Genomic DNA, 144,179 nt, shown 5'->3' with positions numbered 1-144,179 from the left:
CTCCCCCAAAATCAATCAATCCAATCCTAATCCATTAAAAAAAAAATCCGAAATCCTAATCTAATCCTAATTCGACAAAATTTTACAAATCCGGTTTTTCCAAATCCTAATCCATGCTCATCTCTGCTAGCTATGTCGACTGTCGCTGCCGCTGCGAGATATAGCTAGCTAGCTACGTCATACGAGTAGGGTTACCATGTATCCTCCTTTAGGGTTACCATATGATTTCAATTCAAAAATATTAGAAGTAAAATTCCCAAACTTCCAAATTAATGACTGCTACTTCATCTTTGGTGACTTGTAACAAGTGTCCTCTTGTTCTCAGAATATGGTTACTAGGGTTGCATTTAAAATAGGGTTACCATATTTTGGAAATCTGAAAAGAGGACACTTTTTCAAAAATTTGAGACTTGCAAAACCGGAGAAGAATTCTCAAAAATCGGTGAATTTTTCCCACTTTGTGATCGGTTGACTAAAAAAAATAAAAAATAAGAGGTCAACTTTCACGCTCAGAGCCCAAAATACCGTTTCTTCCTCCACATTGCCGGGTGGTTGACAAAAAAAAAGGTCCACTTTTCGCCCCGCCGGAGCGTCACTTCTGTGCTAATTTACGGCATATCACTCGCATTTTGCTCTAAATATGACCTAAATTTTCCAAAAAAGAGGCCAAAATCTCAAAAAAGAGGACAAAATGGCGTCCTCCGAGGACACTTTCAAAAAAGTCAAAAAAGAGGACAAATCCTCTTAAAAGAGGACGTATGGTAACCCTAATTTAAAACAAAAGCGCAATTATTTTTAAAACACTTTGTTTGAAACGGTTTTTAAACAGCGCTTTAAACAAAGGCCTTTAAAAATAATTGTGTTTTTCAAGTTGTAAAATTATGCCATAATTGTGTAAATACTTTCCAAAAACACGTTGTATAAGTCTACTGACAATCACCACCCAATATAGCCGACGTATATCGATATGGGATGGTTGGAACCCTCGAAATATTCGGTTCAACAGCAATAGTGCAGATATTTCGTCAAAGGAGCTATATTTTCAATTGGCAATGTCAATGCACTACGACGTCCCAATTGAATATTCGTGACGTCATGGCTTAAAAAAATCAATAAAAAACATGTTTTAAACAATGACCTTGTTTTACACATGTTTGTTTTAAATGCAACCCTAATGGCAACCCTACACGAGGATGAATGAGTTGGCTAGGATAGTCCTAAAAGTCCGAATAGGCTTTTACAGCTAGGCTAATGGACACGGTCAACCGAAAATCGGCATAAATGACGCGAAATAGGTGATGTTGAAGTTCGAGCGGGTCATTCGGGAGTCGAATCATAGTGATGACCTTTTTTAGTCAACACAACAAAAATAACGTAAAAAAGCGAGTAATTCGGAAACCGAGCCAAGATGTCGACATTTTTTAGTCTACACAACAAGATTTCCGGTAAATATTTCGAAATTAACTGTTTTCAATTTCGGTAAACTAACTTTTATGATTTTTAAAAAGTGATTCCAGATTCGAAAATATGGTAACCCTGTAACAAGCCCAGTGATGTGCGGTCAGGGGAGGCAAGTTAGGCAGTGAATGAACAATTTTGAAACATTTTAATGGACAAAATCAAGGAATTTACATATATATTGGTCATATGGTCAAAAATATGGCGAGAAAGGAGAGGTGAGGGATAGGGCTGGGCAAAATCGAGTACCTGAGTGATTCGATTCTGAATCACGTAATATGCTTCGAGTCGAGTCGAGTAATCGAGTATCGCTCATTATCACGTCATAACAGAATGTAATACGCCAAAGGTCAAATATATACCGTTTATGCCACCACAAAGAATATAATGCCTGTTATCCATCTCATAAATGATACTTTGGTATTTTTTGGACCATGCCGATTTCATTACACCTGGTGACAGCTGTGGGATAATCATAACTTCGGAAATATGCTACGTCTAGTAAACATGTAGCTTTGTACTGTACGTTTCGTATGCTACGATACCGCGAATCAAGGTTTTAAGGCTTCAACAGTGAAAATTAGTAACGAAACTATAATTCTCGTTGATAAATCAACTTTCAGTGGCGAGAATCGTACAATTTCAGTACTCGAAAAAATCGTATTTTACTACTCGACTCGAATCAATAAAATTATGGCTCGATTCAGATTCGAGTACTCGAATCATTGTGCCCAGCCCTAGTGAGAGACAGACAGGTCAAGCCACGCTTGTGATAGCGCAATGAATCATAAACAGCTCAGAATTTATAAGTGGTATTAATCGAATGCTATTCTCGCACTGATTGCGAAAATCTAAATAACGTCAGATCACCAGAGCCGCCTCAAATCCACCAAGGAATGTGAAATTCGGCATTGTTACGAACAACGACAGCGCAGCGAGAAACGGTGACCAGGTGAGGCATATCATCCAATCCATCTTGTACGTAACTGTTACTGTTAGCGCAATCCACCAATCTCAGCACAGTAATATACAATGCGCTATCGACTTCCCAAACCGACGGTGCAGTATGAATCGTGTATAGTTGCGACGGTCAACCTTCAGTGCAGAGCAAATACATTCCCTTACTGATATATCTGTTATGTATTTCCTTCCATAATCACACCTTCAATTATGGATAGGTATAGTACCGTCCTGCGAATCCTGCGTATGAAAAGTGCTAATGTGAAATGAAACAAGTGAATCATCTACCATTTTTGGTAAATATATTTGTAAATCTGACTCAGGGTTAGTATCTCACTAACCACGATCCTCGCCGCACGTGACTGAATAAGGTTATAAGGCTATACAAAAAATCTTGACAAACCTTGCAGTTCAATACACCACAAAATGCGTTACAATGAAAAGATAGGAAGGTGTCGAAACGACTTGGAGTAGTCTATGGAATCAGATACCCACCTTGGCCTAGGCGATGTAAACAGGAGGCATCTACACGTTTAGTCCAGTGTACTCTGTCAATATGAGTATGCAGCTTTTCCACGGTTTCAAACCCGATGTCGCATAGACTACAACTATTTTCTTCGGCTGCCACGATTTTAATAAGGTGCGTCAAGTCATCAGCTAAAGTTATTGCCGCCATTGCAACAAGGAAATTCGACCAGCAACCCAACAACTGTGGCAGATATCGTGATATCCTTGCTCTATCGACGAAGAACACAAAAACTCTATTGCATAATTTGCTTCGCTGAGGTGGATATTCGGGTCAACTCTGACTCATGAATAACAATAGTTTCCCGATTATCAAAACTGGGAGCTCAATCTCTCCGAAAGAGACTTCTACCAGCCGCGAAAGACAAACAAATTAGTCTGATTCATACAAATATCACAGGGTTAATCTCAACATGATAAACTAAATGGTATTCTTACCGACCTGAAATGACCTACCTTTGTGGCAATCTCGGCTACCTTTGTGGCAAATGAACTCACTCACGACGGTAATATATCGAACTAAAACTTTGTATATAACTCGACGTCGAAATCCTACGGGGGCGTTGGGATCTATATTGAAGAACAAAATCCTTACGTAAGATTGTGAAGAGTTGTGGCTGGAAATTGAGCACCCAATTGGAACTTACATATCGTATTTCGAAGACAATCCGACAGTCGACGAGGCTGTCCAATGTCCATGTCCATTGTCCACATTCAAATCAAAATACCAGCAGACGACCTTGCAGGATAAATGCTAGTCAGATTACTGGGCCAGACATATGATCAGTCTAGGGCAAGTTTTTGTTGCAGTTAAATCCGTGGAAAGTTGCATTTATTTTTGAAAAAAGTTGAAAAGTTGCAGAAGTTGCATTTTTACCACATTTTGCTCGGTTGACTAAAACAAAGGTCAATTTTCCGGCTCAGATCCCGAAATACCCGTAAAAGCGTTACTTCGGAGCTGATTTACGGTGCTTCAGTCGAATTTGGCCGTGTATTTCACAAAAATCGAAAATACTTTCATGAAAAATCGAGAAAGCTGCAAAAATTTGCATGGATAAAATGGACAAAAGTTGCAAAAAGTTGCAATATCAGATTCCTTCAAACAGCTTAAAACAGCATTCTACATATCTTACGACTATTTAGGAAGCTGCCGGAAGCTGTAAAAAAAAGTTGCAAAAGTTGCAAAAACTTGCCCTAATGATCACTGATCAGACATATCGACCTTCCGGCTTTCGTCACATGCCAACTCATTTTGTCGCTCGTCCTTTTATGTTATCTTCTATTACTTTTCACCAGTGGTGGCTTTTGGGGTGGGCGAGGTGGGCGGTCGCCCGCCCCCCCCCCTATTTGGATGATGCTCTTTTTTCAAGGATAATAACGAATAAACATGGAAATCCGTGTACCAAGCAAGAAGAAGATTCCGTACAGATGTGTCAATCATCATCAAATCTCTGCATTTGTTAGAAAAGTCCCGTATCCCGATAATTATAACGTCTCTGCATGCGGTGGAATTACTTAGTTTTGATGTAGTCTATCCTTGCACACATGCAATAATAGACATGGGCGAATCCAGCACCTGATCGAACCTTACCGTGGTGAAAGCTAGATAATAATAAAAGATAGCAAGGGGGTCTGGGGGGCGTAGCCCCCCAGAAACTACGTTCGAGTGCTTATAGGGGCCCCCCGGTAAGTCTCGCCCAGCCCCCCCCCCGTTCTTAGGGCCACCACTGCTATGTGCATTGTGTATGCCTCTCTTTACATCGCCTAAGCCCAGGTAGCCTATGTGTCTGAATTCAAAGTCGTTTCAACACCTTCCTATCTTTTCACTGTATCGCAGTCTTGTTTTGTTTTGAAATGAAGAAAATATTATAAAACTGATGCGATTAGGCTACTCTACTAGTTGCTGACGATTAGGCCTACCCGTGACGAGTGATAATCCATGTTAATTCATGAAATAATTTTGGGCCTCCTTCGAGCTCGTATTGGGGGTTTGGGGTGCGGCAGTTACGGTCCTGCGTCCAGCGTAATCATTTCTATCTACTAGCTCGTCTTGAAATTATTAGGAGAAATGGATCTCTGCAAACAATTTTTTCCAAAACTCTAACACAATATCCCTAAACAGAAATATGTTGGTAGGCTATTGGCAATTAAAATGAGTTTGCATAGTGGAATATTTTATCTGAGACGGCCATTCTGTTTATGTGGATCCTTATATGAAGCGAAAGTGCTTTATGATTTCTCTAATTTAAAACCAAATTAGGTTATCAACTATTTTGCAAACTTGCACATTAGGAAGCTTCGCGGACCCCCCGTTGAGAATCACTGTGCTATATCCGAGATTGCCACAAAGGTAGAAAGGGCGCAGCCAGAAAAAAAAATTGATAGAGGGGGACAAAAATTTGATGAGGTAATAAAGACGCCCTCTTTTGAAGATCTGAAATAAATAGTAAACATCTATGGTCTTGGGCCTTCATTGGATGATTAGAACAACTTCTAGGGCAGAGGTCTCAAACTCAAATGTGCTCGCGGGCCAATTTCCTACTTTTTGATGGCGCCGCGGGCCGCAGCACCAATAATAGGGGAATTCAAAGTATTTCCAAGTAGGCCTTATTTGAGGGTACCTTGCAGACTGACATTCCAAATGTCTCGTAAACATGTGAATTACAATTGTGAATTCACGCCTGGCACGAAAAGATGACATTTTTATGTATTTGACTAAAATTGTTGCTGTACTTGGCATAGTTTGTCAAAACAATTAGTTGTAGACACCATGCGAGAGAACAAATATCGGGACATCGTAAAAGCTGTCTCGTTATAATTTTGCACGTATCGGACGTTTGACGTGCCGCAATTATAAGTAGAATTTTATAATTTTACAAAGATTGATCTGATATCCGAGCATTAGAGCAGTACATCCAAATCCAGGTTTCGGGTATACTCCTGATAACTACGCTATTGGTCATGTCATTACCAAAGTCAAATTAAATCAGTGTTAGATTTACCTTCGAATATTTGAACAGATCAATCTCAACTTGAATCTAATGATAACTGTGCCATGGCAATAGAAATGTCCAATCGCCGAAGAATCCATTTGTGTTACAGCTGTGAATCGTAGGTTACGACTACTTTATACTCGTCACATTTAATTGGCGATAATAACATGGATAAAGACACCCAAGATGACACAAGATGTAACCAACTACATCAAGAGGGCAACATAATGCCAATTGTTGCCATACCGACTAGGGATGGTGTGAACCTCTGAAAGGTTCAGGTTCGTGTGAACGCGAACCTTTTTGAAAGGTTCTGTGTGAACACGAACGTGAACCTCATGACGTCACGTGACGTCATATTGCTAATCCCAACCCTATCTTTCAATGAAGTGATAGCGTATATTAACGTACACGATACCTAGCGAAGACTCGGGCCACATAATGTCACAATGCTGAAGTGCATATTGGCGTTTTGAACGTCGCCTAATGTATCAACTGAGGCAATGAAATGATATAATACTTCCATAAAATCAATATTATCCGTCGCTTTGCCAACAATTTCGATGAGGATTTGCCATGGAATATATGCTTACGCCTTAACAGTCTTGGCCAGACCGGACAATGTATTCAGCGTCTGAGTCTACATTGATTTCGAGCAGAGTGTAAAACAGGGTTTCTATACTTGCTACCTATATTATCCCATTATACGGCAGTAGCCAACACCCCAATCGCACGTTTTTTTGTTTGTTTATGATACAATAAACATATAACGTCAAGATTGATTGGTTGAATAAGCACCATTCGCTGACTACATGCAGTGTATTTCGCTCGTGACGTTGTGTGATTGAGAGTCGAGCTCTTAGCAGAGAGTCGCTAAATATTTACAAACGGAAATCTGGATATTTGGAGCAAACTTTTGTAACAAAGCAAGTAAAATTTTTGAGATTGTGAAGGTACATATTCGTTTTGTGTTTATTTTTTCTGCTGCCAGCGGCATGCACAGAGTGGCCCGCAGTTGAAATGCAATAAATTTGTACTAAAGATGTCATAATGAAGTGAAAATATATCAAAAAGGTTCACAGTGCAGAACCTATCAAGGTTCTGTTGTGAACGCGAACCTCTGAATTTCCGAGGTTCACACACAGAACGCGAACGTGAACCTCACGTTCACACCATCCCTAATACCGACCTCCTTAGATATCTAAATGAGCTACGAAACGTAAGCTACGACCTTTTGATATTTTACTATTTTCCATACCAGTTTGATAGTTTGTTGCGTCCGTGGTTGTACCAAGTCATGGATTGTATCTTTTGACGCGACTTAGCTAGAGTCATTTTTATTTTATCACCCATCAAGTCCGAGTAATTCTACGAAAGGTCGCGCCCAAGTCCAAATCAAAATTTTCAGTAGAAATCATAAACGGGCAATCATAAACAAGGTATGTCACGTAATAGGTAACCTTCTACTGCGTCGTAACTTTGATGTAATGGTGTAATGATGTAATAGTGAAGTTTAAAGAGTAAAATTTCAGGCTTCTGGAGTAGTTTTATAGCGAATTTTAGGTTTTCTAATTTAAAAAAAATGGTCGTTAAATATTGTGGAATACTTCGAAATCCAAAATGCCGACGCGGGCCGCACGAAATGGTCTCGCGGGCCGCGTGTTTGAGACCTCTGTTCTAGAGTAATCTCTATACATATATTACACCTACCCGCCTGATGTAATGGAAAATCGGTGTGCCTCTATTTCCGCGCCAAGCGCGAAATTTTTTCAAAGTTAGTGGATTGGTCAATAATATATTTAGTTGCATTGGTCAGTACCAGCGGGCTACACCGAAGCATCTTACCGGCCTCAAGTGATACCGGGAATATTCCGTTCTCACATAATTGCGAATAGCGTTAACTCAATTCCATATAGATATTGAACCATGGCCTATCTTTCGGAACGGTTACTAAAGAAAAGAAGTCTAGAGGTAGGCTACATCATCGCCAGGCCAAGCGCGAAAAAAAAATCAAGTTAAATCAATGGGCCGCAAAATGTTTTTTACTTTACGTCAATGCGCAGAGATTTATGAAAATGTGGGGAGGGGGGCATGCTCATCCCTTTCGCTATCCCTGGCTAAGCCATTGCGTCGAATTTTTTTCCAGACATCCTATCTTTCATTGTATCGCACTCTCGTGGTGTATTGAAATGATGAAATTTTTAGCAGTAAATCGAATTGAATCAACATCCCAAAGTTTTGATGTATTTTTTTTATATAATATACCCAATTGTTTACCTAATTTCGAAAATTACCCAGCGGGCCATGGGTTTGCAACCCCTAGTCCAGGTGAACGTTTACCCCTCCTGTCCTTTCTGTCAGTCAGGCAGTACTCTCAGGCTGAACCACACCCACCACAGATACTCAGAGAAAATGTGTATATTTTGACCGTGTTTTTCTGCAAAATGTAATTTCAGAATCGGAATATGAAACTGCACTTAACATGTAGTTCTTTAGAAGAAGCGATAGAAAATGACAGAGAGGAGAAAAGATATTGACAGCGCTTTTGGCACGAGCTAAAAATCGCCCTGGTCGCCTTCGGGGCGGTCGTGGGTTGCGAAATTGTCGGTTGGCTTGTACAAAGGCGCGGGGGTCAGCTTTGGCAACTGTATCGTTCTTTTCTTCACTTCGCCGCCAGAGCTCAAATTTGACTGGGCGGATAAGACACGCGGGTCGTACGGCGCTGTGGTGATTGGCAACTCTGTGGGATCTGAAGACAGGAGACAAGGGTCAAATCATCAGTCATTAAAGCCATATATTGAAAAGTGTATTCACATTGAAATGAACACAAATATTTTCGGCTGACACTCGTCAGGGATAACCGTCAGCAACTAGTAGAGAATTGGAAAGAACATTATATATCAACAATCATGCTGACGATTACCCTGATGAGCGCCAGCCGAAAATATTCGGGTTAATTTCAATATGAATACACTTTTCAACTGTATATTGAAGTTCTGTACCTCCAAGAAGCTCTTCAAATTCGTAATTTATGATAATGAATAATAAAACTGCTATAGGCAGGGACCTGACTGCCTTTGAATTGCATTACGGCGATGCCAGATTTTTAATGACACATCACTTGCCAGGTGCAGTATTAAACGGTAGGCACCTTTTCGGAATGCTAGGTTATTGCATATTATCAAAATGCGACGTATACTAAGAAGAACTTCTAATTAGTGGTAGTGATTTCAAACATACATCCCACATTAACCACATTTATTCACATTAACCACATTTATTCAAAATCTAACTACACCACAGACACAGTAACAATCTAGTATTTCAGTTGAATAGGTGGACTGCTATGGTATTCATCATGAACTAATCAAGCAGTACTGAAGACCATCTTACTCGGAACAATCCTAAGAGTGATGACATCTTTGGAAGTACCTCTACATTTTCAAAGAAGCAAAAAACATATTGATATTGATACAAACCCAAATGCTTTTGGCCAACAATCGTCACGTGGTAATCGTCAGCGATCGAAAAGAGCATTGCGCATCAATGGTTCAATAAGTTTTATTTCAAATTCTCTACTAGTTGCTGACGATTACACCTGACGAGTGTCAGCCAAAAATATTCGGGTTCATTTCAATACCAATAAATTATTCGACTTTATATAACAGCTTATACGCAGCTACAAGGATAGTGTTTGAATAACATATTCATATTGAAATAAACCCGAATATTTTGGGTTTCAAGAATAACCGTCAGCAACTAGTGGAGAATTAGAAAGAACATTGGTTGGACGGTCTACTAGTAATCGACGATTAACCCTGAGGGCTAGCCGAAAACATTTAGGCATATTTCAATATGAATATCATTATTATTCAAAGTCAAGAAAAATCATGAATTCAAGTGTACCTGAAGCGGCAGCTGGACCCGACGACATGTACCGCGGGTCATATGGAGCTATCTTCGGCATAGTCGGCTCAGCCACGGCCGCCACTTCGTCCCGCACTGGCGAACTGGCCACGTTGGGCGCCTTCACAAGCTTTGGCAGTTTCAAGGCGGGCAACGAGTACGTCGGGGCTGACGTAGTTTTCGGGGCGTATCCGCCACGGCTGTCTCCGTTCTCTTTGGACCGCTGTTGCACGTACGCCAGGTTCAAATCCAGCTCGGGCAGGCTGGGAATGCTGGACGCAGACTTAGTCAATAGGGCCGACGGTTTTGCCGGGACAGACGCAGGTTTAGCCTCAGACAATGCCGGGGCACTAGAGTTTGTAGGTTTGGAGGCCGCCCGCATTTTGAGGCGGGGGTCCGACGCGCGCTGTAGCCTCGGGTCTTTTTGCCGGGCCAGGCGCGGGTCACGTTTGGGTGTTTTCGCGTCGTCGTTGGTCAACGTGACTTTCACGTTTAGAAGCTGGGATGACCCGGGCAGGATCAAGTCTTTGCTGAAACGTGGCACGTTTGCTGTGAACCGGGACGGCTTTATGCCAATAAGTCTGCTGAGAGTCATTCTCGGGTCTGGGTGGGCTGAATGTACCGATTGAGTGCCTGATTGTTTTGCTACTAAAGGAATAACGGCCGGTTCTTTTGTGAGTTCCTGTGTGGACAAACGCCGTCTTAACGGTTTTTGGTGCTTAGTCACGTTGGACGGGCTCGAGCTGGTCGAGCCGCTGTCTTTCCGTTCACGCTGCGCCGCGCTGGGCCGGCGCGGAGACGCCTTGCTCTGGGCAGGGTTGTAGGACGTGACCCCGGACTTGGGGCTGTAGTGGTCGTTGTCTGAGAATGTGAAAAATTACGTTGAGTGAGTTCGTGGAAAATATTACTGTGACAGATGTTTGAAGGTGGTCAAAGTAGACAAAATGGCTACTCAAGTAAAAGCAGCAGCGATGAGATTCGGCCGGTTCTGCAGAACTGTCTCTGACAAACTTCACTTTTGTAACAGAACTGGCTGACAAAATATTTCAATGACACCACCCAGTAGAACAACATAAATTTCTACTACCGTATATATTCATATACTTTCAGCAGTGAGTCAGAAGTGCCCAGTTGAAAATTGCAAGATGTGGTCTTCGTGACCAACGTAAACGACTAATGGGACAACAAATTGGTGTGATTTCACGCGGTTCGTAGACAATTTCACGTATCAAAACTACTTTTTGCACTTTTCAAAATCGAAGTTACGAAAAGTAGGTAATCTTGATTAAAATGCTATTCTAGTAGAAGTGCATCCGTAGGCTAACAGGCAGTACTCGAGATAGCATGAATCGCATAAGATGAATCACATACGGTAGGGTATTTATGCTCGAGTTTCAAACACCTATTCTGCAATGTCCAAGGTCAATAAACCGCCGGGATTTGCGTTTAAATACTTACGGGAATTCATCGTATTCCCGGTGGGAATGTTGATAACGCTGGCCACTTTCGAAAGAAGTTTGGCGTCCAGATTTGTATTGCCGCCCTTGCTGATCATTTTCAGGAGCGACTCCATTGCCGAGGCTTGCGACGTTGGGGCCGGCGGAGCGTGACTTTCCACGTCCATTTTGATTATTCCCGGATCGGGCGCGTTTTGCTTTTCGTCCTCGTCGCTAGAGTACGTCCAGGAGTCATGATCTTCCCCTGTTAGAGGAAATATTTCCGTATTAGGTGGAATTCCAGGTAAAATTAACCAGATTATAGCAGTGTCTAATACAATGGTTTTTAACCTTTTTCACATCGTTACCCCCAAGAAGAAAATGACAGGATGCAATTACGCCTCTTCAAAAAAAATAACAAATAACAGCTTGTACTCAGTTAATTGTAAAACAGCGCAAAGATGACCTCATAATGTGCACTGAAATGCCTGTTTTAAATATCAAGTCAATGCGAAGGCTGATGCTGCTTTCGTGTTATCCAGTGGTCAAATCTAGACAAAGGGGAGGATAATAGACATCATTTCTCATGTAATATTCAATCGCAAACTTATTTCGTTTTGATAATTGCAGAAAATCCAACTTCACGGCAATAAGTTGAAGGAAATTCAGTCAGAAAGTTCAATGCCATAACGACAAAGATTGGTTCATTTTGAAGGCGAACTCAAAAGGTTCCAAAATCTTCCCCTCGTTTCTTCGAAGTCATTTTGATGTTTTCAGACTTCATTTTACTGACTAGACTAGACCACCACTACAATTTGCAATACTAACAACTATATTTCTACGATATTGTTACTAGGTTATAGGCGTAAAGCTAAACCTAGATGCCCCTTGTTGTCTTTCAATTTGTCAGCATGCGCAACAATATATGTTAGCCTACATTCATATTTACGTTTGAAAATACTTTAGTGTAGCGTTATAAGTATATATAAAACGACAATTTGGATTATCCCCCAAAATAGGGCAACTACTCCCAGGTTGAGAACCACTGGTCTAATAAGAGCGAAATGCTGGTAATCTAATTTGTGAATGCTTTCTATCATCTATTCACATCTAATTCCTACTTTAAATGCTACAGGAGCACTGTGTTGTGCGAAACAAGGCGTAAGCTACATAGGCCTACATTTGCTGCAGATGAGAATGGGCCCTGATTTGATATGAACTGAAAGTGACTTTTGCTGTATTTTTGTGTGTCGTGTTTTTGTGAATTCAGGAATTCTAATTCTAATCTATTTTGGAAAGAAACTGTTCGGAAAATCTGCTATCATGATAGCAGTAGCCGAGCAGCCATTCTCCAACAGTGGCAGGGTGTTCAGGCCATGATGACAAATTTTAACGGGCCTGTGGATTGCGCATTTCGTAAACTATACCAATATTTCAATGGCACTTAAAAATACTTTTACAGCATCCCTCTCACTTCAGAAATGCTAGCGTGAAACTATCTGCATCTGACACACGACGGATATGAAAAAATTGTGTATCGCATCTGAAACGTACTTTTGGCACTCTTTTGAGAGGAGTCCTTATCCGGGTTGGCGGCCACTTTCTTGCCGTGGATTCTCATGAACAGCGCCTTTTGCGTGGCGGGTAGGAAATCCGGAATCTTCAGCGGGGGCTCTGAATAGACACGAAATCAGGTGAGTGCGCGAATTTACGCGTAGAAGCGTCAAAGTATCGCAGTCTAGTCAGAAAATGTTACGCAACTACTCGCGTGTACACGGTTGACCTCTATGTGAGTTTGACTTTTGCGCAGCGGTTTCGCTTTACACGGAAGAACCACATAATTGGAATTATCACATCGGAATCGTGTTTACGGTATGATTTTACATCGGTCTCTACAATCGTTAGGGTACATGTGCTAACATTAAATGACAAATAGACATTATGCAATCCATATTTGGAAATCGGAATCCTTCACATACACAGGAGTATCTCCCTCACAGAAAACACCACAAAATTACAAGAATGAGACCAGCAGTCTCAGCTATCGTCCCCATAGAACATGCGTTCACTCTTGCCAAGGTGTCACACAAATTTAAGTGATCGTAGCATAGCCTACCGTCGCCCTGTTCATCCTCCGTCGTTGAATGATCTGTCCGAATGAATTCCTCGCCAGTTTTGATGACATCATCGTGTTGGTCGTCTGCAGAAGGGAAGGCAACAACGTAATGCACATAGTTAGTGATGCATACTTGAAATTTTTTAAATACACCAATTGATAATTTTAGTATTTGTATATTTGATGTAAGATTAACCCCCCAGTGGCGGTCCATCCCAGACTTTAGATACGATAAAATAAGTAGGGCAGTGCAGTGTCACCTACTCACATATATTAATGAATATCATAGATAGTTATCAATTCCAATGTAAGTGCTGAGTGAACATTGTTCATATATGTGTCAATGTGTGGAACTTATGAGGTCGCAAGATATTTCAAATTGTTTCGCTCTATTTAAATGTCACAGGAAAGCTGAGTATTTATGGATGCGTCTTTCGATATTCATGGTCTTTTTGAAATTTTGATAAAATTTCACAAAAGGAAGTTCTGTACGGCAAGCATGACCGACGGACCATAATTAATTCAATATTAGGTAAAGTCGGTGATCTTTTCGTCTTTTTTCAGAATTTTTATAATATTCCGCTCCCGAGAGCAACCTCTAAGTGATTTAAAGTTTTTAACCCGAATCGTTACTAGGAATAAATTTTCACCTTCCGAACTCAATTTGGTGTCTTTGTTACGCTGCTCTCCGAGGAAACTGTGATAATAACCGTCGCCTTCCTGATTGAGATTGATTGGCAAGGTGTTGGGCGTCGGCAGCAGACCGGCTCCGTTGTTGATTGGATTGAGTCCCGCCGGGCTCGGGAAGGGCAGTGGCGGCAGTTGGCTCGTGCTCGCGTCGCTTGATTCGCTGCCTTTCATCTCATTCAGGGAGAGAGACGCAACAGTGCTGAAAAAATATCACAAACATTATTGTCGGCAAATTCAGCCGGACGCAGCTGGGATCTCAGGTTCCAATAACCTGGGCACCACATTTAAGATAGCGTGGAAGATTTTCTGAAGAATCCCAATGCCAAAAGGGTTGTGATTTACTGAGCAAAACATGCCCACAGTCTAGACCAGGGATGCTCAATGCTCACATTTTAAGCAAGTGCGACCGAGTACGACTGATCGAATAGCGGTATGTTTAGGGTTGCAGAATTTTCTCAAGTGTAAGCCTGCTTACTTGAAAAAAATAAGTCAAAAGGTCTGTTTCATGTGTACTGCTTCGTGATGTGCCGCACGGAAGTCACAATCTACCAAATACGGTCCGCCATATATATTATTCCTGCAACTTGTAGTTGACTAATACTCTCTCTCTCTGACTTTCCGCTTTATAAAACTTCACTACAAAGGTATCTCATTCCGCAACTGGCGATTTCAGTCCGTAGCTTCATATCCCGAAATTTCATATGGTACCATGTGCATATTTCACTAAGACAGAATTAACAATCACTCAACACTAACCTCCATGCAATCGATACCATAAATAAAACACAGTAGAGGTAGTTTTCACACAGATTAACCTATTTTCAGGCTATGTCTCATTCATGAGGCTATCCTCAATACAGCAGCTGGCTACTACACAAAAACATGATAATTCGACACAAATATACACACCTCAAATGCAGAAGGATATGAGCCGTGTCTATCTCCTCTAGTCTTCTTTCAGTGCTGAAATTAACGCCTCAAGTAATGTCGCTGACTCTGCGCTACAACTGATCTGTGTAATCTCACGAAGCATCCACAATTTGTGCACAAAAACACTACAGCTACTGAATCAACAATGCCTGCACCCGTAGGAGACAATCTAAACATCAGTTACACGCTGGTATTATGACAACAACAACAACAACCTGTACACTGGTGGAGCTAGATCTCATTAAGGCAAATTGGATGGTTGGTGTAGTAAGAGATGGATTATTTTAGTATGCCAACCCAAGGCCCAGAGGTGGTTGTTGTAGTTATCATTGCTACTGAAGTAGAGTAAAGTCAAATATTCATGTGGTATGTAGTTACGCCGAATATATGCTACGCAGAAGTGAAAGCAGTCTAGTCGAACCTACTTCAATACTCCAATCAAACACCATCCGACATGGCAAGGCAACACTTACTTTTCGTTGATCCGTTTTTGAAATGCCGCGGAAGGGGCTACGCTGATGTCAAATATGGAGGGAATCACAGTCCCGACTGACGGCGCAGGTAACGTTTCGGCCTCGTTCGACGGTAAGATGTCGGGCGTGGGTAAGAGCCCGACTCCGGGCGGAGGTTTGGCTTTTACTGTGATGCCGAGCTTGGCGAGTTCGCTGATCTCCCACGAGTCGTCGACGCTTGCCAAAACGTCTTTGAACTGAAGGAACACAAATAAACTATTAAAGAGAGCCAACAGAATTAGTGTCTATTTCCGATGCTAAATCGCAGGGTTGTAACCAAGTCTCAAGGCTCCGAGTCACAAGTCAATCTCACTTTTATATTTTTGACTCGAGTCAAGTCGAGTCATTTTCAATTCCCACCGAGTCAAGTCCGAGTCCAAGTCAGCGAACAGAGGATCGAGTCCGAATCATGGTAATATGACTCGAGTCCGAGTCCAAGTCATTGTGTTGACTGCTCAGATTCCAGGTAAAGTCTTCCTAAACCAGTGGTTCTCAACCTTTTTGGCTTCGCGGACCCCTTTTGACCGTCACGGACCCTCGCGGACCCCCTCAAGTTTTAGCTCTATTATGGAGCAACCTTCATCTGTCTCGTGCAAATATGAATTGTAGGCTTGTGATAAACAGCAAAATGATGATTTTTCTTTAAATAACATCATACTATTTATGTAGATTGGTAGACTTTTATTATTTCAAAGCAAGTTTTGCTGCTGTATTTCTTGAAGTACGTGGTCGTGTCTTGAAAATCCGCGTCTTCGTTTTGATATGAACGAATGCCGAAAACCATTTCCGCAAAGATAGATGGAGGGTAATGCAATATTAACGCATAACGCTTCCGACGATACTTTTGGCGTGATCGCAATCATTTATGGCACCAAAATGAAGAAACATATATTTTATGAACATATCACGTCCAGCATCTAGCGCAGGGACAGGCAACATGCGGACCGCGGTCCGGAGTCGCCTCGCGACGGCATTTTGATCGACCCGCAGACAGTTTCTACCATCAAAGTGAAATCCTAATAAAAAAATATAGACAAATTTTCTGCGCCAAAGAATGGATCCAAGTTTTCCAACCTGAGAAAGACTGTCACGAAACGACTTTTTCTGTTCGGGTTTACATATATATTTACCAGCAAACATTTTCGACCATGAACAATTGGACAACCATGAACAATTGGACATTAACAAGACGAAGCTGCATACTAATATAACTGGTGATATGAATTTCAGGGTTGGGGCGTAATGCTTTGATAGCAACAAAACACTGCTTGTTCTTAAAAAAATGAGCATTGTCGATAGGGCATCCGCAATAAATATGCGCCAAATCTGATAGCCGAGCTTTAAGAGCAGGTATATCATTGTCCGATTTATGACGAGTGTCAGCCAAAAATATTCGGGTTCATTTTAATATGAATATACTATTCAATTGTATATTGAAGTTCTGTACCTCCAAGAAGCTGCTTAAATAGTGGTTATGTATATCACAGGATAAAATGGATTTCGTGGCGACGCTTCAATCCCTGCATTGGGACAAATTAGGGAAATACTTCGAAATATTTTATTTCAAACGACTGTTCTCTAATTTTACGAGACTGACAACTTCAAATCGAGAAGGTTTCGCAGACATTACGAAGTCACCCTGATTGACGTTACTATCTCCACATTTTTATTTTATTTTTTCCACAAACATCAACAAAACGTCTCTAAACAGCAATATGTTTGTATCAGCAGGTTATTGGAAAATTGGCAATGAAAATGAATTTCCACACTAGGATAGTTCATGTCAGACGATTATGATGATGATATGAGTCATGAGTTTTTAGCAGTTGTGGTGCGAAACTGCCTCATGCATTCTCAGATTAAAAAATAAAATAAAAATTACGTTATGAACCATTTTAAAAATTTAGAGGTCTCGCGGACCCCCTGAAATTGCTTCGCGGACCCCCGGTTGAGAACCACTGTCCTAAACCCACTTTTTTAACTCTGTTTGGTGATATTGAATGCTTCGCATTTATAATATATCAATTTTGCTCACTTTTAGCAGTTTCTGGGCGCACTTTCAAGCACCAGTACCAACAAACGAAATCCCAATAATGTGTTGGCTTCGAAATTACAATGAAATGTCGGTCTTGGCCGTCTGAATCTCGAGTCAATGACTTGCTTCGAGTCGTGCGCAATGACTCGAGTCGAGTCGAGTCATTTCCGTATTTTGAGAAAATGACTCGAGTCGAGTCATCCGAAAATCGTGACTCGAGTCATTACAACCCTGCTAAATCGGGGAAAAATACCGTCATACGCTCGGCTGTATTGGAGTCAAAGTCACAATTACCGTCAAGTAGAAATCGACCCTCGTAATAGTCACAAAATACTACGAAAATGCTACGAAATAGTCATGGTCCAAAATAACAAAATTATCTTCAATGATGCGTAACTTGCATCATTTCACTTGAGGCCGCAATAAAGATACATATTCGAACAATACAAGTCAAATTATTTCAGTTGTGCCCACAAAAAAGATACATATTTGAACTTTGTAAGTAATTATTACTGTTGCGACTTCAATATAGGGCATAGGTGGTACTCGAATACTCGACTTTGAGCTTGATAGCCTACTCTTGGATTCTCTTCTCAGTTCTGCTACAAAAAATTGATGGTAACCAGTTATGCTAGCCCGTTCATTGCCCTCACAGTTCGAACAACCGGTATGAATTGGTTGAATTCGACCACTTCTCCTTTTTGAGAGTCATAGGTATGGTCTCAGACAAAATCAAAGTGCACCCAGGAGGTTCCGAACTTCCAATCTACGATTGGCGAAGGGGAAGATACAGTGAAATTTCGTGCAGACTTGTTTATAATATCACAGTGAATTCTCAAATCATAAAATTCAACTCACGTTGTCGACGATATCCTGCGTCTCGTCAGTAGCTGGTTCGTGCGAAAATCGACAGTTCTCGCCCGCGTAGCAGGTAACACCGGTGTGGAAGTATTTGCACGGATAGTCGCGTGATGACGAGTAGCGAATTAAGGAAATATCTCTTAACGCAAGTAAACGTAGATGCAGCTCTACCGGGTGTACAAAACTGTGCATTACATTACTACAAAAAGAGTACGACTTTTGAAAAGGATATCATGCATATATGAACACTGGTCGCCGTGATGACAATGTCCGGCCAGATAGTATTTGCAGATTTCCCGTTTTTTCGATTTTGCTTTGCGCGCAGCCTGATCATGGCTAAAGGAGCACTCGTTTCCCTTATGAAAGAAATACGATTTCAGACAGCTATAATAGATGGTTCATTGAATACAAAAAGCTAGGGTCAGTTGACCTTGCGCAGGATTCCAGAAAAATAGTTAAGACAAGCCTTTGTCATACCTTGAGACATTTGCCTTCGAGAAAGAATTTGCAAACTCGCTTGGGATTCTCCTCGTATTCCATGAATTCCTCGTACATTTCTCCGCCGGCGCTGTGCTAAACACGGAAGCAAAAGAGTCAGTTCAAATCCGACGGCAAACTAATCTATGACAATCATCGAATAATATATTCATATATAAATAAGCCCTTATATATATTCGGCTGACACTCGTCAGGGGTAAATGTCAGCGACTAGTAGAGATTCAGAATAGCGCATAACAATACTGAGATTCACTCTTACCGTTTTCCCGTTTCTGTCATTCTGTTTGGGTTCCTTTGAATACGAATCGCCGTGCGTTTTATAGTTTTGATACTCGGCCAACTGCGCCTCAAAGTCGCTATCGGAATTTTCGCCATAGTCTTTGTAGTCTTTGACCTCCTTCTTGGAGTAAGTTTGCTCGGAGGTTTGATAATAATGTTCGGCGCTATTGCGATACGCCGACTTGGAGGATGTGTACATTGAACCGTTAGCACCGTATTCGGTCGAATAACCGTTGTTTGCACCGTAGTATGATTGCGAATATTTCTCGGACGAATTGTCGCTGTCGGGGGTGGTACTGTCTCTGCGTTCTCTGGAGTGCTTTTTTCGCTTCTTCCTTCGTTTGCTGTGTGGACTCAGCGAATCGCCGTGCTCGTGGCTCTCAGAGCCTTCGTCGTACGCTTGCAACTGTAAACGATATAATTTATTGCGTTGAAAATATTATCATGATTTTGGCAATATTATCAGTAAGACAGTGATAGTGAGACATATGCTTTTTCATACTGCTTTCTCGACTACTCAAGTGAGTTATGACTACTCGAAGGTTTATTGCATTAGGCTACTTGTGTGGGTTTGAATTAATCGCACTACTTACTCAAGTTGTAACTTCAAATGAATATTTACATATCAATTTTGCAAAGTAAAAAGTAGACGGCATATCATTTATCACGCTCATTTTCAAATTTTGAGGTAAAAACTAAGAAGGGGATGATTCCAATGAATGACTGAACGCATTTCCCATTGAATCGAACGACCAGATGTCTTTATCACAAACTTATCATTTATTATCCGATAAAATCATTTCACCTGATTCAATATTTAGGAGCAGAAATCTGATGCAAGGAAAATGAGTTAACCGGCACCGGCAGGGATTCAAGTAATTTCTAATAACTGGTAGTCATTGGCTGTAATCCAAGACACTTCAAATAATTCGTTCAAGGCCTAGCAGCAAACACTCGTATGACTCGTATTCTAGAAACAGATTGCTCGATTTGCCACTGAGAACCTCTAGGAATCTAGCCAGGGATGGTGGTGGTCATAGTTTGAGCGGTTGACATAAAAATTTATAAGAGAAATGGTTGTGTCACAGATGCCAACCAAAGCGAGTCACATCATAATTAAGTAGGGGTCTGGACTTGTGATGTACCTTTGGTATTTGTTCGCGATTCTGGGACACGAATGTGATTTGTGAAAACCAGGGTTGTAATCAAGTCACAAGGTTCCGAGTCACAAGTCAATCTCACTATTATAGTTTTGACTCGAGTCAAGTCGAGTCTTTTTCAAATCACCACCGAGTCTTTTTCAAATCACCACCGAGTCATGATTTGGTCCGAGTCAATACACAAAATGACTCGAGTCACCAAAGAATCACGACTCAAGTCAAGTCATGACTCAAGTCATTACAACCCAGGTAAAAACCAAAGTGTTGCCGATGGTACTCGAGAATAAATTTCCATGTGGTAAAAGTTAGCATTCTAGGCCTAGTACTGCCTTGAAAACTGATAACTGGCAAGTAGAAGTACTCCAAAACATAACCACTTGAAGTAGTGCAAGTGGGAAAAATCTACTTGAGTATTACATGTAACATCGTAAATTTCTACTCAATACGTAGCGATATGCAAGTAAACAAAAAATTAAGTATTCTAGGCCTATGTTTGCCAAGGAAAGCGATAACTGTCAAGTAGAAGTAGAATTAATCTAAAACCTAACCATTTGAGGAAGTAATGCAAGTGGGCAAAAACTACTTGTAGAAGTAGGCCTACTTCATTACTGACCACCCGTCTACAACAGGGTGTGGATGTGATAAGGTGTGAAAACGTGTGTGTGCAATTGGGTTCTCAATGCGTTTTTTCATTACCTTTCGCTTGTTACGTCGCCTCTCTTTTTTCTCGGCTTTCAGATCCTTTTCTTTTGAGTCCCTGTGCCTTTTACGTTTTCTCTGGTGCCTCTTGTGAGACTTCCTACGGTCTTCTCCAGCGGACCCTTCATCTTCCTCAACTTCATTTGTTTGGATTACAGACTTTGTGACGTGATCATGATTGGAATCAACTGGATCTGACTCGTTTTGAGTCGCTACTTCTGTCACCGTCTCTTCGATGACTTCTGTTTCTTCTGTGACGATATCATCATCATCATCATCAATCTCTCCATCTTCCAACATCTCGTCAGGGATAGACTCGTTCGTAGCCATTGTATCAGACATGGTCGGGTGCATGTGAACTATTCCAAGCATCACAGATTTACTCGCATAATGAGATGGATTTGCTAGGCAGCTGTTATGCATAATTGGGAACTTTACGATTATGTGTTGTTGGAGGAGTGTTGTGAGAAGGCAATATGGTGTCAAGGCGAGGCACCAAATATTTGAGAAACAAGGTACATGTAACCAATTAGAGATAGGGTTTTGCACAATTATTCCAGTACTTGAATATGAACGAACTTTAATTCTAATGATGGAAGTCGAGTAGTGAGAGAAGATTATATGCTCCTTGCTACTACGAGTTAATTTATCAACGAGAATTATGGTTTCAATACTATTTTACACTTTAAACCGCGATTGGTCGTATCGTAGCATACGAAACATGTAGTACAAATCTAAGCACGTTTGTGGTAATGACTTATCTGCAGAGTCGTGATCAACCAAACCACAACATTCTCACAAAGAACAATGAGATAGGTGTGTTCAAAAAATACCAAGTGATATTTATTGTGATGTTGAGGTGGCATTATATTCTTTGTGGTCGCATAAAAGGCAACTTTCCATATCATTCATACTGTTGTAACATCATAATGAGTGGTACTCGATTCAGCCTAACCCTAGTGACAACACACCTTTTAATGATAATAATTCAAAATTGCAATAATCATCACAAGTCACAACAGCATGCATTTAGCATGTGTTGGTGACAGGTAGTATAAACGGATTTCTCATCATAACTTTTAACCCTGGAGATTGGCATGTCTAAGTAGTTGAGGTGTGACATAATTTCCAGATAATTTACCATTTAATTAAGAACATATACACAGAGGTGTGGAAAGTAGTCATTGACAATACTCAAGTAGGCCTGTAAGCAGATATTCTTACAAGTAGAAGTTTTAAGACATGCCACAAACTACTTGTAGTAGAAGATAAGGTCTGAAAACTACTCAAGTAGTTTTATGGATTAGAATAGTCGTAACCACCAGGTTCAGAACTCCTGATATAAACAGGTCTTCAAAGTATTCACTGAAGATAATCAAGTAAGCGAGCAAGTAGTAATAACACCTTTAAATTATATTTAAAAAAGTAGCAAATTTAGGACATGTCAAAAACTACTTGTATAAGCTGAGGTCTCAAAAATACTCAAGTAGTTTGATGGAGTAGAATAGTCTCTTACTGTGAAACAGGGCTTATGACGTTGCTTTGACAGTTGCACCAGTGAAGAGATCTGAATATATACTAACACTGCTTTCTACTTGACGAGATATGGAATGCAAAAAGTAGTTAGAAGCGCTTCTTGGAGGTATGGAACACAAGTCTAGTTGCTGACGATTACCAGCCGAAAATATTCGGGTTCATTTCAATATGAATATACTATTCAAAAAGTAGTTGCGCTTTGAAACTCGTTGAAGTTGTCTAGAAAGTATTTATTCAAGTAGTGTAAACAAATTAAACCTACTTGAGTGTTCCAAAACAGAAGTACTTTGTTACTGACTGTGTCTGCATAGGGCTCACTAGCCATGCTCAGGGCAGTAATTTTTTCATAGACCAATTACCTTGACTTGAAATACAGGACTGTACAACATTGTGAATTGGGCTCAATGTGCTAAGGACATTTGTGTATCAATTGCTCAGGCATCTGGTCAAAGTCTTCGTGTTTTGAGTTGCATAATCATGAAATGTTTTGATAACTTTCAGCTTAAAATTAGTAATATTATGCTAATAACACTAGACCGCCAAAATGTCAAAGTCCAGCTCAAGAGGTAATCCACAGAATCGAACGGTTATGAATTCGTTCAACCGCGAGTCCTTAGTATTACCAGGAAATCTGTTCTGAGATTAGCTGACAACTGGTGTTTATCATCACAGCAACATTGAAATGCGAGTGAACAGTGATTGAGTGGACCATATCAACTTCATAGGTACCATAGGCTATTGAGGAGTATATATTTCATATTATTTCGCAACACATGGTCTAATAGTTTTGCATCTGCTTGGAAAATTAGTCATAAATTACAGTAAAATATCAAATCAATATCACAACGTTCCAATACTCTGCATCTCGTGCTAATTCCCGAACAGAATCAGGATGTTAATGTCCTACACATTTGCATTGTAATTGCAACGCACTTTACAACAGTTACTACTTGGATTTTACATTCACCCGAGCATCTTGAAATGGCGACTAATTTTGAATAACATACACCTTGGAATGTTCAGTAGGGGCAGATAAATTCTGGAGGAATAGTTATTTGATCAAGGCGTGTTGAGTGTTACTATTCCCACTAAGCGTGATACCGTGCGTACAGTGCTTGCTCTGTCAATTTATCATCATTTATATATCGTAGGTTCTGTTCGTACTCGGACGTCAGAGTCGAATGTTGTTTAGTAAATGTAACAGCTACAAGTACACAAAGGTATTTCATTATCAATCACGTCCACATTCAATTCGCGGTTATAGGCCATGAACACAGCAAAGGCAGTTATTTATTGCTTGGGTGGCTGATTTGAAGGCGAAGCCACGGAGAGCAACGAATCACGATGCCGTTCCGTTTTGATATCAAATTACAGTTAGCTACGTCGGGAGACGTGACATGCGCGCGCATCGGTTCTATACAACGGGATCGGTTAGGTTGCGTAACTACCGAATAACCGAGAGAGTATACCAGGATTACCATGAATCGCAACGGCAGAACGTCAACGTCACACACAGAAGGCTAACACGATTGATAACGTCCATTGGTTCCACCGGCTGCAGTTGAGAACCAAGAAGTGCCAGCGGCTATCAAACTAACAGTCCGTCAATCCTCAGGAACAACTTCAATTGCCGGAAATGTTCGGCCGTGGACCGTGAATTCAACTGTTACATACACGATTCGAGCCAATGAATCGCTCTTTGCTACAGCACAGACATGTCCGACGTAATTTGATACGACATCACCCGTTCGAAGACGTGCCAACCACGGGAATGTTAATTTTTGAGTTCTGAGGCACAAGATGGCCGACGCAATGAATGTACAGGTACGCCCAAGTAGCTCTATCCCCACGAGTCGTCAACAATATAGCTCCAAGCAATTGAACTGGCACAACATGGCCAAGGCCCCTACGCATCAAACTGAGTCACGCGCGGCGCAACCAAGCCGAAGATGACAGCAATATGCATGAACGTTTGGCACGTAGCGACTTACTGTCGTCAAGTCACGCTTGTTATCAATATTCTTGTTTCTGTCGGGGTGAGAGCTTCGTAAAATGGTTGGTAGTCGGACCAATATTTACGTGTATTCAACGCAACGAGCCGCAATTACCAGCCTCACCACAGTTACTGGAACTTCGAGGTTTAACGGCGATCAACTAACTTTATACTACTACTTATCCATCGAATGCAATAATTACCAAGAGCCAGTACAACACAACAAATGAACAGTCACCCGCCAACAAGACAGATCTGGGCTCAGATATCAATACTCCACAACTTTCTTCCAATGGCTACATAGCAGTCCTCATGTTATATGATTGATCCCGTCGTTTATCTTGTTATGTTTTGTCATAAACCTTATCTAAAACGAGGACGGTCGAAGGTTCGCAATCGCCATCGAGCAGCAGACTAGTTAAAATACCAAATCGTTGCACTGCAGATTACTGCGCGTTTGTGACGCGTTAATCGAACAAAGAAAGCTGGCTAGGAGATTACGTCACGCGACGCGCGCGCTCTCATTGGCCAGGGAGTCGCTAAAAGAAAAAAGGTTGTCTCGTGACGGTTTATCGATCGGACATGGCATACGTACAAAAATGGATGCTCGCACCAACGCCCGAAACAACACAACTATATCGCGAATATTACCTTTCCGCTGAAACGAGAATTCCTTCACTGATAATAAGGTTATAAAGTTTTGATCTTGACTGCTGGTTGGCAAGTTCGTGCCTATCTACGTCCCACATGGTGTAGGGTCCCCACCTAGAATCGCGGCGGGCTAGTGTCACAATTTTACGGCGTTCTAATAATACTACCGGATCTGATCTCCTCGTAGGGGAAGTGTGTTGATCGTACGAAACTTAACATCAGCTATATCAGTGTTTTAGAATAGAGCAAGAGTATAATACACTTGAACGACATAAAGCATACGTTTCACCACCCAAATGCAGGGCTCTCACAAGAATAATCGACGGTCGGCGTGAGGCGTAATTCGCGGCGAAAGCGAGAACAGGCTTTGTGAGAGAGAAAAAAAATGAAAAGCGGTACGCATGCGCACTATGGTCGCTGATCATCGATACGTGACTAGATTGCATTCCATTGGCTAATACTTCGATTGAGTAATACGGTGATTTCCGCTCCCATTCTTTGTACGTCATCACGTCTCCTTCGAGTCGATTTTTCGCCTCTCTCCTGGATTGGTGATGATGAGCTTAGCTAATGTTGAATGTTGACGGAATTGAAATCAATGCACTCCATACTCATAATCGTAACGGACGATACTTATAATCGGCGTATACAACACGATATGTAAGCTTTTGGACATCTCACATAACACTGACTCGAATGAAATAGCCAACAGATTGATGGATTGGATAGCCAGTCATGTGCACATTGAGATTGAGAACGGGATTGGTGATAAGCTGTTGCTAATGTTGAATATTGACGTAATAGAGATCAACGCCCCTCATACTCAATCATACCGGACGCGAGGCCTCATTCTAGTTGGTGTATACAACTCGACAAATCAGCTTTGGGTCTTAGCGCACAACACGGACTCGAACAAAATAGCCAAAAGTTTGATGGATTGGATAGCCATTAGCCAGTTTTCGACCGGAGTCCTGATAGGCTCACCGATACCCATTACCTACATATATAAATCCTTTTTCATAGTCTGCACGAGGTGTTCCACATGCCAGACTAACTTTGAAAATATAACCTGTCTAAAAGTAGGGCGGATGTCGTGTAGTAGTCTGGTAGAAGCTGCGCTTGCGCAATACAGTCGCGAGCCTAACAGCGGGCCGTGTTACAAGACGTTAGATACGGTATCATAATAACGAATTTCGGCCTGGCATAAATGACCATTGTATTTGAAAACCACCATGAATACCACAAAACCAACCACTAATAACAGTCGCGTACCGAGCGTCGCCGTGCACTGTGCAGCAGACCAATATCAATACCCACTACCCGTCTTTCCTTTCTTTCATTAATTGCGACTAGGGCTGAGCACAATGATTCGAGTACTCGAATCTGAATCGAGTATTAATTGTAATGATTCGAGTCGAGTAGTAAAAGACGATTTTTTAGAGTACTGAAATTGTACGCTCCTCGCAACTGAAAGTTAATGAACTAACGAGAATTATAGTTTTGATAATATTTTCCACTGAGGAAGCCTTGAAACCTTGATTTGCCGTGTCGTAGCATGATAGACATAGTACAAAGCTACGAACGTTACTGGAAATAACACATTTCCGAAGTCATGATCGTTCCACAACATTGTCAAGAAGTGCAATGAAGTCGGTATGGTCGAAAACATACCAAAGTATCGTGACGGGTAACAGGCATTATGTTCTTCGTTGTGACATAAAAGGTACATATTTAAACTTTTACATAGTACATTATGTTGTGACGTCATAATGAGTGATACTCGAATACTCGACTCGACTCGAAGCATTTTACGTGATTCAGAATCGAATCACTCAGGTACTCGATTTTGCCCAGCCCTAATTGCGACACGCCAATAGTCATAACCATGTCATTTCCATGACCATTACTGAGGTCGTGTCGGCTGTCTGAGATTGTATTAATCGCTGATGTTTGTTTAGCTCTTGGCGTTCAGTAAATCACACGACTCGACCTAGTTATTTCGCCTATTTGTCTACTAGCCTACAGTTCAGACTTTGACTCCGACCGTAATGGCATACCATTGTTCTGAATGAACTGCCTGAAGATAAAATGGTATTGGCGGATAGGATAACACCCACACGTAGGCCTACTTTACGTCTAATCCAGGTGTGTTCAAAGTTCAACCTGCCGATCAATGTCTTCAGAGCCGTACACGCCAGAGGGATGTCTAGTTATTCATGGCACAAGCATGACGTTTCGCCGCCCAGAACTGTAAAACGCGAAAGGCGGGTGGCGACTGACGACCCAGATATTAAATCAGAGTGGCAGGTAGCCTATGAACTTAAAGATAAGAAGAGTTGTGGAAATTACCAAAACTACACAAAAATCGCGCGCAAATTTCCCTGGAATGTATATCTTTATCCGTGGTCCTGATTTAGCACGGCCAGCAACTCGACAACTCGTACATTTATAAATTTAATAGCACCTAAAATCGAGATAATTACACAGCTATAATAATCAATTTTCTGTGATCGGATATGTGACTATGTGCAGTGTACAGTGTGCACTGTGCAGTACACCATACTTCGACCCAATAACCAATGTTCCCTCTAAGCTGCGCACGTGCGCAAATGCGCAGTGCTGACGCGGTCTCTGCGCAAAGAAAATCTAAGTTGCGCACAAAAAATGCGAAGTGATGACCTTTTTTTTAGTCGTTACGCACTGTTTTCCAATGGTCTGCGCAGTGAGTTGGTGAGTGTGCGCAGACTCGTCCAAAATTAGAGGGAACATTGCCAATAACTATGAGCCGGTCCACAAATCTGAACATTAATACTTCGTGAGTCATTGCGGACATCCCGATTGAACGGTGTATCTTGTATATTCTCGGTAGGGATTAAAATTAAGTCTCGACATAATTCGCTTCTATCTCGTGTGTTGGGTTTGATATATATGAACCGAATTCGCGTGCAAGTATGCGAGTTAGGCTATCAATCAACAGATTGAGTGCGACGAGAAGTTCGCGAGCTGAGTGTTTTCATTTTTCAAGCTGCTGCTGCTCAGTGTTCACATTTCAACTTGTATAAAATATAACTGTAGATTACTAACCTAGTAATCTAGTTAGTAATGTATAATTACTTACAAGCTGCTCAGCGTTCACATTTCAACTTGTATAAAATATAGCTATTGATTACTAACCTAGTTATCTATAGTTAGTAATCTATAATATCACTGTATGTAGCTGCACTACTCGGCTGTGCCATCTAGTGATCCCCAAACAACCGACTGGCAAAAATGATTGTCGATCGCTTTGTCAAGGGTTACCATACGTCCTCTTTCAGAGGATTTGTCCTCTTTTTTGACTTTTTTGAAAGTGTCCTCGGAGGACGCCTAAATGTCCTCTTTGTTGAAAATTTGTCCTCTTTTTTGAGAATTTTGGCAAAGATATAGGAAATCAGCGGCCAAGTAATAGTCCGACGGGGTCTTCGGGACTTGGCCAGAAAAATAACCTTTTTTAAGTTAACCAACGATAAATCTAATAGAGAGCCGATAATTCGGGATTTGAACCGGAAAGTTGACCTTTTTTTGGTGAACCGACCATGAAGTCGGGAAAAATTTACATTTATTCTGGATTTTACTCCAGTATTCTAAGTCTGAAAAATTTGGAAAAGTGTCCTCTTTTCAGATTCGCAAAATATGGAAACCCTAGCTTTGTCACAAGTTCATTCAGAACAATTAGCAGGCGAACTCTCCATTAATCAACTCTAGTCAACGAGTTTTGAACGTGGGTTGACCGAATTTCTCAATTATCGTATGAAACTTGACTGGATTCCCCTGCCTTTTGTTTCCGATACATCCTTTGCATGTATCTTTTGAATGTGATTCAGCATATAGGCTATATAGCCAACACATTATCCATATATGCATAATCGCATATGGTTAACTGCCACAGGTGTGAAGAGCCTTTTGAGCACTGCTGGCCGCATGAACTGCATGAAATTTTTGGGCCACAGTATATATTTCGTGGGAACATTGATACCGTCATATTAGTGCTATGCTGAATAGTTTTACGAAGTGACGTCGAGAGCGCCACATGAAAAAGGCAAGCGGGTCAAATTACCCCCGTGGCCACAAGCTCACCAACCCAAGTTATGCGGAATTGCTCGTATGCCTGTATCTTTAGGCTACTTTAATATAATTTATTCTCAGGAGAATCAGGGCTTGCTTGTCAGGAATGACGATGATAGTCAATGCCAATCCGCCTACTTAAATTGTAATGATGGTAAGGAGTAGTTCCCCAAGTATAATCTATAATTCGAGATACTATATTGGCTGCGCCCAAGCGTTGGATAGATGAAATACACTCTAACGCTACTCGCCACTTCGGAAATCGAGAGGGAAAATATACAACGAACTCCATGACGGAGCGCAATGGTCATCATCATTTTTCGATTCGATTCAAGAAAGCCATAATAATTTACATAGTGATTGGTAGTACGATCAGGGGCGGCAAAATGAGGCATGCACCCGTGCACACAGCTTTGAGATATGGCTAATCACGCGCCAATTCCTTACGACTTACTATTTGGTCCATATTTATGCTTGTGTTGTGTCTGAAACTTTATCTTACCATTGGTGTTTCAGTTGCGAGCTGTGAGAGGAGTTTCTCAAAGCTCAAAATGACAAAGTCGTATTTACGTTCTACCATGGATGGTGATCAGCTATCAGCTCTATCCAATATTTCTACAGAAAGAGACTTCGTTCAAAAACTTGATTTTAAAGATATAATCACTTCTTTTGCTTCGGCGAAAGCTCGAAAAGTTCAATTTTGGGGCGGCTTTGGATCTTATATTTGCCTAATACGTCTGTTCTCCATTTTTATCTTATATTTTTGGCCTTAACGCTGATACGGATAGGCTTCTTTCTCAAGCAATATAAAACTTCTGAGACGCGGCACATAATTTGTAAGTATTTTTATTGAAAAGATTGCTTCAATAATCAACATGGAACTATTTCAAAATTTGCCATAGTCTACTTAGGGAAGCATTTTCAACGAAAGCCACGGGCGGCAGCATATGCTCCTACGGCACTGACTGCAACCCGTGCAATTTTACCATTTCTTGGTTTGGACATGGCAATGTCATTCATTCCCGGATTGCGCATGAACAACTGTGTAATAGTACTACGAAATGTTACTCTACCGGAGACACCACGCCTCCCCAGCATACATATATAGGAATTTCGAAGTATTGCGTTAATTGTCACAGTATTTTGTGTCGCGCAAATGATAGGAACTTATGCGGGAACCCCACATTTTATATTTGATCTAATCGCGAGGTGATGTAACCATAGTTCGTAAAATCTCTTTCTCCATACCTCAATTGAACGTAGTATAAATAGAGCTGGTGATTATAAATTTGTACGTTAGATTGGCGTGACAATGGTTCTCCAACTGTGGTACGCGCACCACTAGTGGCACGCAAGAGCCTTCAAGCGGTACGGGAGAGTTCGGTGGTTTTTCATTGCATTTAGTCTACAATTAGATGTCCTTTCCGTGGCCGAAACAAACCATTGCGAATACCCGACGCAATATAATTACTACAGCTGCGCAACTATTTTTCGTTGGTATTATTCCGTCACAGTATTTATAACTAACATGAATCAAGCAACATGTGAGATTGGCTAATCGGGAAAACTAATTCGCCAGCACAATAAGCAGGCGTAATTTTCACCTGGTCGAAACGAAACTATAATCTGGAATACATAAAGTATATCGATCCATCGCAATTGAATACGGAGACTAATGTTTGGTACAGTGTGTTTTGTTTTGGTGAAAGCCATTTGTAAGCCAGTGCGAAGCGCGAAATTTTTCGATAATTCATGATAAAATCGATCAATAAGATCGGGAATTGCATATATATTGCTATCAATTTCTTGTCCTCTCTGCTCACGTAATCAGATTTACCGGTAGAGCTGAGTGCTGAGATCTGAGTCTTTGAAACTATAGATCCCGTAAATAATAATTGAACATCTTCTGACGGGCGGACCCGTTGGTATGACTTCGTTACATGTTGTTATTTCGTGACCTGTCTGCTACATCAAAAAATATAGAATCGCTAAAACCTGTACTAAACTGAAAGATCACACGATTTGAGATTGCTATTTCTTCACTGGCATATAAATATTTCTCCGGCAGGATGGTATTTGTCATGTGAGATTCAGATTGCCAAGACAGGATCATTCGGCGCCAGTCATTTAGGCGCCTATATGGACAATTAAACCTATATGTATTTTGTATATATAACGAAGTTTTCAGTCAGCATAAGGGCAGTCCTCTATGGCCAAGGTTTTCTCGCTGCCGAACGTTCTAGTGGGTTTGGGGTGCGACAGTTACGGCCCTGGTTATACCCCTGATAAGCATAAAAAACAGTTGCATCTATCACATTAAATTGCGTTTTCTTATTGCTATTCTTTGGTGTTATCTTATGGTAATAATGTCCATAACTAATAAATACAGGTACATTTGGTTAAAATAAAGTATAGTTCAGGCGTGGTACGCAGTGTAGTAAAAAAGAAACTAATGGTAAATCATCTGAAAAACTTTGAGAGACACTGGAGAGAATCCGTAAATACTTTCGAGACGAAAGTCAGCTTTACGATGGAGCGACTCGCCCATACATTGTATATCAAAAGGACTCAAATATCGGTACGGCCCCAGGCTAATCAGGTCAATTATCCCTCTAAAGATATTGCTGCTATTATCGCATATAGTTTTAAATATTTCAGTAGCTCACTAAGAAATTGAACGCCAATACAAGAGTCTGATAACAGATTGGATCGTGCTTCTGAAAGAAATTTGAGATAGATCAGAGAGATGTGCGGTATTTCAGGTTTCTGGACTCGCTGATACCGAGGTGAACTTATTAGAAAGAGCAGTTATGAAACTGTTGAGTTGGAATTAACGTAGCAGGAGTTTTGGCTATATCGGATTCCTAAACTTATCATATTCGTGAAGGTGCATACGATTTCTCAACTAATTAATAGCGCTGGTAATCGGATGGCGCTAAGAAGCCGTGTGTGATTGAACTAGCGGGGTGATTAAACATTACTATTTGCTTCCAATGGTCACGCTAACATTTGTTTGTTATTGCATATAGTCTACTACATACAGTAACGACCACAGCCAATTTAGAAGACCGGAACAAAATATATTTGTCTAAGAATCATGGCACCGGTAGTCGGAGTAACTGCGAACTTGCATAAGAAATTAAGATCGGGATTCCTGCTTTGTTTGGTGTCGGTTATGGTTTTCTACATCGAAGCCGGAACTAGGAGATACTCAAACGCTCCAGCTTTTAATCTGGAACGGGTCAAGAGGAATCCTGGTCAGGAGAAATCAGAAGAAAGGGAATCCATCGGCAGACTGCGAAGAAAACATTTTGACGGTGAATACGATTCCCGGGTTCGAGAAAGGAATCAGCTGTACGCAGAATATTTGCAGATGGTAGCAAGACTTGAAAATAACTCCGTGAGTTTCAAACTACAATCATTAAATGCGTATTTTCAGCTGTGCCCGAGCATATTCTGTTTTCAATAGTCTAATTGCTTTCCAGCTTTGGAATACGATACTTGAGTAATAGCAAATAGCGACTTATATTATGACGGAATATCTGTAACATAACAGTAGTTGGGTTATATTTTTTTCATCTGAACAAGTCACACACAATGCGATGTCATGAACAGATAAGAGGATGTCGAACGAGACGCATCAGTAGCGATCCTTTACTCTAACATCCACATCGGCCTAGAGTGCCCGATGTCACAGTTCTTCTGCGATCTCTTTTTTGAAGCCGCGGCCCTTTCTACTAGTAACTAGTTTTTTCCACTCCTTGTGAGTGCTTTCTTTCGTCGGGTCTTTTACTGGTCTTTCTTGTCGCCGTAAGAACGGTAACGGCGGGGGAAGAGGAACCCAGATAAAACTCCGACGGGAATCGAATCCACACCGTCAGATTGGTGGGCACTATCTCCCCCGGTAGACGTAGCAAAGTCGGGTCTCACTATAGCATTTGCGGCCTGCGACATCTTATGAACTCAATTACTACTGACACGTTATTGTTGCTACTTAGTTCTCTTATCGCACCATCTCTGTTTCATTACGACGACACATTCTTTGATGTGTTCTGTTTTCTTGATATATATGCCTGAGTTAGATTGTTATTGCGTTGATTCGGCATTCGGCTGGACTCTGGTTCAAGAGAATCCCGCTGCATAGTACACTTATGAAAAATGTTTCACTCACCGCCATTGGTTTGAACAGAAACATGAAAAAATAATGGGAAATTAAACGGGGAAAACTGGGTTTGTAACTCTGCGCGAAAAAATTTGAATTTGCTTTCTCAGATATGAATGGTAAACACATGTGCCATATTGTCGAATAACAGTTGTCGTAACGAAGCGTAGAAGATTATAATGATATCACGACAGGTTCTACTGGAGTTATACATATCGTGTGATCTTAGAAAATGTTGCTAGCTAGGTGTCAAGCCCTGTAATTCATATTTCAAGGCATTGTTAAAACTACCGACGACGTTAACGACGCATCGTTCAAAACTGCTAGGAATATCGCTAAACCCAAGAAATCTAGCTGCAAGAGAAGATGAGATTTCAATAAAACTACAGTAACCACAACCGTTGATGCTTTAGAATGGATAAAAACGCTACTAAACGCCCGCATATGACTGGTAATAGGCTACATGAGCCTAAATTTATAAGTAACCCACAAATACATGGTAATAAGGTTCTGCGGCCCGCAGTCTTTTACTGTTAAAATGCGGCCCGTTATACAAGGGAAGTGGCGAACCCCTGTGCTATAGCAATGCCAACTGTTAGCCATGAGTATAGTCATATACCGTGTATTCAACGCATGACTTGTGTCATAGATATACATTACCATTCAACAGACAAAGAGTAAGAGATTGCCAAACGTAATCGGCGTAGGGGCAGAAAAATGCGGTTCTGGAGCATTGCGTTGGATGCTTCTCAAGCATCCCATGATGCTGTCGTCAAAGCCTGCGGAGATGCACTATTTTGGAAGGTGGAAATCTAAACGGACGATAGAGGATTACCTGTAGGTGTGAAGCTATCATCCATCTTCAAATTATATCGCTTACATCCTCACTATATATTCGCAACAGAATGCATATGCCAATGGCTGCGCCATATGAGTTAATCTTCGAAAAAACGCCGTCTTATTTTACGCTCGACGCGGCCGCATCTTCGATACGGGAAACAATTCCGAACGCTAAAATCCTTCTTGTTCTGTGCGACCCAGTTAATCGGACGTTTTCCGATTACGTACAAGAGGTAAGCGACCTTACAACGCGATGTTGACATGATACACTGTTTTTTTCGTCCGCGTACCAACTATATTTGTTTTTACTACATTGCGTACCACCTGCATGAATCCTGAATAAGTTATTTTTTATCAATGTAATGATATCATTTGTTGTTAGCGTTATTACCAGATGATACCATCAATGTCTATGCGGGTATAACTAACATTACTCGCAGCACATCAGATACCATGTCCAGATTGGATTAGACAATTCGGTCTCTTGGTCTTACTGGCCATATCAAGACCAGCATGCGAAAGCCATGTCTCACGGTCTCATGCCGAGGCAGGGATCTCGATTCAACTTTGTGCATGTGGTTCAAATCGAATGGTGGTTGTAACAAGCTGGGTTTCCTGGCTGCGTTGGAAGGACTTTCATAAAAACCACACACTGCGGCAAACATTCTCCGCGGTGTTTGAATTTTGAATTCATTTCGACATGCTTAAAATTTATCCTACTAACTATACTGGTGAATCAGTCTGTTAAGCCCTAGGATCCGAAACAATCAATCCCACCAGCTGCTTGGTATTCTTTGCTGTGAACCCGTTGTTTAAACACTAACGAGATATTGTTACATATAGCTGAAATAATTGTTACATCGTGTATTCATGGACTTAACTACTTCAACGCGCAGCAAATTGGTTACTAGATACTATTAAATTCGCCGAACTCTTCCCCTACCACTCAAAATGGTCTCGCGTAACACTTGTACGCGTACCATAGTTTTAGGACCAATGATCTAGTACAGTGGTTCTCAACCTTTTTGTCTTTGCGGACCCCTTTGGGACTATCACGGACCGCAGCAAGTTTTCGTTCAAAAATTAGCTCAATTATCGTGCAACCGTCATCTGTCTTGTGCAAACATTAACTGTAGGCTTGTGAGAAACAGCCACAAAATGACTTTTCGTGAAAATAACATCATACTATACGTAGAAATTGGGTATAGACATTTATTATTTCGATGCGAGTTTTGCAGCTGTATTTATTGTCTCGAACCTCCGATTTGATATAAGCGAGTGCCGAGAATATTTTCACAAAAATTGGCGCATGCAGTCGAATGTAATATTAACGCATAACGCTTCCGACGACACCTTATGCTGTGGTCGCAATATAAGTGGCACCAAAATTGAGCAACAGAGTTTTTAATGAACATAGATAGCATCCAGTTTCGTAATTTCTATCAAGCATCTCATATTGAAGTTATTCTGGAATGGTGGTTATGTATATCACAGTAGAAAATGGATTTCGTGGCCATGGCGTTTCAATTTCTTCATTCGGGCGGATTAGGAAAAAAATCAGGAATTTTTATTTCAAACGACCCCAACAAAACGTCTCTAAACAGCAATATGTTTGTATCAATAGGCTATTATCAATTTGACAATTAGAATGAGTTTGCACAGTAGGATATTTTATCTCAGACAAACATTCTAACGATGTGAGTCCTGAAAGTTTAGCAATTATGAAGCTAATCTGTCTGATGCTTATGCTAATTTAAAAATATTACAAATTAGGTTATCAACAATCATTTTACAAAAGGGTTTCGCGGCCCCCCTGAAAATGTTTCGCGGGGCCCTAGGGGACAGGGGTCCGCGGACCTCCGGTTGAGAACCACTGATCTATAGTATTTTCGCGATAGACACTCGCAATAGACCGATATTAGTTAACGACTGCTCTACGTCCTAATATGTTGATTACATTATTACATATTATCATTGACCTTCAACCAGTAATTATATTCTCATTGACTTTAAGGTCCATAAAGATTAAAATCATGATATTCAATTTGACCTAACCTACATTAAACAGCGAATACGGGCGATTTCAACAGGCAACGCCGGCATATATAGAATCAAACTCAAATATTATACCGGATTCTAGTTGGTTAAATTCACATAAGTTATTTAATCTACTTAATATCTAACGCCGGAAAGAGTAATTACTCGGTTTGAGGTACCGCCGTAGCCTACTATTTTCATTTATTTTCAGTCAGTTTTCAGTTTTGCCGCGAGCTATATATAGACCGTCATCCTGCCCTTTAGCAGTCATCCAAACGAAACCCAGTTCAGTGTTTAAAATCATTATACCGTTCACGGCCATATTATCTGCAGATGTGTTCTACTCATCCCGCTTATTGATAATAGCTATCAATTATGATCATTACAACCCTACAATCTATGGAATGTACATTGTAATAGGCGTATTAACATTATTCCTTCATCACCCTACCGGTAACGTCACTTTCATACAGAAAATAATCAAGAAAATCGTCATCGAAGAATCTTTCGAAAACTTGACTCGTCATCTTATGGATATGTTCTCGGTCGTTCTGAAAAAGCGAGGTCACGACCCCGATGCCACATTGGATTATATTCAGAAGATGTTTCGCCGGTATCGACCTTCTCATATTCTTACCACCGGATTGTATTTCTATCATTTCCAAAAGTAAGTGCCAGGATAACGATGCTTCCAAGCTGCGATATACAAATGGTAGTGTGTGCCATGTTTGTTTTAACGTGCGAATTATGTCGTGGCCTATTGCTTATCGCGGTCGAAAATATACGAGATACACCTTTCAAACGGGATGTCCGCAATGACTGTAGCAATTTTACTGTTCAAACTTGTCGAATTTGACTCTCTGGCACCATCTTGGGGTCAGCCTTGAGGAATTCCTGAAGATATTAACTTTCTTCAGAAAATGTTGAAAATATCGGTTTATAACAGACATGGGGTAATCGCGATTAGTAATCGTAATCGATTACGACGATTACAGCATTTTCAAGTAATCGTAATCGCAATCGATTACTTTCGAAAAAAATCCGAAGTAATCGTAATCGTAATCGACTACTTCGCATATCTAATCGATTTCTTAGTGAAAGAACGATTGCTTTTTATTTGTACAAGGACTATGACATAGACTGAACATTCGTGAACAAGGAAGAGATATTGTACCAGGTTCGTGATTGCACAGCGCACATGCACAACAGAGATGAGCATGGATTAGGATTAGGTTTTGAAAAAACAGGATTAGTGAAATTTTGTCGGATTTGGATTGGATTTGGATTAGACATTTTTTTCAGAACGGATTAGGATTTGGATTGGATTTACCTATTTTCTGGGAGATTGAGATGTCGTGTGGCGAATGGCGACAAACTTTATTCGGATCAGTTATTAATGTACTTATGGTTACTAAGTTATCTTGAATCAAGTGTGAAAGAAAATTTTCGAATCCCTCCATTGCATAAATTAGTATTTTTTCTGAATTTCCAGTAGGAATCGGATTAGGATTGGACATGGACTTGAATATGAAAAAGTTATGGATTAGGATTTGGATTTGGATTTGAAGGTTCGGATTTGGATTGGATTAGGACATAGAAATTTCAAATCCGCTCATCTCTGATGCACAAGCACACACGTCTGATTTCCAAATGCTATTGCTGATTATTACGTCAGAAGTACCTTATTAGCTTTGCTCGTCATGGCATAAGAAGTATCCACAGTAAATAGATATTCGATGTACATAGCCTACATTAGTGTGAATGTAAGAACACCCGCCGTGCTGTAAATCAGGTTATCAACACGTTCCATACGCCACTCCCTCGCAGTAGGATAATTAATCTCCATTCTGCCTAGTTTAAAATAGTAACCTATGTATTGATGTTTGACTATGCTTAGTTGAACGCAGTTTGACCGTTGCTTCTTGGCGAGCAGTAGGCCTACGTACAAAGATTTGAAATTTTGTACTCGCCAAATATAACATTACGGTTTCCACAAGGATGCAGTAAAAATCAACAGCTAATGACATATATCATAACCGAGCCGTCTTTGCCGTTTCTCGTAACGGCAGCTTGCAGTACATTATCTGTATGAAGTTGAAGGCAGAATTTTATGTTCGCTTCATCGGGCCCCTGCTTCATCTTATTCTCATATGACTCTACTTGAAACGGGCAGTAATCGTTATTTCACAATTCTTTACTCAACATTGGGACCTGCCGCCATGGCCATGGGCTTCTATACCATGTTAGCGTGGGTTGTAGCTAGAATCTGGACCTAAACAGCAATTCGTCCCCCAGTCCATACGTTGGTCTTTGGCCCCATAGGGTGGTATTTTCAAGTTGAAGACTGAATTTCGTCAATATTGTTAGTAATTGCATTATATTACTATTAATTTTTAATCCTCTCTCAGCCCCGATGGTCAGATTTACCTGTAGAGCTGGGAGCACGTAAGTCATAATTATAACGTCCGGTATCTTGTTATAATTACTTTAGTTGATGTTGTTAGTTCGTGACCTCCGGTCTGTTATATAATCAAAAGATATTGAAGTGGCACAAGAACTTTGGTGAGACGCAAATACAAATTGTCATGTCTTAAAAACTCTGGGTGCCCCGGGTGGCATTTACATTATGAGCTCAGATTGGAAGGACCGGACTATTAATCACGTCCACCCAGCGTGGCTATTGACAATGGACACATACCCAAAGTTTCGACCAAGGTCTTTCTTTAGTAGCACACTTCGTGAAGTCGCATGTTGGTCGAGACTGCGTATATCTTTCGGTGTGTCGTGGCACGGGATTGACTGGCATCTGAATGCCTATTACTATAAATTAGGGTTGCAGTTAAAACAAAAATCAATTTAAAACAGATATGTTTAAAACAAGGCCCTTATTTAAAATATTGTTTTTTTTTAAAACCGAGACGTCACGAATATAAAATTGTGACGTAATAGTGGATTGAGATTGAAAATATATGGCAAATATCGCTCATTTGACGAAATATCATAACTGTTGAACAGACTATTTTTGGGGTTCCAACCATCTGATATCGATGTGCGCCGGCCAAATCAGGTGGTAATTGTCCGTAGGCTCTTACAAAATGTTTTTTTGGAAAGTGTTTACACAATTATGGCATCATGTTACAACTTTAAAAATACAATTTAGTTTCTTTTAAAAGCCTTTGTTTTTGAAACATGTTTAGAATAAAGCGATTTAAACAACCATTTGTTTTAAATGCAACCCTACTATAAATTATGTATGCTTTTTTTAGGGGGAGACGTATGCATTTCAAAATCAAGCTGTCCAGAGAGAATTTTCAAGTTAATTAAATCTCTCGTAAAGACTGTATAATTTATGTTGGCTTACGAAATACTTTTGAGTCCCCTTCGATCTCCCCACCCTATTGGGAAATTTGCGGGGCGGCGGTTATGGACCTGGCAAGAATGCAAATCGTTGGGTGCGTTAAATCGACCTCTATAAAAATGGGCAATCGGTACATCATGACGTAACAAGCCAATGACGCATCATTTTTTAAAGGAAGTTTGTTATCTCATTAGGCCTTTTCAGCGCAATCCATATATTGTCTTCCGATATAACTTCTAAGATGCAAAATAAATGTAATCGTGAGTAATCGTGATTACTTTTCCAATGTAATCGTAATCGTAATCGACTACTTCCTGATTTTGCTGTAATCGTAATCGTAATCGTAATCACGTCATTCAGAAGTAATCGTAATCGCAATCGATTACATTCAGGAAGTAATCACCCCATGTCTGGTTTATAACCAGAGGTGGTCAGTAACGAAGTACTTCTACTTTTTGAAGTACTCAAGTAGTTTTCCTCTACTTCTAGTACTTACTCAAGTAGAACTAATTTTAGCTACTTCTACTTCATAATATTTTGTGATCTACTTACTTACTTTTCGCTATTTTCAGTTTATCAAGTAGAAGTAGTTTAATCCTCCAATCAGGAAGATGGCCTGAGGACTTTCGGGGCTGTTTTCACGGAGCATCAACATTTAATTTTCAGAAAAGTTGACTAAAGCCCACAATTTTCGTCGCGCTTCGCGCACGGTGGGTATGGAGTAACCAATATGATTTCACGAAAGTATCAGTGAATACAATTAGGTAGCGGGTTGCGTGGTTCCATTCACACCGCATTGTCGCCCATACGAGATATTTCATCACAGTATATATGGTCCGTCATAACGTTTGAAACTGATGTTTCGCAATCTAGCATTAACTTATCATATCGTAGTTTAGCAGTCCATGGCGTGTCCTAATCTGGAACAGTGGGCTCTGACTTTTTTAGCTGTAGACCTGTTTTAGCATACAACCTTGGAAACTTTCCGGACTGAAGACATGAAATACATTTTCCGCTTTTAGAAGTAGTATTTATATTTCACTTTCAATTCCCAGTATCATACTTTGAGTTCTAATTCTGTTGAGTTCTGTTGAGTTCTGCTGTCTGGAGAACATACATGTTGAAGTATAAAAGCAATAGTAATGCCTTTAATTTCCGGAAATAAAGCTACACAATATGGCATTTTTACGATCCACCATCGTTTTTATTAACGTTTACTAATCGCGCAAAGTGTTTACACCGTATCCGATACAACGTCTCCGTATTGCTCTTCGACTAAACTACTGGCCTTATAACATGGGGGAGGGTGCCATACCAGGACATTTTCTAAAACGTACTGTTCGAGTAAGCAGAGGATTAATATCGCATTTCCATATCAGTACTACCATTTTCATCCCATCATGCGGACGAACGCTTATTCTGTCGAAAATTGGATACCTCCTGGTATGCATCAATATAAATCAACCTCTGCACCTTTCGCATAGCTCAATTTGCAGCTTTTGGCAATCAATGCGAACGAATCACGATCGTTTTTGTTATGTTCTTGATCTTGTTTGAACAATAACTCATACGACGAGGTTGCAATAGGAAATCAGTATATATTAACAGCAGAATAACTTTAAGACAGGCGACACGATCCAGAGTTCAGTTAAATGAAAAGACCACGAGACAACAGAACACAGGATATAAATACAAGCACGACACACGAGGAAATAATGATTGGCGGTAATTACTAATCCTATAGAAAGAAAGAGTTGTACGACACCGAACGTAAATGCACGAACATAACAGTCCTCCCCTGTAAGTTAGAGGGTTGCCCACATTTACGGTCTATAGAAATCGGTGGGTTTCCTATTTCTAATAGGATAACGTCTGCCCGACGATCGAGCAGGACTAGCTGCAGGACGTTGTGCCCTATTCCTAACCAATGGTTGCTCAGCTTGCGACTGCGGAGGCTGAGCAACTTCCTGTGTGGCTGTATTATTATGGCCAGCTGAAATCAAGCGTGGTTGGAGTTGGTTTTTGTGCCTCCTCCAATACCCATGATCCGTTTTTATAACGTACACAACACGCCCCAGTATTTCCGTCACCACGCCAGCAACCCACTTTGGTCCGCTACGGTAACTGCGAGCGTAAACCGAGGAACCAATCTCGAAATGAGCGACTGATTGTCTTGGCGTAACGGGTTTCGATTTATCGAAGGGCGAGCACAAACTTAACAAATTGCGCGGCTGTCGACCATGTAAAATCTCGGCAGGCGTTTTCCAGTCTATGCCCGGGTGCGGTGCACATCGGTACGTAGCGAGAAGTGTTTGGAGCGCAAAGTGGAGATCTTTTCCCCCGTCGCAATTTTTTATTAATCCAGCTTTTAAAGTCTGGACGAATCGCTCCGCTTCCCCGTTCGAGGCAGGGTGAAAAGACGGCGATACGATATGGCTGATTGCCAAATTAGAGCAAAACGTATCGAATTCATTCGATGTGAATTGCGGCCCGCCATCCGTGACAATTGTTATGGGCAAGCCTTCGATAGAGAAGACTTCCCTCAAAGCGTTGACCACACACAAGGTTGTGGTAGAACCGACATTCATTACTTTAACGAAAGGATATTTCGAATGCGCATCGACGATGACAAGAAACATTTCATTGTTTATTGGACCTGCGAAATCCAAGTGAATTCGTTCAAAGCTTTCAGAAGTTTTTGGCCATTCGCGATACTGACGATCAGGCGCTTTCATTACCTTACGGCAAGCGTCGCAACTTTTCACGAGATTTTCAATGTCGCGATTAATGGAAGGCCATGCGATGTAACGTCGAGCCATCTGCTTCATTTTCGCGATACCCCAATGTCCTTCGTGCAATAATGATAAGACTCGCGAGCGAAGTGACTGCGGAATTACTACGCGCTGAAAACCATCAATATTGAGCATGACTATGTCTTCGTGCAGTGAAAGCGAATGTTTGCAAGTCGAAAACCAAGAAAAATCATCAATGTGCGTCTTTGGATTCCAATTACCATGAGTGACAGATAATTTTACTAGTTTCATGGTTTTGTCCTTCAGCGTCGCGTCGCGAATTTCATTGCGAGTTAACGGTAAGCCATCAAATGTCATATTAATAGCGTGAACGATTTCCGCGTTTTCACGAATTTCCAGTTCGTCAAACTCGGGGTCTGGACCCTTTGGTAGGCGAGATAAACCGTCGGCGTTTCCGTGCTGATTAGTCGGTTTATAGCGAATATCGTATTGGTAAGCCATGAGCGTTAGTGCCCATCGCTGTAAGCGTTGCGCTGTAATCACGGGAATTTTCTTGTCTGGCGAGAAAATAGCTAAAAGCAGTTTGTGGTCCGTTACGAGCGTAAATTTTCTACCATACAAGAACTGACGAAATTTAGTGACTCCGTAAATGGTTGACAGAGCTTCCTTCTCGATTTGAGAGTAGGATTTTTGCGAATCAGAAAGTGTTTTCGATGCGTGCGCGATCGGTCTCTCTTCGCCATTGTGCTCGATTGAGAGGACAGCGCCGATTCCGAATTGAGAAGCATCAGTTGACAAAATGAGCTGCTTGTTTACATCATAATGAGCTAACTGCGTAGCGTCGATTACGTCGTTTTTGAGAATGCGAAAAGCTGCGTCACAGTCCGTATTCCAAATGAATTTCGCGTCTTTTTGAAGGCGATACAAGGCAGCGGCTTTATTCGTGAAATTAGGAATAAACGCGCGATAATAATTGACTTTGCCCAGGAATGCCTGTAGCTGGCGAACATCCTGAGGTTTAGGCAACTGTTTGATCGCTTCAACGGATTTGTGAGACGGGCGTTTGCCGTCCTTGTCGATTATATGACCAAGATACTCGACACTACTTTTGAAAAATTCACATTTAGCGAAGTTGACGGTGAAACCGTATTCGGTGAGGCGCTCAAAGAGTAGCGATAAGTTGCGAAAATGGTCGCGTTCATCAATGCCAGTTACGATTATGTCATCGATAAAACAGGCAACACCGGGTAAGCCGGCGATCATGGCATCAATACAGCGTCGATAACGGAATAGACCGAATTGCGTGTTGATGACACACAAATTCTTCGCATCATCATCTAATTCTAGCTGAAAATAAGCATCGGCAAGATCAATTTTCGTAAAAATGCAACCACCCTGTAACTTGTGAAGAATTTCATCTAAAGAGGGCAGGGGATGTTGATCTATCTGAATCTGTTGATTCAATGCTTTGAAGTCACCACAAATGCGTACTGATCCATTTGATTTAGTGACGGCAACAATTGGTGCTGCCCAATCACTGTAATTGATTGGTTCGAGGATACCGTGATCGACTAATCTATTCAATTCGGTTTGGACAGCGATTTGCCTTGCGAAAGGCAAAGGGCGTGGCTTGTTGAATACGGGCTTGGCATTAGGTTTCAAGTGAATTGTCACCTTTGTCTTGGTGCATCGTCCTAATACATTAGAGAAAACGGAGGGAAATTTGGACTGAAAAGATACCAATTTGTCGTTTGAATCACAAATGTCAATAGTATTACATGACAATAGTATTACATGATTGCGATTCGACCATCTGCGAGGAAATTGCATCCAAAGCAGACGTTCCCTTAGCGGTCATGGAGAAAGCATCGCTCCAATCGAGACCAAAAATGTTTTGCCCACGGTGTTCGTCGAGAACCACCAATTTTAAGCCAACTCGAACTTCAGAACCCACCTGCACGCTTACAGTGCAAATACCTTTCACTTTCAGTGGCTTGTCGCCATACGCTACGAAAGAGCAATGGTATGCTGAGAGTTTCGGAGAGCCCAAAGTTTTGTACCCAGTCAATCCCACCATGGCGGAGGGTGCACCAGTGTCCCACTGTGTCGGCAACGGAATGCCGTTGATGCTGGAGTTGATCCAGAGCTGGTTTCCCACGCGTCGATATAGTTGATCGATGTCGAAGGAGAGGAGTGGCACTGAGCAGAAATTGACGGATGTGACCTGTTGCATGATACTAGGTTTGTTTGACATGCACACAGGTTTGATATGACCTTTACGACCACATTTCTGACATACTGCATGTCGATATTGACAGTCTTTTCTCTGGTGATCGATGAAACAGCGGCTACAGGATTTCAGTCTTTCCGGGAAGTTGCCTTGGATGGATTTGGAAGGTTTTTTCCCCTTCTGATAACTTCCCGTCATTTTGTTGACGATGGAAGTGTCTTTACCGCTACTCTCGCCCTGGATAACCCTATCGGTTTCCAGCGTTCTCACGTGTGTTGCGGCTACTTTGAGAACGTCGTCGAGGGATGGATTGGTTTGTGTTAGACAATGCCGTCTCACATCCGCGTGCGGCGTTTCTTTAATGATGAGATCGCGCATTAGCTCATCAACGTAGCTCTGATCACAGCCATCTCTTGAGCATATGAAGTTGCAATCCTTGGAGATTCCGCGTAGAGTAGCGATCCAATCGGCGTACGATTGTCCCGGTTGCATTTTGCAACTGTAAAATTCGTACCTGGCTGCTTGCACATGAATGGAGTCCTTGAAGTGTGTAGACAACTTCTCGGTCAACGCGTCGAAGGTTTGTGCACTGACATCAGCAGCACCAAACAAATTACGTAGGAGCGAGTACGTTTCAGGTCCAACCCATGAGAGTAGACACGCTCTTTTCTTCTTCATGTTGGAAATGCCGTAAATTGCAAGGTGATGGTTGAATCGTTGCAGATATTGGTCCCACTTCTCCTTCGATTTTACAAACGAATCAAACCTGGGAGCGGTAGCCTCTGATGTTGACGTACCGGGACTAAACCTCTGTGCTAATTGAGATATGGCTTCCTCATGCTGCAGCTTTTGCTGTGCCATAACTTCTTTGTGCTGTGCGCGTTGTTGGTCCAAATCTTCTCTGTGCCGGGCATTTTGCTGCTCCAGCTGTGCATGTTGTTGCTTCAGCTCTTCTTTACGCTGTGCTTCTTGATTTGCCATGGTTTCTTCATGCTGCTTTTGTTGCTTCGCCATCATTTCCTGCTGCTTCTCTAGAAGCTTCAATATACTCGCTTCCATGATATATGTTCGTCGCAGAAATAACTATGAATCCGACTTCTGACACCAATTGTTATGTTCTTGATCTTGTTTGAACAATAACTCATACGACGAGGTTGCAATAGGAAATCAGTATATATTAACAGCAGAATAACTTTAAGACAGGCGACACGATCCAGAGTTCAGTTAAATGAAAAGACCACGAGACAACAGAACACAGGATATAAATACAAGCACGACACACGAGGAAATAATGATTGGCGGTAATTACTAATCCTATAGAAAGAAAGAGTTGTACGACACCGAACGTAAATGCACGAACATAACAGTTTTTACAACTACTTACTTATTTGAGTAGATCTAAAGTCAGTCAATTCTACTTCTACTTCAAGTAGATTCAGGTTGCTTATGGAAGAAGTACTTCTACTGGTACTTAAGTAGATTTTTCCGTCGCTACTTCTACTTCTACTTGAGTAGCTTTCTAGACTACTTTGACCACCTCTGTTTATAACATGCACACACCGACTGCGTTTCGTTCGTAAAACGATGATCTAACCAGCTAGGGCAGCGCCCTGGCTTTCTAACGAGATCAAAACAACCGGGTTCGAGTCTCGGCAAGGTAGATAATTTTCATTTTGTGCAGGATTTTGCTAAATGTTCTGACTCAGACTTCCACTTGTTCTCAAATATGCGGTTACTATTACTAACGCTATTGTTATTATTATTATTAGGCGGATAGTCACGATCTTAATATCCTTAATTCGAGCGCTTTTTCTTCATTATTGCCAACCACACATGTGTAAGCCCCACTTTTTGGCGTATAGCCGTAGCGCGTATGGTACGGGTTAGTTCCGCTTCCACCTTTATTAGTGGAAATGGCATTTCTAATCGTGAAGTCACGGGTAGCGCTCAATTTGCTCTTGAAGCAATTCATCTATGTTAAGCGCAAAATTCTGTGCCTGTTAGTTCGGACCGAGAAAACTTTGTAGCATAGAGAGGTAAAAACTTATGAAGTCTTGAAATTCCATCACACCACACTTCTATGACCGTAGAGATATGTTACCGCATATCACAGTTTCTGAACCACAATTTATTTGTTTACGTGGCAAATCGTTGTCATCGAGTAGCGAGAGTGATTCTACATTCTTTATTTTACGGTAGCTAGCTGAGATTTTGAAGTAAGTCGTCCCGAAATACTTTCCCAATACTACATTTATTCGGACGCTAATGGTCGTGTCTTTCGCCTATTTCTCCATAACACTGATGTGATTAATAGCCGATTACTCGAATCGCATTCATCCATGCCTGTATGTAGATGGCTGAAAGTGTTTGGGTTATCAAACATCCACGTAGTCGACGGAGAAGAGCTAATATCGAACCCGGGTCTTGTAATGGAAAAGGTACTAATTCATTCATCTTGACCTTGAATGGACGCAGTGACAAGTAACATTCCAATATTTAGGTCCAGGACTTCCTACAAATACCGCGACTTGTGATCCAAGAAGATTTTGTTAAAGGAAGCAACGGTTTTTACTGCTATGATGGCCCGAAGATACGTAAAAATAATTCAGAGACTACTTTGGTTCAGCTTAAAAAGCCCGAGTGTTTGAAACACTCATCCAAAGGCAGGACGCGGATGGGAAATTGGCATTATAAGCCGTCGGAAGACGCGGTCAACGAACTACGGAGATTTTACGAACCACAAAACGAAAAGTTGTTCGCACTCCTTGGTCGAGAGTTCAATTGGACGAAACATGCGCATTGATCGAGCAGGAAAATGTCTGGATCATGTTCTGGCGTATTCCCATCGAAAAGAAGGCACGTACAGACAGAAGACCTGAGAGCATGGAATGAACAACACACTAGATGGCGATAACGATACCATGGCCACTGTCCATGCAGTATAAGTCTACACGAGGTGGCAGTATAACGGCTCATCCATTGCTGCCCCAAAGATTGGCGATCTATATTAACTATATGCGTTCTAGTCATTGCGAATTGGAGCAATAACCAATAACGTTTCTTTTCACTCACCGCTATCACCGACACCAAGCTATAGCCCTATATATACACGTCATTGGTCACTTCTGAAGAAAGAATAAACGATAGGCTTACCATATTTTGGAAATCTAAAAAGAGGATACTTTTTCAGAAATCTGAGACTTGCAAAACCGGAGTAGAATTCTCAAAAACCGGTGAAATTTTCCCACTTCGTGACCGGCTGACTAAAAAAGAAGGTCAACTTTCCGCTCAGAACTCAAAATACCGTTTTTCTCTCCACATTGCTAGGTGGATGACTAAAAAAAAAAAGTCATCTATTTCCGCTCAGATCTCAAAATACCGTTTTTTTCACCGCAATGCTAGGTGGATGACTAAAAAAAAGGTTATTATTTCGCTCAGACCTAAAATCACCATTTTTCACTCCGAAATACCCGCCGGAGCTTCAATTCTGTGCTAATTTGCGGCATATCACTCGCAATTTGAACTAAATCTGACCTAAATTTTCAAAAAAGAGGACAAAAGGGCGTCATCCGAGGACACTTTCAAAAAAGTCAAAAAAGAGGACAAATCCTCTTAAAAGAGGACGTATGGTAAGCCTAATAAACGAGGATTAAAATGCGTTCTTGCAGATATACTTTTTATTTTCATATGAAATCAATAATAAAACTACGTTGTAAAGTATATTTATTGAAATTGTATCATACTGGGCGTTATATATTAGGTATTACTAAGTCCCATTCTGATACTGATAACATAATTGCCTAACTTCAGAGCTTCGTCCAAGCTGGTGTTACTCGTCGTCTGGCCGCAAGGAAATTATTTCTCCCATTTGTCCCGTGCCTAATGTTATCTTTGACCATCCTAACACTTGAAAAGAATATTTGTGTCGCCATCTTTGAAAGGGTGACAACAATGCGCGCATTCGAAGATGGACACTTTCATATTCAAAGATACTACATACATAGCTTCTCGGCCAATGAAGTGGGTTATAGATAAGCCTGTATGAGCTATGTTTTGTAGTGGTAATGACACAAATAACCAACCGGCATTTCTTTTCAGTCGAACCCATTTTGTGACTAGTTAAGTACATTTGGGTGCGCAGATCAGAGAGTAGTGAAAACTAGATTTCAGTTGAGTATCACCAAGTTGGCAATTTCGGTGCATCGCGATCGTATAAACACATGTCACCTCATTAACTGGCAGCATCATAGCACAAATTAGTATGCATTTGCTTACGTTTATATGAGGTGTTGGAGAAAATCGATTCTCAATATCTCAAGTACAAGCGTCACACGTGTGTATTCGTTAAGATTTTACGCAAGGAGGGCAAATTATTATATTTTAATCTTTTTGATCCTCGTGGCATGTGTAGAAGGAGCGACAGCCTCATATAGGCAATGGGATTTATTCGTAAATTCCGCGAGGATGTAAAAGTAACAGGATCAGCCGATACAGTGATGCGTTTTGACAGAAAGGCAGGATGTCTGCGTCTCATAACAACGTATGACGACTCTGCACCATTGGGATATCGCATGTGTCTACTGCTACTGATGCTCAATGCATTTTTATACCATTTTTCAGTGGAGTTCACTCATTGGATCACATTCGGTTAGTACCTATATATCTGACTGTTTCACATGATATTGCGGAAAACAGGGTCTCTCATTACAGATCGTTGACTAATGCCTGACGTTTTCCAATTAGAATTGGTGACATTGTATAGTGTATGCATCAGTTTACTGTGACGATCTGTAGCGATGGCACTGCGTAATATAAGACTTCTCGAGAGATATTGAGCGCCTCGCTCCCAAGAGGAAAACGTCGTATATAATTAGTCATTACGAAGACTGTCAATTGCGTCGAAATACAATTCGAATTGCGCGGTCCGCTTTGATTGACGGCGCACTTCATTCCGCCGAGATTTGGGTCGGGGCGGAACGAAATTTGTCCATATTTCTCATTACTCTTGAGCGACCCGGCAAAAGATTTATTCCCGGGAGCACGACTTGTATCGATCAGATATTATAAGATCAGTTGGACCAATTCCTTGTTTTGTGTCATTGTGAGCGATGTCAACCTGCTGAGGCATTTCGATTTCACGGCAATTATGAGCTGCAAATCAATATCAATTCCAGGACGAGTCGTCCCAGTGCGACTGTGATGATAATTGTTGGCCATATATCACATATACAGTGGTTGTTCACGTTCTTTCCTCCAGTGCACCTTTTCAGATTTTTCGCGGTCTGGCGCCCCGAATAAAGACGATGGGGTAGAAGTCGAAGTCCGGTCGGGTTTTCCGGGTTCAGACTTGGCTATTGAAAATATTCCGGGCTTGAATAAGGTGCAATGACAATTCGGACTAACCAACGATATAAACGGTGTATGCGGTATTGTTCGGGCTTAAATCAGGCTGTCTCAGCAACCTTCGGGTACGGGCTCAAACCTATCGAGCTTGGGCACAATGTACAGTGTATACACAGATGTACAGTGTACACACAGCTCGAATCCAGCTCTGTGATTGGCGGTATGGAACAGTTATATTGATTTGTTGTTGTTGTTGTTGCTATGTGGGATTAGTAAACTAACGGAAAATATGATACAGGCTTTAGAAATACACTCATATTGTATTTGAATTCGGAGAAATAGAGGGAATACGGCACCAAGTTCTTCACTTCTTGAACGTACAAGTACGCTACATGTACTTCCTACGAACCAACCAGTATTTTAGAACGTGTATCCCTTTTCATTGCCGAAGGTTCTCCAAACTACTAATTCTTTTTCACGTCATTGAATAGTCCAGCATAGTGTCGTAACTAGGGTTAGTTCGGATATCAATAATTTTCACTATCCGGATAACGGATATATCCGGATATTTTGGAATTTATCTAACCGGTTAACCGGATAATAACTGCGAAGTGAGACAATCGATTTCATTAGGTTTGCATGTAAAACGGATCGCAAAATCATTACACAGTGTTATTGTAGAGTACCTACCTACGCGCGCAGTATGAGCGAATACGAGAAAAACCACGCAAATTTAATGTTCACTGCTTCTCCAATGCCCTCTTTTTAAAGCATAGATGCATCAATTGTGGGATCCTGTAGCCGGGACTGGAATTTTGTAACAAAGAGTCCACGTTCATTGAATGCTTTTTCAGCTTCCACAGAAGTGGGCTGAATAGAAAGCAGCGCTTCGTAGAGAGTCAAAAGGTTGGCAGATCGTACCCCGAAAACTTCAACGGCTTTACATCCTTTTGACCATCCTTATGTTTAGGTTTGGAGTACTAGAAGGACGACTAGTTGATACTGGAATTGATGCCGACATGATACCTCGCTCTAATTCACGTGATCAGGCACGCAGCCAGCCGAAAATGTAGGGGGATTGAAATAAAATCAGGGGGTTTCGACTTTTTTTCGAATTAATCATCAGCGGAAATCAATTAGGCTTGCACGCACGCACATTTTTGCGAACATTCGATGTCATTCAGTTTCGCGGTGTCACTCTCAGAATCATTAATTAGAATACACTTAACGGCATATCGTCAACAAGCCATCGAGAGATAGGAGCCAATGCATGCTGGGTCCGAGATGGTTAGGTCAGCGATTATATCGTTCGTAGGCCTATTGCAGATGCGATTGTGCAGGTCAACGATAATATCGTGAGCACCAAGCAAATGAAGATGCGATTGTGCAGGCCAGCGATGGAATAGTGTGTACACTGCACATGCTGGCCTATTGCAGATGCGATTCTTCAATCCAGTGGAACTATCGGCTTGTTGAAGACGCGATAAATCAGGCCAGAGACGATAGCCGAGCGCGCGGCAATCAATGACCTAATTTAACGATCTTCTCAGCAGGAGATCGCGTCACTACATTGTGCAATGTGTACAGACGCATCTCGCTAATTGGCAACACGCTTCTCGTTAATCAGCCGCGCCAACACTGAATACGAAGTTTACTAAAACGTGTAAAATGCATTAGCAACGATTCTTTTTTATCCGGTTAACCGGCAGAAATATATCCGGATATCAGATAGTGAAAATACCTGCGGTTAACCGGTTAACCGGTTAACCGTTATCCGGATAATCCAACCCTAGTCGTAACGACGAAACTAGACTCCCAAGTAGTACATAAAACGTCACTGCGGGAATGTAGGATGGAAGAGTCGTAATGTACGGTAATCGTGACGTGATATGACAATCCAATCGCGTCATCATTCTTCAGAATCATAAATTCGCCGTTCGTTGACTGCGCTTGTAATGCTAGGAACGTCAATTTATGAATAAGTAATAAGGCATAAAATTTAGCTAGCGATGATAACAATACAGTATACTTGTTTTGTCGATATGTTTTCAAAGCTCTTCAATTATCGCACAATACCACACGAGTGGCGATTGGCGTGACATTCCTTCATAAAACATACAGTATACCAAGATTGTGGCCAACGAAAGAGTTGCTGACGCTTGATAGCTTATTCCCATCATTGCCGAATGTCACTATATAACTACGATATGATTACGTGTGATATGCAGTCAATGGACCGACCCTCAGTACGATCTAAAGATAACAAGTTTACCACGAGAAGAAATACGGATGTCGCATTACCCTCAACGTATCGAATAGGTATTGATTGCAGATGTAATAAACAGATGTCGAAATGACGGCCATGCACACAGGGAATTGCCGGTACGGTACGATAAAATCAATTGTAACTCGTAACACGAAATTTATTCGTACCGTATTAGTATGGAATTATAAAATATCTCACCGCAACTTCGTACCTTTATAGTACCAATACAATACACATGTGAGTTGTTGTTGTTTGTGGTATTCAGGGTGTTTGTCGACTACCTTGGTAATTTATACCAGGTCAATTTTCTTCAATGCTAGCTTGTAGCACGTCCCAATTCTAGGATTTTATAAGACAGCCGCTTACACGGATGAGATGGTGAAGAGGATCCTAGATATACCTCCGACACTTGGGTAGGCATTCTGGAGTCGACCTCGGTTGGACTCGAACCCGCAATCCATTGGTGTTGCAGCCGTGGATATTATAACAATACGCTATCTCGCCACCAGGGATATCTTATCTATAATCTAGATATTCCTGCTCGCCACGAACAGTTGAGTTGATCGAGCGGATTGGCCACTGTGTGCGGTAAAGAGGCATAAAAGTGCTAATTGATAGTTACATTTTCAATGCATCAGTAGCAACTCTTACCGTAACCAGCATATGTATATTATATAATATACATTGTATTTATATATACTACCGTGTACCGTCTATGTATATGCGGTCACGTATCAAGGGGCGGAAAGCTCCTTCCAAATTGGGAGATTGTGCATTGTGATGTCAATTGTTTCACTACGTTGCAATGAATATTCGCGGCACCAAATCACTGTGAAAAATTTATTTCCAGAAAAACATAATTATATTCTGACTATGCTGCCTATGCATTGATAGCATTCAGAAAATACCCCTGATCTAGGATAAGAAATGTAGTTAATTCTCAGCCAAAAACACGAGGTGAGTTGTAGCCAAATTTATCAGATTTTATACCACGGTTTCGATTTATCCGAGCAAGGAAGATTCACTGAATGAAACCTTTTCATTCTTTTGCGAACCCTAAGTACGGATTTACAGTGAACAAAGTATGCGTGTAAATCATATACGAGTGGAATATGCGATACGAGAACTTGAGTGAACTGAGAAAAATAAGGCCCTTACAGCGGTAATATGCATATATAATCTGTCTAGGTGTCTTGAACTTCGAATGAGTTTTGGCGTTGTCGATATATACAACGGTACGACCCATGCCCCCTTACTGCTTTTATTCGGTGACCCAGAAGGCAAAGTATATATTTCATTGTTTCTTTGTTATCTGTAGCGTTGTCTTTTCTGAAATGATGGGATATCATGATAATTATAACCACATTGTGCTGTAAAAGTCGATGGCACTACTGTACAGCAGCATATCATTATTATTATCGTTGGAAAGGACATGTGACTCTAATCACCTTAACGCGGTCTCGTGAGCCACGGTCAGGATTTAAGTCTTTATACAGCCCCGTTACATATTTTTGCGACAATCGTCTGCTCCCAGTCCTATGAGAAATGCGGCCACTGTTATGCTTTTCTAACAAAGATTTGTCGATCTGTCAGCGTTTTGTTGGTATTCATGGTGTTTGTCGACCACTATGGTCATTTACATCAGGCCGATATTCTTCTTATTTTCCGTAACTGCCGACTTGAAGCACGGCCCACCTCTAGGCTGTTAGCGTAACTGCGTGTTTTGCGAGGACATTATAGCCTCACTGTTCCTCTAAAGTCTAAATATATCATGTTTTCGTAGAATGCTTACTGGTGCAAGCTATAGCCACGATCGAGGTATCCTGCTTTGTATGTAGTTCATAACAAAAGTCAGATTTGGACAGATGAAACTTTATTGGGGATATTTTTTGATCAGATCAATTATTCTATTATTAACCTAATGTGACAACCCTGCTATTGAGCGATCGTGAGCAAATGTAACTTCCAATTCCCACAATTTTAAGGCACTGTGTAACCTTATTATTAGGATTTAAGAGCATATTGCATTATCGACATTTGGATGGCATGGTTTCCATGCATATTTCAGCACAAAGAGCTAAAAACGATACACAGAAATAGACGGTTCACAAACATTGCTGAGATTAGTTATGCTTGTTGCCGATACCGGCGGCGACCTTTTCCAAAGCGATAGCCCAAGTACCGTATTGTTTGGTACCGAAGTATATCTGCGCTGCACTCTTCGCAAAGAATGTACGTCCGGAGCTGGGAATAAATTATTCATTCATTAAAGGCTCGTTTGCTCTCAATTTTATAAACTGCGCAGTGAGCAGTGGACATTATTACTGTGGTAGGACCTGAAATAGGTCTTCAGAGGGTTCTTGATTAATTAGGCTGCTTATCATAGCGTGTACTCCAATAAGATTTCAGAACTAAAGTGACATATATACCCTATTATTTTATTGTTTCCGTGGCCTATTTCTTAATGATTACTGATGCTATTATTAAATTTGATTAGCAATGTTCACAAAATATCCGAATTCGATACCGTGTGAGCTAAGAAAGGAGTCGACGTGATATTGCCTATAAATTACCGACCAGGTAGCGCATAGCGTGGGCCTGTAGAATTCCAGGACATTATATGGGTACTTGCTTGCACTATATCTACCATAACAAAACAAACCTTATTACTGCATTCTAGAACGTTCTAATCATATTGTTGCAGAGATGTACACAATAGGGATTTTACCTGGCAAGTCGCAACTATTGACTGTAGATCTTTCACCAGCAGTGTTACCCAACCTGTTGGTCGCGCGAAGCTATTTCTCGTAGGTCGCAAATCAATTCTTCGTGTCACAGTTTTCAATTCAACATGCTGTCACCGAGGGCTGCATTTTTATGGAATAAAAATTGCATTTGTTTACATGGTTTCTATTCTCATTAATTTTTTTTTCTCATTCGTTCGGTCACATCTCACTGTGTGTCACACTACCTTGCATCTAAAGTGGGTTACGAATTGAAAAAAACGTGAGAGAGCACTTCTTTAGACAATGATCCCCCAAATTGACGCCACAGGATTGGATCCGATTTAACAGAATTCACGAATTCACAGGACCCAGATTAGATCCGGGCACGTATTATATCCGGACACACGTATTATCAAACCGATTTGTATCCGGATCCCGAGAAACCGTGATATGCCATCTCTAAAGTATTATGAAGGTCTTTGAATGGCAATGACGTTAATTTATCAATAGGCGATTTACGTCGTTACACTGGAAGAATGCTAGAGCGATTGCCCGACGTCCACAAACATTTCAAAATGGAAGAGCTATGGAGCTATTAGCAAATCCAAATCGTAAAAAGTACGATGTATTCCGTTTTCCAGAAGAGATATCGATATAATCGGGCTATAAAATAATATTCGCATGTAGCCTACTAGAAACATCCAACAACCTCAGAGTTTAGTATAGGCCGTGCGAGAAGTATCAATGTTTGTTATCTGAATGGGGATGACACTACTTCACTATAGTTTCCGATAATTACAACCTACGAGTCACACGAAACGGAACTGACACGGAAAAGTCGAGGCGGCACACAGCATTCGTGCTTATAAATATTCAATGTTGTAATATATATTTTCGCTCTGCCAGAATGAAGTTAAAGGTGTTACACAACCGTACTTTATTTTGTGTTGAAACGAGATAAGAGTGTCTGTTTAGAATTTGCGTAATTCGGAAGTTGATTTCAACAAATTTCGCAAGTAACTGATATAATTAATAATGCTTGATTTTATATCATCAGATATTTGCTGGGCGTGACCAATACGTAGCTTGGTTCGATTATGACAGTCGGCTGTGGTGCATTCAGCAACAAATTGAATAAATAACAATTAACATTAAACGTCCTACCGGGTCCTACGATACTTAAGGCCCCGGTCCTACGTTTTGATCTTATCGGATGTGAGGTCATTTCTCACCTTCGATGAATAGGCGAAGTGTAACCTGAAGTGTAACTATTGCAAAGAGGCTGATGCAGAGGCAGGGCAGATAAAATACAAAAGCAGCCGTTTCCTGACCAGACGCCGAGTACGTTTTTTCTTACTACAGACTATCTTGCGTTGTCATGCATACATATTAACGTGTAATTGCATTTGGTTGTCAGATGTGTTGAACCGTGTGCAGCACAGTGGTAATGTTTATAAACCGAAAGCGGTGTTTATGGCGATTTATTAAAATAACTCTTACTGAATTACGCTGGACCATTTTGCAAAACCAAGTCGTCGCATAAAACAGTTATTGCTATATGTTCTGATGGCCTGTTGCGCGAAATGGAATACTTAATATGCATATAAATCCAATGTAAAATGATGGATAAATTCTTTGAGGAATTATAACCAATATCAGGTATTTTATAATGCCTATTGAATGAACATTATCAGTCCAAACTTTAAACTCCAGTTACAATTTTAACGATGTAACAAAGTTCACAGAATTAAAACAGGTAGTGGTCCTTGATAGCAGAGAGAAGCTCAAGTAACAGTCTGTGGAATTGAAAGTAAGCATATACGTAAGACCAATCCTATAAAAAAACATTGAAATTTCTCGTATTGTAAAGGTGATCGAACCAAGCAATATATTATGATCTAATATCCTGCATTACGAGAGGTATATACTTTTCATTTGAAAAATAACACAGTCATATGGTGTGGATTATGGGGAGATACAAAACGATTGATTTTAGCGCAAACTCGCAATCATAATTGTGGTCAAGTATACCGGCCGTCGTGCAATCAGATCTTGTGCCCTTCTGATTGATAGCCTTCCGAATTTCGGTCGATTTTAAATTTTATGCTTCTCTGATCTTGAATGTGCAAGGCATGCAATCGCAATGAAAGATCAATATGACTCCCGCGTGTTATTAGGTAATCGATGTACCCGACGCAGTTCCGTCAGTTTGTCAAACTTTCGGGGATCGTTACACAATCCTTGTCGGTCGAGAATTTGATAGGAAGGATTTCTCTATATTGGTTGACAGCGGAGTCGAAATATTTCCGCCTGGGACCTTGATATAAATTAGTGTCAAAGAAGTCACTTGGGAACAAAATCCATTAAGACGGAGAGTGAAAAAAAAAAGAAAATCTCAATTTCAAAGCAATAGACAGTGACCTGTTCAGTATACACGTGAATAAGGGAGGAGTTATTCGCAAAACTATATAACTTCGCGATAAGCATTGCTCCGCCGTCCCGCACACTGTGAAGTCTCTTCAGGAACGGGAAATTCAAGGATTAATTTGAAACTCTAAACACCGGTATATAATGTCCTGGCACTTTTTGGAGAGATGGATCGAGAAAGCCAATCATCACTCAACCCTTATCGGGAAATTTTGGATAACATTCCTCATCGTATGTCGTATCGTGATCGTCGCTTCTGTGGGTAAGTTATAATTTTCTGAGCTCGAATATAATTCTTGAAATAAAAGATTGTGGAAGTCAATAAGAATTCAATGCAGAGTGGGATGGTCTGCATAAAAAGCAGGAATGGCTTCCTTAGTCAATATGTAGTTTGTACGCGTTCCCGTTTATTTAATGACAAAAGTATATGGTGATTACGTAGGACGCCTTGTCCAGTTTAAAATCCTTCTATTCGCATACCTGTTTGTGTTTGTAATATATAATTGATGTGCATGCAACTTCAATGATTCAGTAGATTAGAAGTGAACTGCATTTATCCTATCCGCAATGCAAGAGTCCCAATCCCGATTCAATGTCACAACCTCAATCGTTTTTAAAAAGTTTATTTTTCTATTTTACCCATAATATTTGTATGCTGCAACTGTGCGTTATTATTTGCGAATGATGTCTGCGTTGAATTACAGGCGATAGGGTTTACAGCGACGAGCAAAGTGAATTTAAATGCAACACGGCGCAACCGGGCTGCATGAACGTGTGTTTCAATAAATTTTCTCCGATATCTCATTTGAGGTAAGAATTAGTCCATGCCCGTGCCCACAATCGAAGACCCGATGTCACGAATTACATTTTGTGAGCATAGTATTTCTTGGCTACCGAAATGGTTACTATGATTGCTATTGAGGCAAATACTGTATTTCCACATATTGTAAAATATGTGAAAGGGTGTATTATGTAGAAAAAGTACTCGCAGTTGGATTCATGCCGCTAAAATTGAATTTAGTGAATGTAAAACTTGCAGTAGGATTCATGCTACAAAATTGTATTTAATATACATGAAGTTGACTTAGCATTTGCAATAAGGTCTTCAGTTTTCGGTTATGGTTCTATTATTGTCCATAATCGGCTGTCACGTAATGAAATTGAGAATTTGGGAGCGAATCATGTGTGAAATGGTAACGATATCTGTTAAGCCTGAAAAGCACTGCGACATTCTAGTTCTGTACTACGCTCTTACCGTGACAGTGAAATAGAAAGTATAGCGTAACAGACTGAATAGTTTTATGGCCCTAAACATGAATTATTTAAACTCGAGCCGCGATCTCCCCCATTTACTCATGCTTTGCTCTAAGTAAATAGATAGGTCTGGCTATTACCAACTCCTGCGCGCGCCAGTAAAGCCCCAAATCTCATGGGCAAGCGCTGGTTTGAATCAGCATTGTATTTATTGCGATAATGACAGTTGTACTACGAACGCGCGCTCCGTAATGATTTATTCATTTTCTTCTTGTTCTTTTCATCGAATATCATAAGTAGGATTTGTCGAGCACGTCGACTGTCACTCCAATGAATTTAAATGCATCTCGCAGTCTGGAGTAAACACGCATACTATGATATCTCTACATTGGTCGGCAAGAGCAAAATAAATTGATGGATCTCTTTCCGAGTACGCGGTAACACGATTTTGGTCAAACGCCATACTTTCTAATGTTTTCATAACCGTATGCTGACTATTTAAAAGAAAATAATATATGGAAGTCAAAGGTGTGCCCAGAACATAATGCAAAGAGAATGGTATGGGAAAACTCATCGCATTGCATCGCATTGCATCGCTTCATTGCGAGAACACAACAACCATGATGCAACAAAATATAACATCCATTCGTAAGACAAAAATTTGTAGTCTATAAACTGTCGATGCTCCTTACTGCTACTACGCACAGAGCAGAATAAAACAAGAGGAATCAAGCCCGTTGCAAATGAACTCTTTAGAGATGGCAACAGTCCGTACTTCGAAATAATGACGCATGTCAAATGGGTGCGGGTCCGAGTCCGACGGAGGTCGACTTCAGAATTCTGATACCTAAGTGTTGGAGGTTTACCTGTAGGCTCCTCCTCGCCATCTCATCCGCGTAAGCGGTGTCTTATAAAAAGCCTAGAGGTGGGCCGTGCTATAAGTCGGCAGTTACGGGAAATAATGAACAATATCGGCCTGGTGTAAATGACCATAGTAGTCGACAAACACTATGAATACCACAAAACAAACAAACAAATAAACAAACGCATGTCCAAAATAAGTACAAATCTTAGAAATAACGATGAGGTAGTTCTATAAGACATCGCCCTTTTAGATAAGAACGACACGGAAACTCTGTATATACATAGGACAGTTTAAATGCGCACTCACAAACTCGACGCCGTACGCGGATGAGATATGGAGACTAGAGGGAGTTGAAATTCGATACAAGGTGCAAACACGTTTTAGGTACAGTACGGAATAACCTAGACGTGCTGCCGAGAGCGACATAATTCGAGTGGGGGCGGAAAATGAAAATTGAGATTACGCCACACCTTCTGTTTTGGCTTGATAGCATAATGAAAGGGCTAAAATATTTTTATCGACTCGCATCAACTTCCACGTCTACCTTAACTACCCCCTCGCCTATAAGCTGCTCCCCAACATTCGTCATAATACTTGATTCCGATGAAACTTTTCATAACGGTATGAAATGAGATTTGTACAAGTACGGCAGTGTAGCTAATTACTGAGTTCTGTTTGCCTGGAGTTATAACGGTGGTTATTTCGCACCACATACGTGTATTGATTCACATGTTCTGCGGGATCGTCACCCTCATTACTCGCCTTTGCATCGATCGATAACAAGGCAAATCGTACTTGACTTTATCAAGTTTGTTTGGCCGCAGTACTCGAGTAGGGAGCAAATTATGTAGCATTGCTGAGCATTTTGTTGACGTGACGTTGACGCCAACGGAAAAGTAAGAAATAATTACCGTGAGGGTTCTGAATGATACAGAAATACGTGTCTGGTATAAAGAGATATGCGTCAGCGCCGAATAATGCATAAGATTCGATTGCGCTGTTTCTGTGCGTAATTTTCTTTTAAATAATGACCAAGTTTCTGCGATATATACCAAACGAACGAGAGCGCGCCCGCGCATAGTCACCTAGTATAAATATTCATGCATATCTACTATACATTGCTATACAGGGTGCAATGCACCAACTCTCTGATGGATATTCCTGGCAATTTCATGGCATGGGAATTATATTCCCACGAGCAAAAGACGTCGCGTGCGGTTCACGGCATGAAATATTCACGGGGTCAAACCGAAACTTTAACGATTGACATTTGTGCTTGCCCAGCATGGCGCAGTATGAAATAAAACGGAAGTTACCGTCATTGGTGGCTTTATCTCGATCGCAGAGTTAAAATCTATACGTCTATATCTATTCAGATTTTGGAGCTTCCAAATACTCTTGGTAGCAACTCCATCAGTCATGTTCGTAATATACTCTGGGCATGACGACAAAGGTTCGAAATCGACAGCCAAAGGCAACCAAAAGAAGAAGAAAAAGCATGCTTCAAAGTCAGTTAGTAAACACACATTGATAAATAGTGAAGTATAAGGGTCACTAACTCTATGTGAAGCGAAGAATCTGTCACATGTGTCTCCACTTTTACTAAAGAACGACAGCCACTATATATATAATTAGAAAGTACTTTTCGACAATCGCCTCTCGGCGATTCTAAAGATTTTTATCAAATTTAACATGTACAATATACATTAGAGCTGTTCAAAAATAACCTTTTTTCCTGAATCTTGTTGGCTACGTGATTAAATTGTTAGGTTGCCTTAAAAAACGACGCACTCCAAATTTGAATTCATTCCAACCAATATTCGAGGTTTTCGTAGAGTTTGAAAATTTTGAATTTGCCCGGAAACGAAAAAAAAAATTTTTTTCAAATTTTTCTGCCAACGCCATGAAATTGTTGGGCTGTCTTCAAAAACTATGCAAAACAAATTTGATACAATTCCAAGCCGTAGAAGTGGAGTTATTCCAGTTTTTCGATGATCATTCTTGGATTATCCACCGATCAAGGATAATCCCAGAATTATCGAATAAAAACTGAAATAACTCCGCTTCTACGGCTTGGAATTGAATCAAATTTGTTTTGCATAGTTTTTGAACATAGTTTTGAACAATTTCATGGGGTTGGCATGGGGTTGCGTTTTTGGGCAAATTCAAAATTTTCAAACTCTACGAAAACCTCGAATATTGGTTGGAACGAATTTAAATTTGGTGTGCGTCGTTTTTTAAGGCAACCTAACGATTTAATCACGTAGCCAACAAGATTCAGGAAAAAAGGTTATTTTTGAACAGCCCTAATATACATTGTACGCGCAGGTATGTACTATATATGCACACTGTGGCAGTGGTGTTCAAAATAGTCATCGATGCTACTCAAAGAAACTGCTATAAACTGAATAATTATACTCATGTAACAATATAGTCACATCGGTTAGCAATCCAATATTGGTATTAGGACTTCATCCATTGCAGTATGATTTATCTATCTCGGACACTGTTCCTGAGTATCTTATATTGAGTTAACGGCACAACTACAAGCATATATAAACACTAAACAGCGATTCACATGAAAACAGATTTCGCATGAAACAAGGAGTCATTAGTCAACATCTAATAAACAATCCAGTTTTTGCCAGTAATTACAATGACTGTGATTGCTAAAGTCGAATCTGCCTTTCAGTAATTTTTCATGGAGTCAACGATTGTTAAATTTAAAAATCCAGATGTATGCTGGAAAATTGAGTTGTACTGTTAAATGTATGTCTAATGTTTCCTCTATTGTATAATTAGTTTCTCGTGCGTTTTCGTTGTTATGACTTCGTATAGTTGCCGGTAACGCTGACTTCGTCTCGCGGTCCTTATTAGATTGTTACGTGAAAACTTTGTCAAATTGGTTTTCATTTGATCCTCTCTCTATAAACTATATATATGTTGTTGTGTCGTTAACTCGTGATAAGGGACACATGAAAAGTATTCGAGATAAATAATTAAACATTCGAGTTAAACACTGAATGTAGTCTGAGAAGCAATGTTCAAGTTTGTTGCCGCTCGTCGCCTATTCAAGTAATGCCAAATATACTGTACATGAATTAGAATTAGAAAACGAAACATTTTCAAGGTACTCAGATAATTAAAAAAGCAGGGTGGACATTATTATGAAGTGAAGTAATCGCCTTTCGAAATTGCAAGTTGCATCTCTGCAAAATGATTAACGACGCTACAGACGTACATGCATTTTTTAAGCTACATTCTATTACCGTGGGCACTGGGCAGTGATACTATAGTAGGGTATCGCCCATTTGTTATGATGATTTCACACGTAAAATGATATAAATATGGAAGCTTCTGATTGGAAAGCAATGATATGTGGATGGTTGGTCTTATCTATAAAAACTGACCAGGAAAAAATTTCAGAACGAAATTATGATGTGGTGCACAGACAAACTCTATTACAATAGCCAGAGAACGATAATTTCAATACTGACGGCCTCCTGCCATTTTTGTTACGAATAGGTCTTGTTTTACAATGCCGTCAATCGAAACTCTTCCTATGCTTTTGAAATCCATGTATCATCAGTAGACGCCATCAATTACAAATAAACATTCGGTGTCCACGGTCTACACAGTCCTATTGGTCTTCAGCAAATCTTGTGTGTAGTTGACCTGGCATCCACAACATGTACCTGCGTAATAGAGATTAAATTGAGTGTACAAGTTTAGAGACATATATGATCAAGCTAATTCAGCTAAGCCTATAAAAGCTAATGTGACTCATCCATTACATAGACTTCATTACCATTTGATCCATTTAGCAAAGGCCCATATTTAAGATAAGCAATGTATAGGCCTGTAGTCCATTTTGAATCCTAAATCCTAATGCAACGCAGATGTCACCGTTTAGTAGTATCAGACATAATGGACCAGTGCTTTCTCTAAACAGACACAAGAACGCTCCGAAATTCGCAAACAAAACAGCCAACATGAACAACAACAATAACAATAACAACAATTCGAACGAAGAAAACGAAGCGACTAGACGACGGATATTGAAGAGGGACCACACGGGACACGGAAAAGTCAACCGAGAATCGCCCAAAAACGAACAACGTGGCGTACTCAGTCAATCGCCGCCGCTATCAAGTACTGTGTTGACCTTCCAAGACGAGTACAGCGGGAATCCGGTGGAAGCGGTTCTGATGCGTGATTCGTACGCGAGGCAAGAGTGCGCCGTGCCGTGGCAAGAGATGAGATGGAACAGTTTGTCGCTAGTGGAAGAAGGCAAGTCGAAGAATAACAAAAACTTGGCCGATCCTAGCACCCTCTGGCGAAAGCCAAAGGACGACACGAAAGCCAATGGACCGTACGAGAGAAACAATAAGAAAGGAAACCTCGGCACCGAAGTCTTCTTTATGGATATGCCAGATGATGGCAATGACGGAAATGAAAAGTACAGAACTCACAATGGAATAAGTTTCGCAGACCAAGACATTTACCACAGCCCAAATAAAGATCCTCACAACTTCGGCGGGTACGAAAATCACCAAGCAGCGTTCTTAAATTCTCATATACCTCCGAAATATCCAGGTATGGAAACCGTCGATTCATTCAGCTACGTAAATGGTTATGCTATACGGCATCGTAATCAGAGCTGTGATTACCTGTGCACAGGGCTGTAACAGCACTTCGTCAGGCCCCCCCAAAAACTTTGGTCTTGGGCCCCCCATAGGGTTATAGATCGAACTTCTGGGGGGCTTCGCTCCCCAGACCCCCCTCCGGCGATACACTTTGACCGCTATTCGTCGTATTCATTGGCAGTTTGTTTAGTGAATCAGCTTTTGCCGCCTAAGCGCGCGAAGCGCGGAAAATTTCTAGAATTCATGATTTAATCGGTCAGTATGATCGGGAATCGCATATATTGTTATCAATTTTTATCTTCTCTCTGCTCACGTAATCAGATTTGCCGGTAGAGCTGAGTGAGGTGTGTTTGAAAAGGTAGGACCACTCAATATTAATTAAACATCTTCGGGCGTATACCCGTTGGCAGGAACGAAACAGCACCTCGTCAGGCCCCAAAAAACGTGGGTCTTGGGTTCCCATAGGGTGATAAAACGACCTCCCCCCATCACGTTGTTCGCGTTTGTCACGAAATTATCTGTACTGTATTGTGAGCCAGCGCGAAGCGCGAAAATTTTCGATAATTTGTGAGGTCAATCATATCGGCGATTGCATATACATTATGCTGTCAATTTAATGTCCTCTCTACTCATGTAATTAGATTTACTGGTAGAGCTGAGTGAAGTGTCTTGAAAACGGGAGGGCCCGTTAATAATGATTAAACATCTTCGGGCGGGCGGACCCGTTGATATGCCTTCGTTACATGGTGTTATTTCGTGACTTCCAGTCTGCTATATCAAAAAATATAGAATCGTAGGCTTCTAAATTCTAAAAGAGACGCACACGATTTCAAATTGGTATTTCTTCACTGGCATAAATTTTTTCCCATCGGGATGGTATTTGTCTTGTGAGGTTCAGATTGCAAAGACAGGAACATTCGGCGCCAGTCATTTAGGCGCCTATGGACAATTAAACCTGTATGTATTTTGTACATATAACGAAGTCTTCGGTCTGCATAAGGGCATAGACCTTTTCGGCCAAGCTTTTCTCGCTGCCGATCGTTCTGGCTCACTTCTTGGAGTCGCATGTTATATGGCCTAAAACTTGATTGTATGTCTTGGTGGGTCGTGGCGCGGCAATGGCCCAATACCCAATCATATAGATAAATGGCAACTTGAATTCCCGAAAAAAATTTGAAAAAATTGCATAAATTAAAAAAAAATACTCTATGATTTATGCTAATTCACGAAATAATTTTGGGTCCCCTTCGAGCTCGCCCCCCCCCAATTTGGGGGTTTGGGGTGCGGCAGTTACGGTGCTGCCTGTGCATTGTGCAGTCGGTGCGCCACACCGATGCGTGCTCCCGACAATTCCAGGGTACCAACTTCGACTGTGACTGCAACTCATATTATTAGCGTCACAAAAATATAACCCTGACAGTCTTCTGATTCTACTTGGAAAATCATATACCACAGGGACAGTCTAATGATCAACATGTAGGCTAACCGAAATTATTCAACATAAGTCATGATGCTACGCTCATTTGTTTCATTGTGACGCTTCCTGAAATCTTCACTCAGTGTACAGCTAACACATTCCACAACATATCAACATAGCTTGAAATGATATGATTTCTATATGAGTCGATGTAATGATGATTCCGCTTTGGTATATAATATTTATATAAGTGACGCGTTTCACTTCAGTCCATCTCAACATTGGCGTTGATGAGCTTGCTTCGTCAGTCGCAGATGATGCCCTCTTGGTCGATTTTCAATCGTCTCTTTAGTTTTAATACCAGCGTTGTAACCAGGTCACAACGTAGCGGGTAGCAAGTCAATGTGACTTTTATAGTTTTGACTCGAACCAACTCGAGTCATTATCAATTCACCACCCAGTGAAGTTCTAGTTGAATTTCCAAGTCAGGGAGAAACGGGTCGAGTCCGCGTCATAGTGTTATGACTCGAGTCCTAGCCGAGGTCATAGTATTTAGTGTTTACTGTTCATTATCGAGTTCAAATCAAAACATCTTCACCGATAAGACTGATGTATTCAGCAGATATTCGAATAAGGTGGAATCTACCTCATAAGGCGCATTTTGAAAACTCCAGACCATTTATTTCAACAACTTTACATCCATTGTCAATTTGTCGCTGCAACTGGACACCTTGGAAGTGTAAGCTAGCGGTCAAAAATTATAGTTTTCTGACTTCCTACCAACATGCTGTGACGCCACAAAAATTGCCGATATTTTGACACCTCCAATGGCCGACCGATGATTCTTTCGAAGTGTTATATCGACTTGATATTATCGGCGAACCGATATATAAGCGGTCGGGCTCTAGTCATTACTAGGGCTGGGCAAAATCGAGTACCTGAGTGATTCGATTCTGAATCACGTAATATGCTTCGAGTCGAGTCGAGTATTCGAGTATCACTCATTATGACGTCACAACAGGATGTACTATGTCGAAGTCCAAATATGAACCTTTTATGCCACCACAAAGAACGTAATGCCTGTTATCCATCACAATAAAGATACTTTGGTATTTTTTCGACCATAACGATTTCATTGCACTTCTTAACAATTTTGTTGGATGATAATGACTTCGGAAATGTGTTATTTCCAGTAACGTTCGTAGCTATAAACTGTGCCTGGTAGGCTCAAACACGGCCAATAAAGGTTTCACGGCTTCCTCGGTGGAAAATAGTATCAAAACTATAATTCTCGTCAGTAAATTAACTTTCAGTTGCGAGGACCGTATAATTTCAGGACTCGAAAAAATCGTATTTTACTACTCGACTCGAATCATTCAAATTACTACTCGATTCAGATTCGAGTACTCGAATCATTTTGCCCAGCCCTAGTCATTACAACCCTGTTGAATACCGATATATGTAGGCTACTGTCATCCAATAGGAAACGATATTCAATCTCGAGAAGAGTGGTTACTGGTTAGCATAGAGTTACCATACGTCCTTTAGGAGGATATGTCCTTCTTTTTAAGGAAATTGAGAATGTACTCCGAGGACGCCTAAGCCCTAAATGTCCTCCATTTTGGCAATTCGTCCTCCTTTACAGGTAGGGTAATGGACAGAGTAAAGTGAAAATCGGCCTAAATGACGTGAAAAGGTAATGCGGACGTTCGAGCGGGTCATTCGGGAGTCGAATGAAATTGATGACGTTAATTTTTTTTAGTCAACACCACCAAATTAACGTAAGAAGTGGGTAAATCGGGAGTAAAGTCAAAATGGCGACCATCTTTTTCAGTGAATAATACAAAATTTGCTGATTTCAATTTCCGTCGACTATAACTTCTATGATCTGATAAAGGTGTCCTCCTTTCCCGATTCCAAAATATGGTAATCCTAGATTAAAATCTTATTCGAAAGTTGGCCCAATCGTCTGAAAACCGGCCGCAATAAACGTTGCAAAGCACCGCTACTATCGCACAATATGGTATATTTGTTTCGGCATACAAATGTGCTTACCCCTTTTCTATGGTATTCCTTATTACTAGGGCAGGTTTTTGTTGCAGTTAAATCCGTGGAAAGTTGCATTAATTTTTTCACAAAAGTTGCACTAAACGACCACATTTTGCTCGGTTGACTAAAAAATAAAAGGTCAACTTCCCAGTTCCACTAAAAAAAAGATCAACTTTCCGCACCAGCTCCCGAAATACCCGTAAGAGCGTTACTTCAGTGCTGTTTTACGGTATTTCAGTCGAATTTGGCCGTGTATTTCACCAAAATCAAAAATACTTTCATGAAAAATCGTAAAAGTTGCAAAATGTTGCAAAAAGTTGCATGAAAAAAATGGACAAAAGTTGCACTATAAGATTCCTTCGAACAGCTTAAAACAGCATTCTACATATCTTACGAGTATTTAGGAAGCTGCCGGAAGCTGTAAAAAAAGTTGTAAAAACTTATTACCAAATGTTTACAGGGGACGAATGGACTGAAAATGGCTACGGCTATCCCACCGCCACTGCTACAAAGCAGAAAACCCCTTACCGTTTTCCGTACCTCACACTGGAAAAGACCAGGAGAGCGAAACCCCGTTTCACGAGGCACTTCCACTTATATTTCCTGAGCGTTTTCGTCCGTCTTTTAATAGAAGTGGCTTTCCTGTTAACGCAAATGTGGCTGTTCGGTTTTTCGGTCCCGGCCTTGTACCAGTGCAACGAATGGCCGTGTCCGAACACGGTGGACTGCTTCGTGTCGCGACCGATGGAGAAAACCATATTCTTGTACTTTATGCTTGGGTTTACGTGCATGTGCGTCGTGGTGAATACGCTAGAATTTGCGTACCTGTTCTGGGTTTACTTCTTGGGACGGCCGAAGTTGCGTATGAACAAGGCCAAAGACGCGGGGTCAGATGACGAAGCTAAAGCGAACGACAACGCGCGCGATTCCAAGAATCACAAAAAAGAGTTGAACCATGACTCCGACTCGTGTGACGAAGAGTACGACGGTTTCACCGGTAACGACGCGCGCGACGACGTACGCGGTAAGCACGGAGTCGGACGTGGGCGTCGCAGGCGGCATCGTCGATCATCGCGCGGCGGGAAGTATCTTCGCGACAAGCAGCTTCAGGAAAATATGACCGAGAAAGAGCGGCGCGAGATCGATCTGATGATTAACGACGAGGATCAAGGCGACTACGACATGGACTTGAACCAAAACGACGGCATGAATGACATCATGCAAATTGATTTCGTTTCGAACGGAGGCTCGGGCGGCGGAGGGGGAGACGATTACAATCTATAGATGTACTTGTGGACTATAGAATAGAGTTTGTAGACGCGAAGATCGTTAACATAAGACATGTTTGGTAAAGGTAGATAGAACGCGGAAAGTCCTGGTATTCATGCGGAAGACCTCCTCATACGGCGGAACATCAAAATAACGATTGCTGTTTTCATTGAGCTGTCTTATTGTTCGCTTTACCTCTAGTCGTGCAGATGGGAAATGACACAAAGTGTCCGTTAATCACAGGGCCTACTCAGTATACTAGACACCTAGTATTTAACGTAAATGCACCCGAAATGGGTGGGCTGGCACACATTTTAAGGAATTACTTGTCTGGAAATATTGCAGTATACTATGCGTAATGTCTATACTATGCGCAAAGATGAAAATGCTCAAAATTGCCACGCAAAAGCGGCATAAATATTATACCGGAACATTGCCTACTCGTACACCATACGAAAACATTGCTTCGGTTATAGTATATCCCTTCTTCTCACGTAACGCAGCACTGTGAGGTAGTGTTGGTGGCCAATGTTGGAATGGTATTTTGCCGGCCATCAGATCCTTCTTGAGAATGATGGGGTCCAGTATGGCCAGCAGTGTACTGTTGTATGTACATTGTACAATTGTACAGTAGACTACACATTAAGGTCAAAATACAAGTGGTTTCTATTTAATCAATATTGAGATTTAAAACATACCTATACCTCGTAAGGAAACATATGCCCTGCCCATCAACGGCCCTTCATTTTATGTTACTTTCCGTACTTTACATTCAGTACTGTACTGTACATGTACAATGTACAATTGTACATGCATCCGATCACTTTGTTTTCAATTTTTATCGTTATTTATAGGGTGTTTGACTGAATTTTCCAAGTCATTTTGTGCCCCTCATGTCCTTCCATTGTATCGCATATCATGTGGTGTTTTGAATCGACCAAGATATTTTACTGAACATACTCGAAAGCGTATTTGTCGAGCATGACCTCGCACTGTTGTTGTCAAGTATCGCGCATACCACCGAAACTATTTTATATAAATCGTATGATGAAACTGTGTCCTAAAGTCACTTTGAATGCCTCCTCTATATCTCGTGGAAATGGCGCTTGTGGGCGTTTCACTGCCTGCCCTATGTGTGCTATTGGCCATGTGTACCTCGCCAAAATATTTTATCGAAATCGTTCGTTGTCGCCATATTCAAGAAGTCCCGTAGTCTCAAATAGCAGAATGACGCGGCAAAATGTTTTGGGACTGAAATTATTTTAATCATAAGCTCGTATATCATGTTCCGTAGCCACGCTAGGAGTGAGTGGTACCAAAATGGAGTCCTTATACGTTACTATACGTTATCGTGTCGAGCATGCGCGTAGATGTGCGAGCCCGGGTAATTGTCATACATGTTTTAGGTTATATTTAGTTACATCCTGTAATATATCTGACCCGTTAAAGGCAACCCGTATGGGGATATGAACATTGGACAGTAAGGGTGTTCAAAAATGACTTTTTTTCTCTAATTCTATGCTGGCTACTTGATAAAATTATTAGGTTACCTAATTGAAGCCTGCACACCAAATTTGGCACAATTGCAACCAGTAGCCACATTGCTACAGGAGAAGGAAGTTTTTTATTCATTATATAAAAAATAAAAAAATTTCAAAATTTTTGTTCACCCCATGATATTGTTCGGTTGTCTATAGAAACGATGTTTACCAAATTTGGCTCAATTCCAGCCTGTGGAAGCGGTGTTATTGATGCTGAAAAATTTGGATTTGAATAAAATAGTAAGAAATAATTAAAGAATTGGTCATCGTAAATACTATTTTATTAAAATCCAAAATTCTCCACAGCAATAACTCCGCTTCCGCTGGTTGGAATTGAACCAAATTTGGGAGCATCGTTTCTATAGACAACCTAACAATTTCATGTGATGAAAAAATATATTAAAGTTTTTCATTCCTTTTTAGATAATATATAAAAAACTTTCTTCTCCTGTAGAAATGCGGCTACTGGTTGAAATTGAATCAAATTTGGTGTGCAGGCTTCAATTAGGTAACATAACATTTTTATCAAGTAGCCAGTATAGAATTTGAGAAAAAAAAAGTCATTTTTTAACACCCCTACTGTCCACTGTAAACAAAGTCATGACAGATATAGGTCACCTGGCCTAGGCCTATGTATTCTCATGCAGTGACAGAGTCATCTAAATGTCTGCCCAGACAGAACTCGCATTACACTGTGACGTCATAAGTTCGTGTTCACGCGAACCAGAATCTTTCAGGGGTTCGCGTCATCCTTATACACCACCAAACTGAGTCTAATTGTTTGATTATTTATTCTCATGTACACTTGTACAGCAGTAGCGCATCTTGGATCATGTCATGTGAGCCATAACTAATGAGTTCAGTAATGCCCTGAGTCCTTTACACTCTTTCATCACGCCTTCTCCGGTTATCATGCATTCATAGCCTAACCATTGCTGTCGACTTATATGGCTCAGCTGACGTTCATTCACTCTCAACTGATAAATACACTGCATTCACAAAGAGGTTGGCGATCAGGACAAACTAATTATGCAAAGAATTGTTGTTGTTTATTAAACAGAAAATTTGGTGCTGTTGGGTTTTTGTACCACGGTCAAAGATTGCGTACAAAGAAATGTACCACTGCCGAAAAGTGCGAACAAATGTGAGATCACAGTAAGGATTTCAGCACAAAAAGAAAATACAACCATCAATCATAACCTGCGATTAGGCCATACAGGATAGCACGAATTCAGATCGTGTATGGGATGATATTTTAATCACTAAGGAGGGTCGTAAGACATGAATTAACATTAAATTCGGTACATTTTGCCACGGTGAATGTGCGATGAAACATAGGCTACATTTGGGAGATGAAGTAAAATGTTCAGGGTTGAACGCGAATTCGCTTTGAAAAAGGATTTTTTCACTAAATCTGGTACACAAAATCTATTGCTCGTTCTTTAACGGAGAAGGAACATTAATTTAAGTATGACGAGTTCGGTATGAAATATGATGGTGTTGATTTTAGTTCGACATAAAGCTCGGTTGATACTTTCCATTTCTCGTCTACATATCTATACGTTAAAGTTATAAGCTTATTCCAGTGTTCTCTTCAGAATAACATCGGGGTGATTACCATCGGTTATTCCAGTCCTCTTCAACCTGTGCGCATGGACGCTGCACCCAGGATATATATATATATATATCGACTTAGATAAAATAAAAAGGGCAAAAGAAAACAGGAAACAAAAGAACATCGATATGATGTTGGATCGGATGCAGGAAAATCTGCATGGGGTGCATCGGTATACGAAAAGGTGCACAAGTTTGCATGAGGAATTTGACACTATAACGCAGCCGTTTATATGTAATCGCTCAGTCATATTCTATAGTAGTCGACAACATAAATGGGTATACAACTTACCAATAGTGCCATATGATTGCTTACATATCGGAACGCCTAATTTAGTCTCACATTTAAATGATTTACCATGCGCTGACACAGGCTGGCGACTTGGAACTTAAAACTATGTGGTTTCAACTTTCGGCAGTTGCCTATTAATGACCCTAGGTCCGATATCAACTACTTGCATTCCTATACCACAGTGGTTATTAGCCAGTGTCCCCTGGGCAGTCCCTCTTGATGTACTGGATGTCATGACCATGTGCGCTCAATTCATACATATGATTTGTCTTGACTGTCATGGGTTACAGGTAATTATAGACCCGACCAGCTGTCGAATTGTGACTATTGTGGCGAAAACGTCATGTGCAGTATAGCGTATGCACCGACCTTGATAGATACTAACGCAACTAATAGAAATGAAATAACATTACTATGCATATAATAATTATTTCTCTGTGATCAGTGATCACCAATGCGATATTATCACCGTATACGTTAAATCGACGAACTTCAGCTTTTAACCCATACTCGCCCACAGATGTGACCACACGAGTGTATTACGATGACAAAGTCGAAATACAGAGATTTAATCATTTCAGCTTAATACAAAACCTTACCACATTGTAGATACCGATCCGTCGTCTTAACCGCTAGTGGGATAGCTGGTAACATGCATAGGTCTTACTCACTTACATCCATTTTCATAAATTCAATTTCATTAGGCACATAGCGGATATTATGTCCTTGTGGCATTCTTCCCAATGCGTGCGGACAATATTATGGTACGCATACCGTATGCCGTGTGTACATTTTAGTAATCAGGGCTACTATGTACATCGTATACATTGTGTGCGTACATCTGTACAAGCACTCAACGATGGTAACCGAAAAGACGCGCAGCTCTGGAAATAATTTTATCGCTAGGTGATTAGTCAGTATTCGCAACAAATCCTTCGCAACGAGTCAATAAACTCTGGCGGCAGGCAAATATTTGCGCAAGCAGAAGAAAGTTTTGTGGGCGGTTACTTATTAAATTTGCTATCCAGAACCAGACATTTCAATTTAGAGTCAAATATTCTTAACTACCGTCTATGACTATGAGGCCGCTGCTATTAGAATCGTCCCATATAGAACAAGATGCCTAAACCCACGGAACAAGGCAGGAATGCGAAGTACTGCTACTTTATTCAGCTGTCAAATAGACTACAGCGGGTTAGAATTTGAAGGAGTCAGGAGTAGAAGCGGGCAGAACTATTCTACTATACTCGAGTCTGAATCAAGCATTAATTGTAACTAATCAAGGCGAGGACTGAGAAACGATTTGTGCTCAGTACGAGTACTGAAACGACACGGGCCATGCCGATACCAGCATCCAGCACCAAGCATCCAAGCATGTAGCACGCGGCTGCGTAAGTTGGCGAAAGCGACATTTCTCGGAAATAGTGATTGACCGCCAGTCGCAAAAATGCTGTGAAATACATATCGTAGAAATATAGCAAACTATCTTCAATGTATTCTTTCATTTGTGGCCGCTGTGGTAGGCCTCCTAATATAGTCGACGTAAAGAGATGGACAATCGTTTTTAGACAGCTGTATTTCTGCGTCCTCACGGCAGCCAGCTCAGACCAGAAGAAAGCATGCATTGCCATGTGTCCACCAAATGTCCATTTCACGTAGTCGGTGCTAGACACTTGGCAGCCCTAGTAATAGCAGTACCAACACAATAGCAGCTAAAAATCTTTACACATACACCCCTAATGGGTGGGCTTTCACAACCCATCAAAGTTACATATTTTATCAGTCCAAGATATCCATACCGTTACGAAGGAATATTGAGCGGTATTCGAAAACGTGACTATAGAAGCCTAAGACTCGTTTCGGAACGAATTACTCAGGTACATGATTTTGCCCAGCCCGTAGCACAGGTGTCTTAAATTAGGAAATGATGAATCCTGGTTTCCCAAAGATGTGGTTGCAACGCATGAGGTTGAAGGTCTTGACGTCACGTTTTTACTAACATTTGATTACGTGTGATGTAAAAAAACTCATAAAACTTAACCGTAGGATATCGGTAAAGTTAAGTGGTTTACAGTGCTGAGATTGGAAAGTGACAGACGCCAATACTTGATTCAATGTTTGATATCAAGTACAGGCATCCGTTGTATTTGCTATAACAATAGACGCAGTCGTAATAATCAGCAAGGAAGTTTATTGAATTAAAAGCTCAAAAAATTCAATGTCACCATGACGCACATTTCATTATTTAAACTATGACATCATCCAAATCTGACTTTTACATTAGTGGACAAGGCCCACGAACAGGGCGGAAGGTGTAGAGGTTATAGTGCACTTGCAATCTTTGCATCATTCGACCTTGCAAAGTATTATACGCTGGAGCGTTACGCTCTGATGACTCCACTTATCCGACTTCTTGACGACTAGATCATGATAAATCTACTGGGATTTGTTCCCAGTTATGATCTGACGTAGATTTGACACTTGTGTGACAGGAATGTAGAAAACTTTGTGAGTAATTTTGAACTATGGGTTGGCATCTTGTGCAGAAGCTTTTGGAGCAGAGTGCCGAGCACTCGACGCTGGTGGGAAGATTTTGGGTGACGTCATTCTTTATCATTAGGATGTTAATAGTCACTGCCTTGGCGAGTAAGTTCACCTGCTGTAATAATATAGTAAATATTGCGCAAATGCTACGCTGACTTTATCATATTCCCAAATGTGATTTACAATACTAAATGCGACTAGACAGACAGTTTTATTGATTGTGAATGTGACCATACATTTCCCCAGATAGAAACTTGAACGCAGACACAATAACACGAATTAATGGAGGCATTACTCATAGCGCGTAGTTGATGTACAATGTACAGTACATGATAATGCGATATTCGATTCGACACGCCATGCTACGTATATTCTTTATTAGATGTAATAAACCGCTGATAACTTTCCGAAATCAATAGGAGTGACGTAACAATAATGTGATTATGAGCTTGATATTTCCTGCGGTAACATACTATTGTTTTGGTTGAGTTGGCGAGAACCTTAGATCAAGCGTATGAAATCGAACGTCCAGCAAATGGTCGCCAAAATAAACATGACTGAGGACTTTGACCTTTCTGTAGTAAACTGACCTGGCAGCAAACCTATACCCGAAAACTGAGCTTATAAGTTGCATTCTCGAGTAACACCCGGAACTATCTGTGGGCGCGTCCTAGTTCTGGTGTGTTTCGCCGTGAAGATATGTGATGTGTGACCCGTATAGGTGTAACATGCCGACTTTAGGCTGTCATGGTGATCAAATGATCGCCACCGCTACTGCAGTTAATGAAAATGTCCAATAATACCACGTTGCGAGCGAGATATCTATATACGTGGCTAATATAGAATAAACACGAGAATACAAAGACATCCATCCGTCACAATGTCCAAGTGAGCATTTCCACTCGAAGGCCTACCCACGACGCTTGTTCGGAAATCAACACTATTTGTCATAGATTGCTTTTGGTGCCAGTTAGTCGGGAGTAGCAATTTCCACGCTACCTCATATGAATTTTGTCATGCTGATTAGTATATTGGCTCAATACCCAGTGCGTTCCAAGGATTAATGACGATTTCTCACAAATTATTTCTCCAGGTAGTGCGTGGAAAGATGCCGAAAAGTCTTTCACGTGTAACACTCTATCTCCCGGTTGCAAGAACGTCTGCTTCAACGAATACAGTCCGATCGCTCTGGTTCGTCCGTCAACCGAAATCCCGAGTAGGGATTCCCTAATTCCATAACTGCATTTTCAGACAACGTATTGGTGCTTGCAAATGTTGTTCGTATCCTTGCCCTCCATCGTTTTCATCGTGTACACCGCGCATAAAATGGCCAAAGTAGAAGAGGTCGTAGCGACCCGAAAGAAAAAGATGAAAGCCAAAAAAGAGGAGGTGGGGCAAACCATTGCGACTGTTGTATAAATCGTCATGTATGACTGACTACGTTTATAAACGGAAACGAGCCATCGCCTGCTATAGTGATACATAAAGTATAGGCTATCAGCCCATTATGTAAAGAGTTTCTGTACTTCGATAGCCACTTCGCAGTCACCTGCTACATAAATACCGTCGTATATCTACACTCTACAGTGTATCACTGCTGTGTAAATCCTGTATGCATACAAATGATGATTGAAAACCGTTGTCATTCACTATACAGCAGCATTTATATGCCACGGATTTACGCATTTGTACGGTATACATGATACATGCGTTAGGTGCCGGACATCATAATTTTGTTAATGATAGTCAGCCAAATATCAATAACAAAACCCAGTCAAGCAGGTTCTTCCGACTTGTACTACTTACTCAATTGGATTCTTTTATACTGCTTCTATACTTAACAGTATTTTGGCCAAACTATACTTACTTTTTGTAATTTCGATTTTGGGATATGCTTGCATCAATTTTATGAGCGAAATTGTCCTGACAACCAGAAAATAGAGCCCCCGTATCACGAATCCCTATAACTGAATGTGTTTTAGAAAATTGCACTTATTTCTAATGTCATTCGTCATTTTACGCCAGTCGCGTTTTGCCATTTTGTAAGAGGCCACCTCCGATTAACTGCAAAAAGTATGTGGCCCATCGACCGAATCTTCTATTTGAAACTCGAGTAGGCTACTTACTCTAGTTGCAGGTTTGTCTAGGCTCCTCCTCGCCATCTGATCCTCGCAGTGCCTTAAAAGCCTGGAAGTGAGCCGTGCTCCAATCTGTCAGCTGCGCGTTGGTTATCATTTTGCTAGTCAATTTTTATTCTTTTGGCAGGCAAAGAGAATCAAAGAAAAAGAACGTGAGATCGAAAAGCAACGAATGATCGAGGCTGGCTTGGACCCGAGCACACTACTAGGTCCGTATATCGGCGCCCGGCGTCTCGCGATATTAGGGAAAATTTACAACTGAAGGAAGGCGCGCCAAAACAAACGCTACATCAATCTTTATTTATCTTTCAACGCAGAAGGACAGAAAGATTCGGACGACGAGAATAAAGCAGACGAAAAACTAATGGCATCGAAATTATCCGAGGACAACCCGTCCAAACTATTCATCGCTTACTTCCTTGTTGTGAGCCGAATCTTCAACATATAATGCGTCTCATTTCTGCTAATCTACAATCCGCGCTTTCGCAGGTTCTGACGCGCATGCTGATGGAAATAGGTTTCATGTTCGGCCAGTACCATATTTACGCTTTCAAGTTCGTGATGCCGGAATTGTTCCAGTGTCAGCATTGGCCTTGCCCGAACGTAGTGGAATGCTGGGTGTCCAGGTGATGATTGCCAATATATACAGTATTACACAATATCTTGATACAACAGTAAAAGAAGTGAAATCACACTGCTACTACATGGGTGGTAAATAGGTTTATTTACCCAATTTCAACTATAAGGAAGTATGTAAATCAGGCCATCGACACTTTGCTATAGTATCAAAATATATTTTAAACCCTTTCGCATGAAATAACATAGTAGAAATATGGATAAATGACAGAAATATCCAAGGGATGTGGTGGATTCGACTTATGTGTACTACCCTTTGCGCCTTCTCTCTGTTGGTAGGCCGACACGAAAACAGTACCCAGTATCCCTGACATATATCTACATATGAATCGATGTATTTAACTAATTTTCACAAATTGCAATGGGTGTGAAAGCGAAATTCTGTATCAGAAAGTGCTGTTTGCAAGATTTGCAACCAACGAAATTATGGAAATCGGTTTCCGTTTAAAGTCCACATACACATAGCAATATTTTAGGAAGGCGAAATTAGTAACCGAATAAATGAATGTTTGAACTACTTTTTACGGCCCTCTATCGGAAGGGGCGTTCTTGACTACATCTCATAAGTCACGATTGCCCGACAGAACAAACCGCCCAAGTTTGTTTGCTGAGCATACTACCGGCGATTTTATTAGTAGAGTATAGGTTATATTGCACGGACGCGAGTGGCGAGTGCGAGACCAAAAGTCTGCGGATTTTAGTACATTCGTTACGAAACTGAATGTGACTCGCGAAAGATTGGAGTTCACAATATACAGCAACGAGCAGTTACGTTGTAATGATAGCTATTAGCTATTCGCTAGTAAACTTTCGTTGGTTTGGCGTAGGGTCATGGTTTCCGACATATGAATACACAATGCAAAGTTCATATAGCATGTCGTTTAATTATAGTGAGGGCGTATCAAAAAGACTGGGAAAGTAAATATCTCACCTTTGATTTAACTATTTGAAATAGTTAAAGAATTCCAAAACTGTAGTTGACCGTCACCACTCGCATGGTCTCGCCACGATTCAGGTTACGCGTTCAGCTCGTGACTAAATTACCAACTTCACCAGTCGGTAACATCCTATAATATTCATGAACTTACCGAAAAAATAGCGTAATGGTTAGGGTTGCATTTAAAAGAAACGGTGTTTTAAAACACTTTGTTTAAAACCTGTTTTAAACAGGGTTTTAAAAAAATGCCTTTAAAAAAGAAAAAAAAATTGTGTTTTTTTAAGTTGTAAAATTATGCCATAATTGCGTAAATACCTTACAAAAACATGTTGTATAAGCCTACGGACAATTACCACCCAATGTAGCTGACGTATATCGATATGGGATGGTTGGAACACTCAAAATTGTCGGTTCAATAGTAACAGTACATATATTTCGTCAAAGGAGCTATTTTTACTCTATTTTTTATTTGTCAATGTCAATCCACTATGACGTCACAATTGAATATTCGTGACGTCCAGGCTTTAAAAAAACATAAAAAACAATAAAAACATGTTGAAAATTAGGGCCTTGTTTTAAAAATGTTTGTTTTAAATTGATTTTTGTTTTAAATGCAACCCTAGTAATGGCGAAGCGTCCGGCTTCTTGATCGATAGGTCGTGGGTTCGATCCCAATGACCTGATTAATAACAATGGTATCCATGTCGTGTATGCTTGGCGCTCATGCAGCACTGGGATAGCATGGAGGGGTTGTACAAGACTTAGAAAGCCGTACAAGCCTATATATCTGCATCTTCCTTGTCCATCGGCATATGCACAACATGATCTCATGGTATGCATATGCAGTATTGCAGTAATTCACAGATAGTGTGTATGTATATCATGAGTCAGTGTCGCAAAAACATCAAGGACACAAACAAACTACGTCCTTTCCTTGTCGTAATGACTAATAACGAAAAGACGAACTAATGCGATCTGATGCATGCGACTAACCGTTTGCCAGACGATGTCGTGTGAAGTGAGGAATAGAATTTGTGTCCTGACAAATCACAATCTTGGCAAATAACAGTCATGATCGCTATGTGATGGCAGACTTGATCATTATGGGAAAATACCAAAATTTTAAAAATGCGTAGTGTTATTGCAAATAATATAATTGAACACTCGTCCGAGAAAAGAAATAATTTATGACTCCGTTCAGTATCGGACGATTTATAAAGATTCTATGTAGTTTCAGAGGTAATCAGTAGGGCAAGTTTTGTTGAGGTTAAATCCGTGGAAAGTTGCATTTATTTTTCACAAAAGTTGCAGTAAAAAGTTGCATTTATTTTTTTCACAAAAGTTGCATTAAAAGACCACATTTTGGTCGGATGACTAAAAAAAGGTCCACTTCCCAGTTCCACTCTCGAAATACAGTTTTCTATCCACATTCTCCATTGGTTGACTAAAAAAAACGAAGTCAATTTTCGGGCTCATCTCCCGAAATACCCGTTAGAGCGTTACTTCAGTGCTAATTTACGGTATTTCAGTCGAATTTGGCCGTGTATTTCATCAAAATTCTCAAAAAAAACAGTGACCGATCTATTTAAATATACTGCCAAATATTTCCAGAAAGTTGGTTGCATGGAAAATCGAATAAACTTTCATGAAAAATCGAAAAAGCTGCAAAATGTTGCATGAAAAAATGGAGAAAAGTTGCACTATAAGATTCCTTCAAACAGCTTAAAACAGCATTCTACGTAACTTTCGAGTATTTAGGAAGCTGCCGGAAGCTGTAAAAAAAAGTTGCAAAAACTTGCCCTAGTAATCAGTAATGAAGTATATCTACGTTTTCGAATAACTCAAGTAGGTTTGTTTGCTTACTTGCATTACTTGCTCAAGTGATTATCTTTCTAGACTATACTACCAATTCTACTTGAAAAATTCAAGTTCACTTTCAGTCTTTACACTTGGAGTGAGAAGCATAGGAAGTTGTTTTGCGATAAGTTTGCATCAGCCTCATGTGTGAAACCGCGTGAAATAGCCATCAGTGTAATTGCTGAATATATTTTGGCAGCGTCATTATACTTATTTTGAGTTAGTCACGAAGCTGTATCTTGCAATTTCGAACGTAGTGATTAACTGATAAAAGTAGTACTTTTCAAAACTCCGTACTTGAGTACTTTCAGAACATTCATTTCCTACTTTCACTTGAAGTACATTCGATCCATCTGGGAGATCGCTACTTGTACTTGTAATTGTTGCGTTTATTTCTACTTGAGTCGCAAATCTGGCTATTTTGCTCACTTCTGTATCATGGGACATAGATGCAGCTACTAATGACCGTCATAGTTCTCATACAGGCCAAAAGAGAAATCTATTTTCATCTGCGTATTCTACGCGACCGGCTGCATAATGATCTAACTGATTAAAGTAGTACTTTTCAAAACTCCGTACTTGAGTACTTTCAGAACTTTCATTTCCTACTTCCACTTGAAGTACATTCGATCCATCTGGGAGATCGCTACTTATACTTGTAATTGTTGCGTTTATTTCTACTTGAGTCGCAAATCTGGCTACTTTGCTCACTTCTGTATCATGGGACATAGATGCAGCTACTACTGACCGTCATACTTCTCATACAGGCCAAAAGAGAAATCTATTTTCATCTGCGTATTCTACGCGACCGGTTGCATAATGATCATGTTGAACTTACTGGAGCTTTACCACATCGCCGGAAAATTCCCGAAAGCCTGGAAGGACCGACACGACGACATCACCAAACACGCGCACCAGGGTCCCAGCTTCGGGCACGACACAACGAGATCTTGGGCGCCCGGTGCTCACTACGTAGAAGATTTACAGACAGGGTACCCGGACGCAACAGGCTTGCCTATGATCTACGATCAGCCGCCGAGGATAAATCATCACAGAGGGCGCGGTTTCAGATCGCGGCGATACTGAAAGCCGAAGGACCATATAGCGAAATATTGAAGCGACTCAACAATAACTGATGTATTTCCACTTGAATGGATGAAATTAGGACTTACTACTTTTTCTTCAAAATGGATATTTAATACAATAGAATAACAGGCAGTATTAATGTATGGCCTACGTCCCTGCGCCCCGATTAGTTGCCTAGGCGATGCCACTCATATCGACTCAAGCACTACGCTGTCCAAATTAGAACTTCTTCGCGTGTGAACACGAGATAATCCTGTTCAAAAGAAATATGCGAATTTCTATTGGCCCAATGGCAACCACTACACATTGCTTTCTATCGTTGGCGCAAAGCGCCAATGGATTTATTTATTATCGCTGGGAAATACCGACTATAATGTGGGAACAGTTTACAGAATACAGTTTTTAATATAATTTCCTGCAATGTTTAGTGTCTTTGACTTGTACAATTCATGTATCTGTACGCATGTCCTCCAGTCATTACATACCTGATGTCATAACTGCATTTAAACTTGCAAACTATACGCAGGGAAGATAGTGGATATGAATCGTATGGCACCTGCGTTATTGGGAAAATCGAAAGGCACGGGTCGCATGAAGGCAGACTTACGATGAGTTTCTCTAGCGGTGCTCTGATAACTTTTAATGGAAATATTCTAAATATAATGGTCGTACTATACGTGCAATCGAGATTTAAAGATCGACCATGTAATCGTGTGAGTCAACAAGACGGCTGGCCCTTGCAATCCTCTTGCAGATTATTTCTACTGTTGATAATAGTTATATAATTCATATGACCATTGATGGTGAACCACGGGCTATAATTTGCTAGAAGTTAGTATACACTTATTACTTGCCCGGGCAAAGAGAACATGTTAATTAGCGTAAAGGGGACTATGATCTGCAGAAAAGCTCACAATGAAAGGTGCGACAGAATATTGTATTGTTTTAATGGGCCTAACACAGTGGAGCTAATCGCCTTTTTAGGCCTTGTGCTCCACGACACAAATTTCATTATGTTCATCGGTCTTCGACTTCTTGTATTCTCGGGAACGTCTTTTAACCCCTCCCGCAGTCATTCATCAGTCGTTGTCACTCGCTCGGATCATTTTTTACGTCAGGGTTTTTCAATGCACTGCGGATGCAGTGAGATCGGCGAAGTCGAGCCTAGATAAACTAGGCTTACATTATTTTCGGAAATCTAAAAAGAGGACACTTTTTCAGAAATTTGAGACTTGCAAAACCGGAGAGGAATTCTCAAAATTCAGTGAACTTTTCCCACTTTGTGATCGGTCGATTAAAAAAAAAGGTTAACTTTCCTGCTCAGAGCCCAAAATACCGTTTCTTCCTACACATTACCGGGTGGTTGACTAAAAAAAAGGTCATATTTTCGCTCAGAGCTCAAAATACCGTTTGAGAGTCGCTGCTGTGCTAATTTACGGCATATCACTGACATTTTGTCCTAAATATGACCTCAATTTTCAAAAAAGAGGACAAAATCTCAAAAAAAGAGGTCAAAAGGGCGTCCTCCGTGGACACTTTCAAAAAAGTCAAATATGAGGACAAATCCTCATAAAAGAGGACGTATGGTAACCCTAAGATAAACCTCCGACGCGTAGAAGTAGGTCAGAACCGGGATTAGAAACCGCTTTCATTAGTGTATTGACGCTGGTGTTTAACCAACTGACAAGTGACAACACTCGCTTCCTCGTGCGACTGAAGATTATTAACATTGCTATTATTAATGATGAGTTTTGAGTGGCGCGTCGCGCTGTTTCCGGTCTTGTGCGCCACGTACAAAATATGTTATAAAGGATCAAAATTTCGTGTTATCGGACATAGATTGATAATATATTCAAATTATAAATACAAGTTACATGAAATAATGAACTCGGCGACCGGGGTAAATAACTGCTGCAGAGTAAGTAAGTTAGTTAAAGTGAGCATGGTGCATGGGTCGGCAAGAAATGAGCGGTGAAAGTCTTATTTTTTGCAATGCAACCGACGCCTGGCGACAGTGGCGGCTTGGAGGCGAAACAGGATTCGTTCAAATAGGCGATTTTGCCAGGAATCTGGCACCGCTTCATCATATTCCCTACACGGACGACATTCAAAGCACTTGGCAGGGTTTCCGCTCCTTACCAAGAAAAGATAACTACCTCCGGGACACCACGTCAGCGTCTCCGAGTTCAGTTGGGTTGCCGCACTGGGCGCCGAAGCGCCAATCTCCGCGTCGAGGCTCGGGAATATTAACTAGATTCAATCGATCGAAAACTGCATTCACATCATCATCATTGGTTTATTAGCAATTTTTATCGGTTCAACACACCACAAAATGCGATACAGTGAAAAGATAGGAAGGTGTCGAAGCGACTGGGAGACATGTTCTGTACGGTCGACAGACCCATCTTCAGCTGCTGTTCATATGAAATCTTTCCCCACGTCGACCTTCAAATATTTTAGTATTTGCTACTTTCACTGCCGGTGAGTGGGAGGTGACTCATATGGTCCTTACGGGCGACCCGACATGGCGACCGCCGACCGCGCTTTTGTGAACCTGGCTGAGACTATTTCTTGTCGCTTCCTTTTTCTATACTATCTTCTTCACTTTCATTCAGTGTACATGCCTCCTCTTTACATCGCCTAGGCCAAGGTGGGTGTCCGATTCCATAGACAACTCCTAGTCGCTTCGACATCTTCCTTTCTTTTCATTGTATCGCATTTTTTGTGGTGTATTGAAGTGATAAAATTGATAATAAACCAATGATGATGATGATTATACGAGTCGTCGCTAACTTTACCTCGTATTGTCCTGTAATCAACCCATGGGGGTTGTATTCATAACTTGATTTGTTTTTCAAACCACCAGACATTTCATCTACGTCCTGCTGATTTGTAAAGTTGTTCCGATATAACATCGTTGGGTTATATTTTTTATCTGAACAAGTCACACACAATGTACATTGTACAATGCGATAAGACACAATGCGATGTCATGAACAGATAGGAGGATTTAGGAGGATGTCGAACGACACGCATCAGTGGTCATCCTTTACTCTAACATCCACCTTATTTGCATAGCAATTTACAATTTACAACGTTGTAAATTGCTATGTTATTTGCCTAGAGTGCCCGATGTCACAGTTCTTTTCGATGTTGATCTTATTTGAAGCCGCGGCCCTTTCTGCTCGTTCTTTCAATTCATTGTGAGTGCTTTCCTTCGTCGGGTCTTTTACTGGGCTTTTTTGTGGCCTTAAGAACGGCAACGGCGTGGGAAGAGGAGCCCAGATTAACCTACGACGGGAATCGAAACCGATTTATCAGATTGGTGGGTGCTTATAGTAAAAAATTGTAATAAATTGTAAAAAAACATGATTAATCATTCACGATGAGTGTGAATATTTATGGTTATTGGTTACATACCTACAGTTAACGACTTTTACTATTCAAATTGAATCAGAGATATCTAGATATGCTACAAATACATTTCAAAGTACACCTGACTTGAATAAGCATATTTTTCTCGAGTGAACAAAGCAAATTCGCATCATCCGGTTTTGAGTACTGTACCATATCCGGTGTTGTTCACGCATGGGTGGCGAGAGTTGTCTTGACTACAACCACACGAAAAAGCTGAAGAGCGCAGGAGTTCTCCAATGTAGCCGAGATGATCTTTTAAAATCAGTCGTTAAAGACCAATAAGATGTCGCAAACACAGACGCAAACGCTACGTCGTTCAGTCGTGAACCCGACAAGAAATCATGACTACCTATATGGTAAGTGGTTTTATATAAGGCCTTGATAAAGTGCCTCTCCAGACTGAGTAGGCACAGTGATTGCAAAGTATATGTATAATTCTCATGCCCACTGTTAATGCCGGAATTATCAGTGTGCCACTCTCAGATATAACATTTTATATTGTTTATAAGAATTCATAGTAATAAGTAATTAGATAAACTGTACTGTTGGTTTGAACTTCAATGATTGTATGTATTCATATTCAGATCAACATTATACTCTTTCAAGCGACCGTGATCATGCAAGGGCAACCTATAAAGCTCATACGAAAGTGGAGCGAGTTGTAAGATTCAGTGTTATTTACGTTCTATTCAACACAAGGCATTCATCTATCGCCATCATCATTTAACAGAAAAAGGTACCACAATACCAAACAATGTTCTCTGACTTGAGGCATTATCCAAGATTCACAGTCCAGTTGGAGAACACAGATCCGGTGCCAAACTTCATTAGCAGAAGATGGAGAGGATATGCTGAACAAAATAGAGAAGCCCTCATCCGATATACTACGTAAGTTCGCAATATAGCATTTTACATTTCAACAATATTGTGTATGTTTGTAGTATTAGCTGAAATTTTGAAGTTCTGAGACTTTGAAAAAACATTTAGTCCTAAAATTATATGCTTTGTTTCAATTATGCTTTGCTTCAATTGAATTAGGACCAGTATTTATTCTATCGTAATATCTAATTGATATTGTTGCATTGGTTCTTGTGACCCGTGTTAGCTATGTCACAGTGATGGATCAAGAGTGCCATCTCATTTTTCCTAAAGTAACTAGAAATCATTATCAATGCTAATGTGGAATTCAAACCTTTCCTCAATGTGTATATATATGCTAACTCGTCCTGATATATTTTCCCCCTGTTTGAAGTTTTATTTTCTATTGAGATAACATCATAATTCAGTTTGATAATGTCTTGAGCCGATCGATACAATTAAATGGAACACCGGCTGATAAATATAATATGTTAATTCGGAAAATAGGCCTTCTAGCCTAGCCAGAGTTGTTTAATAGTGATCACGTGTCTTGGGCTGACTCCAGTTTAATCATCGGTCCTAGATTCTTTGTGCATGCAGGCTACTTATGATATTGCAATGTACTTGTTCATTGTTCAGCCATGCTTTTATGACTCAAAATGTGCTAGCACCATATGAATAGCCCTTTTTTACACATTTGGTACAGTAAATGTTTGACACGCAATGTGCACCACCATATCGTGTAGTCATCCATGTTATTATATATCGTTGTCCAATTGCGATGATATTGAAGGGCTCTGTGCAAAACTTTCGGCTTATCAGTGCTAAGTTGATAATATGTTGATCAAAACAATCATGATTCCATGTCTGATCCTCGAATATTCAAATTTCCGCAGTATTTTGTTGTAACCAATTCGAAACCTTCAAGTTGATCTGACGTTTTAATGAAATTCACACATTCTGTTCAGGTTTAACTATGATCCAAGCGTCACTGTTCCTCCGAAGACATTCGCAGATCCGGAAGTAGGAGGAAGGAACAGGTATCATTACTTCAGACGGCCTATCATTCCGTTCCTGCAACAAGTGCCGCCGGAAGTTTTGCTGCAACCAACAACGTAAGATGGCATTTTGATTTTCTGCATTCTGTGAGCAAGGTTTTTGTGAATTTGGCGCAATATGAATGACATTTACTAACACGAGCCTGTCAAAAACATACATAATCTCTCGATGTCATTCGAAGTGATACTGTGTATTTGGCAGTTGGGTAGATAATATTTCCCCCGCTATTACAGTACATTCCATCAGCATTTATATAATTGCTGCTCATCGCAATTACTATTAATCTATTATGATACTTCAAATTTTGTGAATATAATCAGCATATGAATAATCAAATTTTCTTATTTACAGTTACGTTGACACAATTATTTCGATTCAGCAGAAATAAAATTCATAATCCGTGTTGATTGATTAATCGTCTTAAAGACTCAAAATTCTACCTGAATTGTTCGAAATAGTTATATTGTGTGCTTTCTTCACCTTATCTTTCATTGGGATTCATTGAAATTTACGTAACATACTATCTGAGTGTTCTTAGCCCGAAATTATCTTTAAAAATATTTATATCCCAGATACATCATACATATTGGATATATTTATGTTGCATTTAGAACTGCTGAGGAATTAACAGTACATGGGTAGTATGTTGTGGCTGTATGGTAGAGGGAGAGAGAGAGTTTATTTGGTTATTAAATATCGAATGATGTCAAAAATATGTGCACAAAGCAGGGCATGAACAGAAAGACTTTAACTATGAATGAGTGTATTATGTGCCAAGTTAACTGCTTGTGTTTTATAACAGAGTGGACCCTCTGGCCCCACCTGACACGATAGCTGCTCGACCACAATCACCGCTGTTCAAAACTGTTGAAATTCAAACTGACTATCGAGATTCAGAAGCCCAAACAGACCCCTACTCCCCGGAATATGTGGTTCGTCCAGGAAGCGCTCCAGAATTGCTGACATTGGCTACTCTATCATACGGTAAATATCTGACGACTATTTCCATGCAGACTGACATCATTGTGTGTTGTGCTTCAAATCATCTCTGCTTGCTTAATTCCTTGTATTTGTAACTACTTATTGGTGAATGAAAGGTGCTTGAGGCATGTAAACTGTAACTGATAAAATAAACTTTTCTTTAATCCGGAGTAAAGAATTATTTATTTTCATCATCTGTTGGTAACCTACCATACTGCATTGAATAAATTGGTTAATATTGGTAGAGTCCGGAAATTTTATCACAGGTTTTGACGTCTGGGGGGGGGCACCAAATGCAATTTCTTGGTTGCTTTTCAACCTTTTGTCGTAGTTGCGTATGTGGCCTCGGCGTAATAGAAACTACGTAGTCAGCACGATGTTGATGAGTATCATTGCTATGGTAGAAGATGCCAAACACTGGGTGAGAGAGTAGCGATGATTTCTGAATCTTGCAAATGCAGAACCCTAATCTATCTGGAAGTCATAAATTTGTTTTCTTTCAGTGGGATTTGGTGTCGAGAAGTTACATGTGACCCTTCAATAGTACTATCCATCATTATAATGTCGGCCTCGCGTCAAAATAGAATTCGAAACCAAGATATTTCACAATAAAAAGCACATAAGTCCTGCTCATTTCAATCGCTATTCATGTATGAGAATGAAGCATTGCCCAATTCAAAGCCTGTTGAGCACACTCGCCGACCAGAAGTCATCAAAGCAGCCATTGTTGATACTGACTTAGTAAAAGTAACACCGTAAATTTACACTCAATTACAAATAGAAGTAGCAGTTTTCAAGACATGTGAAAACTACTTCAAGGGGAAGTAGAAAACCAAAATATGAGTACTCAAGTAAGTACAGGGACTATTTTCCCATAGAATTCTAGTTTGGAACATGCCAAAATTACTTTGCCCTTTAGATAATCCAGAACTGAAAAGTAAAAAGTAGTTTGCCCAAAAGAGCTGTAGTACAGAAGAAGAGGAAGTAGCCTAGTCTAAAACCGCAGCCATTTGATCAACTGGTGCAAGTGAATAAAACCTACTTTTGTGCTCCTTCACCGACCATCTCTACTTGCCATAAAGACACCGTCAGAATATCTGAACGCGGAATAACGCTCCCTTAGGTCTCGGACTGCCCGCCGGTCTTGCGGAGGTCGAGATGATCGAACGCGCGCGGGTGAAACGCGCCTGGGAGAAGACCCTGCCGCCTCTCAGCGACGTTTCGCAACTCGACAAGCGTCGCAAGATGATGGACGAGATGGAGAGGAGAGAGTGGAGCATCCGTGAGCAGGAAATTGAAAAGTGAGAATCGCAGTTTGCGATATTGTTTCTCTTTCTCAGACTCGATTTGTCTGTATTGTCTAAGTCAGTGGTTCTCAAACTGTGGTATGCGAGAGTGGTTCGCGGGTCACTATCATAATTTGATTTGACATAATTGTGACTATCCATATAATGTATCTTAAGCCAGAATTTCTTTCACGTACTGGAATTATATAGTAACTGCACACTACTGTGACAGATTGCAAGACGCCCGACTCGAAGTGTTGAAGAGATTACTGGTGCAGAGAGATTTAAAGCAACAGGAGATGAATAATAAGCGTTTGGACAAATTATGGAGTCAGAAACAACAAAATAAGGATGAAGAAGTCGAAAAAATCCGTAAAGAACATATCAAAAGTAATTGTCCAATGTGTTCGAGATTTATTTCAAACAGAGGTTCATTTTCATGAATAACGTGTTCTGAAATTCGATAACTGAACTGCTCTAAAACTCTGCTTTTTCGCAACTGAATTGAAGTACCCTGATAAATTAGTAGATTTTAAGCAATCAAAGATGACCAGAAACACACTAGTACCAGTTCAGTGCCTGGTTGTGGATACTTCAGTATGTATAATTACTCTCAATACACAAGAATCGTCTGATAGTCCATAAATCAGTTTCTTTTCGTGTTTTAGTATTATTATTTTCTTTATCTCCGCATTCTTCATTCATTTTATACCCAACATGTTTATATTGTTCACATTTTCACACCACTTTGTTTGTATGCTGGACACTCAGAATAATTTCCATGAGAAGATGAAGACATTGTCATTTGTCACCTAGTGTCATTTTATTTGACATCATTATGTTATTGCTCTACTGTAGTCGAATAAATTCTCTTTTTCTCTACCTTCCTCTTTCTCGTCCTCTCTCTCTCTGAGCCTCTCTCTTTCTTTCTCTTTCTCTCTCTCTGACAAACAATCTTATTGAGCCCATGGCAGTTAGCATTATTTCTGAGAGAGTGTCATATATACTGACTGACAGCTCTCCGAAAACTGAAGAGAAAACGCGACAACGTCGAAGGGAAATTGGTCAGAACGGATGTTGTCACAAACTATCAAGACTATGGCTCGCAAATTTACGCTCCGATGGCGAGAGTTGGAGTCTTTCTGGATCGCGGCTCCGAGCAATACGTGGTCAAGAGCAAATATCTTGAAACGTTTCAAGGTAAGCAGGATTCTGCTATGTGCATTTGTTCCAATTCACTACAAGTTGTTCTTTACATTGGGTGTGTCAACGTAAAATGCCGCGCTTCTATCCAGGTCTTCTGGAATTGGAGGCTTCACTGCCCGAATTTATATCGCAACCTAGGATTAGGCCACCCAAACGTCCAACGCCTACAAAGGATGGTTTTGTGAAACGTAAAGACAGGAGATCCAAGGAATTAGCTGAGATCCACAAGGTATATAGTTACACTTGGACTATAGTTGACTTTGCAAATTGTCTTAGTGATGGACTGGCTAGGGTTAGAATTTCTCACCGACCAAGTGCTGTTGACTCATGCGCATATCTGCGGTTTTGTTGTATTCATTTTCAACCGATATGCGATTTAATCTGGAATTCAGCATCTGTGTGTCCACTGAAAAAGCCTACATGGTGACATCAATATGTGAAGCTACTAATCTAATAAGTATATAACAAGGAGTTTTAAGACTATCAATTCATTGCTCAAAATAAAATAATGAGTACAATTTCTTCCTTGCTTTCCAAATCGCTTATGGGGTAAATTTGCATAACTTAGCCAGTATTTTGTTGAACTTGAGCTCTCTGCTTGGAAATATGTGTGAATGTGATGTTAGCTTTGTGTTCAATTTGATGTTTTCATGCTATGCAGGCTATCAAGGTCACAAAGCAAAAAGGCAAAGAGCCGTCTAAACCTCTCCGATTCCTTCAAAAAGTAGAAAAACCGATACCGCGACCTCCGACACCCACCGTGCAAGTTCCATCCGATGTGAGTTAGTTTTTATTCTTCATTCCATTCTTTCTCCACCTCTGTGAACGATGATGATCGCAAATAGACAGAGGTGGTCAAAGTATCAAAGTAGTAAGTGCTACCACTTTAGTAGAAGTAGGTTTACGTAAATATCTTCACAATTACTACTAGAGGTATCAATTTTCAAAACATGTCAAAGGTATTTCAGGTGGCAATAGAAAATGAAAGGTCTGAGGTAGTTAAGAAGGTCTCAAGTAAGTAATTCCAAAAAGTAGATTTGATCAAGGGGTAACCAATTTGACTGATGACACTACAAACAGGTGCTATCTTGAAAAATATATTCAATTATAGTCATACAGGGCCTATTTCATGTGGTTCCTACGACAATTTCACTCATAACATCCATGCAAACTTATTCCAAAACCAAGTAGCGAAACTTACATTGATACTCCAAAAATTTGGAGCACCTTGTTACAGAGAGTAGATATCTCAAACTATAGTTTGTAACAATCTAGCGATAACGAGACAAATGTAAGCATGAAACAAGAATTATTGTAGTAGAATATATGGAAATTTCGAAATTCTAAGACCAACCCACTGCTATCTATTTCAAATTCGCAGTGCAGAAAATGGGATTCGGATACAGTTCTTTTTATTCGATGCACTCAAAAGGCAGATTCGAAAATTTTTGTTACCCAATTTCAGGAGGTCGAAGACACGGAACTGGCGGCGATACTGCTGCAACAGGTGCTACGCGGTCGCGCCGTGCAAAACAGGATGTACGAGGGCAAGGAGAAGAGACTCGAGTTGATCCAAGAAGTCAGAAGCACGCACGCCCTCCAGCACGCCGAGCAGCAGACCAAACGGCAGGAGAAGCACGAAGTGCTGACTTTGCAGAGGCAGCAACTGTTCCATCAACAGAAGGTAGAGGATATAGCCGGTATTGCGGGTGTTGGCAAACCCAGACGCATTGACCAATTTTTTTTTCTATGATCACGTCGCTATTTGGGCTGGGCGCAGCAATTTGAGTACTCCAATGTCGAGTAATAATTGTAATACACTTCCATGCCAAGTGTAATATTTTATCAACGAAGAATACAGTTTCAATCTTTATTCAAATATTTTGAGTGTCAAAACATCGGCTAATCGTAGTTCAGCATCGAAAAACATGTTTGTCAGGGCTACGATTATTATTCATGATACAACATTTGTTTCAAGTAGTTATCCTCAAAATGAAATAGTTTTTGTTCAAAAATAGGAAACTGTTTTGACATGTATTTGCAAAAGATACATATTTGAACTTTTCAAGTCATTATCACTGCCTTGACACCATAATAGGTGATACTAGAATGCTCGACTCAAAGCTTAATATTCGACTCAGGTACTCCATGTAAACAATGCAAACCGCATCCCTGCAATGCGAGTGGATGCCTGTCGTTAAAATTTAGTTATGGGGCTCAAAATAAACTTTGAACGCAAATAACGAATGTAAGTCTGTGTTACGTTTTACAGATTTTTTTCCTTCACTAGACCTATACCGATACTGCCATTCGATCAAAAGAGTTTGAGCAACAACTAAGTTCACATTGAAATCATTTGCACTTTATATTTTCACAATCTCAAAATGATCTAGTTCCTGTCACGAAACAAATCTGCAACAGAGTTGTGCTACATAGCCTAGACCTGATCCACATATAGAATAATGGTTTGAGATTCTATTTGGGATTCCATAAACTACTCACACAATCCCTAATTGATTTCCATGCGGTATCAATATTTCATGTATTTTTATCAGGAAGGCGATGTCAACGAAGTACTGTCACAGCTCGAGGGAGAAACTCTCGGCGATATGATGGACTTTCTTTCGAAAGAACTTATCCGTTTGGAAGAAGAGAGAAGAATTCACGCCTTCAGGTTCTTTGACGATTATTGCTTTATCTCGTGGATTGTGGTTGTTGTCTGATGGCCTCGGCTGTACTATGATAAGACAGCTTCAGTGAAGGTTCTTGACCTGAGAGCTCAACGAATATAATGCAACAACATTTGCCTCTTCGGATATATTTACCAGATAAGTTCTATCTCTGGCCTAGCAGGTAGTGTGAGACACAGGAAAGGGATATGAGATATACATGGGCAAGGGCTTGTATAGGATGATACAGAGAGAGATGTGGTAAGACATTGAGTGGGTTAATCTACCTATACAAATAAATATATGTCCTATGGCACTGTACGGCACCAGATACATGTGGCGGATGTATCTAATATAATGTGTAAGACACATGGACGTCTGGCGTAAACTACACCGCCCCAACTAAAAAGGTAGACCTTACAAGTGATCTCTACTCTCAGAAATAGACGTTGATCTTTATAGGTAGGTTAAAATGTAAGATGGCATCTTACTGCAGCCAATAGATAACTTGGAAATGAGCAATTACCTGACAAGACATCAATGCAAAATGGATGCTTTATCGACATTTTTCTGTTTGGAATGTAAGGGGCATCTAATTAGTATAGTGCAGTATTTCATATTTGAACTTTCCGTTATTATTTAATTGATTCACGTTGAGTATGCTCTCTCTTCTTATGTAGTGCTGTGAGTTCGTATTCTGTTTTCAGTTGCTTAAGGTGTTGGGTCTTTGCATCACTAGGTCAGGACACATAGATAACAAGAACTTGTAATATATAACTCTTTATACCAAATATGATCATCGAATCAGCACATGATACCACATGATTTGCAATACAATATAATGAAATGAAAGGAAGGTTTTGAAACGACTAAGTGTTGCCCATCAAAGGACGACCAGCCAGCTAGAGGACATGAATAAGGCAAAACAGGTTTCTGATCTGCCAGATATATGTGTTATAGTTATATGAATAAGTGTTTCCCTCAAATTTCCGGTGTAGCCTATTCCTTATCAATACATTACGTAGTGATCTTGCTTTGATTGTATTAATTGTATTAAACACTTTGAGATATTTTGTTCTAAATGCCTAAATGTCAAGTTGCTATGCGCCCTGCTGGCATATTTCGCCTGTTAATATCTAGAATAGACCATTGGGATTAATTTACCATCGATTTGGATAGGACACTAGTTTAATTTGGGCTATTATATCATTTTCATTCTGACTCAGTTCGGTGCCTTTTTCTAGAAATATTTGTACTATATTTATAAATTGGTCATGTATTATATATGGAGCTGTGAATTATTCCTACAGCTCGCTGGCAACTCTTGACAAGAAGCACCCGAAAAGTCTTTGAATTCATGAATATAATCCACAATTGAGTAGATCCAGCATTAAATATGTCTTGATATTTATCCTTCATCTGCTATTATATAATGCTCTATTATCTGTACACGCGACATCACTGAAGAACAATAACGTCAATCTATTTTGAGAATTGTTCAAAATAAGGAGCTATTAGTAAACCAACATTAATAAACCAATCCCATATGGCTTGTTGTTAATCGAGCGAACGAATCTCACAACGAATCAGCACAACTTTCTGTTGAGCGCTTCGCTATTAATCCATCTAAGCAAGTGTAAACCTGGTCATGACTACTGCGGTTTTCCGTTTAGTATGCTTGCTGAAAGGAGACGAAGAATCCGCGAGGCCGAAGAGTCCGGCAGACGGCAAGTGGAACAAAGAAGGAGGCGAGAAGAAGATGAAATATTCAAGCAGGTGTGTCGTGTTAGCCAAAAACCTGAATTTCCTTATAATCAAACAGTGTATCTGCCGATATTACAAACTTTATTCAAACCATACATCATAAGATGAGTAGGAAGTACGAAGCTACCATTGTTTTGTTAATGCGTTGTAGAGCGTGCCTGGTAACTATGTTTAGTGTTTACGCATCGTCGGCTACAAGTGTCGTCCGTTACTCTTCACGCGCTCACCGCAAAGGTTATATTATTTTCGAGATTTATGAACGTTCGAAAATGTGGACAACTCATACTTACCTGACGAGGCGGTAAACCGGGATCAAGCAGCCGGTTCCGCCCGGGCGAGGCCCTGCCATTGCACTGCGGTAGGGTTGACCTCGGCGATTACCCCAAATGTGGGTAACTCGGTCGTGTAATTTCTGTTAGTGGGGTCTGCGTTCGCGCTAACCCCTTACCTCAAACCAATCTACCAACTACGCCATGATAAGTATTTACTCTCGTCAATATGAGCAGAGTAAAAGTGCTTGGTACGGCAGAACCGCATTATCCAAACTCCATCGTTTTTTCGCGAAACAATAACTTCATACTTTTAATTTATTTGCTAAAAGATTTTCAACTAACTCTCATCAGTAGCGAACGTCAGTGATAGGGTGAATCAAAATTCAAAATGTAGGAACTATTTTGCCTGTATTACATAATAATAACAAAAACAAACAACTAGTAGACAGACAAGATACGATAGTAACGATACAAAGCAAACGTTAACGAGTACAACAACACATAACATTAATGAAATGTGTAGCTAGGCGTTCCTTCTGGCGACAGAGAATCGACTTTCGCAGCTTTATGATCATAGATTCCAGGACCTTGAAATGAAAAAGAGAACGGCCACGAGCAACTATAGAAAATTGACTGTCATTGTAATGAACAGCACATTCTGGATGGGATAAGAGATTCTGTCCAATAGCCGAATTACAAGCAGTAACTTGATCATAATCATGCAGTGTGTCAACAGACTGCGATGATGGAGTTGGAGAAACATTATTCATTTTTCCCGTATCCTTCCGAATTCTTACGCTGTCACATTGCAAATTCATCCATTCTGATTGCTCAAGGAAAAACGAGTAATTTGCCGGTTTTCACCCTAACGCAGGGTGGAAATAAAGTTATCAGCACTTTCCGCAACAAAATTTTGCTTTCACACCCGTTCCAGATGAAGTAAATGAGCCAGATGCACCATATCATATAGAAAACATAACCCACTACACCTTTGGTATATATATGACTATGAAACGGTGCATTTTCCTAATATACACCAGCTGGTTCATGTGTTAAGGTCGAATTACGAACCAAAAAGTGCCGTTGAAAGGGATTTGCACCCCATGCCAATGTGTAAAAGTGGTAAATACACCGCACCACCGTGAGAGTAGCTAACGGCTACATTCTTTCCAGGTGCTCAAAGTCCACCAGTCCACCGTCGACACGTATCTGGAAGACGTGATCATGGGCTCCGTCGACAAAACGGCCGACGAACAAGCAAGGCGCGAGATTCAGGAGTACGCCGACAAAATCAACAATGTCGCGTACGAAATCGAGGATAAGTGAGTTGTCTCAATTGGTAACGCTTCAACCTGCATACGGGGCCTGTTTACATGAGATATTGTCAAAGTAGCCAGCGTTTGTACTCAAGTAACAGTAGAAGTTTCAATGTAAATTTTTTCTCAAATAAAAGTAGCGATCTCCAAGACATTAAAACTACTTGTGGAAGTAGAGAGTGAAGTTATGAAAATTGCTCAAGTAAATAGTTTCAAAAATCGATTTGCTCGAGGGGTCGTATTATTAGAAGTAAATTGGGGAGTGGCCAATGTCACTGCAAATAGGTGCAATCTTCAAATATATATTTAGTTGCCTTCATACAAGCGCTATATAGAGCGTGGCAAGATAGCGTAGTGGTTGACCCCGTAATGCCTACCTAAGTGTCAGAGGTTTATCCAGGCTCCTCCTCGCCACGTTATACATGTAAGCGGTGTCTTATAAAAGCCTGGAAGTGGGCCGTGCTACAAGTCGATAAACGGGGAATCAAAAAGAAAGAAGATTGGCCTGGTGTAAAATGACCAATGTAGTCGAAACACCCGGTATATCACCCGGTTCTTATGACAACTCCCATCATCAAAGTGATGCAAACTTCTCCAAAAACTACTTTCTACTGCTCGGTGGAAGCGGAAGTTATCTAAAAGTGCAAGTAGGCAAAGTCTGCTCTGGTACTCTTGAAAGTTCTTCGTTACTTAACGCCAGATATACAATGTTCTTTCCAATTCCCTACTAGTCGCTGACGATTACCCCTGACGAGTGTCAGGCGAATATATCCGGGCTCATTTCAATATGGATATACTATTCAACGGTATATTGACCGCCGCTGGTTTACGTGTGTGTGTCTTGTTTGCGTTAGGCGTACCGTTCTGCAGTCGGAGGAGATTGTGTCGGAGTTGGTCCACAGCTTTTTGCTTCCGGAGGTGTTGAAAGTCAACGCTAGAGAGAGAGGTAACATTTTTACCCACGATACTGACAACACTTGAGATTTGCCGTCATGGCGCGCATTTGAGGGTTTGAATTTTTCCAAATCCGGATGATTGGATTTCTGTTTAGGAGCGTAACTTGGAATAGTCTCTGCTTTTCATGCGGCTTTGTGCTGGGTGTGGATTTAGGCTTGTGCATAGCGGTGTCCCGTTTCTGTGTTTAGTCATTATTATCGGTTAGATCAGGGGCGGGCAACTTCTCCAGTCAGCGGGCCGGATGTAGGAAAATTGAGTACTTGGCGGGCCGGATAGCTGAATCGATACATTATAAGTCCATTTATCCTCATATACAAAGAATAAATCGCATGCAATGAATGTATTGTAACGACAGCTATGTCATTTCAAAGCCATTTCTCGCCGATGATGACGAAGACAATGTGGATTTGAGAACATCAGTTTTGTCATACAGGCGCCGCCATGTCTGCTTCTGTCTGATCAATCAACACATGGTGCTATCCTTGATTAAGATTTCAAGTCGTTCGGTGAGCCCGGTACCCCAAATTTACCGAGATATCAATTCATTAGGGTTGATTACATCGTAAATGCCGATAATGAAAGTCTTCTCGCCTCTACAAACTTACGCGTAAGCTCTACTCAGGCACGCATTATCGGTAATGGTTTTCTCGGTATTGGTATAGAACGCCCCCTCGGCCCTAGTCTGCCGAGATTCCCCACTACTTCCTTATTACGACAAATTTTAGTGACTGTATGTTATTATTTGCGTGTGTGCGCAGCGTGCAAGAGTGGAGCTTACACGTAAGTAAGTAAGTAGAAGTGAGAAGACTTCCATTATCGGCATTTACGGTTCCATACCAATACCGAGAATGGACATTGCCGAGAACGGCCAATGCCAAGAATCCAACTTACTGAGCAAGCGTTGTCGAGAAATTTATATCTGACAATCGACACCGAATGTGGCAAAGCCGTCATGCACATGCACACGACCTGCCTATTGCCTACATTGCATTCTCGGTAATATCCATTCTGGGAGGTGTCTATTCGCGGTAATGGCTTTCTCGGTAATGGTTTTCTCGATATTGACCGGACACCGGCCGGCGGGCCACATTATCAACTAAGACGGGAAACTGTCCGCGGGCCGGACAAAATCCCCTCGCGGGCCGTATGTTGCCCGCACCTGGGTTAGATGCTTAGATCACAGTGTATCTTTGACTTTCAGTCATAACTGTTGCCCCAGCAAAATTTTAGATGTGATTATGAAGTCGGCTTCGAACTCTATGTGTTGCTTCTGCTCTGATGAATCAGTGAACAGACTTGGACAACTATAGATAATTCTAGTTGTCGAATTAAACTAGTTAGAGCGAATTATATTAATTTATGAAATGTTTCTATGCTGTAATTTCAATTCTAATCTCAAATTTCTCGTTTTCATGGAAATGTTACACAAGGACTGTGTGTGAAACGAGGCTAGCTTTGTGTACACAACTTTTTCATTTTTAATATCCTGAGGAGACTAGACTCTGATTCGATGTGAACTAAACTGAACTTGATTTGTATTAGATTTCATTCTAATTCGAAATATCATTCAAAAAACTGAAAATTTCCGAGTTGTTCCGCTCCGTCAGCGATCCTGTTGAAATCATTCCACAACTGCTACCTTACAGTGAAGAAAAATCAGCGAAAACACCTCCTGGCCGCCCACCGCATCATTCACAACACCGTGGAACCGATCATCTCCACGAACGAGCAGGAATCGGACGAGGAGAAAAAATAGACCGGCGCTCATCCGGCGGAAAATTTTATGTTAGATTATATCTTTTTACCAGTTGTCGGCTACCGTGTATGGATTTCGTAATAAAGTTGCAGCATCACGAGTCTGTTTCCCATCGGTGTATTTAGGTTTGGGACACGAGGATAGTACTGTTTTTGTTTGCTGTCATGCGAGAGCACGCGTGGAAGCGTGCCTGAGTACGGAATTCGGATATCCTGGTAAGATCTGGTGCTGTTCTCGGACTTGGTCTGACTGGGCAGATGGACTGATTTTGTGCATCGACATGTCTTACCGATTTTTCGATATGTAGAGGGGACGCGAAGTTACATCAACTACTGGAAAAATTGTTCGCGCGCTATGCGATTTACCTCCAATTCATAGTTGTTGCTCCGTATAGTCCTAATTTCATATTTGAGAATTCCCTCATCGCAGTCATAACCTTCCATACCAATCAGATTTTCCGTTGAGATTGGCAGCATTGTGGTTGCCTTCCGTTATATCCCAATAACAGGGGGTGGGGGTGCGAAATTTTTCACTATCTTAAAGGGGCGTGTCTAAACAGTTAAGCGGTTGAAATAATGACGATGAGAAGATGAACAAAAGAATATCCATGTAGGCATCGACGACGTTGTACATGTTGGTCCCGCCTTCCGTCAATAACTTGGTCCATTCGTTTCGAAGGTAGAAACATTATGCTCGTAATCATAAACACTGCACCCTAACAATTTCAAGGTCAAGTACATGTTCTTCGTATCAGTTTTCGAGAATATCACGACTGTATCACCTTAATTCTGGAGTTAATGGCTATTGATATGAAGTCGAATTCTGTCTCTAGAAGGCAAGCGCATAATATCGAATCACTAATCGATCTAGAGCAGTGGTTTACAACCTGGGGCGAAGATTCTGACTTTTTTAGTGATGAGCTTAGTGAAGGCCGCCAGGTGCGAGTACCTCTGGAGAAGGTGTTAACCTTATCAAATTTACAGCTGGACCGTGAAACATATATATTCGAAGTTGGTTCGTGACCATGCAAAGTTTGGGAACCACTAATCTGGAGTGTACGGAGACACGCTGTAAGTTTGTCACAAGGTGTTATTCATGATGGCGCGCAACATACTGGCTGGCCATAGAAACTGAATCAAAACAATTGAACTACAAATATTCTAATAGGCTACGTAACAGACCGCCATACTATCACAATTTCATATTTACCACATTCGTAAGAGCTTTGGTATTTCCATCCTCTTTCTCACCTTTTTTCCTTACCGAATCCTGATCAAGTATCAGCGCCCGTATAATGGTCCCTTGATTGTACTGAGAACTGAGGTATCAGTTCATTACTGATACATTGTTTACGTTGACGGAACAGTTGGGAATGTAAATTGTGATCTGATAAAGTTACGTATATTTGTTCATTTTCAATAATAGGAGCACATGCGATCTCACATTGTATCTCAGAGCAAATGTTGTCATAGTAAATCCACATGGAACAGGCATATGTCATAGGATATACGGTAGGGAGCAATAACTATCCCAGAACTTCCCAAATCAGCGTAATGAATTTTGGAGGTCGTAGTCATTTCGTAATTTCACTAAATTAGAGCGAAATGCCAGTAATCTAATTCTAATCCAATTCGTGGAATGTTTCTATGCGCTAATTCTAATTCTAATCTAATTTTAAGAAATTTTCCTATGCTCTAATTCTAATTCTAATCTGATTTGGAAAAATTGTGTAGCTCTAATTCTAATTCTAATCTAATTTGGAAAAGTGGAAAATTTTCTAGTTGTCCTAATCTGGTCGCAGTATACCTATTCCACACAACAAAAATGGACATTACACTATATTACATGAAGCTACTGAACCTTCAATTCGGGACCTATACACGCTGATCAGTGTTGATATTATATGCTATAATGCAATTGAGTCTCCGATTGTTGCGATGCAAATATGAACAAATGTTATTACGTTGTGGTAAATATCCTAAAGCCATCCTAATATGAGCATTGAGCAAAGAGCATAGGCAATGAGCATACTTCAAATTGGCAGACTTTACATTGTAAACTGTTTAAATGCTAATTACAGTATTCCTCGCTATTGAAGAAAGTAGGCTATAACCAGAGGTGGTCAAAGTAGTCAAGAAAGCTACTCAAGTAGAAGTAGAAGTACCGACGAAAAAATCTACTCAAGTACGAGTAGAAGTACTTTTTTCATAAGCATCCTAAAACTACTTGAAGTAGAAGTAGAATTGACTGACTTTAAATCTACTCAAGTAAGTAAGTAGTTTTGAAAACGATCGCAATTCGTTCGCATGGACTGTCAAAAGCTGCAAATTGACGTATGCGGAAGGTGCAGAGAGATTGATTCATATTGATGCATCCCAGGAGGTGTCAATTTTTGACAGAATAAGCAGTCGTCCATATCATGGGATGTATATGATAGTATTGATATGGAATACAATACTAATTCTTTGTTTACTCGAACACCCCGTTTTAGAGAATATCATGGATGGTGTCCTCTCCCATATTATAATGCCCCTAGTTCAGTCGAAGAGCAATACGGAGAAGTTGTGTCGGGTACGGCTTTAACACTTTGTGTGATTGGTATACGTTAATTGAAAATGTGGCAAATCGTAAAAATGCCATATAGTAGCCTATATAGCTCTATTTTCAGGAAGTATAAGACTTGCTTTGTACTTCAACATGTATGTTTTCCAGACAAAATAACTAAAACTATGATTAGAACTCAACGTATAATACTGCTAATTGAAAGAAAAATACAAATACTACTTCTAAAAAGCAAAAAATATATTTCATGTCCTTTGTCCAAAAAGTTTCAACGGTGGTCTGCTAAAACATAGGTCTAACATTAAAAAAAGTCAGTCCACTTTTTCAGATTAGGACACGTCATGGGCTGCTTGGTATAATAGGCTATTGCTAGGTTGTGAAACGATAGTTTCAAACGTTATAGTGGGCCATACTTACTGTGATGAAATTTTTGGTATAGGCGACAATGCGGTGTGAACGGAACCACGCAACCCGGTATCTAAATTATATTCAGCAATATTTTCGTTAAAACGCATTTCTCGCATCATATCTACTGTGCGCGAAGCGCAACGAAAATTCTGGGTATTACATGACTTTTATGAAAATTAGATGTTTGAACTACGTGAAAACAGCCCCGAAATTCCTTAGGCTATCTTTCTTATGGGGATTATTCTACTTCTACTTGACAAACTGAAAATAGCGAGAAGTAAGTAAGTAGTTCACCAAATATTACGAAGTAGAAGTAGAAGTAGCGCGAAAAAAGATCTACTTGAGTAAGTACCAGAAGTAGAGGAAAACTACTTGAGTACTTCGAAAAAGTAGAAGTACTTCGTTACTGACCACCTCTGGCTATAACTAATCGTCTCAATGAATAGCTGGTTAACACATCGGTCAATAACGTTTTATCAAGCCTCTACCGGAGACTTGAAACTATCGGCAGAGGCAAAGTTCACATCGACTTCAAATAGTGCGACTGCGTTGAAACAAACGACGCTATTCACATCAAAGGGAGCACTTATAGCGAACACATTTTGGAATATAATAGCAGTTTCGATCCGGAAACGATGGACACTTTGTTTGATTTGTAGTAGGCTATAACATTGACAATTTAAGCGAGCGAGCACAGTGCGAGCACAGTGCAAGCACAGTGCGAGAATGGTTCTAGTTGCGATGTTTACCATATCATATCACATACGCGACCTGAACAGTTTGGTAAGCTCTGATTCCATATTGTGGTTCCGTATGTGTAATACTAGAATTTTTAACCCAATACGACAGGCAGGGAAGCATATGTATTACATTGGTGAAAACAAGAGGGGGTCAATGTTGTCAGCATTGATACTTGAGTACAAGCAGAGATAACGCTATAAATTGGTATCCACTTACAAGTAGAAGAAGACCTATCGAATTCCAACACGTCTCCAAACTACTTTAAATAGGAGGTATGAAAAGAAATCAAGTAAGTAATTTAAAAAGTAGATTTGACCTAGGGATCGCATACATTTGGCAAATAACTCCGGAGTGGCTACTTTCGAAATCACAAGTACAAATGAAACTACTAACAGGCACAATCTTGGAAGATATATTCAGCAGTTACTGTGAGTGAGGAGTGATGACTTTTCCACGCCGTTTCTATGACGATTTAAAGTGTTAATGAGATGCCAACTCACAGGAAACTTACTCTCTACATTGCTCTTTCTACTTTACGAAATCCAATGTGAAATAGTAATTGCTGTTAAAAAACTTTCAAGTTGAAGTGGAAGTATAGTCGAGAAATATCGCCACCTGAGCAAGTAGTACATGTAGGCAAAACGTAATTGAGTACGGCGAAAAAATAGAATTAGGCTACTTCTTTCCGACCAGCTCTCGTGAAAACGCGAAATACACCGAGCTGAGATTTGTGTCTTGGATATATAGCAGTGGTCGGGAACCTATGGCTCGCGAGCCACATATGGCTCTTTTGGGTATAAGGTATGGCTCTTTGCCAAATATTTATTTTTGTACTGAATTGATCAATATTGCAGCGACTTGTTGGTAAATTTTCATCACGACCAGAATCATTATTCTCATGGCAGTATCACCATGTCTTTGAGAGGTAAAGGCAATGCCGACTTCAAGTTTAGGGGCTCAAACTCTTTTCAAAATCCTCAAATTCAAGTTACTGTCACGGCGGCGACCAATTCGATGTAGCGCGATTGCGCGATTGATCAAAGAGAGTAGAAAACATGGTGTATATGACAACGTAGTTTTCAAATACACACTGTCTTCTTAATATACGGCGCGAAATGAACTGCCGTGGACGTGACATTCACAATTACAACACAACTCCATAGCTATCCACGTTCTTGATCGGCAGGTAGCTCTATCGGCGATAAAATGGGCGTGTAGCGCAACGTAACAGCACTTCGTCAGCCCCCCCAAAACGTTGGTCTTGGGCCCCCCATAGGGTGATAAACCGGACATCTGGGGGCATTCGCCCCCAAGACCCCCCGTTGACTACCCGCTCTTTGACGCTACTTGTCATCAAAATTGGCTGTCTGTTAAGTGAGCCGGCTGTTTCATGATTGAATTGGTCAATATCATCGGGAATTGCATATATATTGCTATCAATTTCTATCCCCTCTCTGCTCACGTAGTCAGATTTACCGGTAGAGGGGAGTGAGGTGTGTTTGAAAAGTTAGGACGACTCAATAATAATTAAGTAACTTCGCCCGTATACCCGTTGACAGGAACAAAACAGCACTTCGTCAGCCCCCCCCAAAAAAAACTTGGGTTTTGGGCTCCCATAGGGTGATAAACCGACCCCCCCCCATCACGTTGTTCGCGTTTGCCACGAAATTAGCTGTACTGTTTAGTGAGCCAGCGCGAGGCGAAAAAATTTTCGACAAAATTCATGATAAAATCGGTCAATAAGATCGGGAATTGCATATATATTGCTATCAATTTCATTTCCTCTCCGCTCACGTTATCAGATTTACCGGTAGAGCTGAGTGAGGTCTCTTGGAAACTGTAGGGCCCGTAAATAATAATTAAACATCTTCGGGCGGGCGGACCCGTTGATGTTATTTCGTGACCTCCTGTCTGATGTATCAAAAAATATAGAATCGGCCAAACGTACCAAACTAAAAGATGAACGCGATTTCAAATTGGTATTTGTCCGCTGGCGTATAATTTTTCCCTGTGGGATGGAATTGGTCTTTTGAGGTTCAGATTGGCAAGACAGGAACATTCGGCGCCAGTCATTTAGGCGCCTATGGACAATTAACCCTATTTGTATTTTATACATATAACGAAGATTTCGGTCAGCGTAAGGGCAGTCCTTTTCGTCCAAGGTTTTCGCGCTGCCGATCGTTCTGGCACACTTCTTGGAGTCGCATGTAATATGTCAAAAATCGTTATATGTCTTGGTGCGACGTGTCGCTGTATTGGCCAACGCCGATATGTCCATTTCTATAAATCTTGCGTGTTTTTTTCTTTGGGAAAGAGTACAAAATATTCAAGATATTTGGCACCTTGAAATCGCGCAAAGCGCGAAAAAATTTTGAAAAGTTGCATAAATTTTGGAAAATACTCTTTGATTTATGCTAATTCACGAAATAATTTTGGGCCCCTTCGAGCTCGCCCCCCCCAATTGGGGGGTTTGGGGTGCGGCAGTTATGGCCCTGGTTATATGTTACCGCCGAATACTTTGAGAATTGAGAAGTCGATCAGTATTTATATTTTCGGAATCAGTGCAACAGTTACATTGGATTATTATAAGTTATAATAAATTCTAAGCTATTCACCATGAATTGCGTTTTCAATGGTGAGGCTTGGTTCATCTGTGCCTTACCTCTCGTTTCGCGCTTTAGTTTCGAACAATGCGACGCAAATTGTTTGAATTTGGCAGCAAAATGTTCAAAATCTAGTAATTCATAAACATCAATAGAAAATACCAATAATAATTAAAAGTTTCAAAATTTTCGTTAACTTAGAGTGGGTAGGCCTGTATAGATTGCTGTAGTGACTAGGGATGGTGTGAACGTGAGGTTCACGTTCGCGTTCTGTGTGTGAACCTAGGAAATTTAGAGGTTCACGTTCACAACAGAACCTTGGTAGGTTCTGCACTGTGAACCTTTTTCATATATTACAATTTTCACTTCATTATAACATCTTTGGTTCAAATTTATTACATTTCAACTGCGGGCCGCTCTATGCATGGCGCTGGCAGCTTTAAAAATCAACACTAAACGAGCATGCACCTTGACAATCTCAAAAGTTTCACTTGCTTTGTTACAAAAATTTGCTCGAAATATCCAGCTTTCCGCTTGTGGATATTTAGTGACTCTCTGCTGTGAGCTTGAGCCGCAATCACACAACATCACAAGCGAAATATGTAGTCAGCGAATGATGCTTATTCAAGCAATCAATGTGATTGATAACGTTTTCGGATGCAAAAAATGTAGCAGGCGTACGGGGTCAATCTTGACTTTATACCTTTTCTGCATCATTAAAACCAGATCCATGCGATTGAGGTATTGGCTACTGCTGTATAACTTGTGAATGGGGAAATATCTGTAGCAAATATAGAAACCCGTTTTACACTCTGCTCAATATCAATGTAGCAATACTCAGATGCCGAATACATTGTCCGGTCTGGCCTAGACCGTTAAGGCGTAAGCTTATATTCCTTGGTAAGTCCTCGTCGAAATTGTTGGCAAAGCGACGGAAGATATTGACTTTATGGGAGTATTATATCATTTGATTGCCTCAGTTGATACATTTAGCGACGTTTAAAACGCCAATATGCACTTCAGCATTGTGGCCTTATGAGGCTCGAGTCGCCAGTTCATTGAAAGATAAGGTTGGAATTGGCAATATGACGTCACGTGACGTCATGAGGTTCACGTTCGTGTTCACACAGAACTTTTCAAAAAGGTTCGCGTTCACACGAACCTGGACCTTTCAGAGGTTCACAGCATCCCTAGTAGTGACCATTATTGGCTCCACCTACGCATGTGATCATGGGTTCTCGCATTTAAAAGCAGCATCACTGCGAACCTACGTTCTCGTAACTCAAGTTTCGCATGCTCAAGTAAGGCAACCAGCATGATTAGTTCAAATTTTTACAGAGAAAATATGGCGCACACGACGAATCCCGTGTAGTGAGGGCGAATTAGTGCTACCATGACGTCAGAAATGACCAATTGTGACGTAACAACTGAATTGCATCTATGGCTCTGTCGGAGGTAAAATGGCAAAAATAAGGCCAATATTGCTCTTCGGACAAAAAAGGTTCCCGACCACTGATATATAGGGTTGTACATAAGATATGATGCCAGACGCTAAATCATATGAATGTCAGATTTATATCACTATGACTTGATATCTAAAACGAAGAGCATATATTTAAAACTTCACGCACACAAGTGCAAGCAGATGAAAGTCGCTGTGCTCAGCATAATGCTACATAACGAACTTATAATAATCAGCCGGTACGGCACGAAGTTATGATGTTTATTTGGACACTATTCGTTACTAATTATTTACGTGTGTTTTATGACGTGTAACGTTGTCTGAATTCTTGGAGATAATGAAGCGGGCATATACGACCGCGAATGCATGCCTACGACGCGCAGCGTAGATACATGTAGGAAATGTGTCCTTGCGGTGTTCGCACATACATGTAACCTATAATGTATAAATTGCATTGTATGATCTTTGAGAAATAACATGCCTGTGAGGGCTAAAATATCACAAATTCCCAAAGGAATGGCAAGCCGCAGCGGACTATAGATCGAGCGAGATATTGTAATGATTGATAGACCGTGGGTCATACCAAAGACTAGAAAACTGGTATCCGCAGATATCCTGCTACTGCTAGGCACTCAGCATCCATGGATAGCATGGACGAGAAAAATGGTGTGTAGACTTGGTGACCTTACGGTCGTATCGCATCTCCGTCGTCAAAGCATGTCGATGGTGCAGGCGTAAAAAGAATATCATATCTCTATATCTGTTTAGCTTTGTCAGTTCAGGCAACAGGCCCTCAGTAAATCTGTAAAAGTGTTGCTCTTTAGTAATGAGGCCTGTGGTATGGTAACTAATTGACTACCGGTAAGCAGCTACGTGTCCACTGTCCGTCCGTTCTCAGATTATGTCAGCTAACCAATCAGCATGAAATAAAATGTTACAGTTCTAGGTTATATTCCCTCATTGTCGTGTGGAAATGCCAGCGGTATTCAAATCAACTTCATTTGTAATCATGCCTAGCGATTATCTATCGTCCTGGACACGGAAAATGTGTGACTACTACGGAATTCTGTTTCCTTTCAAGTATGTCATTACGTATGTGTTGAGTTATTTGAGGTCATTCGGGTTTTAGCTGAAGTTAGCGCATGCATAATTGCATACACACGTAAACAAATATATATAATCAGACTCATGCGCAGTACACAGTCACGCTCTGTTCGATCACAACTAGGATATAACAACTTGGCATCGCCGCTGGCTTTCCGTTATGGGACAAAGAGATACATTTTTCGGTCCGTGGACATATGAGCATGCGACGTTACAGCATGCGACACTTCGGCATGCGACAATTTGGCATGCGACACATGAGCATGTGGGTTAAATTACGGGTTAGGGGTAGGTTAGGGTTGGACTTATGGTTGGGTTAGGGTTAGGCTTTAGGTTAGGTTAGGCTAGGTTAGGTTAGGTTAGGCTATGTTTCGGGTTAGGGTAAGTTTTTGGGTTATACAGTCACATGCTGAAGTGACGCATGCTGATGTGTTCCATGCTGAACTGTCGTTTTCCATTGTGTCGCATGCTCATATGTCGGGCAACCACATTTTTCGATATAGTTCTGTCTTTGCCCAAAACTACTTTTCCCACGGTTCAATTAGGACTGTCGTCACTAAAGAATAGTCCTCTGTTTGGAAATCGTATGTTTTTGGTAGAAATTTCCATTATCGCCTGTTTGAATCTCATTAAATTTGGCAAAATGTTCCTTCATTTCCACCAATCAAGGTGCAACTTTAGTGACCACGTTTTCTTAAATAGTGAAGACTGTCGTATTTTCATGTCGAGCCACGACGGCAGTGCCGAAATGACCATTCAGCAAAACACGCTGTCGTTCGAAGTATCTCATTACTCTTGATAAACAAACACAATCTTTACCGCTCGACTGGTTCGAATGTACGAACAATCAGGAATTTGATAATGCCGCCCACTTCGGAGCATCACACAACCTGGATAATAGTAGTTATTTTACAATGAAAAAAATAACGAAAATATACTTGCGAATCGAGGCATAAGTCAGAGGTTCTACCTTCTACGTAGATTTTTTGAGGTAAATATTTAGAGGTTGATGACCTGCGATGTATACGCGACACGTATATTTGAACATGATAGCGACCAGAACAGGTGCGTTTTCTGGTGTAGCCTACCCCGTCCGTTCTATGCACTGTGACTTTCGAGGCTTTCCGCGGTACGGGTGTGTCGCATGTCTTGCCAACAGACAGCGATACGGAGCAGTAAAGAGCTTAACTATAATCCTGCCAGGGCTCATCAATCATATTTGCTTGGCTGCTAATGCTAAACTAAAATTGTTGTAAACTAGCGTAGTCGATATTGCCTATATAGCAAAGCGCAAATATTACACGGACTACTACGATTCACTGGATATAATAGAAGAGAGTTTAGTGCTGCAATAAAGTTCTATGTAAAACATCAGTTCAACGACTTCGCCAAACAGAAATAGTGCAAAAAGAACGTGAAATATTGAAGTCAAATCAGTACTGCAGCTCATCAATCGTACTGTCGTGCATGGTATCTATCGCTAGATGGTAGATAAGTTCATTCAATTCCCCATGGGAATGAAGCAGGTCGGAAAGTAACTTCGTAACATTCTATGACAGGTTTTCAGTCTGAAAAGGGTCGAAGTAATGCCTATGTAGGACGAGAGGTAATCGCCCGTTATCCATGAAGATCATTTGAATATATTTCGCATTTCACAACCTTCAATGAGGACATACTATAGCGAGAACTGCAACATTAGATTTCCGGTTGATTCGTTTAGCTCAGGGCCGGCCAACCCGTGGCCCGCGAGAAGGTTTTGAGTGACCCGCGAGGTAATTTCCGAAATCAGTAATATAATGCAAAATGGATTGTGAACTTGCAAGGCCAACCAAAAATTTGATTAGTCTTGTCACAACACTTGAGATGTGATGACCAAAATATCAGTTCCGACGCATTGGCAGATCCATGAGCCAGACACATTTTGGTAGATCTTCGTACACTACAATAAAGCAGAAAAATTTGAGATAGATTTATCAAAAGTAAAAATTTTCTTCACGTTTCGCGCAACATGTTTTCACTCGATTTCTTGCTTTAAATATTGTCACCCCTTGGTGAATACGAGAAAAAGTGTCGTTCAACATATGCGACCTTACGTTTGCGCTAGCAGAAAGATCGTCGACGATGAAACCTAGGCACAAAGTGATTGATGCATGTTGGTCGAAGCTTTCGATATCGATATGTCCAGGCAACGAATAGTCCAGTCCTAGCAAACGGCGCCCAGCGATATACAGCAGGCCCGCAATATAGTAAAGTGACAATACTATTGACCTATGAACTTCGAAAAATTTTCGAGCTTGGCGCGGCTAGTGGCCCGCGTAATAGTTCGTCAATCGAATGTGGCCCTTTGGCCAAAAAGGTTGGCCAGCCCTGGTTTAGCTGAAGCTATCTGTGGATGTAGCTTAGCTGTCAGCAGATTTCATCATACTGCATATTTCATTACTAAAGAGCAATACTTACTCAGATTTATTACGGGCAAATGGATACCTTGCCTGGATTGCCAGTGAATTGGGCAATGGGCATAATAAAGTCGGCACTTGCCGGTCCCCAATCTTAATAATAAATTAGTCTACCCTATACCTATAAGAACGCATTATCAACACGTACAAACAAAGTGTCGAAATCCAATTTCGAATTCACCATGCGCCCTGTAGGCTATCACATTCGCGTTCCTATGAGTGAAACATTCATTCTCGAATTTATTATTAATTGATACAGTATTGATGCATCGCTTTATACAATATCAGTTATTACACTTCGTATGCCAAATTCACCAAGTGCCGAATTTAACATGCCGAATTGGTAACTGTTGCTTGTACCGCCAAAGCTAAGCAGATATAACCGACTGCGGGTTGAAATTACTCGGGGACTACGTGACATTTTGGGCGTCACTGACAATACGCAGTTAAAGATTGTACCGTGTGATTTATTGCGTCTGATGTATATCATACCCATTGTACATGTATATTGTACGTGTGAACACCACAACGACACAAAGACCACTCGCCGTAGGCCAGTTTTTGCGATTGTGGACTAGTACCTGCCTCATTATCTCGAGCAATTTATTGACGACGTTACGCTCCGTTAAGTACAGAGAAAGTGGCTAGTGCTTAGCGAACATCGTCGAACTAAACGTCGAAACCTATTGCGAAAGACTAGAGACTGCTGTACCGGCTGAAACTAAAACGTTATATCGAATTATCTTGTGGACATAGCGGCTTTCAACTTGCCCTCATAAGTTTAATCAGCTTTTGAATTCGCGACTTCTGTTATCCGCCTAAAATTTTCCGCGGCCCCTCGCGTTCCGCATAATCATAATCATGCTCGCTCAGTCGATGTCGTCTCCTATAGATAAAATCCATCTGCTGATATTACACTGCAAATCACATAAAGTGCGCAGAGTTAAGAACAGTAGTTCCATATGGTGTAGCAGTTTTTGTGTGAAATCGGTATACACTCTGCGAATTCCGAAATTCATTACCCTGATTTGGGAAGTCTTGGAGTAGGTAGCTCCAGACAATCTACCATAGTCACTTCTATGTGGATGTGGATTTACCAAGACTTGATTTAAAGATTTGTACATATACAATGTGAGATCCCGTGTGCTCCGACTATTGTATACGAACAAAGATCTGCAGCTCAGTCCGACGACAATGTAAATTCCCACTTGTCGCCTCAACGCCAAAAATATAAATATATATATATTGGTACTACATGTCAGTGATAGGCTTATGTTAATACAACTGGTATCACAGAAGAATCAAGTTGCAAATACTTTTTCAGAATTCTGAAAGGGTTTGCGTCAAAAATGAACGAGATTGAAATCACATATACCCCGCCGATGAATGTGATGATATAGTGCGACGACGATGGAATGAAAATGTGTTACGTATTGGCGTATTTACAATCAAATTATATGGATTCAGTTTCTGGCCAGCAAGTTTCCACCCGATAGCATATACAATATATTGTCGAATACTTACAGTGTATCGCCAGACTCTAGATCAGGGGTAGCCAACCTTCGAGAAGGTTCTGAGTGACCCGCGCCGTAACTTGCGAGATAAGTTATTTTATCAAATTAATCCTTTACTTAATTTATGGTTTTCTTGCAAGCAAACATGGGATAGTCGTGATTTGTAGAATATCATAATCGATTACGAAGATTACCGCATTTCCTATTATTCGTGATCGATAACCGTCCCCGTCATTCCGTATGTATGCTCAATTGCTCATTAACAGGTATCACTTTCGTAGAGACAGACAGAAAATAACCTGACCCCACTTTTGAGATTCAAGTAGTATCGCAATTACCGATATTTGAAGCTTGGTGGATAGTGATGCTTAGTTAAACACGGTTTGCACGTTGCTGCTATGTCTAGACGAGGAGTATTTACACAAGACGAAGATTTGAAATTTCATTCGTCAAATAAAACTTGGCGAGTACCGCATCAAATCATTACATCTCAACATTTCCTGATGTAAATCATACCCGAGCTGTTCTTTGTCGTTACTCATAATGACGGCTGACAGTATGCGTATTTAGGAGGATTGTACGTATGCGTGCGTTCCCTGTTCTCAACTATGAGCAGTATTATTCGTTATGACGGAATTTCATCGTTACTTCATCTTATTCTCCTACTTGAAACCGGTAGCAATCGTTATTTCACAATGCTTTACTCACAACTTCAACAATCCGCTTGTAAACCATGTTAACATGGGTTGTAGCTAGAATGAAAATCGTTGGTGGCAGGAAATTAAGTTGGCCAATGGATATATTGTGACGTAACGAGAAAAAGATGTCAAATTTGAAGAAATTGTTCTCTCATGTTGCAGTCTCATCTCAATTGTGATAAGACATCAAATATGTGCATCAGGCCCAAGTTCATAGAAGCAAAATTAAATGTAATCGTTATCGTTTACTTCGATATTTTATGTAATCGTAATCGCAATCGATTTCATTGATGTAGTGATCGCTCGATGTCTCGTTATGGGGTCAGCCAAAACTCTGACTATACCCTGACCTCGAAATTTCGGATGCTTATGACTAGAAAAAGGTCTAAGTGGCCTGCGTTATCAGTTGTAAACCACATGTGCCCTGTCCCAAAAACATTGCTCTGGTCTAGATAAAATTGTGATTCATTTTTCGCTTGCCTTCCAGACACAATTAGACTTCATATCAATACAGCCATAATTCCAAAATGAAGGTGCTCGTCGTGGGATTCTCGAAAACCGGCACGAAGACCATGCACGTGGCTTTGAAATTGTTAGGGTACAGTATTTACGATTACGAGCACAATTTTTTCTATCTCCGGAACGAGTGGACCAAGATATTGACAAAAGGCGGGACTAAAGAGGATTTTTACAACATGTACAAAGACGTCGATGCCAGCATGGACATTCCTGTGGTTGTATTTTGGGAAGAGATACTTGAAGCGTTCCCGCACTGCAAGGTATTGCAGCAAATATAAACGCGTTTACGTGTACTGGATGTCGCTATCACGCCGTAAGATATATCGAGCAGTCTCATCTGAAACAGAACAAATAATAGTAAACAAACGTTGTGTGAGAGTTTTGAAGTACTGACTATCAAATTTGATGAATGTGCTTTATTGAAGACTAAACATGGCCTTATAATGATTTACTATACGAATATGCCAAAACCCAGTCCGCTCTGTACAGTTGAACTTTACTACACTTTTGCTGCGACATCCGTTGTAGTATATGCCTACAAAGGCACGCAAGAAATGTCGAAATAGAGCATCGGCAACGCTAGCCTTTGCAACCAAGCCGGATAACCGACAAAATGCCTGAATATACCAACCAAAACACACATCATTTCATTGGTCGTTAAAAATCGGGTACGTTGGTTACTACCAATCAAATGCTGAATTTCCATTCAATCTGTGTACCATCTCGGCACTAAATACTAACAAGCATGTTTGCAAGTGCACTTCTAATAATGAATAATTGATAGGATGTTTTAGAATATAACTTGATATGTTGCGTTGAGTGCACGTGGTAAAATAATGTATGTCTACTTATTGTATATGGGAGAGGTTACTTCTATGTGGTATCTTTTGATCAACGTCATTGGGAGAATTCAACCGATAACACCCAACAACTCCATCAAGATCAAATCTAAATCCAAGCTTATCGTATATGTCCATTGTCCACCATAGTCAGAATCGTGCCCAACGATCTACATGAAATGGCGCTTTACGGAGGCCCGACCATAGCACAAAAGCAACCATTGCAAATTCACATTACATGATATCATAGAAACGACTCGGCTGCATTGTTTGCAAACGGATATTCCCGCTAACATCCAGCGTTTATTCAATTCCTACACGCCAGCATGACTGCATCAGCAACTCAGGCTAGCAGGAATACTCTCGCTCGCCGACTATATTTCAAACTTCCTCGTATATTACAGTTCGGACGCCCTGCAAGACGTAGGTTATCTAAGCCCCTGACTGGTCACCATGATTAATTACGACACTGGGATATTCCCGCTGTCGCTCGCTGAGGATAAATTCACCCAATCAATCTTAGTATTGCGCTTAACAGCCGACAAGTGAAACGCATCATTCTAATGCAGCTGATCTACATCGAAAGAAAAGACGAGGAGGACTGGATGCGTAGTTGGCAGAAGCAGACTGACAGCGTCAAAACGAACTACACAATGAAAATGTTATCGTGCTTTTCTCCCACTGCATTCTCTATCTTTAGATACAGTAGACATGTCGGTAAGTTGCTCTAAGTGTGATTGAATCTTGACCAAGCGGTACTTAACTTTTATTAACCTGCGGAACAGTTGCTGTAATCTGCAAGCCTTCGCGGAACCCCGAATATTCGCTTCCGCAAATTCCGGACCATCCGACCTGCCGTCAGTATGGTTTCGATTCGAAGATTGTGACGCCATCCACATTCAAAGCGTCACAGTGAATCTGTTGGGACCATTTTCACCTACTTCGTTTATCCTGTGGCCCGACATTTGAGCTTGATGATATGACTTTGTAACCTTAAAACTATAAAACTAACCAGAACATTTACCTCAAACCAATCCCAAACCCACATCGTCAAGCTTTGCATGCTCGTGTTTCGCATGCTATTGTGTCACATGCTCCAATATCCGCTGCCTATTTTTGATATCAGGCTGGAGAGGTTGTACGCCCTTGTTGAATAGCACATATAGTATAACAGCCTGCTTCAAACTACAGTGTGTTAGCTATGGGGTTACAATATGCCGTGTTGTTAGTCAACACAACAGGATTTCCAGTAAAAATTGTAGAATGGGCAGTTTTCGAGTCCGGTAATCTGAACTTTTGTAATATGTATAGGAGCCCGCCTTTCCGGATCCCAAAATATGATAACCCTAGTGTTAGCCAAGTTATAGTGGACGATATTATATGCACCTTTTCCCTTCTAGCTCGGTGCGTCTTCGGATCTGATTCGTGGCTGTGGTGCGAAGCTTATCAAGGCATTAGCCCGACTGTGGCGAAGAAAAGATACAGAGATCACAATACATCCGTGTTGACGGTAAGATCTAGAAGACCTACGTGTAGTATGAGTATACCGTAAATGCAGAGGCGGTAAGCCGTCAGCGTTGCTAAGCAGAAGTAATAGTAACGCCGTAAATTTTTACTCGATCCCAATTTAGAAGTATTAATTTTAAAACCATGTCGAAAGTCTGTCAAATAGAAGTAGAAATTGAAAAAGTGGATTGGGTCGATATGTCGCATAATTGTAGCAGTTAATCGAGGGTAACCACTTTCAAAATCGAGACTAACGCAAAATAACTAACGAAGGGGAGATAACGCAGTGGTGACGACAACCCGGGTTCGATTCCGCGTCGGAGGTTATTCTGGGCTCCTCTTCCATAGCGTCGCCGTTCTCACGGCGACAAGAAGCCCAGAAAAAGACCCGATGAAAGAGCGCACTTACAAGGAATAGAAAGAGCAACAAATAATCGCACAATAGAGACAAACATCGAAGAAAGAAATGTGACATCGGGCAGTAGACCGAGGTGAATGCCAGTTTAAGAGACCACAACTGCAACCGCAACTGGTCGTTCGGCATCCTCCTGTCTGTTCGCTGCGTCGCATTGCGTCTTATCGCATTGTCCATTGTACGTGACTCGTTCAAAAACAAATATTATCCGACGATTATCTGCCTACTGTGTATCGTACAAATAGGTTCAGTTTTCGAAAATATATTCAGTTACCGTGATTCAGGGGCTCTTACGCGCTGTTGTCAAGACAATTTCCAATTTCACTCAGAAAATGATGCACGCATACGCAAAATGCTTTTTACCTTACAAAAATCCAATGTCTAGAAGGGAGTACTGGTAATTTTGACTCTAAAAACTGTTAAGTATATGAAAGTAGTATTAGAAAATCCCAAATTGAGTAAGTGATAAACTTGAGTAGTTTGTTACTGACCTCCACTGCTATTCAATTCTATCTTGATATTCTTATCACGGATTACATTTTTATAGCGCGCCCCTGAAAAACAGCTGCTCAAGTTCAAAATGACAGACGGGTGGGGGCCTCTCTGCGAATTTCTCGGCCAGCCAGTTCCGGAAACCGAATTTCCGCATAAGAACAAAGGAGCGTCGCTTTTGGAGGACTGGCTTAAAGACAACCCTGTGTTTTTGCAAATGAAATTTGAAATGAAGATCGCTCTGGCCGTCGTTGTAGCGCTCGTGGCCGTCGGATTATATATTTTCATGTAAAAATACGTGACGAATACTTAAAACCATGTCTGCTCTTCCGCTAACAATACTACATGTCTTCATATATCAGCGCCTTGTAATATATATAATATATGATCGAATTTATCAGCATACTTGAAAATCGATATCATTCCGAGATTTCAGTTCAACTTTCACAGCTATAGATGTATTTTCATTGAAATAAATTCCATATTGATCGCGTGTCCTATTGCAGAGTCAGAAGTTTCCTGCATGCTGTATAAATTATACCGAAGTATGCACGAAGTCAGTCGATAGCGAATGCAGTCGCATGTTGCATAAGAAATTCGCTTTTCGACATGTGTAGGTTACGTTTTGATGGCAGACTGTTACAGGCAAATACTTCCCTTCTCACCCATCAGCGATGATTCCGTTTTGGCGATGCTAGCATGAAAGATCTTTTGCAATGCTGATCTATGTGAATATTCAACATTTATGTTAAATGATAATGCACGAAGTTTACTAAATTACTTATCCTTCCATCCATACTTGACCACGTGTTGGAATCGTTTTTCACGGTACGATTAGTCAGGTTTTTAATGACTCGAGTCATGTCTCGAATCGAGTCGCGATTTTTCGGTTACTCGACTTGACATGAGTCAAGAATGCGGAAAATTTGCATATTATGAATGCAAGGTATTCGACATCACCCGAGCAAAGTTGAGAAAAATTAGGTTGAACATTACTGGGACTTGAAACTGAACATTGAACACAATGACTTGGACTCGATTCTTGACGATATGAGTCGGACTCGACTTTCCTCTCCACGACTAGGGCTCAGACTTGACTCGAGTCAAAACTATAAAAGTAACATTAACATGTGACTCGGAACCGTGTGACCTGGTTACAACCCTGCCATCAGTCTCGATATTTTCATCTTCAAGCCAGGCTCCGGAATCTTTGTTACGGAGTTCTATGTCCTCAGGAATTGGAAATTCGCACCTCTCTATGAAATCCAATCACGCTCACATTGCTGTAGTCTTCGTATAACTGGTCTTCAAGTTAAGCGACGGAGAGACGTTACCACTGCGAGATTTGTACCGCCGGGGAACGCTGAAAGTCTTCCTAAAAGTTACTCATGGATGACTGGTGAATAGGTTCTCAAACATTGAAAGGCGCAGAACGTTTAACATACGCAAATTCGTTGACTCATTTCGACGATTTCACGGCACCTTCGTCTTAGACAAGTCGTTTAGACGGCGAAAGGAACATTTAGTTGTGATTATATTAGGCAGTATTGGTGTTACTTCAAAATGTGTAAGAAAGTCAATAGGTTTGGTATTTGAATTGTTTTATAATTCCGAAAAACCGTATAGTAAGGTCATTTACCTATTCTTTCCGGTTTTTCACGACTCTGCGTTGGTGCATATTAGACATCAGTGTCGATTTCCAGATCAAGTTTTACAAATGGCGTACATATGACTGTGGGTTTGTTAACGATAGTGTCAGTATTTAAACTGATGTAAAACCGAGATAGAACCGTCGACGGTTTAATGAAACTATGTTACCTCTGGAAACGACCGGACAAATTCTGCTACTTGTAGGTAAATATCGTTTATTTGTGTTTCAAGCGTCAACCACATTTATCCCAAAACATATTAGAGGCAGATAGTTAGAAGAGAGAAAAGTGGACCGGACGACAAAAGTTTCGAAAAATACGACCAGAATGCGTGGTCTATCAGTTTTATAGAGTTTATTATTATTCTCATAGACTAATACACTGAGAATAAACCTATACATAAATATGTGTAAATAACATTTATTTTCGTCCAATCTCATGTATGTTTGAATGGTGCATTTAATATGAAAGAATTGTAGATATTTAGCATGCCATATAAATATAAGAAGGCATAGACTTACCTGGAATCGCGTCACACCAACCAAGATGACGTTAATCGAGATACCACGCAAAGAAAATATTTCAGCATCACGTGATATATGGATCCATCACAACTAGCTCAGCTTGATTGATATATATTTAGATCTATTATGTTTATCTTGACGTTCCATCACATCCACGCGTGCATATAGTGCGGGCGAGCAGGATAAGAATTCCTTATTTCAAACCGACAGCCTTGCGACGTGTTGGGATCCTTATTTGATTTTGAAGGATTTTGAAAATCTTGGAATGTATTGACATTGACATTTATCAGATTACTTGAGCCATTGACGTGAACACTCTGCTTTCGATATAATATATTGAGAGACAAAAACAGGTTTTGGATTCCAATTTTATTTGGTCGGATAGGACTCGAATCCCACAAAACCTTGAATGATCCGTTCATATCCTGGGTCCAGGCCCCGTGTCGCTCTGTTCATGTTCGCATGCATTCAAGGTAAAGTTTCATGAACAATAAAGCAGGAAAACGGTCCTAACCCGGATTAAAGTCTAAAAACGTCACCACTTGAATAAGCACCGGAATTAGAAAAAACAAATACGAGTACTTCAAAGTGCAGGAAACACTTTGTTACTGACCATCGCTGTTACAAGCACATTCAAATCAATTTGGATCACATCGCCGTAGAATTACTACACGTGAACCGGTCCGTGGAGACAAAAGGCCGGGCGCGGTGTTGGGATCAAGTCACTACCTTCTAGTCACGAATCATTGCACATTTCGACTCGACTCAAGTCAAGTCAATCAATTTTCGAAGGTGATTCGAGTCAAGTCAGTCAAGTCAAGTCGAGTTGTAAGTCAAGTCACAATTCAAATTGAATTTTCGAAGCATCAGTGACGATTCACAGTCATTACATTTTGCTAGCTATGTGAAAGACAGAATAATATGCCATTTATCGTGAATCCAATAACGAATATAAAATCAATTATGAATGCAAAAAGGCGTTATCGCTCACGCACACGTAGAAATCCAAATAATATACGTGAGTAGCTGTATAGCTACATGCTACAGTCTATTATTATAAGCCAATGGGATCGAATACGAAGTCCCGAGAAGTTGAAACAATGGTATGATATGGTACAATACACTACCCATCTACACATCCGCGAGATAACAAACGCATAAACCATATTCGCTCGATTTAACTGATAAAAGGGGCTTGGTAAAGGTGATCACTGCGCAATGTAAGCACTGGGCCGTCTAAGAAACAGAGATACGATGCTATGAGATTAATCTACTGCTACTACGACAACGTAAGCTGTGATCATTTCGTTTGTGGTCAATTTAATTGTGATGTAGCAATAGAGGATCAGTGAAACGTACAATCAGTGAATGATTGGATACCCCAAGTGACACAGACGTATCGCGAACAATACGACCATACACAAAATATAGTGATTTAATCGATACCGTTTACTTGATGACTTGAAATTGACTCGTAAATTTTGCTCCGAGTCACGAGTCAATTCGTCCTCCCTAACAGCTCTTAAAGCTAAGATAGTGGAGAGATTCGAGTGAAAATGGGCATAAGTGACGCTAAATAGGAAATTCGTGGCTCGGACGAAAGTGACGACCTTTTTTAGTCAACCAACGTAAAGTGTGAGAGAAAAACTGTATTTCCAGAGTTGAGCCGGAAAGTGGACCTTTTTTTATTCAACCGAACACGAAGTGGGTAAAATTTACCATTTTTTCAAGATTTTCCTCCGGTATTCTAAGTTTGAAAATTTTTGAAAAAGTGCCCTCCTTTCCCGATTCCAAAATATGGTAACCCTCCCATTGACCCCTTGAGCAAGTAGACGAGGCTTACATCGGGACCCCGAAAGAGTAGAAGTAATTTGTTACTAACCACGCTATATCGCCCATCCGACCAACGTCAATCGATAAGTCAGGTGTAATCTCTGTTGTTGTCAGAGTGATTTGTTGTAATTTATATCTCAGCAGAAATCGCGATTATTACGGAAGCCAAATCATCCACATCTGGCACTGTGGGCCCGTTCGGTCGAACGATTGAATCCACGATGGCTATGGTGCTTACCCGAATGTCGAGCGCCGCGAACTGTTCATCTGTAGTCGTAGATGTTGCTACTGATAGCGAGCTTCATCCAATTGGATGCTACGAACCCGACATTCATTCGTGTATGGCGATCATCCCCTCAAGCTCTTTGTGTTCGGAAGAAGACGTTCGAGATGAAACGATGGAACTATGTGACGGAGGCATCCAATTTTCCCATTTCACAGATACCCCGGAAGAACTAAAATTTTTGCCACTGCGAGATGTCAGCAGATACCTGGTTCTCCATATAAACTGTTCAGGTGATAATATATAGGTTTATAAGATCCTGATAAATACAAATATGGCAACCAGTAGATTACTTCTACTTTTTGACGTAATCAGGTAGGCTTTTTTGTACTTACACTACACTTACTCAAGTTATGATGTTTTAGACTACTTACACCCCTACTTGAACAATATTTGAAGTCGAACTGCTTTAGATTTTAGATTTGAAGTAGTAGGATCTTCTAGAAATAGATCGATTCGCACCAGTTTATTGAATGAAATTAGCATAACAAACACCTACTTGGAGTAGTTCGAAAAGTAGAAGTATTTCGTTACTGACCACCTCTAATCCCCACACAATGGGGTTTAAGCACACATGACCTGGATATTGATGTGAAACATGCAGCACTTAAGTACTCGAATGCTCCAAAATTACTAGCTGTCTATCATAATTTAAGTGAGCCAAAAAGAATGGTTAGGGGAGATGTGGTACCGATGGATCAAAAATTGCAAAATGATCTCTGGCCCTCAAATCTTCAGCCGAGAATAGCAGATCTTTTGCTGTCTCAACACTTCGATACAAGCTCTACCTATCGCGGACATTTACATGAATATCCACCTTTTCAAAAAATATTTATGAACGTTTTAAATTTGTTGCTCGAACGTGTCATCGATCCCCACCCGGTGGGTCCTATGGCACACGACCATGGGACCTATGAGACATACGCTCAAAAACTCAAATTTGTTAACTTGTTTTGTTGTGTACTATAAGCTAAGTTACAGCAAGCCAATGAAGGATGTTTCGTCGCGACCTTCAAGAATAAAATAGATTATATCAACTCAAATGTTGGCCTAAAATCATGTTTTGATTTACGCCTAAACTTACAAAATTAATGCCACATACATATTACCCGCAAATAGACATTTTGACTTTCAAATACCTCGTAATAGCGATAAAACACCATAGGTGACTATGATTTACAGCCTATATATATGTAGGCGAGTTTTTGTTGTTAAGTGATTAGTTGGTCCATCTATTTTGCTGGATTTGGCTATCGTATCATGGGTCCCCCACCCCATAAATATTGTAATTGACTTGAAAATAGTCCACTCGAGGATGGTATTGATTCAAAAATTATGTGCCATTATATACCCTGATACAAGCCCTATACTTCACATCAGAAATTATGGCGGGTTTGTAAGTCTGAAAGGTGATATAGAAAAATGCAAATGTCGATCCAAATTTACTTTACACCCCCTAAAACGTAAATCTTTCGTCACAGACCCCATAACTTACGCAGGTCGATTTTTTTTGCATGTGAGGAAAGATTCTGTCAGCATGTCATTGTAGACAAATTCACGGAGTGTAATCATGGAATTATCATGGAGGATTTTTCAAGTATTTTCGGTCCCAGTGATCCATCGGTACCACATCTCCCCGACCTCAAATTGCATACCATGCTATTTCTGAGTCTACGAATAGGACATGAAATTATCTTACATGTATCAACAATAGCACGGGACTCAAGAAGGCCCAGAGGGGTGAAATCAAAGAAACCCTGCAAGACACGAGGAAGGCCCGGTTCACAAGTGACAACACGGCGGCCCGAAATGCAAACTACAAAAGCATTCAGTACAACGACTGATTGTTGGACGTCAGAAGAGAGAGAAGATTATGGTGAGCTTAAGGGAATACGTTAGTGTTCACGGGTATGAAATTATATGGACTATAACCTGAGCTTTCGCGTGTGATTACCTGACTAGTTTTCGCTTGAGCGGGACGTTGGTGGCGATCGATCGGATTTTGATGGTTTTGTCTCAAACTAATAGATGGTGCCCAATGTGTATTAGATACCTATGATATCCTACACTCTCGATATATACTTGAAACACTCGGAGGTGCTATTGGAGGGTATTGAATCTATTCGTGAGTTTTCTATGACATCTGGTGCGACAACCGACAATTATCAAAATATCATTTATTTGCTCATTGTCTTTGAAATAGCTATCTATAAAATGAAAATAGAGAAAGGAATTATGGCAGAAATCGTTAGCCCTATGCCCAGCATTACAGATTTATTCGTAGAATCGTAGGAATATATATTTCAGAACAGTGGTCGACAACCTGTGATCCGCGGACAGGTTCATATATAGTTACTGCTCAACGGAAAGTTCATGTAGGCTACGGTAATTTTGCATAGTGGTCAAGACCACTGATAAGATTTGAAACAGAAATCAGTTAATCTCACGAATCGAAACTTAGTGTCACTGCCATACTGGGCCCACTTCAGTGACCTTTATGAGTTGCTATAAATTTTCAATGTTTAACGTGTGCGTTTTTGAAGACCGATCCGCGAAAAGTATCATTTTTAAACCCGATCGCAAATAAAAAGCGGTTGCCGACCCCTGTTTCAGAAGATTTTGCATCGGTATTTCGTATACGACTGTAGCTTATACATGATGCGTTTCGCATTTTTTGATTCCTGGAGTTTGCGGTCATCTTGGGCTACCTTTTCTTTCAAAGTACATATCGTTCCATTAAATCAGTGGTTCTTAACCTTTTTTGCTCCAGCGCCCCCTTTCAAAAATTTCCGTGGTCTGCCGCCCCCTATTTTAGTACCATTTGGTTCGAGCCCTATGTACACACTACACATCCCGAATTCACCTCTGCGATTGGCAATACGGGCAAATTGATTGTATTATGCTTTGTTTTATTGTTTTGTGTGACTTTTGCTCACATTGAATTTAGTACTGTTATTTAGTCACAACGCTAAACAATACGATCCTTCGTGATATGGCGAATAAATATTCTGACGATTTAATTTTGTTGTATAGCTCCGAAATATAAGTATATTTGGTAAATCATTTTCGCCAAACAGCTTCAAAGTATCTTTAATGTACAAAGGGCTCTCACTCTCAAAAGTGGTACACTGCCTCTTCGATTTTGACACGTTATGCGCTGCAGGATACAATCCCTAGTTCGAAACATTTTGTTGAAAATAGCCCTAACTAGCGTGACGGAACTGCTTCAACGGGGAATTTGTGATCTAAAAGTATACGTGAAATTCATTCAACATCAATTATAATAACACACTTCAAACACCGTCGGAATATCTTTCGCGCGGAGCGCGACGAAAAATTTCGAGAGTTGACAGATTTTGTCAAATGTTAATTTGCAATGAGAATTCGTTAATCATATGTCCCTACGCCATCGATACTTCGATTTTTCTTCAGCGCCCGCCAAACCGCCCCTCTGATCCCAGCGCCCCCCATATCGCCCCCCAAGCGTTTCCGCCCCCTTCAAAATCCACATCGCCCCTTCGGGGGCGCTGGGGACAAGGTTAAGAACCACTGCATTAAATGAACTATATGTCAAGCAAGATGTGCAGCAGGGACAAAAGTATTACAATTCAGATCTTATTGCATATGTTTCAGACAGTCATCATATAAATTCAAAGTCAATGGTCATTGGCTGTTTCTGTGGGATCCTGGCCACCGTTGTGGTGGCAATGATTTTTATTAAGTAAGTATAGCCTATTAGCCTTAGTTATATAAGTGATAAGGATTTTAATATATAATTCATTTTCCAACCATTTCGGCATTCACCAGACACTTTAGGACTTGGTAGTATAAAAATGATTTGGTGCAAGAGTGGCGTTTCCATATCTGAGAATGCAAAATTTCCAGACAAATTATTGTTGATTATACTCGAATCGAAGCATTGCCAAAGCCTTCTACTGAAGTACAAGTATATCGAATTGCGAGTTGTGGACCGGTAGGCTACAATTCGTTGAATTTCGCCAGTACAATTTAGAAACCTTTGGCAGTTTAATAAATACAGTCTAGCCAACAGCATTGTCGAATTTCTTTCAGAAACCTCCTAGTAAAAATCAAGGTAATGGTGCCTTGCAGAAACCCATTTAGAACCACATATACCACGTCTAATATCTAAAATACCGGGCCAAATTTCTAATCAAATCATAGTTTCCAATCTTTGAAACTAAATTGCATAATTTCATCGGTGTCGCTGTAAGGATGATTTAGATTTTTGGAGGTATAGGCTACCGGTCCGCAAACTATATGTCTTGGAGTTTTGGCGGTCTGAAAAAAAGTTCGAGAACCACTAGTCTATTAGACAACAAAATGCTAGAGCAGTGATTCTCAGCCTTTTTGACTTTGCGGCACCCTCTGAAAGGGAAAAAAATGGTTCGCGGTATAGTATAGCACTTCGAGTGCCCCGAGTATAATATTTGGGAAGCTGGTGACCAAAATAAGGTCATTGACATATACTTGATATCACTAGTCCGAAATTCTGAAGGTGGTGACTGAAAAAGGCTATCACTTTCGACCAAACCTTAATATCATGGCCCCATTGTCGGTGATGACCTTTCAGTTTCATATATGCTAGCTGCTAGGCCTACTCATAACTTGAATACGCATATCATCAGTGGCGCGGTAGCGTATACTGGTACGTTCCACAGCTGCAATACCAGTAGGCTGCGAGTCTGACCCAAACCGAGATCGACTCCTGACTTCCTTACGAAGTGTTGTACGTTTATCTAGGCTCCACCTCGCCGTCTTATTCTCGTAAACCGTGTATTGAAAAGTCTAGGCAGTGGTACAATTACAATACCGGCAGATACGAAATTAATATGAGAAATGTCATTCTGGTGTAATATTACCAATGCAGTCGAAACACTATCAAGACCAAAGCAAACTAATTTACTCGCGGTAGCCCTGACCCCATGAGCACTCCAATCGGCACAGATCAATGTGCCGCGGCATTCCGGTTGAGAACCACTACGCTAGAGCAATAATAACTGTACGTAAAAACAAAACCTAACAACTGTACTATAGTATTACAGTATGCTCCAAAGGTATATGCAAACATCGGGTCAGTGACTGATTCGTGTTCCAATAGGTTTCTCAGATATAGGCATTAATTTGGAGTTGAAAACATCCGTCGGGTTTCAATCGGAAAACCGGAATCTCATTTGAAACCAGATTTGAAATTATTTCAAAATATTACGCGGAAAGCTCGTGCGAACATGAATCACTTCGAATTGATATACTTGGATTTGAACGTAAGATACAATGGACTTGAACATTCGAAATCTACTCTCTTACGCATGCGGTGTGGTGGGAGAGCCAAAATATTTTGAAAGTTTTTTCGATGTTATGCAACCAATATCGATTGTGTCATTACAGGGTCATAAATTGCGAGTTTAGACCTCAAGTTTACAATGAGGGGTCAGGGATATCTAAATTCTAGTACTAGAACTAGAACTACTGTTCTAGATATCCCTGCCAAGCTTGATATTGAATCACAGTCAACCGAGCTACAACTCGGGTTGCATTTAAAGGAAAAATCAATTTATAACAAACATGTTTTTTTTTTACCATGACGTCAAGAATTTTCAATTGTAACGTCACAGGGGATCGACAATGCTCTATGGCTACTCATGTGTTACAATAAAAATATAGGGTCAATAATTGAGGCTCCATTGACGAGAAAGGTTTCCAAGGGAATTCCATCCATTCCATATCGTATATGTCGACTGCACATATAATTCAGGTCGTCCGAAGGCTAATACTACATGCTTTTTCGAATTTATTCCGTTCTCCTATCCTAACAATCTAACTAATTATTTTCATTATATGAGTTTAATAATTTGCATGACAGGGTGAAGGCTCATGTCATCAAATCCAGGCAGATTATGGCCGACAACGAATATGATAATACTGAGACAGATATTTTACCAACCGAGAGCCCCAACGAATGGATCCACGCTGCATCAGAGCTGTCGTCAACGAGGTCCTCAAGAAAGTATTACGAAATTCTAGATGTACCCCCCAATCAAAACCAAGAGAGAGACTACGCAACTATCCGAAGTCACCTGCAGCTGATATCGCGCAGAACAAATAGCGGTTATGAAATGCCCATGGACCGACGTCCGTCCGCTGTAGCGATCCCGACCATTCCGGAGACCATACAGGAAAATGTCGAGGCAGAGCATTCGTACATCGGCCAGCCCGCGTCTGTTCCTCGCTATCAGAATTGGAACGCTCATACCTTAAATTTAACGCCTAAATGACAAAAGGGAATATATTATAACCTATACTCGAAGACAGAATCGTATAATAATAGGTTACATTACTTTTATCCACTCAAGACACACGACGTAGGCCTACAATACGATCTGCAAGATACAGCGCGATGTCATTACGACTCGTACGTGCTCTTCAACCTTTTTCGCAATGTCACACCCTCTTAACATTGGCACAAAAGTTTTAAACCCCTGCGCTGGAGTAATGTAAAATTGACTCTGAAGCTGCCTGCTAAATACGGTCACCCCTGGATCGAATATTTTTTGACCTAAAAACGAGAAAATTCCAACTTAGAAATTGAATTTCGGCAATTTCTGCCATTAAAAATATTTTTGGACAGAATTCTGACCAACGAAGAACTCAAGTATTTAATGACGCAATATTGTAAAAAAATACTGAGCTTTATTGTGGTACAATGAGAGATTTTACTACATTTTCTGGTAGTGTATCAGTCAGACGGTCATTTATCAACATTTTTATCGATTCAAAAACACCATATAGTATTGTGATATAATACTAGGAACTGTCTTTCCCTATAACGTAGCTTGGAACGAATGGAGAAAGAACGTTCGACAGCAGCAGTTTTAAGCAGACAGCACTGAAGTTCAACGTATATTGCTGGTGACACAACTTGTTTCATACTGATAGTGTTATTATCGCATAGTTTTTCACCCTGTGCTTCTTGATATAAGAACTGCGAGGAATCATTTCAGATTTCAGATATCGGCCCAAACTTCTTTGGTTGTTTAGAGTCAGCTGTACGATAGGCCTACTCCTGGTTGAAGAGCAATGTCTTAATCTACCCTCCAACTCGGCCAATACTCTTTGCTTAAATAGTGTCAATGGACACCTTACAGTTGGTCACGAAAAATCTCAGAATTATACCGAGGTGTAAATGAGATACAACATTTTAATCCAAATTATGCTTGACAATTCAACATACGCTCAAACGAAGTACGAAGGAATGTAGACAGGTATAGCGAGGTAGTAAGGTATGCACGTCGGCGAGTAGCATTGATGACAATGCTTACTTACACCATGAATCGATCAGAACCGACTCTTTCGCAAAGTTATCAAAATAAATAATCCAGCTATTGGATGTACACAGAGAAAAAACGACTTGTATTAAATATTGGATTAAACCATATAGAGATCTCTATAATTCAACCGTGAACAATCAAACTGTAGCACAGAAATCAAATAAGGAAATGCTGTTCAGTTGCTAATTAGTCCGGTTAAATATTGGATAAACACCACGATAACGTGGTTTCTGAATTCGGATGTAAATGATGTCTTCGTGTACCACAACTGACAATATTCCGCTTTTATTTGCCTTTTACATTTTATTTTTATTTATTTTTTATTCGCCATTCATTCCGTTAGTCGTTCGTACGGGATCGGATAAACCTTCGATACTTGGAAACGTGCCGATACTCGTCTAGGGTCTCCAGCGTCGATGGTGGTTCGTTCATTCTTTAGAAATTTCATCATATTGCAGTAGAATGAAAAGATATGAAGGTGCCAGACACCGACCATGGCCTCTAGAACATGAAAATAAGAGTCACGAAAACTAACTGAAAAGCAAGACAAGATACCATAAAAAGGAAAAGCGATGGAAATGAGGTGGGGAATGTCGGTAGGCGAAGTCAATACGCCCAGCAATCCAGAGCGCTGATTTGCCAACTATGCCAACTAACCCAAGAGTCAAGATCAGGGGTATCAAACTCAAATTGCGTCGCGGGCCGGATTCAAGCCTTCAAATCGCTCGCGGGCCGGATCAGTTAACTGATTCCAAAATGTTACCTTGTGCTCTTGCTTTTCACTTGAATACCTTAAAAGCATATATAGATAATACGCGGATCGTTTTTTAAATTAGGAGTAGCAAGTCGCATAACCTCTATTCGCGAACAATGTGATTGGCTAAAATACGATGATTGCCAGTTGAATACAGTTAAGAACTGCTGAAACAGTGGCGTTAACGAAGATAAGTAGCCATATTCTGTGCTCCCTTTGATTTAGTCGTAGTCTGGCTTTGGCCCTGCATATGGCTTGCGAGGAATACAAGATATTTAATTGGAAGCGCAGACGTTAGAGTTTGGTTTATTATTATTAAACCGCGAGTCCGGTTTCTCTGATGTCTGGGGATATATTGGGTCGAAATTGACACAGCAGTGCGACCACAAATCTTTCAATTATATTTTGCGCCACCATTATATTTTCCCTGTCCATAACGGTTCCGCATTGGCGTTTTCGCTTCTGCTGAAGAACTACCTTTTTGGTCCATATTTGTGTATAACTATGAACTTAGTGTGCACATTTTGCCTTCTTGAAATTGGATGTTGATTTCACCGATTTGTTACTATAGTGGTAACTAGAGTGAAACCACAGCGCCGTAGTCGGGTAATGGGCATCATAAATATGGAAGTATTTCCTGCAAAATATCTCAACATTTGTCACAAATGTGCTTGAAAATATATAAAAGAAAATTCAATCTACTCAGAATTGCTTCGCGGGCCGGATGAAATCGTCTGGCGGGCCTGATGCGGCCCGCGGGCCGTATGTTTGACACCCCTGGTCAAGATGAACAGAATAGGATATTCTGGAAATTAATCAATCATATATGCTGAAGCGTCAGGAAGGACATTGATCGGCCGTTTCATGCCCTTACGCATTCAGTGCTCAATGCATGGTAGTAATGGATTAATAACATTAAAAGTTGCATCGCGTTTGACGTACGCAAATTCGTTACTCATTTCCCTCAGTTTCACAGCACCTTCGCGCTATAGACTAGTACTTTTGACGGAGAAGGGATCATTTAATCATCATTTTATTTTGCTGTATTCGTAGTACTTCAGAGCATCCGAAAAAAGTCAATAGATTCGGTACCGCGGTCGTTCTATATTACGACAAACTTCAGTAAAGTAAATTACCTATTCTTTCCGGTTTTCTATGACTCTGCGTCCGTGCATATTAGACATCGGTGACGATACCTGGATCAAGTTTTCTAAGCGTCGTTCATGGGAATACGTGTCAGTATTAAAACTGTTATAAGACTGAGATAAGGAGTCGCTTGAACGACAATATGGTGCCGATGAAAACGACGGGACACATCCTGCTACTCGTAGGTAGGTACGAGGTCAAGTTTTTGCAACTTTTGAGACTTTTTTACAGCTTCCTGGAACTTCCTAAATATCCAGAATGCATGTAGACGATGTAGTATGGTGTTTTAAGCGGTTAGAAGAAGTTTTATATAGCAAATTTTACAATTTTTTCATGCAACCTTTTACTGCAACTTTTATCAAGTATTTCGCAAAATGTCAAAGCGTGATTTAAAAAACAAGCCATGAAACTATTTCTAGCATGACACTCTCTTTGATTTGCTCAACAAACATCTAAGTTATGGATTAGCTGCGTCTTATGACGCAATGGCTTGCAAGCCCAACGAGACTGTCGATGATCGTATTTTCACTGGGTCGCCTTTTGAGGGTATTGATCTTGTTAAAGTCCCCAACAGTTTTGCTGCAATGCCTTGGGTCAAGTTTGCAGACCTATGAGATTTGGTGTGTGGTATCCTACTTGATTTGTTTTGTGGTTAATCGCTTTGCTGTTTGGCTTTTTGCGAGAAATTATTTTCGCTTTGCGTTTTTTTTTCTTGCTGCGTACCGACAAAACACGAAAACTCCGGCGTTCTTGCCAGGCCGTCCGGGAAATGAGAAAGTACCAAGTAGGCTACGACAGCTCTGCCGCAGCGGACAGCGAAATGCTGTCATGTAGTTTTCAAACCTAACGGACATAAAAGTGTATTCATGATCGATTTAATAGCGATGAAAGACACGAAACATCCAGATACCCTGCAAATCTTAAACCAATTGAGTACCTCACATCCAAATATCTCTAAAAAATTATAAATGCAGATTTTTACGGCAACATTTATCAAAATTAAGTGCAACTTTCCCACGATTTAGGTGCAACAAAAGCTTGCCCTAGTAATTATACTGTTCATTGGTATTTTTAACGCCTTATAGCGTGTATCCCATACCTCGTTAAAGTCACTCAGTCAGTAAGTAAGTAGTAGGGAGGAAAGTGAACTGGATGATAAATTACCAGAATTATATAGTTCGAAGAGTTTTTATACTTTACTATTGCACTAACAGAATGTCACTGAATATATACATAAATGTGTAAAGTGTATAAATAACTTTAAAATATTCTCCAATCTCATTCATATTTAGATAACACTGGTAACGCACAATTTTTGTTGACTTTGATCAGACAATTGATTTCGACTAACTTTTGGTCTCTGAATTGAAAAATGACTTTCATTGTTTGGGGTAGGTACACATTCCATTGTCTCATAATCCCACATAAAAGTACTACTTTTATTATTGTGTGTTTATTATATAAAACGTTTCAAAAACCACAAGGAGTCGAAAGTAAATCGATAGAATCCATAGAATCCATAGAAACATTTATACTTCTTTATTTGCTGGTTGGTTTAAACTGATATTGCTTCTTCAGGACCAATGAAGTGCGAGTTTCAGGGTCCAAATTTACGCTAACGACACATAATTTTGTGGGTTGTCTCGTTTGACGCTCGGGAAATTGTCAGCTAAAATATGTAAGGTCCAATCTACTTTGGTATGTTACTCTCATCATTTTCAGATATTGTGAGGTGCTTTCTCTTTGCTTCTCGCTGACTATGCCATGGTTTTACGGTAAATTATTTAGATATTTTAGCATTTTTGAATGTCTGCTGTCACAAGTTAATGTGGCTTTTATACTTTTGACTCGAGTCTAGTCGAATCATTTTCAATTCGCCACCGATTCGAGTCCGAGTCCAAGTCGGAAGCACGGGTCGAGGTCGAGTCCGATTTTCAGTGTTACGACTTGATTCCAAGTCCAAGTCACGTAGTGTATACTGTTCAGTATCGAGTTAAAGTCAGGTTCTACGTTCAACTCACTTCTGTGACTCTTGGGTGATATGGAAGACCTCGGATTCATAATATACTCATTTTTCTCATTATAGAGATATTTATTCTAGCAGACTTAAGACAGTTTCTGGGCCTCTTTTATAATTACCGGTCCTGATATACTAGGTCTACCATATTTTGAGATCCAAAAAAGAGAACCCTTTGCAAAATTTCTGAAAGCTCCAGCACCGGAAGAGATTACTGGTGATTTTGAAACCTTTTCGACCGATAGTACCGCGTGCTTACTAAAAAAATGTCATCATTTCGGCTCGACTCCCAAATTACCAGCTATTTTCAAGATAATGAGTTGTGTTGACAAAAAAAAGGTCATCACTTTGCCTCGACTTCCGTTTTAGCAGATGTTTTTTACGAAACTCTGACGTTCGCTGCGTACGAGTCGAGTTTTTTGATCGCATTTTAATACTTTTTCTAGTAAAAGAGGACAAATTCCCAAATATAGAACGTTTAGACGTCCTCCGGGGACACTTTAAATTTATTGAAAAATAGGACAAATCCTTTTAATAGAGGACGTATGGTAGGGTTACCATATTTTGGAAATCTGAAAAGAGGACACTTTTTCAAAATTTTCAGATTTGCAAAACCGAGTAAAATCCTGAGAAAATGGTAAAGTTTACCCGCTTCGTGGTCGGTTGACTAAAAAAAAGTCAACTTTCCCGCTCGGTGACCAAAACACTGTTTTTCTTCCACTTTATCAGTTGGTTGACTAAATAAAAATAGGTCAATTTTCCAGCTCGGCTCCCGTAATACCCGCCTGAGCGTTACTTCGGTGCTGATTTACTGTATGGTATCTCGGTCGAATTTGGCCCTATGTTTGACCGAAAATCTCACAAAAGAGGACAACTGGGCGTCTACCGAGGACACTTTCAAAAAAGTCAAAATAGAGGACAAATCCTCTTAAAAGAGGACGTATGGTAACCCGAACGCATGGTTACCCTATGATTTACGAGACTTGAATATGTCAAATACATGCGATGAGTCATATATCAATTTATCGACTTATGCGCAATGACTCGAGTACAAGTCGAGCCATCACATAAGTTGACTCGAGTCTATTCATTTTACATTTTGTAGAAAATGATTCAAGTCAACCAAAAATTACGACTCGGGCCCGATTCGCGTCATTACGACACAGCATCTAAGTGTGAATCTAGTGGGGGTGAACATGATTCGAAATCCGGATTTCAATCGGACAGCAAAACGGCATGCTCGCATCTACACGGATATTTGAGATTTTGCAGGATTTTGATTTCCAAAAGTCTTGAGATGCCTTGACAAATATCATTGACGTAGACTGGAAATGTGATTTTTGCAATTCAAATCATGAATTGAGAGACTCAGTCAGATTCTTGATTTCAATTATATTTGGTCGGATAGGGCTCGGATCCCCCAAAATACTTAAATGTTATATACCTTCATTTCCGAGAAACGTATATTGTTATGCTCATGTTCGCATGCATTCAACTTTAACTTTTGTGAATAAGAAAGCTGAAAACCTGTCCAGATTCATATCGTATAGCAGAATTATGAATCCGGATCCGGCTATGTCCGTTTAGAATCCTAAATCAAGATATGTACAATTGTACATCTCTACGGCACACTCGGGGCCTAACCTCTGCAGTTTAGACCTACGCAACCGCTAGTATATGCTTAGTCGATAACGTAGACCAGGGGTCACCAACACGCGGCCCGCGAAGTCATATTTTGTGGCCCGCAACTTGATTTGAGATTTCAGAAGAAAGCAAAGAAAACGATTTTTAAATGCTGAAACTGACTACAACTACATATTGTTGTCGTTGTGTCAAAATAAGCTATTCTCATATGCCCAACATCACTATTCGTCACTAGCTAAAACGGCTTTGGCGATGACAACAGCGTCTCATCCAGGGCTGTGGAGTCGGAGTCGGCACGTTTAAAGACTCAGGAGTCGGAGGTGGAGTCGGCATTTGGAAAATGTGGGGAATGGGAGTCGGAGATGGAGTCGGTATAATGAAAATTTCTGAAGTCGGAGTGGGAGTTAGAGTCGGTGGTAAAATCTACCGACTCCACAGCCCTGATTCCATCGATGGATAATAATCAGCTGATATGAATGGGCTGGGCATATTGCCTTGACGTGCAATGGCCCAATCATTGAAAAGACCGAGACGCTTAGAAAACAGCATAGGGAATTAGGCTCTCAAACTGGGGGGCGCCCCTCTTGTGGGGGCGGTGGAGCTGAGGTGAACTGAAATTTTTTTCGCGCTGCGCGATGTACATCACATTCCAATTTTGTGTATAGTCATATTATAGAATTTTCTCATCAACAGCCATAACCTTCCATGCCATCAATCCATCCGTTTGGGATTGCCGGCATTCTGGTTGCATTTTGTGATATGACGATAAGGGGGGAACGAAATTTTTCAGGATCATAAAGGGGGGCGTGTCTAAAAAAGTTTGAGAACCACTGGCTTCCCCACAAGATCAAGCTTTATATGGAGATGGTCTTTCAGCTAGTAACGTATCTCGCTAGCCCCGATATCGATTTCCTATTTGTTGAAAAGCGTTTCCAGGTATCGTGCACAGCTCAGAGTTCAAAATGAAATGAAATTGATGATAATAACTTTTTGTTGCATATGTATTCCTTCAATAAAATATTACTTCTTTTTTGGTCACTATGCCTATCGCCTATGTTAGGTAGCACGGCGTTGTACTGACGTAAAGTAAAACGTGGTTGCCTAGTTTATATCGATATTGAATTCATGCGGCCCGCGACCACATACGAAATTTGAAATGTGGCCCGCGACCCGTTTTGAGTTGGTGACCCCTGACGTAGACTATAACCAAAGCACCAACACTGGTAGCTATCTCAGTCAGTCTTCGATAGCCAGCGATAACAGATAAACGAAATGGCATACACATGGGTGAACCATATATTTATCAGCGGCGGTAAAAGCAGTCTTTCATGATACAAATAGTGATTTTAATGACATGTCAAAACTACTTGAAGTAGCACTAGTAAACGGAAGAGTCTGAAAAGTGCTTAAGTCAGCAATGTGGGCATGTAGATTAGGATGAGGTGTCGCAGACACATTTTAGTACATTGTCGGTGATATATTTTAAAATCATATATTTTTAGCGACACAAATCGGTTCGACTTTGGTAATTATATTTTGTAACTGTACTCGACGATATACAGCACATCGTAAAAATATGATTACTTTGTTACTAACCACATTAGATAGCACATAAAAAAAACATCTTCTATCGACAAGCCTTCGAGTACCCTCTACCCCAGTGGGGCCGAGAGATAATGATGGTTGCCGGCTGCCGCAGATATAGCAAAAACAATAAGTTAAGCACATCATAGTTCTCCGGGACTAATATATCACTCTTTTAGTAGTAAGTACTTGAATTTGTATATCGCGCGATTACCTTCCATACTCCAGAATTCCTACCTAACTGTTGGAGGTTTATCTAGGCTCCTCCTCGCCATCTCGTACGTGTAAGCGGTGTCTTGAAAAAATCCTAGGAGTGGGCCGTGCTACAAGTAGGTAGGGTTACCATACGTCCTCCTTTAGAAGGATTTGTCCACCTTTTTCAGGTTTTTGAAAAATGTCCTCCGATGACGCCTAAATGTCCTCGTTTTTGGCAATTCAGCTTTTACGGCTAAGATAATGGAGAGATTCGAGTGAAAAGGGGCATAAATGACGCTAAATAGGACATTCGTGGGGATCGATCGAAAATGACGACCTTTTTTAGTCAACCCAACAAATTTTACAGCAAAAGTAGCGGAATCGCCTGTTTTCAGTTTTGATCAGCCAACTTTTCTGATTTGGTAAAAGTGTCCTCCTTTCCCGATTCCTAAATATGGTAGCCCTACAAGTAGGCAGACATGGAATCAAAATTAAGGAATAAAGGCCTGGTTTAAATGACGATTCAACTTAATTCAAATCAAACCGTCCGATATCGACCATTTAGGAAGCTGACGACTACAGAAAAACTCATCAGTAAACACACCCCAACTAGTCACGAGACGGACATTATGACTGGGGCGGAAGTGATGACATTATTATGTGTCCTTTACTCATCGAGGTCCGGGTGGAATGTTGATGACCTTTTTTAGTCACTATCATCAGCAGCTATAGGGCTAGACAGGGGTATCACATTCAGTCATAGGTCCGACTTAACGACATTTGGGTACCGAGAACTAATTATCCCTCTCAGAAGGTACTGCGAGTTCAAAAAGGTTGATAACCAGTTCTTCTCTATCCTATAGATTGCATATTCATCACGTTTGATGGTCAGGCTTATGTGTAGTAGCCTACTTGCGTATAGCGGCCTCATGCGCGAGCGATGTAACAACTATAGGATGATGCGAACCGTTCGCTGTGAACATGAACTACTACAACAATATAACAATACAATATCAACATGATCTACAATATTTATTTCAAACACTATTTTTCCGAAAGGTTGTAAAATGCGTCTTTGTACGATATTTGAGGGACAGAGGAGTGGAGGACAAACCGCAATAACATCAGATTGTCATTGTCGCGTTATTTAAATATGACGTTGTCGCAATTACTTCGTCTAAAATTTGAATAGCGACCCTTGAACACGTTAAGTCTCTCTGACTACAAATGTACGTACGCACTTACGTATATGTGTGTATTTAGTAGCATTTATAGATGTTGCATTCTTGAATCCGCTTTTTGAAATCAACAAGAATCTGATTGGTTGATTCGAATTGCCATTACATTAATCGTTTTTTTTCTAAAGTTATAGTATTTCAAAGCATCTTTTGCCTTCCTTCCTTTCTCGCGCTGTCACATAAGATATTGTCTCGTGGTAGTGAGTAATCAAAATGAGATTGATTCCCATATTCGTAACATGATTCATACCGATGTTACTGAGATGCTTGTAGCATGTCATGAGATCTGAGATCCGGGGTTCTAATGACAAGAGCAGAGGTTCTCAACCTTTTCGTCTTCGCGGACCCCTTTTGCACTGTCACGGAACTCAACTGTTTTAGTACAAATTTAACTCAATTATGGTCGACGATCATCTGTCGTGTGCAAGTATTAACTGTAGGCTAGTGATAAGCATCAGTAAAATGACTTTTCTTGCTAATACCACAAAATTTATTTAAAAATTCGGAAGACTGCTATTATTTAATTTTTTTTTAATACGCGGTCGAGTCTTTAAAATCCGTGACATCGATTTGATATAAACGAGTGCCGAAAGTCCATGTCAACAAAGATGGTGGCGAATGTGATAATAACGGTTCCGACGACACCTTCGGGTATGATCGCAGGTCGCGATATATATGGCACCAAAATCGAGAAACAACTTTTTGATGAACATACAACGTCCAGCCTATAGTGAGGTCTATTTAGCGTCTAATCTTGAAGTTATTCTGGAATGGTGGTTGTGTATATCACATGAGAAAATGAATTCTTGCAAACAAATTTTTCCAAAACCCTGACAAGAGAGAGAGAGAGAGAGAGAGAGAGAGATGATATTCTTTCTCGCCTGCACCATCGAGATGCTTTGGCGACGGAGTTGCGATACGGCCCCATGAGGTCATCTAGTCTGCGCCCCCGTTTTTTTTTCTCCTCCATGCTATCCGTGATTGCTGAGCGCCTAGCAGGATAGCTGCGGATACCATTTTTCGAGTCTTTGGTATGACCCGGCTGGGGATCGAACCCACGACCTACCGCTCGAGAAGCCGGACGCATAACCATTACACTATCTCGCTCGTTTAGACAAAGCATGTCTAAACAGCAATATGTTTAGGCTATTGGCAATTTGGCAATTAAAATGAGTTTGCACAGTAGAATATTTCATCTCATATGGTCAATTGGCCATTCTGTTGATGTGGGTCCGGAAGTTTTAGCAGCTATGAAGCGATACTGCCTCGTGATTTCTCTAATTAAAAAAAAAACACAAATTAGGTTATCAACCGTTTGCGAATTCGGAGGTTTCGCGGACCCCCTGAATATGCTTCGCGGACCCCTGCTCAAGAACTATTGGACTAAAGTCTTGAATTGTCTGGAGTCGGAATCGAGTCGCAATTTTTCGTTGACTCGATTTAACTCGAGTCATTTTCTTGAAAATGGAAAATGACTCGACTCGACACATTCTATATGACTTATCAAAGTGTATCAGGACCGGTAAAATTATAGACCCAGAGAATGTCTGCTATTCGTTTGGTTAGGCGTGTTGAGGTTGAGAATGAGAAAAATGAGTATATTATGAATCCGAGGCATTCGATATCACCCAAGAGTTTCTCAGAAATGTGTTGAACTTGATTTGAGCACGACACTGCAAATTAACATTATAAGACTTGGACTCTCTCGACCAGTAGCTCCCTGTCTCGGACTCGAACTTGGCTGGGTGAGAATTGAGAACGACTCGACTTGACTTTAGTCAAAACTAGTAAAGTCAAATCAACTTGTGACTCGGAACCTATATTGACTTGGTTACAACCCGGCTAAGGTCATTGGGTAAATATCCCGATAATTGGGCCTGCAAGATCCCGCGGTGAATTGGGTGCCGTACAAAAATCTTCTGGGAGTGTCTTTGGAACCCAGGAACAGAAATATCATGTACGGTTGTATAAGGCGTAGAGATACCTGCGCGGCCATACAGGATTAATCCTCCTGGAAGGCGTAGTGCAAATTTTCTGGTCCAGCTCCGGTCCGACTCCTAGGCCGGGTTTTTCAAATGACCGTGATCCGGTCCGACAAACTCCGATATAAATCATCCGAGGCCTTCTTTCTAGTAAACTACAAAAATTATAAATTAGATGGTCCGAGTTCAGCTTGTACATTGAATATTGCAACAAAAACATTACCATGCTTACTCACATACTTTGGTATCGAACACAGGTATGTATTGGTGGCTACTGGCGTGTAATTGGTACTTACAACAGTCATGCTCATCATAAACCTCAATAGCGATTCCGACCATAGCCAAACTGAAAAAAACGGTCGTTATATTCAGTCCGGCTCCGGTCTATGTCCCGTTTTATTATCCGCAAACAGACTGTCTTTATATTTGAACAAAAACTCTCGAAAATCATGATTTTTTCAATGATCCAGTAAGGTTCATCTCAGTTTGGTGTTGGTTTCTATCGGCCATCGTGACACAGGAAGAGTTAATTACTTGAAATTCAAGGAATATTTACCACAGATGTTGAGTATCTGGAACTTTCTTTCAATCCACTAAAAGGTTTGCAGGGTAGCAAACAACCTATAACAAGGTTCGTCTGCAAATGCGAGCTTCTGATTTTTCAAGGTTCGCTTTGGGAACACGAACGTGAACAGAATGATCGCACTATACTACCTATTGTAAGATTATTTGATTTCAATTTCTCTCTTAACAGAAATTGCAATTATCTTGGAAGTAAAAACACCCCCATCAGATGCGACAGAACAAACTAGCAGCCATCGGCTCAAGCGACTGGGTCCAGCGACGGCAATGGTATTTCCCCGATTGACAAACGACACAGGCGAGCCGGACTGCGCAAGCGTAGAATTTTTTAATAATCAGACTAGCCAATTCAATAGAGTGGGATGCTACGACCCCGATATTCGTTGTTGTGTGGCGATTATCTCATCATACAGTGTGTGTTCGGAAGAAGACATTCGAGACGGAGCGATGGGACTGTGTGACGGAGAAATCATATTTCATCCAATTGAGAGTGTTCCGCACCGATCAAGATACCGATTTAAAGTATTGCGATCGCGAGATCTCAGAAGCTACGCCGTCATCCATATAAATTGCAAAGTTGAGAATATATATAGGTTCAAACACCTGCGAAATATGGATATTTCAGGTAGTAAAGTATTTCTACATCTTCGTAGTAATCGGGTAGGCTTTATCTACTTGGCACTTGCTGTGTATACTTATTCAAGTTATGATACTTTTTGATTACTTCCACTTCCGCAGTATGTGAAGTCTAGTTCCTTACTTTTTAGATTTGTTAAGTACAAAGTATAATGTTTGGGTGTATTCTCATCCGTTTATTGAATGAAATCTGTATAAGATACCAGAAATGTCGCCGTCGTATCACTGTAACAGGACATCTCTTACAAAATTGCATAGATTTCTTTCGCAATTATTCCTTTCGCGCTAATCGCGAAGATGATTCGTGCAAATTCGTAAAAACTATCGGCGATAATAGATTACCACCATGCCACTGAGAGGCAAACTCCGTTTAACCCCTAAAATGACGATAAAATCACTCCCCGTAATTGTTAGTTTCCTTACAGATATTCCAATAATTTATGAAATCAAAGACTAGTCCGGCGATTCTATAATCTTCTCGTATCGATCTGAAATCTTATTCGTTGGAACGGTAAAATTTTAGTGTAGGCTAATATTAAATCAACATCGAAACACGATCACATCGTACCGCGTGGCTGATGTTGGCGACGCTAATGCAAGATGGACACCATATTTGTATCACGAATTAATCAAAAGTAACATATCAAAACTATTTTATTCCGCACCTCATTGCTTCTGTTTCGCACAATTACTGAGATGGTTGTTTTGACCCGTCAATGTCTCTCTCCTCTAATCATGGGCGTGGTTATGTAGTGTTGCATTTAAAGCAATATTAAATATAAAACATGTTTTTAATGTTTTTTGCAATTTTTTTATTTGTTTTAGCCATGACGTCACGAATATTTTCTGACGTCACGGGGGATTCACATTGACAATTGAAAATATCGGGAAAATGGCTCCTTTGACGAAAAAGGCCTCCGACCCTGTCATTAACGGACCAAAATATCTTAACCAGGACTACATCGTTATTCAACATATTCTCGGTCGGTGGTCATCGTCGTCAGAACACCCATTTCGTACAAATGATCTATATCTACTAGCTAACTGTTGAACCGACGCCGATTTCGAGGTTTCCAACCATTCCATATCGTATACGTCGACTACATCGTCCATATAGGCTCATACTGCAGGATTTTTTCGGAAGTATTTACACAATTAGGGCATAATTATACTTTTGAAATATAACTTTTGGATTTTGTTTTGAATGCAACCCTAATCACAGCACGCAGTTATTCATCGGCGAGGTCAAATTCTTAGAATAATGTTGCTACTGATTGAGACTGGTTAGACGACCCAATACTCGATCTCGTCTTTAACAAATTTATTTGGCCTATGCAACGTATACTAACTAGTCGCTATACATGTACAATGTACATTGTACGATGCGACATCAGGGTGCAGGTAAAACCTCATGAAATTTTCAAAAGCACACATCATCTCAATAACTCATCTTTCAAGTCATAACGACACATGTTTGTGTTGTGAACTAGGAATTAGGAACGATTGACCGCAAACGACTCGTTTTAGCGAATCCAGTGCAGGCAGAACACCCTTATCAATTATCTGAAGTACGACACAATCATAATTATTCGTTGACACTTCGTTTCAAAGTTACGAGGCTCCCCACAAGCGACCCGGAAAAGACTCATGCTGGTCAACCCGCACTCCCAACTACTGATCACTTGACAACACCGGAAGAAGTAGAAGAATATGGTGAGCATTAAGAGATGGGTGGGTCAGCAATGTTCCCTCTCATTTTTCCCGAGTCTGGGCGCACTCACCAACTCACTGCGCGGTGCCGTTGACAACGGTGCGTAACGACTAAAAAAAGGTCATCACTTCGGATTTTTGTATGTTTGTTTGTTTTGGGGTATTCATGGTGTTTGTCGACTACTATGGTCATTTACACCTGGCCGATATTCTTCTAATTTTCCGTAACTGCCGACTTATAGCCAGAGGTGGTCAGTAACGAAGTACTTCTACTTTTTCGAAGTACTCAAGTACTTTTCCTCTACGGCTGGTACTTACTCAAGTAGATCTGATTTCCGCTACTTCTACTTCTACTTCGTAATATTTTGTGATCTACTTACTTACTTTTCGCTATTTCCAGTTTGTCAAGTAGAAGTAGATCAATCTTCCAATCAAGAAGATAGCCTGAGGAATTTCGCGGCTGTTTTCACGAAGCATCAACATTTAATTTTCATAGCATAAGCAGTTTGTAGAAATGATATATTGCAATTGTTTGCTACGTTTTTCTATTCTTCATGCAACTTTTCTCAATTATTGAGCAAAATATAAAGGAGTGATTTAAAAAGCGTAGTCTAAAACTATTTAGTATGCCAAGCAACTTCATGCTCTGTGGAACGATGTTTTAGCATGCTACGCAAACTGTTGGCAAACGATCGGCATTTGGCCCTAGACAATGTGTGGACATATTTGGTACTATATGTAAATATATCACTTGATTAATTCAGTTCCTTTAAATTTGAGATCCTTGTACGGACGCCCACATCTCCCAGTCCAGACCGTCGAATATTACATTTTCATATGGTCACCCTTTTCAGGCTTTTGATTTTGTTAAAGTCGCTTACGCTGAGGTTTGCTGCAATTACCTCGATCAAGTTTGCATATATAGGGGTTGGGGTGTGGTATATGACTTGCTTTGGGATTAAGGGGGGGGGGGGAGTTATCGCTTTACTCTTTGAAATTTTGCGGACAATTATTTCGGCATTGTATCATTTTCTTGCTGCGTGTAGGTAAAAAAATGTAATTTTCGACGGACTCACAGAGCTGTCCGTGAAATGGGAAAGCATACCAAATTTGACAGCTCTGCGGGAGCTGACAACGAAATGATGTCGTGCCGGTTTCAAACCTAAAGAACATAAAAACGTAATGAAAACGCAATCAGGTACCTTACAAATTTCAAACTTTCCGGTTATACAACGGAACCTTTAGAGCAGTGTTTCTAAAACTTGTCGCCAGCGCCCTCCAAGAGGTGTTTTGGATTTTGAACTGGGCGGCAAAACTTAGTGGGTGATATGGGGGTGCTGAGCTCAGGGGAAGGTATGGGAGCGCTGAAGAAAATGGAGTCGCAGTAAAGGGTGCAGCAGGGACATAGTATTACAACAATTCTATATATTCATGAGTTCTCATTGCAAATCAGCATTCGACAAGATCTGTCAAATCTCAAGATTTTTCGTCGCGCTCCCTGCGAAATATATACCGGCCATGTTTGAAACACAAACATGTTTCCATGTATGCAGTGGTTTATTATAATTCGTGTCAAATGAATTGCACGTACTTTTAGATCGCCAATGCTACCATCACGCAACCACGGGTTGTTTTCCGCAAAATGTTTCGGACTAGGTCGAATAAATGGGCACTGTACCACTTTTAAGAGCGAGAGTGAGAGCCCTTTGTACATTAAAGATGCTTTGAAGCTTTTTGGTCAAAATCATTGAGTAATTATAATTGGATTTGACAGCTACAAAATTATATCTCCATTATATTTCTTCATCGTACCATAAAAGATGATACTGTTTAGTGTTGTGACCCGCAATCTCATATGAACGTTATATAATATGGATTGCTTTGTTGTTGTTTTTCAAGGTAATTGACCAGATGGTATGAGCACTTACCCGATGGTTGTTATGACAACCTTCATTTGATCCCGAATGTAGCACATACAATTATCATAGCGTTAATTAGTCGAGTGGTCCTCGGGCGCGATTCAAACTATTTCCAATAGTGAAGTCACAACCCGAAGAGACCGACCGGACTACCAACTCTTACCCCTTGTTTTACTAGCGTTCCTAAAGTATAAGGGGCCCCAAACCCAGACAAATTTCTAACGGGTGCGCTGCAGGCAAAAAGGTTAAGAACTGCTGCTTTGGTGTATCTAATACCCGAATAATTTTTAATAAATAGTAATTTATATTCCTTTCCAGATACTACATTTATACTATATGCCATGCAGGATGTGTTGCAGTGACAGACGTCTTTAGCTCTCGCTGTATGTTTCAGACAGACATCATATAAATGTGACGTCTCTGGTCATAGGCTGTTCATGTGGAATCTTGGTCTCTGTTATCGTGGCTGGGATTTTCATTAGGTGAGTAATTACTTCTGACATGACAATTATTTTAATATATACTACGTATTCCAGCAATTTAATCAGTCTTCAGAACCTTTTAAAGATTGGGCGATATAAAATCATTTGGTCGCGCAAAATTAAAGTATTTTATTGATGTTGTTCTAGTTACTAGAATCTAGTAGAA

The 144,179-nt window shown here is 40.6% G+C and overlaps 8 protein-coding genes, 2 long non-coding RNA genes and 1 other non-coding gene across 14 annotated transcripts in view; 9 read left to right on the top strand and 2 right to left on the bottom strand.

Annotated features, from left to right (window-relative positions):
• The window catches only part of LOC145450864 (uncharacterized), a 5,443-nt gene extending 1,971 nt beyond the window's left edge, over positions 1-3,472 (bottom strand). The window contains exon 1 of the mRNA XM_080329367.1: positions 2,914-3,472. Within this exon, the coding sequence (XP_080185493.1) occupies positions 2,914-3,094 (181 nt within the window). The 5' untranslated portion in view covers positions 3,095-3,472. The remainder of the gene's footprint in view (positions 1-2,913) is intronic.
• A 4,866-nt stretch (positions 3,473-8,338) lies between these two features.
• LOC145449494 (uncharacterized) lies at positions 8,339-25,740 on the bottom strand. 2 transcript variants are annotated; one of them, XM_080327872.1, is made up of 13 exons: positions 21,056-25,740; positions 19,180-19,605; positions 18,900-18,995; positions 18,650-18,778; positions 18,420-18,524; positions 15,488-15,723; positions 14,994-15,047; positions 14,045-14,283; positions 13,395-13,478; positions 12,833-12,952; positions 11,301-11,543; positions 9,843-10,703; positions 8,339-8,685 (listed from the first exon to the last, which is right to left on the bottom strand). In XM_080327872.1, exons 1-13 carry the CDS (start codon positions 21,479-21,481, stop codon positions 8,492-8,494), a joined length of 3,213 nt encoding a protein of 1,070 aa, XP_080183998.1. In that variant the 5' UTR covers positions 21,482-25,740; the 3' UTR covers positions 8,339-8,491. The 2 variants fall into 2 exon arrangements, with proteins under 2 accessions (XP_080183998.1, XP_080183999.1); XM_080327873.1 differs by lacking the exon at positions 14,994-15,047 and having other exon boundaries at positions 21,056-25,736.
• Positions 18,420-18,837, top strand: LOC145449496 (uncharacterized). Its single transcript, XR_013918277.1, has 2 exons — positions 18,420-18,524; positions 18,650-18,837. It is a non-coding gene; the product is annotated as an uncharacterized LOC145449496 (long non-coding RNA).
• On the top strand, positions 20,714-21,189 carry LOC145449497 (uncharacterized). The gene is made up of 2 exons (XR_013918278.1): positions 20,714-20,819; positions 20,889-21,189. It is a non-coding gene; the product is annotated as an uncharacterized LOC145449497 (long non-coding RNA).
• A 6,112-nt stretch (positions 25,741-31,852) lies between the features above and the next one.
• LOC145449999 (heparan sulfate glucosamine 3-O-sulfotransferase 1-like) lies at positions 31,853-47,890 on the top strand. Its single transcript, XM_080328445.1, has 6 exons — positions 31,853-32,742; positions 34,175-34,341; positions 34,409-34,577; positions 36,855-37,048; positions 47,076-47,160; positions 47,223-47,890. The coding sequence occupies exons 1-6, from the start codon at positions 32,440-32,442 to the stop codon at positions 47,523-47,525; spliced, it is 1,221 nt and encodes a 406-aa protein (XP_080184571.1). The 5' UTR covers positions 31,853-32,439; the 3' UTR covers positions 47,526-47,890.
• A 1,346-nt stretch (positions 47,891-49,236) lies between these two features.
• Positions 49,237-71,597, top strand: LOC145449996 (uncharacterized). Its single transcript, XM_080328440.1, has 6 exons — positions 49,237-49,369; positions 57,581-57,746; positions 58,189-58,294; positions 60,980-61,111; positions 63,556-64,199; positions 68,176-71,597. Exons 2-6 carry the CDS (start codon positions 57,629-57,631, stop codon positions 68,997-68,999), a joined length of 1,824 nt encoding a protein of 607 aa, XP_080184566.1. The 5' UTR covers positions 49,237-49,369; positions 57,581-57,628; the 3' UTR covers positions 69,000-71,597.
• Positions 71,598-73,516: 1,919 nt separating this feature from the next.
• On the top strand, positions 73,517-82,184 carry LOC145450001 (gap junction alpha-3 protein-like). 3 transcript variants are annotated; one of them, XM_080328449.1, is made up of 7 exons: positions 73,517-75,081; positions 76,073-76,166; positions 76,227-76,364; positions 77,241-77,322; positions 77,434-77,537; positions 77,603-77,739; positions 81,311-82,184. In XM_080328449.1, exons 1-7 carry the CDS (start codon positions 74,957-74,959, stop codon positions 81,627-81,629), a joined length of 999 nt encoding a protein of 332 aa, XP_080184575.1. In that variant the 5' UTR covers positions 73,517-74,956; the 3' UTR covers positions 81,630-82,184. The 3 variants fall into 3 exon arrangements, with proteins under 3 accessions (XP_080184575.1, XP_080184574.1, XP_080184573.1); XM_080328448.1 differs by having other exon boundaries at positions 73,527-75,077; positions 76,069-76,166; positions 77,431-77,537; XM_080328447.1 differs by having other exon boundaries at positions 73,528-75,081; positions 77,431-77,537.
• Positions 82,185-85,235: 3,051 nt separating this feature from the next.
• LOC145449994 (cilia- and flagella-associated protein 91-like) lies at positions 85,236-99,270 on the top strand. Its single transcript, XM_080328439.1, has 16 exons — positions 85,236-85,402; positions 85,631-85,707; positions 85,777-85,934; positions 86,873-87,019; positions 87,766-87,947; positions 89,068-89,245; positions 89,463-89,620; positions 90,248-90,430; positions 90,526-90,665; positions 91,098-91,214; positions 91,902-92,120; positions 92,992-93,110; positions 94,779-94,881; positions 96,315-96,463; positions 97,312-97,403; positions 99,061-99,270. The coding sequence occupies exons 1-16, from the start codon at positions 85,330-85,332 to the stop codon at positions 99,168-99,170; spliced, it is 2,205 nt and encodes a 734-aa protein (XP_080184565.1). The 5' UTR covers positions 85,236-85,329; the 3' UTR covers positions 99,171-99,270.
• Positions 95,152-95,315, top strand: LOC145451392 (U1 spliceosomal RNA). Its single transcript, XR_013918891.1, has one exon. It is a non-coding gene; the product is annotated as a U1 spliceosomal RNA (small nuclear RNA).
• A 13,905-nt stretch (positions 99,271-113,175) lies between the features above and the next one.
• LOC145450334 (uncharacterized) lies at positions 113,176-116,982 on the top strand. Its single transcript, XM_080328847.1, has 4 exons — positions 113,176-113,497; positions 114,646-114,793; positions 115,477-115,586; positions 116,545-116,982. The coding sequence occupies exons 1-4, from the start codon at positions 113,246-113,248 to the stop codon at positions 116,779-116,781; spliced, it is 747 nt and encodes a 248-aa protein (XP_080184973.1). The 5' UTR covers positions 113,176-113,245; the 3' UTR covers positions 116,782-116,982.
• Positions 116,983-118,011: 1,029 nt separating this feature from the next.
• On the top strand, positions 118,012-127,205 carry LOC145450333 (uncharacterized). Its single transcript, XM_080328846.1, has 5 exons — positions 118,012-118,343; positions 120,637-121,011; positions 122,493-122,654; positions 124,412-124,499; positions 126,660-127,205. Exons 1-5 carry the CDS (start codon positions 118,301-118,303, stop codon positions 127,069-127,071), a joined length of 1,080 nt encoding a protein of 359 aa, XP_080184972.1. The 5' UTR covers positions 118,012-118,300; the 3' UTR covers positions 127,072-127,205.
• The last annotated feature ends 16,974 nt before the right edge of the window (positions 127,206-144,179 follow it).

The sequence above is a fragment of the Botryllus schlosseri genome, chromosome 11 (assembly GCF_051294905.1).
Source record: "Botryllus schlosseri isolate E-star chromosome 11, Bs_hap1, whole genome shotgun sequence".
In the NCBI taxonomy this organism is placed as follows: Eukaryota; Metazoa; Chordata; class Ascidiacea; order Stolidobranchia; family Styelidae; genus Botryllus; species Botryllus schlosseri.
Note: the sequence above shows the minus strand (reverse complement) of the source record. Positions and strands in the feature narration are given on the sequence as shown.

Excerpts from the sequence above, each read along its gene's own strand:
- LOC145449494 (XM_080327872.1), bottom strand. The coding sequence starts at position 21,481 with ATGCATAACAGCTGCCTAGCAAATCCATCTCATTATGCGAGTAAATCT. Across the intron at positions 18,996-19,179 it reads ATGACAGAAACGGGAAAACG|CACAGCGCCGGCGGAGAAAT; the intron begins GTAAGAGTGAAT and ends TTCCGTGTTTAG. Across the intron at positions 14,284-14,993 it reads CATATCCTTCTGCATTTGAG|CACTGTTGCGTCTCTCTCCC; the intron begins GTGTGTATATTT and ends ATATTTTTTCAG.
- LOC145449999 (XM_080328445.1), top strand. The coding sequence starts at position 32,440 with ATGGCACCGGTAGTCGGAGTAACTGCGAACTTGCATAAGAAATTAAGA. Across the intron at positions 37,049-47,075 it reads TATTTCTATCATTTCCAAAA|ATGGCTGAAAGTGTTTGGGT; the intron begins GTAAGTGCCAGG and ends GCCTGTATGTAG. Across the intron at positions 47,161-47,222 it reads CGGGTCTTGTAATGGAAAAG|GTCCAGGACTTCCTACAAAT; the intron begins GTACTAATTCAT and ends TCCAATATTTAG.
- LOC145449996 (XM_080328440.1), top strand. The coding sequence starts at position 57,629 with ATGTCCTGGCACTTTTTGGAGAGATGGATCGAGAAAGCCAATCATCAC. Across the intron at positions 57,747-58,188 it reads CGTGATCGTCGCTTCTGTGG|GCGATAGGGTTTACAGCGAC; the intron begins GTAAGTTATAAT and ends GTTGAATTACAG. Across the intron at positions 61,112-63,555 it reads AAGAAAAAGCATGCTTCAAA|ACACAAGAACGCTCCGAAAT; the intron begins GTCAGTTAGTAA and ends TTCTCTAAACAG.
- LOC145450001 (XM_080328448.1), top strand. The coding sequence starts at position 74,957 with ATGGGTTGGCATCTTGTGCAGAAGCTTTTGGAGCAGAGTGCCGAGCAC. Across the intron at positions 76,167-76,226 it reads AATACAGTCCGATCGCTCTG|ACAACGTATTGGTGCTTGCA; the intron begins GTTCGTCCGTCA and ends CTGCATTTTCAG. Across the intron at positions 77,323-77,430 it reads GGACCCGAGCACACTACTAG|AAGGACAGAAAGATTCGGAC; the intron begins GTCCGTATATCG and ends CTTTCAACGCAG.
- LOC145449994 (XM_080328439.1), top strand. The coding sequence starts at position 85,330 with ATGTCGCAAACACAGACGCAAACGCTACGTCGTTCAGTCGTGAACCCG. Across the intron at positions 85,935-86,872 it reads GCCCTCATCCGATATACTAC|GTTTAACTATGATCCAAGCG; the intron begins GTAAGTTCGCAA and ends CATTCTGTTCAG. Across the intron at positions 89,621-90,247 it reads CCGTAAAGAACATATCAAAA|CTCTCCGAAAACTGAAGAGA; the intron begins GTAATTGTCCAA and ends ACTGACTGACAG.
- LOC145450334 (XM_080328847.1), top strand. The coding sequence starts at position 113,246 with ATGAAGGTGCTCGTCGTGGGATTCTCGAAAACCGGCACGAAGACCATG. Across the intron at positions 113,498-114,645 it reads AAGCGTTCCCGCACTGCAAG|CTGATCTACATCGAAAGAAA; the intron begins GTATTGCAGCAA and ends ATTCTAATGCAG. Across the intron at positions 114,794-115,476 it reads TAGATACAGTAGACATGTCG|CTCGGTGCGTCTTCGGATCT; the intron begins GTAAGTTGCTCT and ends TTTCCCTTCTAG.
- LOC145450333 (XM_080328846.1), top strand. The coding sequence starts at position 118,301 with ATGTTACCTCTGGAAACGACCGGACAAATTCTGCTACTTGTAG. Across the intron at positions 121,012-122,492 it reads TCTCCATATAAACTGTTCAG|CACGGGACTCAAGAAGGCCC; the intron begins GTGATAATATAT and ends TATCAACAATAG. Across the intron at positions 124,500-126,659 it reads GTGGCAATGATTTTTATTAA|GGTGAAGGCTCATGTCATCA; the intron begins GTAAGTATAGCC and ends TTTGCATGACAG.